At 43.0% G+C, this 141,115-nt stretch overlaps 8 protein-coding genes across 19 annotated transcripts; 5 read left to right on the forward strand and 3 right to left on the reverse strand.

Annotated features, from left to right (window-relative positions):
- Positions 1–6,585: 6,585 nt before the first annotated feature.
- LOC143329091 (neurocan core protein-like) lies at positions 6,586–47,698 on the forward strand. The gene is made up of 20 exons (XM_076744799.1): positions 6,586–7,049; positions 18,762–18,841; positions 22,339–22,542; positions 23,493–23,675; positions 24,262–24,436; positions 25,421–25,548; positions 26,122–26,406; positions 26,956–27,099; positions 27,225–27,314; positions 27,396–27,553; positions 27,646–27,808; positions 30,420–31,622; positions 35,261–35,377; positions 39,980–40,093; positions 42,719–42,770; positions 42,989–43,095; positions 43,295–43,377; positions 44,260–44,404; positions 45,541–45,723; positions 46,435–47,698. The coding sequence occupies exons 2-20, from the start codon at positions 18,769–18,771 to the stop codon at positions 46,551–46,553; spliced, it is 3,726 nt and encodes a 1,241-aa protein (XP_076600914.1). The 5' UTR covers positions 6,586–7,049; positions 18,762–18,768; the 3' UTR covers positions 46,554–47,698.
- A 1,393-nt stretch (positions 47,699–49,091) lies between these two features.
- LOC143329449 (transmembrane 6 superfamily member 2-like) lies at positions 49,092–53,213 on the reverse strand. Its single transcript, XM_076745333.1, has 10 exons — positions 52,914–53,213; positions 52,049–52,152; positions 51,869–51,966; positions 51,651–51,754; positions 51,495–51,577; positions 51,250–51,374; positions 50,847–50,948; positions 50,646–50,738; positions 50,437–50,556; positions 49,092–50,344 (listed from the first exon to the last, which is right to left on the reverse strand). The coding sequence occupies exons 1-10, from the start codon at positions 53,003–53,005 to the stop codon at positions 50,135–50,137; spliced, it is 1,131 nt and encodes a 376-aa protein (XP_076601448.1). The 5' UTR covers positions 53,006–53,213; the 3' UTR covers positions 49,092–50,134.
- Positions 53,214–58,266: 5,053 nt separating this feature from the next.
- LOC143329584 (uncharacterized) lies at positions 58,267–59,726 on the forward strand. The gene is made up of 3 exons (XM_076745561.1): positions 58,267–58,649; positions 58,750–59,067; positions 59,195–59,726. Exons 2-3 carry the CDS (start codon positions 58,863–58,865, stop codon positions 59,428–59,430), a joined length of 441 nt encoding a protein of 146 aa, XP_076601676.1. The 5' UTR covers positions 58,267–58,649; positions 58,750–58,862; the 3' UTR covers positions 59,431–59,726.
- A 3,539-nt stretch (positions 59,727–63,265) lies between these two features.
- On the forward strand, positions 63,266–106,336 carry LOC143329491 (myomegalin). 9 transcript variants are annotated; one of them, XM_076745411.1, is made up of 49 exons: positions 63,266–63,550; positions 64,963–65,009; positions 65,114–65,181; positions 68,905–69,015; positions 74,991–75,067; positions 77,410–77,533; positions 77,620–77,777; positions 77,873–78,029; positions 78,577–78,630; positions 85,929–86,066; positions 86,153–86,272; positions 86,367–86,459; positions 86,568–86,792; positions 86,892–87,050; positions 87,136–87,237; positions 87,834–87,971; positions 88,072–88,251; positions 88,455–88,649; positions 88,734–88,916; positions 88,993–89,109; positions 89,197–89,259; positions 89,379–89,485; positions 89,584–89,723; positions 92,466–92,587; positions 92,744–92,907; positions 93,044–93,314; positions 93,994–94,198; positions 94,311–94,427; positions 94,548–94,813; positions 94,893–95,107; positions 95,322–95,439; positions 95,585–95,702; positions 95,806–95,860; positions 96,703–96,950; positions 97,037–97,144; positions 97,249–97,410; positions 97,599–97,856; positions 97,941–98,072; positions 98,161–98,277; positions 98,373–98,562; positions 98,681–98,802; positions 99,204–99,440; positions 99,549–99,650; positions 99,856–100,076; positions 100,156–100,299; positions 100,388–100,526; positions 101,021–101,067; positions 101,319–101,370; positions 103,059–106,336. In XM_076745411.1, the coding sequence occupies exons 1-49, from the start codon at positions 63,501–63,503 to the stop codon at positions 103,187–103,189; spliced, it is 6,867 nt and encodes a 2,288-aa protein (XP_076601526.1). In that variant the 5' UTR covers positions 63,266–63,500; the 3' UTR covers positions 103,190–106,336. The 9 variants fall into 9 exon arrangements, with proteins under 9 accessions (XP_076601526.1, XP_076601518.1, XP_076601524.1 ...); XM_076745403.1 differs by lacking the exons at positions 63,266–63,550; positions 64,963–65,009; positions 65,114–65,181; ... (4 more) ...; positions 77,873–78,029; positions 78,577–78,630 and adding an exon at positions 82,326–84,461; XM_076745404.1 differs by lacking the exons at positions 63,266–63,550; positions 64,963–65,009; positions 65,114–65,181; ... (4 more) ...; positions 77,873–78,029; positions 78,577–78,630 and adding an exon at positions 82,332–84,461 and having other exon boundaries at positions 99,859–100,076.
- Positions 106,337–107,196: 860 nt separating this feature from the next.
- Positions 107,197–112,284, reverse strand: prkab2 (protein kinase, AMP-activated, beta 2 non-catalytic subunit). Of its 4 annotated transcripts, none has more exons than XM_076745672.1 (8): positions 112,195–112,284; positions 110,906–111,088; positions 110,602–110,759; positions 110,393–110,486; positions 109,738–109,852; positions 109,323–109,456; positions 109,157–109,225; positions 107,197–109,054 (listed from the first exon to the last, which is right to left on the reverse strand). In XM_076745672.1, the coding sequence occupies exons 2-8, from the start codon at positions 111,062–111,064 to the stop codon at positions 108,977–108,979; spliced, it is 807 nt and encodes a 268-aa protein (XP_076601787.1). In that variant the 5' UTR covers positions 111,065–111,088; positions 112,195–112,284; the 3' UTR covers positions 107,197–108,976. The 4 variants fall into 4 exon arrangements, with proteins under 4 accessions (XP_076601787.1, XP_076601789.1, XP_076601790.1 ...); XM_076745674.1 differs by having other exon boundaries at positions 110,906–111,085; positions 112,195–112,270; XM_076745675.1 differs by lacking the exon at positions 112,195–112,284 and adding an exon at positions 111,986–112,055.
- Positions 112,285–112,941: 657 nt separating this feature from the next.
- Positions 112,942–119,061, reverse strand: LOC143329681 (mitochondrial adenyl nucleotide antiporter SLC25A24-like). The gene is made up of 10 exons (XM_076745691.1): positions 118,403–119,061; positions 117,909–118,035; positions 117,670–117,757; positions 117,428–117,539; positions 116,205–116,363; positions 115,953–116,105; positions 115,732–115,839; positions 115,397–115,564; positions 115,028–115,178; positions 112,942–114,776 (listed from the first exon to the last, which is right to left on the reverse strand). The coding sequence occupies exons 1-10, from the start codon at positions 118,580–118,582 to the stop codon at positions 114,595–114,597; spliced, it is 1,428 nt and encodes a 475-aa protein (XP_076601806.1). The 5' UTR covers positions 118,583–119,061; the 3' UTR covers positions 112,942–114,594.
- A 1,345-nt stretch (positions 119,062–120,406) lies between these two features.
- LOC143329358 (EEIG family member 2-like) lies at positions 120,407–127,899 on the forward strand. The gene is made up of 11 exons (XM_076745207.1): positions 120,407–120,673; positions 122,360–122,480; positions 122,759–122,788; positions 123,150–123,266; positions 123,780–123,826; positions 124,826–124,929; positions 125,095–125,190; positions 125,309–125,516; positions 125,751–125,887; positions 126,505–126,568; positions 126,837–127,899. Exons 1-11 carry the CDS (start codon positions 120,528–120,530, stop codon positions 126,877–126,879), a joined length of 1,113 nt encoding a protein of 370 aa, XP_076601322.1. The 5' UTR covers positions 120,407–120,527; the 3' UTR covers positions 126,880–127,899.
- Positions 127,900–128,506: 607 nt separating this feature from the next.
- prpf38b (pre-mRNA processing factor 38B) lies at positions 128,507–133,321 on the forward strand. Its single transcript, XM_076745167.1, has 6 exons — positions 128,507–128,922; positions 129,423–129,491; positions 129,699–129,850; positions 130,163–130,223; positions 131,499–131,737; positions 131,903–133,321. Exons 1-6 carry the CDS (start codon positions 128,713–128,715, stop codon positions 132,567–132,569), a joined length of 1,398 nt encoding a protein of 465 aa, XP_076601282.1. The 5' UTR covers positions 128,507–128,712; the 3' UTR covers positions 132,570–133,321.
- The last annotated feature ends 7,794 nt before the right edge of the window (positions 133,322–141,115 follow it).

A 141,115-nucleotide genomic window follows, 5' to 3' on the forward strand; every position in this document is an offset into this window, starting at 1 on the left:
ATATGGTACAAGTACTTCAAATTTGTACTTAGGTACTTACTCAGAGTACAGCCGAGTACAGTAAAGTTCCAGTAGAGTAGAGTAGAAGGAGAAACACTTATATCAGAGGAGATAATACGCAAGAGTACAGTACACTGATGATGATGTTTCTGTCTGTCTGTGCTGTGCTGTGCTGTGTGTGTGTGTGTGTGTGTGTGTGTGTGTGTGTGTCTGTGTGTAAAGGACGGTGTGATAGCCAAGAGCTTTGACAGCAGAGCTTCTTGTTTTCAGAGCTCTGTGTTTTTTTTGTTTTTTTTTGTTTTTTTTATCTGCTGCTGTGAAGTGAACGACTGCCACAGATACCTGATGAAAGAGCAAGAGGAGGAGAGGGACGAAGGCTGAGTGTGACACAGACCGCAGATGCTGCACAGGAGAGCTCATTACAGACACGCACACACGCACACAAATACACAAAAAAAAAACATTCAGTCATACCTACACACCCCAATCATGCTTTAGATTGTACACAATTACACACACACACCCACACGCACAGCTGCTCCTCCACACATGACCTGAATTTTAACTGCCAAGGTAGATCAGTGCTTAATTGAGCATGTAAAAGGGGCTTTTTTTTTTCAGCGTGTGTGTGTGCATGCTTACATGTCAGTGTATGTGTGTGTTGTTGGGGTGTTGGGGGTGTCAAAGCTGTCATCCAGTCTGAATTAAAAGCCCTCACACATCAGCCAAACTGTAAGACAAGCGCACGCACAAACAAACCGACTCTGAGACCGAACAATACACTTCAAAGACCAAAAAAAAAAAAAAAAGAAAAGAAAAGAAAAGAAAAAAAATCCAGCGAGAAGAAAGGCTTTGCCAAAAAATAGTCTCATTCTGTCCCAGCAGTATGGAGCTCAAACATTTGTATTATCGCTGTAAAACCATTTTTGATTCGGGAGTGTGCAGCTTCTTTTGTTCTCTCCTCCCCCAAACTCTCTGCTCCCTTGTTTGCTAATATTCCCTCCACTGCTGTACATGAGCTTTTTTCTTTTTCTTCTTCACAATATCTCATCTCTCCCAGGCTGCCGAGACCTCCTCTCTCTTTGATTCCTGACTAATGTTTCCTTCTATATCTTATCAAGCTACATTTGGGCCTCAGGCTCAGTGACATGTTATATCACATCTTACTGTAAGAACATTTACAGCTGAGACAAAATAACTGATTTGACAAAAAAAAAAAAAAAAAAGAGAGAGAGAGAGAGAAAAAAATCTTGAGTCACGGTCGACTCAGCAGCTCTTTTTCTGGAGCTTTCCAACACACCTCATCAGCGAATTTCCCCCAGCTGTCATGGAGATGGTTCAGTTATCATCATGTGATCAACGGTCAGGTCAGGGTTTAGTGTATTTCTTAAAACTGAAGGAATGTAACTGAAACTTTTGCTGTGGAAATGTAAAAATACACACGTCACGCAACTAATGATACTCTTACTCACATCCAAATGTGAATCATCTGCATTAATGTTTTAAAGGAAAAGTGTTTACACTTCACAAGAACAAGCAATAATATGGACCGTGAAGTTTGCAGATTTGCAAGCTTGCTCTCTGAGTTCCCTTCTCGTTAAGAAATGAACTTAGGTGGTGTAGTGTGCAAAACAAAAAGAGAGTTAAACTTTAAGCGAGGAGCCCCATTGTGACACCATTGTTTTATGTGTATTTTCATGCTATAAGCTGTGCAGGAATATCCCCCTGATGGAGTCAAGACACTGACGGTGGTGAAGAACGCTGAGCTGAAGATCTGGGTGGATGTGATCTGGAGCTGGATTCTTATGTGTTCGCTGAAAGAAATCATTGGACAGCTGGTTCTGATGGAACTGGAGGTGGATCACAGATGATTGACTCAGAGAGGTGTGATTGAATCAAGTGAAAGGTGTGAAGTTAAGTGAAGCCGAAAAGGAAAAAGATTCGACTGTGCTAGCTGCTCTGTCTCAAGCAGATATACATGTTAACCATATTAGTTTAGTGTGTTAGCAAGCTAACATTTGCTAAGTAGCACTGAACACAAACAGCTGAGATTGATGGGAATGTTCATCCATTTTGCAGGCATTTGCTCATAAACCAAAGCGTTGCACAAGTGAAAATTTTGACCAGACGAATGGCAAATCCATCCTTCATGTCAAGGTGTTTCACTCAAAAATCATTAATGTCTGCAAGACTTTGTGCCAATCCTTCTGGTACATGATGAGATATTTAAGTGAATACTTTGACCTACTGGTGGCGCAAGAGGAAAAGTCAATGTCATTTTTCCTCTGGGCACCATGAACGTCTGCACTAATTTTCAGTAATTGTTGAAAAATTTTTCACCAACTGACTGCATCATTGCATCCATACAGCCACACGGCTAACATGGCAATAAATAAGGTAAGCATGACGCTAGCCTTCCTGTTTGAACTTACTCTAAACTTTAAGTTGACCTTGAATCACCTTTTTCTTGTCAAAGTGCTTAACTACGGTAATGAACTCTCACAGTAAAGTTTCACAGTCAACGTTCCACTCACTCATTGAAATAACAAACTTTGTCCTTTCCAGTAACACAGAGCAAAGTTCAAAGCATAAAAGGAAAATTTCTACTTTAACGGAGAAAAAACAAACAAGAAATTATGCCTGTAATGACAATGTACGTGGACTCATGGATCTGGGAACCTGAAACCTGTGGTTAAGCAGTGTGGAGGGATTCCATGTGGTTATCATCAGTGCCCACCATGTCTCCCTGACTTCCTCCATGACTGCTGTGCTGCCGCCCAGATGGGGCCTCTTGGCTCAGAAACACTTAAAAACAGCATGGTGGCTGAACCCAGTCTGAGCAACTGCTTTGTGTGCACTGGAGTTTATAAAATCCAGTTTAGTTTAGACTTCTCTCTACTGGGAGATATCCTGTTTCCCCCCTTTTTATCTTTTTATGTGTCTTGGTCACTGCTCTGTTTGATCTCTTCGCATTAACAACACCACCATAAAAACAGACCCAAGAAGAATCAGTCTCCCCAGCAAATAATAAGCAAACACAGGAGCCTAAACACACCACACATGTACCAGCATGGAGAAATCACGATGCTACTGAAAGCCTCATTACGCTCTCTGTTTCCCACCAAGGGCTGCGTGCATTACTTGGCAGTGTTATTTTGCTCCCGTTAAGATGCTATAATAGCTTTCCAGAAGTCATTTTTGTGTCATCATCCTCATCCAGCCTCCCATGTGTGTTGTGTGTTCTCCATTGTGCCTGGATGGCTGCTCCCTGGCTGGAGAGTGATTGACATTGTTTGTCTGTTTGGCGAGGCGCCTGACATTTCTAAAAGTCACAGCTCACATTAAGACTGAGCCAAGTCTCCTTGCACGTGTGTGTGTGTGTGTGTGTGTGTGTGTGTGTATGCATGAATTGGTGACTATGTGCAGTGCATGTGGAGTGTGTATTCATATAAAACTGTTCACTGTTTAATCTCCTACATTTCGAGCATAAACATGCTCAGATATCCACTTTCATGTTCGGTATTTAAAATGTATAATATTATGCCAACATAGCATCTGCTCTGGTGCAGCTTTAAATATTTCACTCAAACACCACGCAGCTTCAATGAAGAACTGGAACAAATTGATACAGAATCCAGTATGTATGATACTGCCAGACAGTGTGAAATAAGATTTTTCTGACCTCAAAGCTACTTAAAGTTACATTAATTGATTTTTAGCAGCAAGCTGTAAACACGGCACTGGCATATTAGCACATCATAAAGTTGTTGTGGTGGACAAGTTAGCAAAATTTACACATCCAGCCGACATGGAACAACATTAGCATTCATTTGGAGTCAATATAAGTCCAATTTTTACTGTTGTTTTTGCTCTGTTTTGGTCTCTATCGACGAAGGGATCTCCATTTCTTTACTGCTAGATGCTCTACTAGCTAGTTTTCCAGCTAGTTGCTAACTTTGTCTGCCGTTGCAGTGACTTTACCTGGAGATGATGCTGATGTCAGCTGTGACACTGAACCCAAACTGTAAAAGTTGTGGGATGTAAAATGAAAACAATGAGCTGCAAGATGCTAAAAAGCTCCGTAAAGCTGAGGTGAACAGCAGAACCTGCAGGTTCATCACTATGAGGGAGATTTCATCCACTTTTCATCCAGTTAATATAAAAATACTAATTGGTTTAAGGGGAAATAAGAGCAAAATTGGACCATAAGGGATAAAACCTTCATAAAATGTGTGACGATGGGGTTTCCTGAAGTTTTGAGACCTTTGAAGCTCACTCATAAACTGGCTTTAAATATAATGCAGCCATTTACAAACTCGACAAAGTGAAGACACCTGCATAAATATGCTACATCTTTGTACTGTCGCGTGTTTCTGTACTTGGAGCTTTAATAGTGAGGAATTCGGAGCTGACTGGAGGAGGGACGATAAACAAGGTCGACTGTACAGGGAAAGACTTGTTATAATTTAACTGGGAATCGATGCTCTGGAATTGGAGCTGAGGACAGATTGTCCGTCCACAGTGGCACTGATCTGTTTCCAGTCCACAGAGGTTTGGGTGTTTCCAATAACAAGCATTGATCCAGTCCATTACTGTTATTGAACAGTGTAGACTTACAGTTTGTGGTCTTCTGACATGAATATTCCAGAGATTCATTGTCTGATTCTCTATTTCTGCACAAATATGAGGTGAAAGCACCTTGGCTTAACACGAGAGATTGTTTTCTTTTTGTCAGCACACAAATCAACAAGAGAGTGGGTGCGAGAGTGGCTCGACCAGACGCTGCAAATGTTAGTTCATTCAACCATCTAAATACCTCATCATGCTCTCCTGGTGTTTATGTGTTATTCTTTGTTGCACAAAATACAAAAAACCAAAAACAAAACAAAGGCGTTCTTGCAAAAATCTCCATTTCAAATGCAGAAATTCAAATGAAACAAAGCTGTCTGAGGTCTCAGAGAACATATTTCAGTCATATTTAATCGTATTTAGTGTGTGAACATAGTTGCATTCGGGTTCGCATCTAATCCCGTTGCAAACGTCAGTTCTTGGCTTTGGTTTTGTTGGCATCCTCAACACAATAGCGTGTTTTGTAACAAGAGAAAATACATGCAAATTGCAGTCACTGGCTCTCCCAAAGACACAGAAATTTGGATCAGAAATGCTAGCAGCAGTTGAGGCCTACCGCTGATGCTCCTGATCCTCTCAGTGTGTTTGTTTTACACACAGACACATTTACAGGCATGTTAGTTGACGACACCCTCATCTGTGCCACAAGAGTGAAGGGGAAACCAGAGACAAACAGGCCAGAGGGGGATTCATCTGCCTCTCATTGCATCTCTGGTTTCCTCAGAACACAGGAGAAGGAGGAGGAGGAGGAGGAGTGGAAGGAGATGCAAAACCACTGTTCCAAAGTTTTACTGCAAAGGCCTCAGGGGACTGCTCACCTGAACACGTGAAAACACCCCCATATTTATTCTGTTCTCCATATTCAGCCTGGTACATTTGGAAACTTTGAGATCTCCACTGGAATTTGAAATAAAGCCGCACAGGTTTGAGCAGAGTTTGGCTGTTCAGCAGGAGTTTCTAATGACGAACCCACAGGTGAGGTTAAAACGCATGTTGCAAAAAGCTCAAAACCAACGCTTCATCACTTAAGAGAAGTGCTCTGTTAGTTCTTATTATTTAAGGCCTTATATCTTTACAGGCAAATTAAAAGTCTGAACATAACATTTCACCTTTATTCTCTCAAACTCCACCTCTCTAAAAGGCCTCAATTCTCCACATAAACATGCTATTTGAAGGAGTGAAATGAACTGCTATCCTTAAATAAAGATTTTAATTGAGAGTCATTGTGATTACCATGATTAGTGGCTCTATTAACATTCCAAAACCAACTCCTGCCTCCATTACACAAGGGACGATGCATAATTCAAAACCATCTTGAGCACTGAGGAACAGACTGCACACCTACAGTAAGATGAATAACAAAGAGTCTGCTCCTCATCCACTCACGTTATCATCCATCAGTGCGGGAGCTGAACCTGTGGTCAGAGGGCCTTGGTCAGAGCTTCCATCAGCAACAAACATGCTCTTTTCCACTTTCTTTCTTTATGCTAATGAAGACTGATGCTGTTTGCTTTGTATTGACCCCTGCTGCAGTGATGAGCTGCTGGCTGTTGCCAGGTTGTGAGATGCATCTGAGGCAGCTGTGTTTTCACTCAGCAGTTGTTGCAATTAATTCTGCTGCTCAGCAGCAGTCGAATGCTGTTCCTGCGCGCACTATTCCTGTGCATACAGTATGATCTTTATTTTTGTCCCATTAGAAGAGAGGGCCTGAGGGTTATACGTGATAACAAGTTGAGCTGATTGACTGAAGGTGTAGGAATAGAGGATGTGACAGAAGATGTAAGGGGGTTGAGCTGATGGTCAGACTGACATTGTAAGCTCATGGGTAAATTTTAATTTAATTCACAGACACTGGATCAACCCTTGAGAATTATGTAGGGATCGGATTATGGTCATATAAAGTACCCCCGCACCCCCACCCTCCCCCTCCTACCCACACCACCACCCTCTTTGAATGGGGGCGCTGGAGCCGTCTGCCTGTCACCGCTTGCCTCTTTGTTCAAACTGATCTTGCTTCTCTCCCTCAGCGTAGCTTCTGGCGAGGAGGGGGACGGTGGGAGCACCTTGCGGTGTGTGCGTGCCTGTGTGTGTGTATGTGTGTGCGTGTGTGTGTGTGTGTGTGCGCGCATCCATCCCGATCTGGCAGATATCGGTGCGTGAGGGTGAACGGCGCATCGACTGCTGCTCAGTGAGGAGAGGGTAACGCAGAAGAAGGAGCGGAAAGTCCAAGACGCGGGGCGCTTGTGCACACACTCTCAGCCTGTATCCGCCTCTGCAAAGTGCTGTTTCACCCTTGTTTCGTCGCTTGTCGTCTCTGCTCCCTCTGGGAGCTTTGGAGAGCACCTGCACTGAGGCGCAAAGCTTTCGCTCACATTCCTGAGGATTGCACCATTGAGACGCGTCTCTTTTTATCAGAGAAGGTAAGAGCGAAAGCGCGGAAACGATGTGCTTCGCATGCATGCTGCATGAAATGAATGCTTTGGTCAGTGTGTGATAGGCTATCTCAAGTCACCGGAGGCGCCTCAGACCGCTCAGCTGCTGGAAGAGCATTTAAAGTGTTTTAATTTCTTGGTTATGATACAAAAACGCACTTTCGGTTGCGCCGGAGCCAAAGCAGAGCTCGCAAATGTTGTGCAAATTGTAGACTTCTTTTCACATTGCCCATTCATGCAATATCTCGTTCTAAGCATATCCAATAAGTGGAAGTAGCCTATTTCCTGCGGACCAATCAATGCCTTTCCTCTGGCACGATCACAGTCGCAGCTTTTCAGACGCGCACAAATCGCTGCCGTTTGGGATATCTTTAATTATTTACAGGTCAAAGCTTTTAATATTGGTCTATATTTACGACCCATGTAGGGGCATGCATAAATCATCAACTCACCAAGTAACCTTGTTAGTGTGTCCTTAACATGGTTTCCACTCAGGAGATCTTGTCTTCAGGAGGACTTTGTTTTACAAAATCTTCCTTCACAGGTGAGACAATTAAAGGAAATCAAAGGGGAGCCTTCTGTTGACTAATGCAATTGTGGAAGCAGATCTGAACACTTGAACAGGTGTTTGTGAAACCTATTATGTAAATCAGAGTCCTTTGGTGAACAAACAACATGTGTTGAATCACTGCCAAAACCAGATCTTATATTGGTCCACCTCCAGAGCTGTCACCTGGCCGTGGCATCAAATATACTGTTATGTACAGAGACTGGATCATCAGCCATCAGTGGCTGCTTTACACACTGTTTTATCTTTACATTAAAGTGCATCATTCTGTGCCATGTAAACAAATTTTGCTAAAGGGAAAAATGACACAAAAAGCCACCAAATGATGGTAAAATGAGTGATTGCCTGGTGCCAAGCAGGTGAATGGATCTTTGAACGTCTCATAATGATGAGCCGCCTGCTCTGTAAACAAACACTGGCATGTACAAATCACAGTGAAGGAGGAGAACACTTGGGGTCACCTTGACAAATGAGCTGTATTGTCAGAGAATATGAGAGCCCCTGCAGCCCAGTAAAGCCCATTTTGTTTCTATTCACCGCCCCAGTCTGGAGGAGTCCAAGTCTTTTCTTCTTTGGCCTTGTTAGTGCGCCCACCACCAGCTGCGTGTCAGTGCCATAAAGCTTGAAGAGGTTAACTAGGCAACGTCACACTACAGACGAGCCAGAGTGGAAGAAATGTATGTGTGTGAGAGATAACAGAGAAGGGGAGAAGTAGTGCCTGATGGGATGAAGAGCGGGGAGAATAGTGAGGACTGAGGCTGAGAGACCCAGCTGAAAGTTTACAGCATGCATTTTTCATTCTGTCCGGATGTGTGTAAGTGTGTGTTTGAAAAGGGCGTGTGGGCACCCATGAGCCCCGGTATGCATACAGTAGTCGGTGTGTGTGTTTGTGTGCATGTAGATGACTGCACTCATTTGAGCAGAGGGATCAGAGAGCAGTGTTGTGTGGAAGAAAAAGGTCTAATTCTAAAATAGCGTAGAAGCTCAGTTCAGCTGCCTCGCTGTCTGTCGCTGCACACTTGGCACTCAATCAGCCTCAGTATTGTTTATCATGTCTGGCTCTGAGCTATCTGCAGGTCGAAGAGTCACTTTGCATCAGTGAAAGATGGAAAAGGAGTTATGTTAGATGCTTTTAGATAGTTGACATACTGTAGGGGTGAGACGACGAGTCGATTTATCCATTAGTCGATCGATGGAAAAAGACCAACATTCCCTTGTTTCTCTTCGTAATTGTGAGGATTTGAAGCCTTTTTGTCTTATTTGCAGTAAAATGTTTATCTTTAGGTTTCATTGGATAAATCAAGCAATTTGATGACGTTTTTCACAATTTTAGAGCATTTCATGCATCAGACCAAGCCAGTTAAATGAGGGAAATGATGTGCAGATTTGTCAAAGCTGAGAATTAGAGCTGAAATAATTAGCCAGAAAATTAATCAGCAACTCTTTTGATATTAATCATTTGAGTTCTTTTTCAAGTAAAAATGGCAAACATTTGCTGGCAGCTTCACAAATGTGTTGATTCACTGATTTTCTGTTGTATATAATTGTAAATTTAATAGCTTTGTGTTTTGGACTGTTGATGGAGCAAAGCAAATGGCTTTAAGACGTCATATTGTTTTTTTTTTAAGACTGGGAATATTCACCATTTTATGACTAAAACAAAGAAAAATAATCTGCAGATGATGAAGATAGTTGATAGTTTCAGCCTTAAAGTGTTGTAGTACTGTGATTTTTCAGAATGAAGTGAAATTAAGGAGATAATTTTGCCCTGCTGGTCGTGAGTGAGCAGTTTTTTCTCTAGTCTTCTGTTATGAATATGTTTTAAAAAGCTTGCTGATGGTGTATTTTCAGTGGAAGCCAAAGGTAATTCTCAGTCGGGGTTTGATATTATTCTCAATGGTATGAAAGTGCCCACTCTAATATGTCACTTAGGTGATTATGGGGTCTATTCCCCGCTAATACGGTGCTAATAGCTAACAGAATAGCGCTATATAAATGCAAATCTCTACGAGCAGTGGCTTACAGCGGACGACCAAAATAAGCTTCATCTCTGAGTCATCCACATGGTTGCTGCTTTATGGTTATGCTGCCCTGAAAAAGAATTGACTGTGTTTGGACCAGCACGTGATGGGTATGTTTGTACAATGCAGCAAATGTATAAGACTTCTGTGTTGCAGTCTTTTCTTTTTTTTTGTCCTGACAGTATTCATGAACAGCAGATCCAACTGTGAACAAGACTGAGAACTTAAGTGGGAATTTTATGATCTCTTTGAACTTTGTGGACCGTTTACAGCCAGAAGGGGAATAGGCTTTTAGACTAACAAAGACTTCGCAGTCACTGGAGCTAAAATTGCCCACGTTTTCAGCACTGGACAGCTCCCAAATCTCAGAGCCCAATAATCCGACCACAAACATTTGTCAAATAGAAAAAGAGCAGTGAACAGTTGTGTTTTGAGCTGCTGGATGGGAAGGCAATGTCGAACTGTGTCTCCCTGGAATATTGAAACCCTCTCGCTGAATGAGTCCCCAGCTACCAAAACCCGAAAGGGATTGGACAAACCAATCCATCAATCAACTTCAGTGTTTAGCCTGGGAGGGACTAAAGCAGCCCACCAGGCCAATCATTACAAGCGTAGATGAGACCACAGCTGAACAGCTCACCCACACAAAGAGAAAGGTCCCTCTCTTTGTCTTTGGCCAGGGGCTCTCCTCTAAGGTAGTGACTGGTGGAAGACAAATGTTTGGCTTTACAGTTGGCTGAGAAGATGCTCTTTCAGGCAGCACCAAAGTTTCATCAGCCTTTGCAACGTGGAAGACCAGAATGATTGCTGTCTTTCTAAAAGACTGCTGTAGTTGTGTTACTTTTTGAGACGTTTTTGTCACACTGTTTGACGTATGTACAATCAGCACTTCTTTCTTGTTATTGCTAACAGCTGATGTGACGGAGGAGATTCTGCCTCCGCAGAATTGGCATTGGTCATAAACACTTGAAGGACAGAGCTCCCTTTTTTTCTTTCCTCACCTCGTTGATATTCCACAGACTCAGCACGTCGTTAAAGATGAGGAATTCTTGGATGAAGTCCCACCAGCGTGTCTGTGTTTGTGTCTATTATTCCACTTCATTCGTTTTTCACGCCACCTCTCCCTGTGGAAGGAAATCTGGTACTGTGGTGGCCTGTGTAACATAGCTCTCACAATTCAGTGTGTGTGTGTGTGTGTGTGTGTGTGTGTATGTGTGTGTGTGTGTGTGTGTGTGTGTGTAGCAATAGACAGATACACTCAAAATCATAGCTGCGCCTCATGCACCTGATCCTTTATTGACTTTGTTACCAAGAGCGAACCTCAGAAACTTCACCTTTGACCTCCGGTGTCTTTTAGACACAGCTGGTGCGGTGGATGCTCAGATGGTTCCTAGCTACATAAATTTGACCTCTGACCTTAAAATCATTATCCCCTTCATTATTGCTATTTACTTAAACAAGTATTCTAGCCACAATACATTTGAACATCTTACTTTCAGTGGAACAGATCCATTAAAGCTGCTCTGATAATTTGTTTTTATAATAACAATAGACCAAATGATGACATAGTATGTGAGAAGGTCGCTCGTCAGAGGTGTACTGCAAGCTGTTTATGTACCGGAGGGCACCTACTGTATGACCCATGCACGTGTTAAGTTGCGGCTCATTTCCATGGTTATTCAAACATTGTTTCTATGGTGGCAATTTCCATACATTAGTCAACTATTCTGACCACAAGATCAAATGTTAGACTGACTTCATGAATAGTTTCATCATGCTGAGAATATTATGCTGCACCATGTCAGCCAAAGGTAGGTTGTAATTAGCGTAGCATTAAGCAATATAGGTGAATGAACACATGTAGTTTTTGTTTTGAAAGATATGATTTAATGCTAAGCGAATGAAGGTGCATTTGAAACATCCGCTCTGAGGAAAGGTTTTAGCGGAGGCAGAGGTCAAGCTCATCTAATAGGCTAGGAAAATGGAGCCAAGCCACAGCAACCTCCGGGGCTTAAAAGTGAAGTCAGCATGGAAGTGCCAAAAACTGCAGTTTGTCGAGTGGCCACTTGAGGCTGGCTCCAGTACCCATAGACCCCCATATGAAAATGCCCAACTTCACAGCAGAAATAAACATGTTAACAGCCTGGTACAAAAAAACGGTTTTGCTCTCTATAGCTATTTTCCCCGTTCATGATAACAGGGGGGCATATTTAGATTCTAATAAGGGCTAAAGTTACACATTATTATGGGCATGGCTGTTTTGAGTGACAGCTAGTTGCTAGATTTCAGCAACCAGGCTTTATTCATCCAACCTAAGCTCCAACAATGCTCCAGCTCTTTGCCCATTTTCAATTCAATTCAATATTCCTTTATCAATCAACACCCCCGAAATGTCACCCCGCTTTGCAGTTTCCTTCAGTGGAGCATTTCAGCATCTTCCTGCTATTTAGCAGGCAGCAGGCCGTGTTCTTTACTAGGAAAAAGGTCTTAAAATTCACTGTGCACACTACCTTTCCATCACCAAATGTCAAAAAGGTAAAGTTAGGTATCAGCTGGTGGACATAGTGGAGCATTTAGCAGCTAGAGAGCCAGATGTTTCCCTCAGGACTTGGTGGGGACCAAAAACAGAGCTAAAAGCAAAGTGAGTATCAGAGAATTTGTCAGGTGGCCAGAAACATGACAGTTCAGTACTAATGTTGCTCTGTGTCTGTGTGTCTCTATCATATCAACTTATAAAGTGATAATAAACATAGTTATGCCCCCAAGTGGCCACAATTTCCATTAGTGTATGTTTAAAAGGGATTTTTGACAGTATCAAGTCAAAATTATGAAATAGTGTGTCAAAAATGTGGTGTTTTAAGAAATAATTATATCGTAATAAAGTCCATATTTTGGGACAGTATGAAATAGTACAGTAAGTAAGTCAAAATTGTAGTATTTAATAATTTAGTAGTTTCATGTTTTTTTGTTTTTTTCATGGCAGAAACTGTCCACTGTCCACTTCTTTGGGATCAAATAAGTCCAAGGACAAATTCATACAAATTCACTGACTATATAAAAACTTTATCCACATATCAGCTTGGTTTTTCTCTGAAATCCTTCTTTAAGTCAAATAAGCACACTTTCCCTCTTCCACTAAAAGGTTCAGTAGTAACAAATCAATTGATGTCGGTGTGATTTGATCCTTTTCTGATGCATTACAGAAATGAACACTGATTGATTCCACAGAGGCCACTGTCTGGGGCTCTGCTTTCTGCTTCCTCTAAAAGCTCTTACAATAGTCTATTCTCACACTTTCCTGTGCACACGCTCTCATATGTTCCACAAATTCATTTAAACAGATCTTTTGTCCAACACAGAGTTGGTGAAACGTATACCGAATCATACAGTCAAACGCACACCTTTTGCGCGTGCACACACACATTAAAAACACTCACACACACACGGTGGTGCCAGAAAGAGGCTGAGCATGAGGTGGAGAGACAAAATGAGCATATCTGTGATCATCTGCTGCAGGTCTGCTGAGTGCAGCTCCACAGCAGCTTCATAGCTCCATAGGAATGTCAGAAACAGATGGACGTTAGGAGAGCTGTCAGTCTCTCACAGGTATGCACAAATTGGTTATGCATGCATTAAACATCACATCGGTAAATTTCCACTTGGGTATAGAGAAACTATACTATACAGAATAAGTAACAAAAGCAACAGACAAGTTGTAGCTGCCTCTCTCCAACGTACAACTACTGCAAAAACAAGTCTCTCCTGTTTCTTATTTACCTGACTTGTCCGTCAAGGATCCTTCTGAGTGATCTAAATAGCCTCCTCTCTGCGTTTTACTGCACACACATCTAGCCAAATCTTAGCTTGGCTTCTCCTGAGCGTGCTATCGAGCCGGTTTAAATAACCTCTGTCCCCGTGCCCAGTCAGATCAATGGTGTCAGTGTGAGAGGAAGGAGTATGTAATCTTGAATCGGACAGACCAGCAGCTTTCCAGAATCCTCTCTCCATCTGAAGCCGAGGCCAGAGCTGCATGAGTCATTAGTTGCTTTGAGTGTGATTAGTCACCGCACAGACACACCGAACACAAAGGGTGTTTGTGTGTTTGTGTGTGAGAGAGTGTGCATGATGCATGAAGGAAGCAGGAAGTGAAGAGGCTACCTGATTCAGCTCAGCTCGCTTTCCTTCTTGAGCATCCTGTTTTCAATTTGTTGAGCAATTAATGTACATGCACTCTGGTTTAATGTGTCTTTTATGGCACCAAATCATCGCTGCAACATACTATCACTTTGTTTTCTTCTGTCTTTACAATTCGTTAATGAAAATTGCTTCTGTGTAAGCACACGGGAGTTCAAATTTCAGCCACAAATCTACTCAGAGTGGCTGCAGCTATTTTTCTAGCAAACAGCAAATTAAGAAGAATTATTAAGCTTCCGACGCAGTTTTCGTGACGAGCTTTCATCATGCCACCGTAGTATTGTCACAACGGTGATAAAATGACCTTCCTTTCATTCCTCTTCCTTCATGTTCTCCCTCTCCCAGCTCACCACTTTGTCTGTCACTCATCTGGAGCTTTTATTCTGCTGTTCACTCCGCCGGCTCTCCGGAGGTAATAGTTTTGTGAGACATGATTAAAGAAAGGAAAGGAAGGGAATCACCTTCTCCTGTCAGGTCCCAGCAGGCAGAAACAAGACTGACAGCTTGACTTTTTACTGTAAAACTGGCTCTGTGTCTGTCCTGAAGTCTCATAGTTCAGATTGATTTGAAGTTCTCAGCCTCTCCTCTCAAGATATGTTATATTTTTAGATTATAATTCTGCCGCTTTTTCTTGTCATCATGCTGTTGCCCAAGAAAGGTTTTGGAACTTCCCTGCAAAAATGGGCTGAAATAGAAACTCAGTCAGAAATTCATTTCCCTGAGGGGCAAAAAAGAGCTTGAGCTCTTTCTTGTCGTGTGGAGAACAATATTCTGTCAAATGCCAAGCACAGAGAAAAAACTTCTTCTTTTATTAAAAAGATAAAAAATATTGCATATAAACAAGATCTCAAGAGTTTCAGCCTCTCCAAAACAACAGACACAAGAGGAAACTGAGAGGAATGGACTGAACAGTGCCTTTATCTACTCTAACATAGGCTACAAATGTTAGCATGCTCAGCTAACTAGCTTACCTACTCCAGTCAGCTACAGTAAATACGTTGCCTTGAGCGTTACCTCTAATGTCCAATACTATATTATTAGCAACTGCATTAATTTGTAGGGTTATATGCTATGTTACAACAGCTACATTCAGGACTGATACACCTCTGCTAATGTGTGAACCAAAATGCTAGCTACTTTGTCAGAGTTTAGCGTCTCTGTATAGCTAGATTAAATCCAGCAATAAATGGAGGTGGCACTATATTTCCAAACTCATTGGTTCATCCTCCTCTTCAAATAATTTTCTCTTGTCTAAGTGAGCTGTATTGTGAGAAAATACAAACAACAAAACCTAAATTTAACCTCTGTGTTGCTCGTTCTGATAAATCCGGCCTTTGAGTAGGTATGCAATGAGGTTTATGATGAATAACATAAATTTGCTTTTGATTTGTAATCCCAGATCTCTTCAGTCAGCTGGAAACATTAAAATGTCAGGAAGAGATTCACCCTCATGGAGCGCTAATTAGCGAGCTAGCTATGAAGTTAGCCGATAAAATGTGCCAGCAACTGTTTCAGCATTGTAGGATCGAGAGTGTCCTGTTAAAAGTGCTTAAAAGTGCTTCACCTGCTTTTGTCTGCTTTGGTCTGAAATCTCTGCCACTGATATCATAATGTGGGTCAGTTCACGAGCTAAAATACATGAAGTTTATTTGTTGTCCAACAGAGATGCCAGCTGCCAGTGTGTGTGTGTGTGTGTGTGTGTGTTTGTGTTGTGTTCGTGAAAGCAGAGCACCTTCAGTGACCTATGCATGCCTGGGGTTTGATGTGGGGCTTCATAGTAGCCGTGTGTGTGTGTGTGTGTGTGTGTGTGTGTGTGTGTGTGTGTGAGAGAGAGAGAGAGAGAGAGAGACATGAACAACTTGGGACCCAACCTGGCCTGATTAAGTAAACCTTTGCAGTCATCTGTGAACACACACACACACACACACACACACACACACACACACTTCAGTGTAGCATGATGATGGCATTGTAAGCATAACACTGTCACACTGCACACAAACGCGATTTATGTTATAACCACAACAGCAGCAGACATGATGTGTTCACACTACATGTTTTTTTCTTCAAGCAATTTTCCCACCAACTGCAGAACTGAAGGAGATTTGAGTTGAGGGCCCCGTCTTGCCTGCGTCATGATGATCATGAGGCCAGTTGGTCTCCTGCCTCAACAGATTGACAGCTTAGTGCTGAGCCGTAACGTAGGTCTGCCAGCCTCGTCTGTTAGCGCTCTTTGGATCTCTGTCACTCCGCTCGCTGGCTCTTACAATGACCTAAGAATGTGTCCTATTCAGACAACATCGTGAAAATGTGTCGGATGGACATCCGCATTGAAGTCCACTGAAGCATTTTAGAGACTTCTGGCTCTTTTCTCCTCAAGACACAACTGTGCCTGTGAAAGTGAAGAGGGGCGATTTAGAGGGAGGCGTTCACGACATCTGATGTCTCGTCCTTAACAAAAGGTGGGACTGGTTAGTATGCAACTGGTGTGACTGGATGGCCAGTGCACTGTATGTTGTAAATCCCGTCTGGTAAAACTTTGAAAGGCTGCTGTCTATAGGCACACAGTGTTGTATGTTGTATAGCAGCCATAGAGATGTCCACAGGCCACACTCTGTATTCTGTTGCTGTGGATAGCTGCTGTTGGGCCCCTGCCAGTCCCAGGCCCTCCAATACAACACTCTAATGCTCTCCGCTTACAAGACTGGGCAAACTCCTTGGTGTCATGACCCTCTCCAAGCCTTAAGAAATCTCTTTTCACCCACCCAGCTAGCTCAACTGATGCCTTCAACGTGCAAAGAGTCCAACGGCTCGACCCCAATCTGTCACAGCCCATCACGAGGTCCTAACCCACCTTTAGAGATGGGATGCCTCAAAGTGTGTGCCGCAGCGGGGTCTCACCCTCACCAGAGTTCCCTTTTTCAAGAATCCAGACACCAATTTGGTTGGCCATCATTAAAAATCACTCAACAAATTGTTTTGTAATGGCAGTATAGTGTCACAGATCGCTTTCCTATTTGAGAGGAACTTTTTTCTTCACCTGACACGCTCCACTTTTTTTTACGGTTGAAGGTTTTAGTGAGCTTTCACATGGTCAGAGAAGAGAAAGACCATTATTTCTGTAATTTATAAAGGGTTGAACTGGTGTTGCATAATCTTCTTTCTGAGCATCAGGGATGCTGTTGGCATGAGTTGCTGTTACCTTGGTGTATGCAAAGAGGTCTTTTGCTTTCCGGGTTACATTATTTACTTTATGTAACTGATGTCTAGACAGTCCAAAACATGTCAGACTGATTTCTGCTTGACTGTTTCAAACTCTTCAAATCGTCCACCTGCAAGCTTCTGTTGGGAATCGCTCCTGGAGTCAGCAAGCTATGAAGAACCATTTTTGGCCCACAAGTAGATTAATAATTTAGAGTAGTTTGTGTTGCTTAACTCACCTTAAAATCAGCATTATAAAATAAAGCCGTGTTTTTTTCGCACACCATATTCTCCTCTTCATCTCCATTTCATACCAGTGTGGGGCAATAAAGCTCTGTTTCAGCCGTCTCTCCATTGAGCTGAGAAGCTTCGGGCCTCAAGCCAAATCCTCTGGCAAAGTCAGCAGCTCATTTCTGATGTGTGGTAGGATTTCCTCTATGTTGTGCAGTCGGAATGCACCAGCATCACGTCTTCACTGCAGTATAGGTTCATCCAGTCTTTTACTTTTGGAGCAAGACCATTTGGTTGAATAAGATTTTCACCAAGTATAAGACCAGCACTGGATAATGCTGTTGTAGTTATGCAGGCAGCTGTCGCTCAGGTGGTAGATTGGGTTTTGGCTGTAAAATATAAATCACTGTGGACAAAGGCATCTGTTAAATGGAAAGCATTCAATGCAAGCTCCAATGAACTGTGTCTGGGCTTCAAAGTGCCCTTACTGAGGCAATATTGTTTGTTTGTTATTACATTATAAAGCCAATAAATAAAATAGATATGATCCATTGTCTGTCCCTGTGTGCGATTCTGTGGCCATGCTACTAAATAACCTCATTTGCTTGAGACTGGCTTTTCAAGGATTCACTTATCAAGGCCATTTAAGGGCATTTGGTGTGTTATTTTATAGGTGTGGCCACAGTGCAGGGAAGTAAATGCAACAATATATAATATAAAACAAAATAAAGTCTGAGTAATTTGCCCATTTAAATGCCTTGTGATGGTCAACGTCCGTTTTTGTGTTGCTGCTTTAACACCTGCGGCTGCTTCGCAGTTGCCGGTTAACTCAACCTGAAAGCTGCTTTCATGGTAGACAGCTCCTCACAGTGAGTGGTATACATTGAATTATAGGATAAATACTTTTTGATGGGTTTTAGTTTGGACTTAAATAAAAATAATACAGATTTCCATGTAGTAATCTCCTTTCCAGGACGCCTCTTTCATACCCGATCATGACACTATCACCTGTACCAAAGAACCTGTTTACCTGTGGAATGATCCAAACAGGTGTTTTTGGAGCATTCCACAACTTCCCCAGTCTCTAGTTGCTCCTGTCAGAATAAGCATATATTTACAAAAAGCAATGAAGCTGATGAGTTGTACTGTTTTAAATTAAACATATAGGATTAGCAAATGATCACATTTTGTTTTATTTATGTTTTACTCTGCGTCCAAACGTTTTTGGAATATGGGTTGTATGACAATGGATGAAGAAATGCTTTATGAAGATAATATGCCAACATTTGGGAAGATGAAGACACTAATAACTTTATTGAGTTGTGTGTAAAACCTACAACATGTAAATATGTATTTATGCATATACAACCATTTTTTATACATGTATATAAAGTTTTAGGTTGAATTTCTGCCTCTTCTTACGACTGATATTATTTTCCTTGTCGGTCGTGCCTCAATGATCTCCTTTCTGTTTTCTCTCTGCAGGTCCAGGATGGTGCTCACTCTGTGTGCAGCTGGGCGACAGATCCTCTTTTCTCTGATCCTGCTGCTCTATTTAGGCTTGGGTAAGTTCTCTGTCTCCCACCTCAACTCTTTGGTTCTGCTGTATCTCCAAGTGCTGCAGAAATTAACCAGCAGTTTCTAATCCAAAGAAAAAACTGTCAATATAATGAACAAGGTCAGCCCACAAGTGGGTTCAATAAAAGGAAGAAAGGAAGGAAGGAAGGAAGGATGGGAGTGAGGGAGAGATGGAGCAGCTGGACCAGAATACAGCGGAAAAAATCAGTTCCCATATTAATTTTTCCACATAAATACACAAGACGAGTCTGTACTAATTTGAGTGTTGTAAGTGAGAGCTGACATGCTGAGGATGTTTGCAGACATGCTCAGTGGGATTGAGCTGGAACACCTCCAAACCCATTTATGAAAGTTTAGTCGACCATCTGTTCCATTACAACTATGCATGAAATTCACAATTATGGAACAAAAAGACAAAACGTCTCAGAGCCGCAGGTCTCTGGTGGATAGTATCGCAGGTTTGAGGTCCCACGTGCAGCCTGCTGACTGCCTGTAGAAAAGATAAGTTCCTCTCCTTAATTACTTTTCCTGCAATTGGCATGCATGGTGGTAGCTGGTCAACCCAGATTTTCATTAAAAGGAGAAACTGCATTGCTCATTTCCAAAATTAAAACACGCTCTGACAGCAGAAACTTATTACTCCAGATCTAATCATGTTTTTGTCTGTTTTTGTTGCACAATTCAGGATCCAAAAGTAAACAAAAGGAGCTGCAGACTACGAAATGTACTAAAGAAAATTGTTTGGAATCAGCTATTACTCCCAAGTATGAGACTAGACAACATTCTTATGTTTTAATTTGTTGTAAAAGCTGTTAAAACATTTATGTTTTCAGTTATTTCACATTTGAGTCATTAATTTCCACGCTCATCACCACAAAGTTGCCCTCCAGCAGCCCTCTAGCTGTTTCCAGTCTGTGTGCTAAGATAACCGTCTGCAGCTACTTATCTAAAGCACAGGCATGAGAGCTGTATTGCTTCTCTCATCTAACTCCCAGCTAGAAAGCAGAAAAGGTATTTCTCAAAATGGCAAACTGTTCCTTTAAAATGTGGACTTTAAAAGATGTAACCACTGAAGTGATATGAGCGTTATCATTGTGACCAGTAAACCTGTGCATGGTGTGCTCAGCCTCTGACATAAAGCATGCTCAGGCCCCACATGACCCTGAGAAAGGACATTGGGTATAGAAATAACATAAATATATGAATATTTTTAATAGAATTTGCCCAAAAAATATCTATCTCATGACACTTTTCATATAGAGCAGATCTAGACCATATACTCCCCCGTTAGCAACCACATGGTGACGCTAGAGAAGAAAAACTCCCTTTAGCAGCAGAAACCTCAAACACAACCAGGCTCTGGGTTGTTTCTAGATGTTTGAACTGTTAAACAATATTAATTATCTCACATGACAAGAAATACAGGTTTTGCCTGCGTTTTTCAACAACTTAACAGTTTAGCAAACCTCTGAGAAGCACTGTGAGATGCACTGAAAAGCTCCAGAAGTTAATATCCATGCACAGCATCTTAAATATATACCAGTACATCACTTGTCGCTGCAGCAGTATTTATTAGCATGCCCTTATTAGCCTGTATGTGTGTGGGCAACAATAATACAACAGAGAAAATGTAGAGAGAAACTATGTTTGACATTAAAGGAACAAGTCCATTTAACTAAATTAGCACAATTTGTAGATTCAGTTAAAGAAACACTGATATCGGCCTTGAAACCTTCCTTTCAGTTTATCTGTGGTCCAAACAGCTCATTGGACTCTGGAGGAGGGCTGCCAGGAATAAGATGGCATCTGTTAATGATAGAGTGTCCTTTCATGTCACTTCCAGCTCTCTCTCTTCCTCCTTTTAGGCTGTTTTCTTTTGTCCCATCTGTCACCACCATGCTACAGGGTACACTTGTCATCCAAAGTCTCTCAGTTTCTTATTCTCCCTCTTCTCCTCCATCTTCGTCCCTGGTTTCCCCTCTCCTTCACTCTCCTCCTCCATCCCTCTCTCATCCCTGCTCTCTGTCTTGTTCTGGCTCTCATGCTTTTCCCTGGTATTTGTGATTCTGTGATTACATCTGATTTGGGGGGAAGGCAGCGGGGGCGTGCTTCAGCACAGAGAGATGCTCTCAGGGGGTTCAGCTAGTGAAAGCCGTCCAATCTAAATGCAGATGGAAATAGGTATCGTTCGGTGATTCAATTCCACCATGTGCAATATTCCAAATAAGGCCTTTTTATTTCTTTTCTTTCTTTCTTTTTTTTTTACACTGGTTCCCGTTATACTCATTTAGTTTTCTACAAACTGCTGCATTTGACAAACAGTGAACATTTGAATGCGAGGACCAGAAAAGAAAACAAATCCAAAAATCCCTGAGCAAATTTGTTTTGAGCTTATTAAAGCTTTGTAATCACGGCCTGGTGTGTTATCAGAGACTCACGCACCTTAACAGTCCATGTTGCTCTTGATTTAGAGAGCAGAAACAGCTTCTCACTGTGGATTATTAACGAGTATATAGTAGTTTGTTTTGATCATTGTCCTTCAAAAGACTAACTAGAAAGAGAATAAATAAAAATGAAAGAGTAGCTCAAGGTCCTTTTACTAGCTGTTTCTGAAGATTTCAGCCTTTCAGCTACATCTGGAGTATGCTGAGTTGTCACTATGCAGTGTGCAAATAAATTGCATTTTCAGAAAATTAACTTCTATGTGTAGAAAAAAGTCTTTTCTGTTGAAGGAAAATAAAATTTCAATCTTCTAAAATGTGTAATTTTATCTTGCTTTGTGTGTTGTGAGTAAGGTGCATCGAGGATAAAGCCACAAAGAGGCAGCCATTGGTTGGTTAGTGGATAATTACTGTACAGGTGATCCTGTTGTCATGGTTACATTGAACCTGTATGTCATGGCAACCAGACAGAGTGAATTGCTGATATCCGTCTGCAGAAGCATGAATCCAGCTCTGACAGAGATGGTGCCATTACATTGAAGGGTCTCTGGCATGAAATAACTTTAAATTGATTAGTTGCTATGACAGCTGGAGTCATGTATGTGAACAGGGAACATATAGAAATTTAAATAATTTAGTGAGACTGCGAGCCGCTGCGGTCACCTGTGTGCGTTTTTCTTCTAATGCCTGTGCACAGTATGTAACTGTGGGTATGCAATCCCTGTAGTGTTTTCCTTTTGCTGGAATGATAAAACAAGTTCCTCATTTTCGTGTGGACAAATGAGTGTGAAATTGCTCATGAATCCCTGAGGTCTAGTTAGCAGACAATGGAAGCTACAGTACAACCTGCACTTACTGTTTGTCTCCTTCACTGCTCAGTGTAGAATACTATATACATCACTTACCCAATAATCAAACATCACGCCTGCCAACAAGTATTTATCAGCTGAATCCTTGTTTTCTTCCCTTGTAAGCAGAATACCCTCCAACCTATTTAATTGCATAATCTAATTACGCTCTGTTCTCTCGTTCATCCTCTCTAGGTGCAGCCTCCTCCATAGTGAACATGCGTAGGATCACCCATCCTACAGTACAACAAACGCTGGCAGGCAAAGCCATCCTCCCGTGTGTCTTCACCCTCCAGACCAGCTCCTCCAGCCAGCCTCCCCACCTCCTGTGGACTCATATCAGACTACCAGCAGGAGGACAGGGCGCTCCTCTGGAGAAGATTGTTCTTTCTGCTAAAGGTAAAACAAAGACGTGATGATCTGGTTTGTTGATTAACACCTACTGTACTCTTCTCCTCAATCAGACATCATTTCTACACTCACTCAGAGAGTACACTGAAAGGTGCACTTAATCAGCATTTTTGTATTAACACTGCATCAGATGATCATATGCATGTGAAAGAAGTCATTAGCAGGCAATTGTCAGCCGACTCTGCAGTTCTCAGTTTTTAATGAATTAATCTGAAAGCCTCGCATTGTAAAAGAGTGACAAAGAACTTAACAAGCTGACTGCAGCAGCTCCTGAAATTAAAATGAGACAAACCTTCTGAGTAGAGGTTTTCCACTGTGTGGAAGGATTTTAGCAAAGACCAGGTCCAGACTGAATTCCTCTTTCCAGTGTCTCTTTGAAGTTAGGTACCTTTCAGTACATTGGTTTGGTTTAATGGCTCAAAACATTACTGTTTTTTTCAGTCTCACCTCTCTCATTAACCTTGCTTTCAGATGCAAAGGGAAGCTGCTTACAGTGAAAGAGCTCTGAAACCCAAATGTACACCTGTGCCTGCAAGCAACAAAGCAAGCATAGAGCAACATTTAGGCCAGGTGCTGCTGGAATCCATTCACTGGAGTCAGTGTGCGGTTTGTTGTTGTAAACTGAACCACTTCAACAAAATCAAAGTCATTTTTCCCTCTATAACATAACCTGTTAATGACAAAATAAACAAAAATCAATTGCAAAGTTACATAAAGATGAAAACACAAATACAGAAATCTTTCATGGGAAATAATCAAATCTGTTTAAACTTTGGCAGACAGTTTTGTTCTCACGTGGGACCCAATCACTGTTAGCAAGAGGCCAGACTGAGAAAATACATTCTGTGGGCCTTTAACTCTTTAAACTCTTTAAATCAAACATCAGCAGGACGGCAATAGACACTTTCAATGAAGAAACCTCTCTTTCTGTGCCAAAGGTGATGTAATCAAGGTGAATAAGGCTTTCAATGGCCGCGTCATGCTGCCAGGATACACTGCCAATCCTCTGAATGCTACCATGGAGATCTCCAGTCTCCGCACCAACGACTCAGGCACTTACCACTGTCAGGTTGTCATGGGGAGCGACTATGAGAGAGACACTGTGCCCCTGGTGGTCTCCGGTAAGTTCAGCAGCCACTGACGGAGATTTCATTGTGAGAAAAGTTTAGTGCCACAACTTCCCTAAAGGAAACATTTAAGCTAAGCAAAAGTGCCGCTGACAGACCGAGCAGCAGTAACACGATGGCTTTTCAAATTCTTCTTCTAACTTCAATGATTTTTGTGTTTTACTGCTTTCCAGGCTTGTTGTGCTAATGTAAGATAGATAATGGCAGTTTTGAAACAGGATCACTGCCAGCCCCTTTTCAGCTTTCCTATCTAATTAAACATTAATAACATTGATTCACCATATCAATATCATAATGACTGACTTAATTAACGCAGCTTACTGCTCTCTGTGTTTGTGTTGTTTCTGTTATCTAGTTTTCCACTTGAGTAATTGTGTAATTCTTTTAATTAAATTGTTTGGACTGAATAGCAATGATATTCTGTGCGCTCGTCTGTGAAATTTCAGCTGACTCTCACATAGTGTTAGATTGATCTGCTGTGGCCACAATAAAATGTTTATTGATTACATCCCATCTATTTATTGATTTGAAACTCAGCCGCATTGGTACAGTATCTCTGTCCCTGTGTCTGCCTGTGTAGGTGTGGTGTTTCACTACCAGGCTCCCAGCGCCCGCTACACCCTCTCATTTTCAGACGCCCAGCGGGCCTGCCAGGAAATCTCAGCTCAGATGGCCACACCAGCCCAGCTGTGGGCAGCGTACTATGACGGCTTCGCCAGCTGTGCAGCCGGCTGGTTGGATGATCAGACTGTCCGGTGAGGAGACGTTCAATAACTCCCTTCTGCTTGTCACACCGTTGCAGTGTTGCTCGCTAGTTGCAGTGAGTCCTGCTGTGTTTTGAAGTATTATTTTATATTATTGATTTATCTGCAGATTATTTCCCTGATTAACTGATCTGTCATTCGATTGATTAGAGTCCAAGTTTGGGTGTGACCCTCAATCAAAAACCCAAAGACTAAGCCCTGCGAATTTTAGGCATTTTTGTTCAAAAGAACAGTTTAACCTTGTGGGAAATTTTCTCATTAGCTATCTTGCCAAGAGTTAGATGAGGAGATTGACACCACTCATGTGCCTTTAGCATCATTATAAAGCTACAGCAAGCAGCTTGTTAGTGTAGCACAAAGAATGGAAACGGGGGAAATACCGAGCATAGCTTTTTGATTGTTATGTTTCAGTTTTTGTGCAGATTAAACAAATGAGATCTTATGTGTCAGTGAGCTTTGGAGGTGCTGGAAGGCAAATTTTGTTACCTTTGGCCAGAGCCAGGCTCGCTAATCCCCCTGTTTCCAGTCTCTATGCTAAGAAAAGCTAACTTGCTGCTGGCAGCAGCTTCGTTTTTATTTCATTTTTAATATGCCTGCTAATTGTCTAATATGAAGACAGTTGCTTTTTTTTCCTGAACTGTTTGTTTTCTCTCTTCTTGGATCATCTGCTATCTCAATTAATATTCGGCTGTTCTGTTTTGTCACCTCGTTCTTGAGTTTTCTTTTTACCGCTGCTGTTTCTTTGCTGTTAATTGCATTTTAATTTATTCTAATCCATTGCCCTTTCAATGGGAATGCAAAAAGAATTCATGCTTTACTGACATTTAAAGTCTTAATGAAACTAAACGCTGCAATATGTGAGCTGAGATAATGTCCATACAGTAAAATGTCCACCAGACATCGTTACTTATTTCCCATGATTAGCAAAAAAGAGGCTCATTCCCATTGATCTCTCCCACATGGTTGTCTCCACAGCTATTCTGTCCAGTCGCCAGAGCTTGGTTGCTATGGACACAAGGAGTACTCCGCTGGAGTGAGGAATTATGGGAAGAGGGACCCGAAAGAGTTGTTTGATGTGTACTGTTTTGCAAAAGAACTGGATGGTATAAACACATTCACACACACACAAACACACACACACACACACACACACACACAAAACATATGAAAACCTGTCACAGCTTTCGGCTTTTGCTCTTATGTTTGCATCATATTCTGTTGCAACATGAAAGGACAAGTTGGATGAGGATTTTTTCTTTTTTAAAAAACTTTTTTAAAAATTTTCCAATAAATCCAGAGAAAAGGCAAAATGTGTATTAATCCACAGCTTTGAATAGTCCCCAACAAATACACCATTTTAATGTGTTTCTATATCTTCACTAGCAACCAATGGGCTTGAGCATGAGTGGCACGGACAGGGTCACAAAGTATCAAGATATGGACGACTACATTGTTGGTTTTGGTCTTTTGATGGAATTTCGTTGACATTAACAAACATATAGAATATCACAAGCCTCATCCTTTGAGTACCATTATTGTACTACAAACTACACAATGTTATCTGTGTATTTCAAAGCCCTCACATGTAGCTGCAGTATTTTATCCAAGTGTCTCCCTGCTATAATCTGCTCCATCTGCTTCTTGACAAGATCCTGTGTCATGTCTCCCTCCTCCAGGTGAGGTGTTTCACTCCTCGGTCCCAGGCAGGCTGTCACTGTCCTCAGCCTCAGACCGCTGTGTGTCCCTTGGGGGCCAGCTGGCCACAGTGGGACAGCTTTATCTGGCCTGGAAGGCCGGCCTGGACAGCTGCGCCCCAGGCTGGTTGTCTGATGGCAGCGTCCGCTACCCGGTGACGTGGCCTCGCCCAGACTGTGGAGGGAGCCAGCCGGGAGTCCGCACCATCACACCCAACAGCACTACTGACAACACCACAGCTCTATATGACGCTTACTGCTACAGAGGTATTGTACCATAAGAGGAAAACCAAGGGCTGCATTTTGTTTATGGAAAAGGACTTTTTATCATTTATGGATGGGGCAGCAGAAACCAGGAATACAGTGAATCTGCACCATGGTCTCAATAATGTTCTCCAATCATATGAAATGATTGGTTCTTAAAACTTGATGAATCCATATTGATATTACCGCCATCTCACTCCAAACAGAAGTGTTGATGTTGCTGTTGAAGCGTTGTGTGCTATTAATGTAGTGAAATGATAATAAATGTCATTGGCACTATTGTAGCTATGGCAACACTGATTTGTGATCTGTCCCTCCGTCATTTATCTGTGAAACTGCCGGAGTGACAGAAGCAGTGGGAGAGAGGGAGAGAAAGAAAGAGGACAGGATGTGTTGAAGTGAAATATCGAGATGCTCAGCTTTTGTTCACGATGTTGACTGACATTGGCCAATTCCTGCTGGATTAAAACAAAGTAAAGCTGTGAGACAAACTGGATAAATTCCCTCAGCGATTGGCATGTGAACAGCAAATCTTTTCAACTTGTTTCTTAGGTAAAGTGAAGAATACGGGCTCCATCTCTCAGATCTACTCCTCCCTGTGGAAGCCCTGGAGCTACCTCACAGGTTCAAGCCGCGCTAACTCCGAAGGGACAGACAGTCCTGACTTGATTACACAGCAAACCGCCACGACCAGAGGTTTTACGTTTGTTTACGATTAGCAGATCTGTAGCAGCAGCTGATTAATCAGAGAATCAAGCATCCACAAATATGGAAAGATTGAACATACAATAGATGTGCTTTTTGCAAATTCATCCTCGCAGGGTCCTCAGATGGCAGCGAGGTTTCACCTTCAAACTGGACAGGACTGGTCGACATAGAAGAGGAGGCCTCCCTTCCCAGTGCTGACGCTTGTAAGGCTGATTTCCAGTTATGTGTACTGATCACAAAAGAATGTAGATTTGTAATAATAATCCAAATGATTTTGTCCTCAGCCTCAGATCCCTGGTCCTCAGAGTCTTCAGGGTCATTTGTGACCCTCCAGCTAAACCCAGGACAGAGCTTCTTAGACTGGGGGGAGCCACTGGAACCTGGCCCCGACTCAGAGGAGTTTCTCCGACCGCCAGTCTACCCGACTCCTGCTGAGAAAAAGGTCGGCCTGGGTTTAAGCTATTAGTTTGAAATGAAAAAAAAATGGAAGCAGCATCACTGAGTTTCTGACCACCCACTTATTTCTTATTTTAGGTGATCTCAAAGATTGTCAAGTCCATTTGGAAGCCTTGGAACTACCTGGTGGGGACTGGAGATGAGGAGGGTACCCAAGCACCAACTGGACCAGCAGGTGAAGAGGAGACAGCCACGAAAAAGACAGATGAGGAGTCGAATTCAACCAGGACATCGTCACCAGGTGGGTGGATTTATATGTTGTGAACCAATATAGCCAAGAATGACAGAGTTAATGTGTGAATACAAAAGGGGAAAAATGGTGCAAAAGCACTAAGTTTATGAGCATGTACAGTATTCTGAGCATATTTCTGTTGAGGCACTAATTTGTTTTGGTCTGTGATGTTGGAGAAACATCAGTCGGGCAACACAACAGGATGGCACATTAATTACAATACAAACAAGCCCCCGGAATGAGGTTCATTAGAGGAACACAGAATTAATAAGGAGTAAAACTGGGAGAGCGGAGGCCTTGGAGCCCTGGCATGTGGTGAGGGGAGTGTGTCCACCATCAACTCTTTTTTTCTGCAGGAACAGCAAAAACTGGCTTGAGGTGTGGAGACAAACTGAAGCTTCACTGACCTTTCTCTGCAGCTCAGTCAGGCTCTCCTGTAGGGCCACTAACAAGCTGTGATTGATACCAGCTGTGACGGCTGATGATCTCCAGCTGTACACAATGATCTCCCTGACAGTGGGAAACAATGGAAATAGTACAAGAATGATGGTCTCTTAACTTTGACATGAACTGTCCACATGGAATATATGAAAATAAAATTAAAATAGATATGATATGAGTGATACATACATATATGTAGAAGGGAACAAAATGTGAAGTTAGGGAATAAGATCAAATTAGTTTTTTTAAACTAACATATTAAGGGTTACAGACCAACAAAGCTAGAAGCAGAAGATACACAAATGTTATTTCAATTCAAAACTAAGCAGACCCCAAACCACAGGCAGAATCTGTACAAAACATCTCAACAGCTACATGGAAGGGAGTCTCAGCTGCCTCTCGCTTTACCAGCAAACCCTGATGGTGGACGTTCATTTTTAAGCCATGTGTTGCTCTTAAGGATGGTCCTTACAATGTGAGCTACTTAGAGTATTATAAGTGTTAAGTACTTCCAGTTTAAGTTGTCTTTACATTACTCCCAAATGCCAGATTATTGCTTTGCAGGTCATATAGTGTAACCTGCGATATAAATACTCTGCATTGTTACCCTGTTATTCCCAAACTTCACATCTTGTTCCCTTGATACATGTATGTATCCGTATGTACTGCGAGACTCTGAAGCTTTAGCACCAGTTATTATCATGTCTGCCACTTAGATGAGTTGGTTTAGATTTGAATCCTTTCTAATCAAAAATCACAGTGTGAGGTTTGCAGCACGGTCCAGGTCATTCTGCTCTAGGATGCCCATTATTAACACTGAGGCACAGGCATCGTGGGTTGAAAATATCAGGTTTCCTTCAAACGTGGATTCAGGCAGATGATGGAGGAAGAGTGGAATACAACTCATCAGCCTTCATCCTTCTTTCCCTTGTCTCAGGGGTCCAGCAGGTTTACAGGTCCTTATGTACTGGATGTGGATGAAAGTGGTTTCCAAATGGCAGGCATCTCTGTTCAGTGTTTGTTGAAACTGTGTTACCGGGTTGTTGATTCAATTCTGAGGCAATATGTGAGGCTATGATGGTCTTTAGTTTCATTCTCTTTGTATGTGTGTGTGTTTTCTTAGCTGTGTGTGTCCAGAGAGCCGTTAGACGTTCAGCCGTGTCTTTTTTTCTCTTCATTTGTTTGTTTGCTTTGGTTAACAGTGGCTATTTTAAAGGTTTCTTTTGGACACATTAGACAATTTTATATCTTTGAGACTGATGTCTTTGCAAAGCAGCAACTGTTTTGTCTCTTTGCAGCGCTGTTAGGAGCCTGATGGTGCATTCAGGTCATATGAGGTGGATGGTAAAAATGTTTGTGGGGCAGTTTGTAAGGCTTCACATCAGTGAACATATCAAGGCGGTTGTATGAGTGCAGAGTAGTTCATGTGAGGATTAAAATGCTTGTGCACTGATGATATAGTACAATATTTATTCATTTTGGGTGTAACTGCTTTGAAAGGCAGACAGAGGTTGACAGGAGGTTACCATTTTCTGTTTGCCTTTTCAACATCATGTCGAATAAATCTGAGCTTTCAGAAAAAAATGCCAGTTTTTTTTGTAATTAGGACTTGGATGTTGCTATGAATGTCATTTACAAGTCAGAAATTGGTAATCAAGGTAACTCATGACATGAACACGGCGTAATATTATTTTGAAAGCTCACACTCAGTGCTGAATGTTAGACTTTTCAAACAAGCACCTTCTGCTAATTGGCAAACGATCCAATATACAATAGCTCACCAGTCTTACTCCCATTGTAATAGAATAGGTCTCTGTGGGATATTTCTCTGTGTGACAATAATGTTTAACACATTGTAGGGAGTTGTTCAGCACTATTCAGCCCCCTTCCTTCAACGTGTTTCTTCACAGTGTCCGCAGAGCTTTGCTTGCTGGTGTTGATAGTATTGAAGTGTAGACGTTGCTGGTACAGTGACAGAGAAAAACAGCTTACGGATAGCTCAGGCAGCTAAGAAGTGTTTGTTTTGTTTCCCTTGGCAAAGCAGAGAGAATCCATAAGGCGATTTTTACCTTGTTCGTCACTCTTGGCTTTGTATTTTGCACTCTTCTCTCTGTCTGCAGTAATTGCACTCCTGGCTCCTCTTGTTCTTTTCTTTTTCTTTGTTTTGTGCCCTCCGCAGGTTTGTTTTCTTGGGGAAGTTCACAGTTCAGCAGTCCCACGAGCGAAAACTCCACACCAGCCAGTGAAGAATCACCCACTCGTCCGGCATCTACCTTTGCCGCCTCCAGTAGCTCTATGACTACAGAGAGCACCAAGACCTGGGAGACAACAGAGACGCACACGTCCATCGCCTCCAGCTCTGCACCTGAAGTCACCTCATCCGGTGGGGAAACCTGGGTCCGAGTTGAAACAGAGACCACGACCCAGCCGGGTGACAAGAGGGAGGAGACGGTGACCTCTAGAGCCAGTGGTAGAGGAGGCAGAGGAAGGGGGAAGAAGAACAGAGGAGAGGACAGGAGCAGAGGAGAAGACAAGGGGAGAGGGGAGGATAGGGGGAAAGGAGAAGACGAGGGGAGTGGAGAAATCACCGGTGCAGAAGCAAAAGGGGAGATACAAGTGTCACGTCGACCAGTTGGAACAAGTAAACCAAGAGAAAGATCCAGAGAAAGATCTAGAGAGAGGGGTCACAGGAAGGGACAGTCCACCACTACCACGGCTACCACTACCACGGCTACCTCTACCACCTCTAGTCCACCACTGCTAGGGCTCACAGTGATGACCACAGTTGGATCGGAAAGCGCTGACTTATCTACGTCTGAATCCCCATCCACTTCACCAGTAGAAACCCCATCGCCATCAATCGCGCCAGATCAATACCTCTCGTCATCTCCATCGCCATCTCCATCCATCACTGCATCCATGTCCCCATCTCCATCCTTTTCTCAACCATCTCAATCCCTGTTTGAATCCCAGTCTCCTTCCCCATCCCCTTCCCCATCTCTTCCATCTTCCTCCTCCCCATCTCCAACCACTTCCTCCCCTTCGTCCAGTTCCCAAACACCATCGCTCTCACCCTCACCATCATCACCACCTTCCCATCCCCCATCTCAAACAGCTGGATCAGGAGACCCAGCTCCATCTCCTCACTCAGACAACCAGGACAGCTCCGTGAACCCCCTGACTTCGCTTAACTGGGCCCCAGTAGAGAAAGCAGTTCTGAACAGCTCTCTGGATTATCCTTCATTACTGTCTGGGCCCTCAGATGAGGAGGAGCCTGCCTGGTCTCACGCTGTGGGTTCGGGGGCCTTGTTACCTGGCAACATGGAGGAGGAGAGCAACAGAGGAAGAGCCAACATGAGTACCATCACTCTCAGCCCACCAGGTTAGCACTGTATGTTTTCAGATGTTTTGTCATCCTGTTGGTAGACTTCCCTTCATTTAAGTATATGTGTCTGTGTGTTCATCATAACTAATATGCAAATTTTATATTATTCAGGCAAAAGCATTATTTTCATTTGATAGCCTCATAAGACAATTCTGATTTATTACAACTTGCATCTTATTTTTGTAGTTTTGCCCTTCATTTCTATTGGGAATGTTAATTGCTGAGAAGAAATCCGATGGGGTGGGAAACACAAGCAGTCAGATGATCAGACAACCCCGGGTTAGCCAAACTTATCTGGAAGAGAAAACAAAGGCAAAAGGCAATTGATATTTTGCCAGTGTGGAGACTCTACATGTGAGCTTGGCAAGGAGCTGGAGGTGGATGGAAGCTGTTAGCCTTTGGGACAAGAGGGATATGGTTTTCCAGGGTCATCTAAAGTTTTTGCATTTAATGTTGTGTTTTTTTCCAGACTCTAAAGTTCACTAGTGAGTCTACATTAATAAGGACTGCAAGTCAGGTGTACTGTGTGCAGTCACTGATGCTAAGCTAGCTGTTGATGGTCAAAATGCTTCCAAATCAGAGACTTGCGGCTTGTTAAAGGAAAACTTCACATTTTGGGAAATGCATACATTTGCTTTCTTTTGCAGAGAGTCAGATGAGATGATGTCTAGCTATTACATTTGTAGCTAGAGCCAGTAGCTGGTTAGCTTAGCTTAGCACAAAGACTGGAAAGGGGAAGCAGCTGTCCTAAGCTCACTAATGAACGTCACATCTTAAAACTACTGAGTGTCATAAAAGAATGTGATGAATAATCTAATTATTCCTTCTGCTTTTGAGTAATTAGTGAAGTAATGTAACTTTTTCTACAAGTATATGAGTTATTGATGCAAATTTTCAAGTAACTTGCCCCAAGACTGTAGTCTGATCTTCTGCCAGTATGCATTTCTTGCTTTGGCACACTTAGCTGTGACAATGTGCCTGCATGTCTCAGGAATTACTCTGGTGAGTACACTGTTATCACAAGCAGTAGAAATGAAGGCCGACGAAAATAACTGTCCTTTAAAATTGCCTTTTCATTTCCTCCCCTGACCTTGCCACTGGCATATTTATTCAAAAAAATTCACCGTGTACTCCCCTGGCTGCATACCTTTTATTCCCTCCAGAAGCAGGGACCACATTCCCGCTACCATATACAATCTGTTGATTAAGTCGGCAGCATGGTATATATCAGTAAAGCTCCTGGCTAGCCACCTGGTTTTCTACTTATTTTTTGCTTGATAATGAGAGCTCACTGGAAACATCCTATCACCCGGCTTTTGAAAGCCCCACGGGCATCATGCTATCACACATTTCTATGCTGATTTATTTTGGTCCCTTTGAAAGCGGCTCATGTCTGCGGCAGGCATGGCTGCTCGGGGTGTGAGGAGTCTGCGGATGGAAAACATCTGTAAACTGTATCGACAAGAAGCCGAGGGCAACCACCTGGGCTGCTGGTGTACAGTATTTGATTGATTGACTGAGACCCTGGAGTCATGCAGGCAGGCAGCCATAAACACACAAACACACAGTCATATCTTTGCTACACAAACAGAAGAGGCGCTCGCAGCAGATTGGCCCAGAATAATGACTTGCTTGCTTACATCTCTCTCGTGCACACTCTCGCTCCAGTGCAGTCCCTTGTGTTTGGGTTTCATGGCAGTGGTCTGTATTTTCTCTCCTGACTGGATCAGGAAGCACTTCATCAGTCAGTTCAATCAATGAGGGAGGGGAGGCGGAAGAGAAGCATCGGGTTGGATTTCAGGACCTTCAGTAGCACAGCACATCGTTCTCAAACATGAACACACATGAGACCATCAACACTGTTTCAGTTGTCTAATCTTTTTGAACAGATTTTTATCACACCATCTTTCTGTAACATTTAAATTGCAGCCATTTCCTTCGTCTTCACCTTCCTCTTCACGCTGTCCTGCCTTCACAGAAATGCCATCTGTGAGGTCGAAGGTGCATATCCGAAAATCGTGTTTCCAAAGCAAACCATATTTCCACCGTGTCTGTGGCTGTGATTACTCGAAGCAAAGGCTGTGTGTGATGTGTGGATTAATACTTTGAGGTATCCCAGCGCTGCCACTGCAAAGTATTATCCCCTTACTGACCTATCTCTGTAAACTTATTAGTTGGATTTTGCTGTTGCCAGCTTATTGTTGTTGTTTGTGCCAGTGGTGTCAGCCGCTGTGCAGGGCGAGGGACAGTCCACTCTGTCAGCTCCTTCTACAGACTATTGATTTTTCTGCACCACTCGCTTTAATGAACGGCCAATTGCACTAGGTTTATCTTTCACACACACGCTCACACATACCGTAGTAAATCTACTTGTCATAACAGTTGATATTTGTCAAGGCGTGCCATGACCTTGACAGATGCAGAGGGTGCAAGTGCACTTCGGCCCGGACTGATGTACATTAAATGAAATGCATGGTCGGTTTCAGCACCTGACTTCAGCAGAATTCAAACCGTGAGCAGACGATTCACTCGCAAAACTTAACATAAATCTATAGAGCTGATGCTATTGAGAAATCTTGCTCTGTGCTGTAGGAGTCCTTGTGATTGAAAGCCCTCAATCTTTTTTTTTTTTTGTTTTTCTTAGTCCCTAAACATTTATTTTGCCCAACGCAGCAGCCCTCATGATGATAACCCAGAGGATGTGAGCTTGAGATGTCTGCTTCTGGTTAGTTATTGGACAGGATCAGCCTCAAGGCTAATCATAGCCAAGGTATTGATTTTTGTTCATCATACCGTGTAAACACACACACACACACACACACACACACACACACACACACACACACACACACACTGCCAACCTCACACAGCACCCCCTCCTAAGCAGTGCTCAGTGTCAGAGAGAGCTGGCAGAACAAAGACTCCCACAGCCGAGCTTTTGCGGCCAGGATGAACGAGTGGTGGTTTTCAAAGACCTTAAGTTGCTATAATGAGCGGCTCAGGGGAGAAACACGTGGTAGTGTGGCAATTGATATGGAAATGTGTAATTGTGGAAAGAGACCACACACACGCACACATTTAGAGGGTGAATAGCGGGGCCGAGGCGCTCGGCGGGAGGTCTGCTCATTTCTGTTGAGGATGGCGAATGTCTGAAGTTCTCACGCTGCCCACTACGCTCGGCGAAGTGAGCCAAGGCCTCGCTTTCCATATGGTAACCATGACAACTGTGGCTGTGAGTGGATGGCGAGGTTGAGGCTCCCTGGCTTCTGATCCCTTTGAAAAGAGACAGAGTGTGAAATGGATATGCGTGTGTTATAACCGCTGGTTTGGGCTGAGCCGCGATGATGGAAAATTAGGGTGTTTTTTCTGAGTCACACATTGATTTTAGATTTGTTCACAATCCAGGCAGGGCTGAGGGAAATAGTTTTTAAGGCATCCAACTTTAGGGGATCACCATGGAAATGAATGTTTTATGCTTTATTCAGACAGTGAGCTTAAGCACACCACTTTTATCCTCACCAAAGTAAATCACATTCAAAAACTGAAAACCACCCTCCTTCACAGTATTACTAATTAACTCCCTTATTTTGAATCCCTGAATTCCCCCTCCACCCCCATCCGTCTGTCTCTTCTAGTTGAGGTGGAGCCCTGCGTGACAAACCCATGTCTGCACGGAGGAAAGTGCCTTCCTCAGGGAACGGGCTACAGCTGCTACTGCCCACAAGGATACGCTGGGGAGAACTGTGAGATTGGTGAGTGATGCTTATACACACACACGTACTCACACATCCCACACAAACACACACGCATGCATCGACACAGCGGCATAATAAAGTCAGCCCTGCGTCAGTCTGTACATGTTGACGCAAGGCTCTCAGCAGCCTATTGGCAGGTCAAAGGCCAAGCTGTCCGTCACATTGAGACAGGAGGTTGAATGGAGGCTGGGGTCAAAGGTTATGGTCAGACTGTCAGAGGATGATGGTGTTGGTCCCTGAAGGTCAAAATATTGGTAGCTTTCACTGCCAAGGTTTTTTGTCTTCCAAAAAAAAAAAAACATTCATGTAGTGAAGAAAAAAAAGATCGCTTGAAATTTTAAGCCGATTTGATTTCCACTCCCTGCAAAAATACCTGAAGGTTTTGGAATAAAACCAAAGCCTCTCTTTGGTTTGCCATGTCTCAGAAACACAAAAAAACACAATCATTTAATGGCGGATCAGCTCCAGAAACAAATCAATTGTACCTCACCCAAAGGCCTTTATGTGCTCACCGAACACCGAATCCATTTGTTGGATTTTGTGGTGTGTTGCTGCCAGAGAAAACGTAACCTCCTCCTACAGGTATAAAGACAGCTGAGAGCTTCTGATCGCTGCTGTCTGTGATCCCCATTGTGGGGAAGGTTAGTTTGGAAATGTAATGTGTTACAGATTACGAGTTATCATGTTAAAAATGTGTGAGTTAGAGTAATGTTATCAAAGTGATGTACCTTAATGCATTTGATTACTTTTTTATTACATTTTGATCCCATAAAGTTAAACCTGGAACAACAGCACTGAACACTGTCAAACCTCATCACGCCTTCATGCCTCCGAGGCTGCAGGAGTAATGTGCTCTGGTTGTCTGTCCGTCCATCTGTCCATCCCATTCTTGAGAAGGCAATATCTCAGAAACACCTTGAGGAAATTTCGGCAAATTTGGCACAAATGTTCACGTTGCTTTAAGGATGAACTGGTTAGATTGTGGTGGTCAAAGGTCAAAGGTCACTGTAACCTCACAAAATACACTTTTGGCCATAACTCAAGAATTCATATGCCAATTCTGAAAGAATTTCACACAAATGGCGAATAAAATAAAATGATGAACAGATGACATTTTGTGTCCAAAAAGTCCAAAACGGTCAACTTCACTGCCACATCACAGTGTTCTGTAAAAATCCTTTTCTGGCCAGATTGTAACTATATTTCATTTGGTCAGATACTGAACTGGTGACACTAATCTTGGTGTCCACCTTGAATCTGTGGTGTTTGTATTGATCGTCTGTGCTGCCAGGTTGAAGATGTTTGTGAAGCTTTCACGTTTTACTATTTAGCTTCTTTGCACAGCATCTCAACTACCAGCTGCAGTTTGACCAGCTGATATAGATTCACTGTCACACCTGCCGCCTCATGGGCCAGTTGCACTCCTTTTGTTTTGCATTTTCACCTTTTATTGGGTAGTTGATAATGTGGAGCCGGACAGGATGTCAGGAGGAGACAGTGTGCATATGATATACAACAAAGGTCCACAACCACAGTGCTTCTATGGTATGCACCTTAACTGTTCGACTACCAGCACACCCTCTGTATTCCCTTTACGCAGGTTTCCCCCGTCTTTGCTGTCACATAAGCAGCACTCGGGCATGGACAAATGAAACGCAGCTGTGAAATGCAGCAAAATCTACCACTCATAAAACTCCACCCAGAGGCTTTCAGTCCATTTCCACTGCAAATTCTTGTTTAAATCACAATTTAACAGCCACACACAGCCATGACACACTCGCTCAGGTGTTTTCACATACTCCTCCCTATAAGACTTCTGCTCAGGACTGTGCTTGATTCACAGAAGACAGTGTTCATGTTATTAGATATACCTGTGCTTTTTCTGCTGTGACCTACTCCTCATTCTGCTGTTGCACCTGTTAGGATAAAACAACTATATCAATGTTATTGGTATGTATGTTTGATGACATCATGTAGTTCGCAGTGTAGCTCTGCCCAACTTTAACTTGATCAATTAACTGAAAACACCTTTAAGCACCAATATAACAAGTCTTTGGACTTGTTTATAGTTTCAGTTCATCCATACTGAATTACAGTATATTCTGACTCCCACATTAAGGTCTACAATAAGAAATATGAAATTGCAGAAATTTGTCACACTGTTCATGCTGTGACATTATTGAAGTGCAAGCTCTGGCGTCCCAAAGCAGACACCTGCACAGAGGTACTGTGACACTTTGACATGCAAGCCCAAATCTGCCTTCAGGGTCCTGATCTGTTCCTTAACATATGTTCAGCTCATTAGGCAGCTATTCCTCAAGGAAGTGATCACTTTATGAATAAATGAACCACATACAGTTGCGTACTTATCTGTATTCACTGTCCTGTTCGGGTTGTGAACACCTTAATACTAACCGAGTGCCAAGTCTTATCTGTTCAGTGTCACAGAGAGATGGACAGACAGACATTCAAACTGACAGCCAGAAGCTGATGTGTGGGTATGCTGCGAGGCTTTGTTATGGATTTGCAGAATTTGCAGAATTATCTCTCTGAGGAGCAGCTTCCCCTCTGCATAATGGATGAGAGGGACGAGGGGATCAGACTTTTTATATCGAACAACAAAGAGCTGGGCTGATTTTAATGGGGAGTGGAAGATGTCTGTTTAACTATGAACAAGCACATCTAGAGGTTATTGAAGGTCACACCAGTCATGATTAGCCAGTGGGGTTTTCACATTCATATGACATTTTTTAATTATATGTTAGGTGTTATTCAAACCACTTAAGCTGTATTTTTGTGAAGAGTCTTAGGCCTGAATGACTACATGTTCCCAGAGGAGCCATTTTCTCCACTGTTGAGAAAATAAATAAATAGATGCATCTCTTTCTCCATCACTTTGCAGGAAATCCAGCGTCTGCACTTTTCAGCTGAACACACCGATGTGTTTCTCATACTTAAACCTTCAGAGATTATCTCACAATTTGAATCATAGTGTTAGTTTGAGTTGCACCAACACAGTTTCTTTTTAATCGCTCATGCATCTTAGTTTGGTACAAGTTATGTTTTAAATACTCCTAATAATAGTAATAGCAACTATATAGCAATCATAATATATATAATTTGTGTACAGTTTCATCTTAATTTGGTAACTTTAAAATAGGCTTAGGTCCTAAATCTGCGTCATTCTTGGTACACATGAACAAACATGCAAATGTTCAAATTCTACACATGGTGGCTTCAAGTGATTTAAACCAATGCAGTCAACCTCTTCCGTCGTGTAGGTATGAGGACGTATTGTTGAGTTGTTCAATCCTCAAAAAAAAGTCTAATTTCCATCATTTATCTAAAAAGAGTTCATAATTTTACAAACAGATAAACAGTTTCTGCTGTCAGATTAAAGCTCATCAAAAACACCACAGCAAATACTACAGCTAAAGCTGAGAAAACTGGATTTTAAAAAAGATTGAAAAACACTGAGTCTGACACTCCTAGCCTGAAACATACTTTATTGATGAACTGCAGTTTAGTCCAGATTAGAAAATAATCCTTGCAACCAACCCGCAGTGTGTGCAGTGACAGAAGTCTTGTATAGGGCTAAAGGTCATTCTGGTTTGACGTGTCTGACACATCACTTCACAGCCACTGACCCTTTTTCAACGTTGAGCTTTTTGCTTGGAGCGAAGTAACTGCTAAGATCTGAGGAAACACTTTGTGGCTAGTTTGAACTCCTAAGTAGCTTTCTTTTGGCTCTCTCGCTGTGAGTGTTAATAGATTCCTTCAGTCCTGGGGTATATCTGTTACTCTGGGTTCAAAAATACCTCACAGTGGTGAAAGAAGATTACATGCCCTCCATTTAGAATGATAAAGTGATACTTTATGGATCCCCCGTTGAGAAATGTTCCTTTGGCTTGAGGGTTTTTCTTTTTTTCACAGGGAGGTTAGAGAGCACAGTTAGCACAGTAGCACAGCAGCCCTGGTGCTGGTAGGGTATCTGTTGTTGCTTAAGGTCTCTTCGACAGGGTGGATGTCTGCCAAAATGAAGGCTTGAGCCCAGATCATTTGGTCAAGTTCACCCTCTCTGCTCACGAGTCCACCAGATTTATGTCCGTACTGTACTTAAACTGCTTTAAAGGAAAAGTAATGCAACATGCAGCTGGCATCTTGCTATTTCTTCCTCATGCAGCCTTTTGTAAATGGAGACAATGGACAAGAGACAAAAGAAGAGATTAGGCATACATCAAGTCAACCTTAAGCTCTGTAAATACATAAAACAAAGGATGTAATAACACTTGAAAGGCTTTTAGAGTGTCTTCCTCTGCAAGAGAATGAGGACAAATGTAAAGGGGATTAAACTGTCTGTATTCTCCTCACACCCTGTATGGATTATGATACTGTACCCACCAGCGTGGACACATTTCCCTGTCTGAACCAGGACTAACAACCTGCTCATTTTGTGTCAGTGCTTGATTGGCAGCAGACACCCACACGGCTTTTCTGTCTTTATGAACAACATCTTTTCAGCAGAATGCATCCTTTTAATTTGAACCCTAATGAGATCTGCAACCCGCCTGCTCTTGCTGCTTTTTTTCTTCATCACAGACGTAGATGACTGCCAGTCAGAGCCATGTGAAAATGGAGGCACTTGCATCGACAAGATTGATTCATTCCTCTGCCTTTGCCTGCCCAGCTATGGAGGAGACACATGCGAGAAGGGTGAGAATGAAAATACTGCACACATTTTCTGTTCATATGAAATGTTACTGGACTGTGTGGCACTGAAAAATCCATAAATCCAGCACATTGTTGTTTGTGCAACCACAGTGGTGAACGTGTTAAGATTCTCAGTCGCCTGATACTAGTAGTAAAAGGTTTTTTTGTGATGGTGGAAATAATCCTCATCAGTGTGCAGCGTCTGTAACAGCTGTATGTCATGACACAATATCACAAAGACACATCTCTCCACAGCTATCAGACAGTGTATCAGTGTGTGTCACAGGGCTGCAGGGTGACAGATACTGACTGAAACCCCTGCAGGCACAACAATGTTTTCCAAGCATCAGTTAGCATTTGCTCGGTTTTCAGTCAGCATCCTATATAGATGCACACATTTCATATATGTCCGTGTGGTAGACGAATTAAAAACTCAGTTTTGATGTTGGTGGTATGATAGTGATGCTGTTTTTGTGTTTCGAGATCATTGCTGCAACTGTATTTTGTAGTATGTCTGTGAAGATTTACTCATTCTGGCCATGGCACTTGTAAATGCCTTACAAAGGCAACTTGACTTGCTTGTATTATGCAGTGTAGGTCATGCTCCTTTGTGTTACTGCTATTTAGATCAGCGTAATAACTTGAAACCCACCTCAAGAATGTGTATTGCAGGCTGGCATGTGTGTATGTGCATTTACAAGCACAAAAAAGCATAGAACTTAAAAAAACAAGATTCACAAGTAAAAACTTTGATAGCACTACTAGTGGTCAACAATCCCACAGGGTTCATCTAAGTATATACTGTGCATTTGATGATAGTGACCCCATAAAAAGTAATTGCTGCCAAGCTAAGAGTTAATATTAAGTTAAGCAGAAACCCAACTTTTTCTATTTATTTAAGTTATCAGACATCTAGTCCTTGATAGCTGTTAAGAAGTCTTTCAAGGTAGAGTACTGAGGTCATCCCAATTGAAAGAAAAGTAAAGTAGATATCATCTACATAGAAGTTAAAATAAATACCCTTAAATTGATTAATTAAGAAACCATGAGAAAGCATGTACACAGAGAAAAGAATTGGACCAAGAATTGAACCCTGGGGTACACCACACATCAGCCGAGCAGATGAGAGACATAACGATCAATGGCCACAAAAATACTCATGTCTGACAAAGAGGCAAATCAGTCTAGCAACAGAACTGAAGCTTCCCCAGCACCGATATTAAAATACCATGTGAAACCCTGAGCAGAGCAGTTTCAGTTTTATGCTTCAAACGAGAGCCGGATTGGAATTTATCAAAGATTTAATTGCTGTCCTGACCCGTAGAGGTTGTCTACAAAATGCTTTTTCAGATACTTTTGAAAATGAAAAAAAGTTTGGATATAGGTCTATAGTTACTGGGAAGCAATGGGTCAAGGTTTGGCTTTTTGAAGAGAGTAGTCACAATGGAGAATGTGCATGGTCATAACAAACTAAGAGCATCTTTAAAAAGAGATGTTGGAACAATCAGGATTCGAGGAGGGATGCATTTATGAGACTGGCTGTGAATTGTTCCAGTGAAACAAGGCTAAACTTGTTCAACAAAGAAGCATGGGCTAGACAGTCAAACCCAAGGGAAGGCAACATTTTCAACCTTATGTTAGTGAATTAATACACAAAGAACGGTAACAAGGTTTCACAGTCAGCGTGAGAGAAGACCGGTGCAGGTGAGGGACAGGGTCCACCAACCTATTGATTGTGCTAAACAAAGCTCAAAGATTTTTTTTTTACTGTAGTCAAACAGATTTGAAAAATAAGCACGTCTGGTCCCTTTCACTTTCTTATTAAAAGATGAAAGTAGTTGTTTCATGTGAAGAAAGTGAACCTCCAATTTAGTGTTTTTCCACCTACGCTCAACCATTCTGCACTCTCTTTTAAGACAATATATGTCATCATTAATCCACAGGGATGAGTTAAAATGAATGGATTTCTTTTTAAAAGGACTACAACATCTCAGGCAGAGATTGTTAAAGGAGCAGATGAAGAACAGGGACAGCCATATCCTCACTAAGGTCTGCAAAGACAGAGGCGATGCCGACAACAAAACGGCTATTCAGTGTGCAAAAACAGAGCACTAATAACCCCCCTTACCACACACTGAAACCAGTGCACACACACAAGCCCTGATTCATCACCTCACTGGTTTCAGCCTGCATGCATGCATGCATATGTGTGTGTATGTGCATGCTTATGGCTGTGTGTGTTTGTGCATGTATGTGTGGTGGTAGTAGTAGTATTAAGAATTAATGAATATGTAACCTTTGCAGTTATAAATGAATCCACAGGCCTTGGTGTTATTAATGAATACTAATCGTGCAGAGAGAGGGCCACGTGTGCTGTGAATTGAAAACGAGCCTGTATAATTACAGTTCATGTATTTAGCCTCTCAAGATGCCATAGTCATATATTTTAGTCATTATTTGCCAAGCGAGATAGAACGCTCGGTATGAAAGCTTCCTCTTTCCTCCCATCTCGTACGGCCTGTTTTATCTCACTTTGTGTTATTCTGCTTTACTACGCTCTTAGGTGCCCTTCAAGAAATTATTTCAGCTTCTTTCATTTCCCCTCCTCCTTTCTCTTCATCTTTACAGACATAGAGGGTTGCGAGCACGGTTGGAGGAAGTTCCACGGCCACTGCTATAGGTAGGAATGATGAAAAACTGGCTGCGCTGTTAAAATGAATGGAGTCACGATATATTTACCTGCAACCACAGGTGCCTCATCTATCTGCATTACTCTCTCATACCTTGGAGTTATCCGTGATATACTTACCGCAGCACTCTGTACCATTTAAACCTGTCTGGTTGCATAATATATGAAATATGCATTTTCATGTCCACTTACATTGCATTCTCCCACAGGTACTTCACCCACAGACACACCTGGGAGGATGCAGAGAAAGACTGCAGAGAGCACAGTGCCCACCTCAGTAGCGTCATTTCCACTACTGAGCAGGAGTTTATCAATGGTATGTGTGCCTGTCTGTTGGTTTGGTCATAAATCACAGTTATGCACAAGTGAAATGATAAAGTGAAAGATGGTGGACTGACTGAGTGTAAAACACATTTGATATATGAATCAGTGACTGTTTAAGTCTGTGTGGATATCAAAGTTTTTACAAAAGCAGTTAAGTCAAAGGAAAACGTTCTGTTGTTTTTTTTTTGCAGGTCTGGGTCATGACAACGCCTGGATCGGACTGAATGACCGCACAGTGGAGGAGGACTTTCAATGGACTGACGGCAATGATCTGGTCAGTGATCAGTTGTTGCTATGTGAGAATTTCAAACTCCAGTTTTAATGTTCCTCAAAACCTTCAAATCTTAACATTTCTGATTAAATTAACAACAATCAGCGTGTACATTTTCAAAAAAAAAAAAAAAAAGCCTCTGTTATCGATTAAAGGTTGAACCCAGAAAAACTGATCTGCTTCACCAGGACTGTGTGGGTGTGATTTGATCAGACTTGACATACAGCCCCACAACTGATGTTGATTCAAATCTGGCTAAATCCTGATTGGTACAAAGAAACATATGACATCATCTTTTCCCAATGGATTCATACAGGACCCTACTGCTCATACAACCCCAAATCCAAAAAGGGTGGAACACTGTTTAAAGCATGAATAAAAACATAATGATCTGTGTTTACCGACAATGGTTTTATGATGTGTTCCAGAGCCAATGTAGTAATCTCTTTTATACAGTCATGTGTTCACAAAGTGGTGACCCTCGCTCCATCCTCGCTTGTGAATGACTGAGCCTTTCCAGGATGCCCCTTTCATTCCAATTGTGATACTATTACCTGTTACCAATGAACCTGTTTACTTTTTTTAGCTGAATGCATGTCAAAAAGGATCATCAAGTGATCACTTCCTGTTTTATTCATGTTTTGCACAGCGTCTTTGGAATTGGTGGTTGCACTAAACTGACAGAGAAAATTTGTTTTCAGGGCCTTCGAAACATTTCATTTTTATTATTTTGATTAAAACTGTGTCTCCCCCAAATGTGCAATCTTACAAATGGCATTCATCTGAAAGTAACACTGTTCATCTTTGGAGGGAAGATTAGAGATTTCCCGTCAGGCTGCTGTGAGAAATGAAAGCAGCTGAATCCTGTTGTTTGCTGTCGTGCAGGTATATGAGAACTGGAGGGAGAGCCAGCCGGATAACTTCTTTGCAGGTGGAGAGGACTGCGTGGTGACCATTGCCCATGAGGATGGCAAGTGGAACGACGTGCCCTGCAACTACAACCTGCCCTACATCTGCAAGAAAGGCACAGGTACTGTAACACTGCTGGACTGGACGTGTGAACAAAAGTGCGAACAAACAGTGGCTTGCTGTCCTTCTCTGTTTGACACATTCAGGTCCAGTAGGACTTTCTCAGCAAAGCAAAGCTTAATCAGCTCATGAGGGGAGATATTTGCTGTCTTCATACAGTGTTATGGCTGACCAGCTGGCCACCTGTTAGTCATCAGTGCTCATCATCAGTGCTTGTGCTGTTTATACAGAAAAGACTCCTTTCTCTCAGAGCATCAGTGTTTGGTCAGACTTCACTAGCTGCTTCGCATCACTTGCTCTTTTTCTCCATTAAAGGTCACAGCAGCAAATCCTCCAAAAATTGACAATGAACACAAACTTAAGTGAAGATTGTGATTCTGGCTCATACCTTTATTGATTTTTGAGAGCAATATCAATCTCAGTCTTCCTCTTGTTGCCATCTCTCTCTCTCTCTCTCTCTCTCTCTCTCTCTCTCTCTCTCTCTCTCTCTCTCTCTCTCTCTCCTTGGGGCTCACTTACACTTGTCCGGCCAGCAGAACTGTGGTTGCAGTTATTGCCAATTATTGCCTTGTTCACACAAATATGATCTGAAATTCCTCTGAGCCATTTTTTACCAACACTCATCCGCACCGACTCAGCCGACCTGAATGTGACTGCGGTGGTGAAGTCTTGTAGGATGCAAAGAAAGCTTAAGACTGGGGACACGCTGAAGAAACGGAGGATGATCAGGAGGAGTTAGAAAAGGAAGGAGGACATGGAGAAAAGGATTAAGTAGTTTGAGAGTGTTTGTTTGTCTGGCGTGGTCTCACAGCTCAGTGGCTTGGCTTTACTCCCCGTCTGCTGCAGAAACCCATTACCTCCTTCTGGCCTCTCCACAGCGCTGCTCAACACTCAGATACAGAAACAAGGCTGCCATCTAGAGGCAAACCTTACCTACAGTAAGGTGCCTTGAAACTGTGGTCAAAACAAAAAACAAAAACAGAGATGACACTAATATGTGTGTCTTTTGCTGTTAGTATTTGGACTTCATTTGGACTTTTGACCCCTGACTTGACTCTGGTTTGGTGTGAAACAGAATCTGGACATATTCCACCTTCATCTGTATGATTTATCTGACAATTTGAATATGTCCTGCAGTGTTGTGTGGGACCCCGCCTGCAGTGGAGAACGCCCATTTGATAGGTCGGCGGAGGTCACACTACGACATCCATGCAGTGGTCCGCTACCAGTGCTCCGAAGGCTTCTTCCAGCGTCACATCCCCACCGCCCGCTGCCGAGCCGACGGGAGCTGGGAGAGGCCCAGGATCATCTGCACAAAGTGTGAGTGTTCAATGTCCAGTTTAAACCTGCAAGTCATGTATGTAAAGGTAGAAAATGAAAAGTCAGGTCATTTTAATTAGTTACTAGTTATCAGTTTTTTAATCAATTCAAATCCAATTTTTGACTCTTCTAATTTTAATTCTAAGCTTTTAATGGCCTTGTGTCAGTTTTTGGGCTCCGTGTGTTTATTCCCACAAACCTTCTGCCAGGTCGTCATTTTAAACACTTGTTTTTAGTTTCCTGGTTACAAAGAACATCACTTCTGGTCTTCAGGTCTTTTGATGCTCATATCTAGAGCAACTTACAGCACAGTTAGTGCAGCAGTAAAATAGGGTTCATTTCTTGGCTTAGAAGTTAGTGGACCAACCACAAACTGGATCGTCCTGATTTAAGTCCAGCCGGTGACCATTGTTGAATGTAAATCACCATCTCTCTTTCAGTTATTTTCCTGTGCAGATAACTGCTCCACGCAAATATATTGGCTCATATTATGTTTTTGTGGATATGCTGGTGGGCGTCAGCTGGTTAGCAACAAGAAATAGCAGTACAGAAATAACAAGATACAGTATGTTTGAGGTCATTTTGAAAAAAGTGTCACTATTTACACACTTTGCCCCTGCATATATTTTTTTTAAATTCCTGACAAATTTAATTGATCCTTATCAAAAATGTTTTAGTTGTGTGTTTATGTAAAATGTCGACTTCTTTTAGCCCGGCGATCACACCGGTACAGACGCCACCACCACAACCAGCACCACGAGCGCCGCAGCCACAGGAGACACGGAGGAGAGGGACACAAGGCCAGAGAGGACGCACACAGCTACTACTGAACCAAATAATACAACATCTGCCTACTGTAGGTGCTAACCATGGCCCATAAAGACAGACAGTAGTTCACATCACTTCCTGTCCCTGCTTCTAACCACGCTCTGTTTAGCTTTATTATTCCTCCTGATGAATTAGGTTTTCTTACTCTAACATACAATTTATCTCTCCCCTGAGTTTTGGTGTTTTTTGATGCTTCTTTTGGTTCTCACCCTGCTTCCTTTAACTGAGGTCCATGCGAACACTAACAGTAACTGTTGTTAACGCCCTCCTTCCCTAACATCTCAGTACAGTAAACCCTCCTGTCCGTGAACTAAAACTCTCTCTCAGCCTGTCGGGCTGACAGCGGTGTGTGAGTATGTGAGCGTATGCATGTCAGAGAGAAACTTAGAAGAGTGCTGAGTCACTTTGTTTTTGTAAAGGTTTGCTTGTTCTACATGAAAAATGACTCTCGCCCTAGTATTCTGTTTACAAAGCACAGATGTAATTGATGCAAGATAGCATTCAGTCCCTGTTAACCCTCAGCTTTTTGTATGTGTACTGTAGCTGTTACTTTTTCCATAGAGCACCTGAATAGCTGGTCTGTTTTATTCTACTGACATGCTTTTTTCTAATATTTGCTATGTTTTGGTGTTCTGTTACTATTTATTATAAATCATTTGCTAGTGAATATGCTTTCATTTTTTACTTATACTTCAGAGAGCCGATGTAACATCATTTTTCTATACCAGTATATAAATCCAACATAATAATAGACAAAATTAATCATTTGATTGCCTCTAATCTCTGTATTGTAAATATTGTGGTGTTTGTTATTGGCTGATCCTTGATCAATAGCTGGACCTTGTCCAATCAAATACTGTAGATCCTCCCATCGCCATAAGCACTCTCAGCTAATGAATATGTCCCGTTGACATAGAGCGTGTGGATGGGATTATACAATACTTTCTCAAGATAACCACTTGATTGTGTCTGAATTGCTAAACACTTTCAATCTTTGCACGGCTGTATTTACATGATGGCTAGAATGTCATGATTTTTCGTCCTTTGGTCCCTTTGATATTTGGTCGGTCATCCACTTTTTTGGTGTTCTTATGACTTTTTGTCCTGCTGTTGTATTCCATTCTTAATAAAGTGAGAAAATGAACAACAACATGTCTGTTTTTAATTCAAGCCAACAAACGATCAACTGGTCTTCAGCCATGCTAGTACTGATAGCAATGTCCACCACTCCAAACTGAAATATCTCTACAACTATTGGGTGGATTTCCATGATGGATGATGTATAAAAGAGACATTCGTGGTGCCGAGAGGATGAATCTACTGACTTGATGGTGATCAGCTCACCATGAGGATAACATTTGCAGCCTTGACTGAAACGTCAACTATTGGATGGATTGCCATGAAGTTAGCAAATGTTAGCATAAAGTGGTAAACTAAGAAGATTGACATGGCAAATATGACACCTGCTAAACATCAGCATTGTCACGGTGAAAGTGTTAGCATGCTGCTATTAGCATTTAGCCCAAAAGAAGTGTGCCTCATATACAACTGCTACTAGCATGGTTGTAGAATGTGGTTGTGCTTTACTGCAGTGTGTGCAGATATTCATGAGTTTTTGACAGGAAAATGTCACGTCATGCCACTTTGGTTCCCCAGCAGACGAAGGTCAACTGAACCCCTTTATTTTGGCTATACCTTTCTGAGCGCTCACTTTATTTTGCACTCTTCGCAGTGAGCAATAGTTTTATCCGGTTTGGTTCACAAAGCAATTTTCTCATCTCTGGTGTGTCTGTGAGCAGAATATTTTAAGAAAGAGAAGAATGGCCCACCAGGTGAGCAGGACATAACAGAGTGTGCCTGCCAGACAAGTTAATAAACCAGCAGAGCGCAACGTGTCAAAAAACAATCAATCCAGTGTTTTTGGGGTGAATTACAGATTGATTTTAATCTGCTACCAGAGTTCAATCATAAAAATGAACATAAATCTTTGACAATTGACTTTTGCTGAGTATTTTTTTTTATAGCAAAACTGAAACACTGAAGGTTTTTTTTTTGTTTGTTTTTTAACCATTTTTCCAGTATATTTTTACTGATTCTCTATTAATCTGGTTGTCTTTTTTTAACACCTGACAGTCTAAGTCATGTACTAGTTGTCTCCACACCACTGGGCAAAGTTTGGCATAACTCTGTGACGACAGTTTTGTTTCCTCATGTGAAAATTACACTTTGGCACCCATGATAGACACAGTCTGGGCCATTGACTGCTGACTGATGTGTCATGTGATCATTTATGTGGCTGTTGTGAGAGACAGTTCACCTAAATCCAGGGTTCACCTCTTATCAGTTTGACAGCAGAGTTAACTGGGCCAGTGTTTCAACCACGTAGGGCACAATGACATCACCGGCCAGAGACAATATTGACAACTGAAGAGAGAGTCCTGTTACAACAGTAAATTGCTCCGTCTGTGCATAGATTTGCACTCAGACATGAGCTACACACTTTCAATACATGGAAATGACTGATGGAAGAAAGAGTTGTTGATGCAAATGCAGTTTAATCAAACACTGTTACACGTGGTCACCCACTTCAGCGCTCATTTGTTTTTATTGTTCAGAATAAAGCTGAACATGAAACTTGGAAAAACCACACTGAGTTGCAGTCACAACTAGAGCTGGAGTGGCACATTGATTACTCAGTGAGTTGATTGACAGGACTATTTTGATAATCGATTGTTTAAGTCATTTATTATTATTTAGCAAACGTGCCAAATCTGGATTCAGCCTCTCCAGTGTGGCTGTTTTCTGTTTTATATGACTACAAACCGGGTAAAACAACGTGAAAGCTAAAGCTTGGGCTTTAGGAAATGTGATTATTATTTAACAGATCAAGATGAATCAATTCAGAAAATCTGAAAAGTGTTCATGGCAGCCCTGGCAACATCGTGCAAATATGATACACCGTGTAAGGCACCAGGTGGACTTTTTCCTTCCTCAAATTCTCTGCTTGAGTAACATCTGCAATTATCTCCTTTATCAGCAACTCTCTGTCAATTCAGCCTTTCAGGCGTTCATGAACCCTATGAACACGTCTCACAGTCACAGTCTTTGAACAATGAAAGCTGTGATAGTCTCCACTGACTCTGTCAACTTTAGATCAGTAAAATTAAACTTCAAGCTGTGAAGTTTTGGTGTGGATTTCTGCTCAGAAAGATGTACAATGAAGACCGTCACTCTCCAGTAGGGTGTTGCAGACGTGTGCTCCAAGTTAATTGTCTTAGCTTGGGAAGATACCAACTGGGTATCTGCATGAGTCACCTGAAAGCTGTGTAAGCTGATCACAGACCTCATCTCGATCAACAGCCTTCTTATCAGGGTCCAATAGTTCATGCAGGGAGTGCTGCTGCTGCACGAGGTGACTGATTTTCAACGGTTGACTCAGAAAGCAGCATTTTTAGATTTCCTCTGGGTTGAAAAATTGTGTGTTTAATGCAGTTTGTGTGCCAACAAGAGTCCCCAGAAAGCATTAGCCTTGTCACAGCATGAAGTATTCCTCGATAGTCCCCGGCTGGTGTGTGTGTGTGGTCTAGTTTTTCTTCTTCTTGCTGTTGGTCTGTCCCTGGGGAACAGGTTTCATTAAATAAGAGGGGTTGGCGTGGCAGCGCAGGGCCAGCAGAATCGGCACAGCGGCGAGCATCACATTGAGGCTGATAACAGGCCACCACTTGTCTGCTGGGACTCGGTACGTGAAGGGAGTGCGGGAGTGCAGAGATGCTCCGATATGGCACCACTGAGTCTGAGAGAACAACAGGACGAAATCAACCTTATGCAGTATTTTGCTTTTTCAAGGGATATCAATAACGGCAAAAACAGAACAACCACAGATACCTGAGCCATGGCTCCAGCAAAGAAGATGGTCCAGTCCAACATCCAGCTGCATCCAGGTGTGTTCAGGCCATAGATGAAGAGGGTCAGCAGGGGCAGAGCATAGAACAAATACACCAGCATCTGCAGTAATGGTGCACAAAAAGACGTGTTATCAGTTTGGTGAAGGATATACAGTATATATGGTTTAATCCATCGTTCTCCACACAGACCATAACCCTGGGAAAGCCAACAGGGTCTTTGAGGTAGGGCTCGAACTGGTAGATGTAGGTGAAACAGGTGTCGAGAGGACAGTCCAGCACCACCTGGAGCACAACATGAGGAGTTATAGTACCAGTGCTGCACATGTGACCTCATGTCAAGTGAGCAGTCATGCTGGACAGACACAAAAGCTTCCAAACTGTTTTACTCACAAAGCCTCTGAAAACAGAGAAGGCCATAGCTGCAAGCAACAGAAGTGACAGAAGCAGGTCAACAGGGCGAGCCAGCAGACTTTTCTTCTGCTCCACTGAAATCTAGACAACACAGAAACAATAGATGTAAAGTTCAGTTACTGGATTTTTTTAATGCATATTTGATGTTCATTTCTCTTAATTGACGTTTAAAATGTGTTTTATTTGTGATTTTGAGAACAAGAAAATCAAATGCCTGCTTCACAAAATACTGTTTATTTTTCATACTTTTCTTTAATCTTTGCTTTTTTCTTACAGTTAAGATTAATACTGTACGGTTTCCCCTTTTCAGTCCTCTGACAATAGTTTGGACACCATAACGGACACACAGAATATTGTAAATGTCTTAACTGCTGAAACTGACCTTGTCTGCTGTGATGATTGGCATCTGTCTGGGTCTGCTGAAGAGCAGGCTCGCTGCCCAGAAAGGCAACAGAAAGAAGGGGACGTTCCTCCAAAAGGCTGGTCGAATGTTCGACCCATATTTACCTGTGAAAACACAAGAAGAAGAAGAAGAAGAAGAACACAGACAACTGTCATCAATAGAAAAGGACCAGAAACACCTCGTCTGATGTGATGAATCAAAGCGTTCATGTTGGCAGTGCTCACCAATGACCACCCCTGGGATGAGGACAATCTGATGGGCAATTGAGGAACCCGTCCACAGCAGCCCCAGGCTGCGATAGCACTTCCTGTGTAGACAGAAAATTTCATTAAGAGGACTCACTGAACACACAGAGGACAGGTTTCGATGCCACAGCTTACCCTCCGAACATGCGGTGGATGATAGTGAGGAAGAGGACGAAGTGAACGATTCCTTCCCAGTAAGACATCATCACAGCATAGGCGCTACTCAGATGAGGCTCACCCTGAAGAGATATGGGCATCATGAGGAATTTAAACTTAAGACTGAAATACGAACCCTTATTAGGAAGTTCTATAGGGAGAGAAGGAGAGGTTCAGCTCACTGTCGTTCCTCTTACCATCTTTAGGTAGAAGCCCATGAAGCCAGAGATGAACCCGTCCTGCTCTAAAGCATTAGTCAGGCCCACCATGCAGGTGAAGGAAAACTCTGCAAATACTGGACGGACACAAAGAGGCACAATGAAAAAAGCAACACTCCACATTCATTTGATTGACAGATGTTAAAGCGTGTGTTGTACCATAGAATAAGGGGTCCATATTGGTCTTGTTTCGCACAGTGAAGAGGAGGAGGAGAAGAATAAATCCCAGGACGACCATCCCCATTCCCAGGATAGGAAGAGGTCTGAGGGGTAACGCAGAGATCAAGTTGTCTGTGCAAGTCTCAAACCCTTCAAGTATTTCATCTTGAGCTGAAGCAACTCTTTTGACAATCGATTAATTGCTTAAGTCATTTTTTTTAACAAAGATGCAGAAGTTTCATTGGATCCAGCTTCTCACTGAGAGGTTTCCACCTCTATGTGTCTTTCGTGATAATTCAATAAAAGATATTGGAAGATGTCGTCTTGTGCTTTAGAAATTTTTGAGTCGCTGAGAAAAATAACTGTTAGTCCCAGCCCTAATTTTAACAATCTTCTTCACATTCATACTTTCATCAGAAAAAAGGTGGTTATAAGTTACAGTTTTTAGGTTTTATACAATCATTGGAAGCATTTCTTTCCTTTTTTGAGTAAAATCTTTACTTTTCGAAGTGCAGTTCTTTGGATCAATTGCACTGATCTTGGGATGAGCAGGGGTGAATTGGTGATATATTTCAATTGTGAAAGTTTTACATCCCCGATAAAAAATTATTTATTTTTATTATTATATTACAGATATTTCCTTAAATGTACTTTATTCTATATTGAGGGCTTTAGTGAATCTTGTTTTCTGTGGAGGCTTTAACGGGGTTACCTCAGGATAAACTCGCTCTCGCTAAACCTCCTGTTCCTTCAGACTGTGGGCCGCCTCATAAGCCTGTAACATCAGCAGCTTTACTGTGCTATGTCTCCCTACAGCAGGCCAAGATGAGAGTGAAGTTATCAAAGAGTGCATGCACACACTTACTGCTGAAGCGCGGGGACGTTGTTCATGGTGTACAAAACACCAGGAGCCAAGAGAGAAACGACAAACACGCAAACTTCCACCGGCGGCCTCATGGTGGAAAACTTCTTGTTTGACCTCTTTTATAGATGAAATGTCCACACAGAAACACTCCCTGCTAAACGCGCCTGGCTGTGTAGAGATGCATGTTAGAAGCCAGCGTCTTCTCCACTGCCGCCGCCGAGAGAAGGAGATAATTAAAAGGAGTGTCACCCGTTGCCTTTTGATCTGTGATACAGCAGAGCTACGCAGCTGCCGTATGTCTGCTATCTAGTAGGTCTCAAAGTTCAGCTCAGGAGTCTAATGAGGGAAAATTTAAAGGGAGAGCGATGCCGGTTTGAAGGACCGCTGAATCGTGCGTAATGCGTAAAATACGCATTTATATTTTGCATTTTGGTATTAATGGCCGTAGATGAGTACAAATGGACTCTGCTGGGTGATTCCACATACGACTAGTAGTCCATTTAAATAATTTAACATATGGTCATTCCCCATTCAATGTATGCTTGCACAGACTGCCACCTGGTGGATGGACTTTTCACATGTGTCTTAATGTCTTTGATGACACTGAATTTCATTTTGTGCTTTTGCTTTTTAATTTCACTGTGTTTGGATTCTAGGAATCCAATGAGGTGAGTCTGTACTGCCAAAAAAAAACAAGGTTATGCTGCACATGGTAAAGTGCTGTCTAGGCTCCTGTGGCCCCTGGGGTTCGATTAAGGAGCCATCTGTCCTGTTTGGTGAAAGATTAGGAACTCCTCTGTCTGTTGTCTCTTGTCTTGATTAGATTCTGGATTATATCTGAGAGAGATCATAAAGTTCAGAACAAAGATTATGTTTTTTTTTTTCAGTCAAGTGACAGTCATCATCATTGTTATATTTCTTGAACAGTTTCTTTCCAAAAGACTGCATCAAACATTTTTTCTGCATATCGTAAAGAATGAGCATGTGCATTACGCAGCTTATGGATGAACAGCATTTATAAAGCAGGCCTACATCTAATACAACTTTATCTTCTGCAACAAAGCGGCTGAAGAGGATTAATGCTGCTGTTGCCACAGAAACTTAGCGGCCAGTGGAAAGAGAGAGTACAGAGGGGTGGGGAGTCCATGGACAGAGGAGAAGCAGACACAGAGGCGATCCAATTAGACGTGCAGACAACCCTTCGCCCACACAGCAGACACACGGTTTTTTGAGGTGACACAGATTCTTAAAATTGTCCACCCAGTCTGTCACCATGCTGCACCCTTTAATCATCGGCATTGTGACTGTAAACACCTCCCTAACCGTCGTATATTGGACCTTCCTACTGAGTGATGCCTACTTTAAGTGGCTGATGGAGCCAGAAGACAAACCCAAGAAGGTGGTCACTCCAGCCTGAGGGAGCCGCATGCTGCTCACAGTCATTATGGACTGACCGAATGACTGGGTGTTACTGTTTTTTTGTCGTTTTTTTTGCTTAGGACTAGTCTGCAAGAGCAGTTCAGCTTGTAGTGCTTTCTGTGGAGATTCCGCAACTGTTCTGCTTTCTGTTTCACCTGGAGAAGACTTGGAAACCCTCTTTTCTTTAGCTTCTCGTCTTTATTGAACTGAATGAATCCTGCAAGTCAATGAGAAAGGAGTCATTCTTACAGGTAATGTCTGGGATTTGTCTAAAACTTAAGCACAGGAGCAGATGCTGCATTATCTGTGATTTATCTTCTAGTGGTGTTTGTGGCTTTCAGTGTGAAATCAGCTGTTCAAACTGCACCACGCTTCAGTGTCAACAGGTGCTTCAGGTGATGCTAAATGAGCTCCATGTTCTGTTTTGCTGTCTGCTGACTCAGTTAAAAGGTGTTGCTGGTGACACTGGCTCGTGTCAATCAAATCCTGCCAAGGATTACCAAAGAACACCTTGATGCTGACACAGACAGCCTTACTCTCATGACAGCCTCACCCGGAGACACTCAGAGACCTCAAGCTACACTCCATCCGTTTCGTCTCTTTTTCAACTGCAAATTCTTCACTGGAAGACTTGATTTTCATTCAAGTTTATCATCCTTCTGTTTTTATATATCTCTCCTCTTTGGGCTGCTATACAACATGACACATGTCTTCTACTGCGGTCTACACCCAGTCTCTTGGTTCATTCTTTTTGCAAATGTTGCCATCACCATCATAGAATGGCAGTTTCTCATTTCTCAGTTTGTGAAAGTTTCCAAGACAGACAACGATGAATCTAAAGCTTAGAGAAGCATTCAACCATCTGATGTTCCACCAAGAAGACCTGGGAGGATAAAAACTGAATTTTGGATCATTGTTTACCTGCCCACCTATAGAGAAAAAGCATTGATGGTGGGGCTTTTTTATCGTGACAGAGCAGCCACTACGGTAAGCCTTTTGTTTGCATGACCTTAACTTTCTGCCATGTGTTTGTGGTTGTTTCCAGAGCCATCTGTGTAAGATGTACAACAATTTGGAAGCCCTTTCATTCACAAGTCGAAGAATAGATCTGAGGAGCTGTTTCAAGTTTTAACTACAAGGTAAGGAGTCATGTTTATGCCCCAAAATATCTTCAGACCTCCTCATTTCATCAACATCTAGTCTTTTTCTCATCATTTCTATTAGAAAGGGAGTTGATGTGTTCTTTACCTGTTTCAATGCAGTCTTTCACACCTTACTTGTGATGATGTACAGTTTCCTTACCCATGGAGATATTTACTGGTCACAAATCTCAAATTACATTTTGAAATATCACATCTGCCCTATTAAGAAGCAAATCAGCCCTGAGAATATAGTGACATTTCAGTGAAATATGTGACAGGATGTTTATAGAATACAAGAAGTGAAACCGCTGTGCTTAAGCTGAATTTAAAGCATGGAATATCCACAAAGCAATGCCACTTCGAAAAAAAAAAAAAAAAAAATATATATATATATATATATATATATATATATATATATATGCAGCGTGGTCATGGAGGACCATAAGCCTCTTTGGTGTATTACTGTCCACCTCTCTTCACTCATATCGCTAATCCCTGCAGATGGAAAGCTGATATTGCTCTGTGACAGACTCAATCCTATTAACTCTGTCTGTCCTATATTCACCTCTCCTCCGGCTCACACTCCTCGCTCCCCTGGATACTTTGACCGAGGACCCCTCTCCCAAAGACTAGAAGGAGGAATGCTGGGATTTAAGTCTAGACGAAAGATTAGGAGAATTGGTACACTTATGGTATCACATTTTTCCTGTCTTGTCTGGTGAACTACATTTTCGAAGCACTACTTTGTGACAGAGCGCTGTCACTCATAAGAGACCATGTACTCATCATGTATTCTTGAACCATCTTGACATGCCCATCCGCCATCAAACCTGACCTTCCTCCCAGCTTCAGAATCTATAAAAATGTTTGAAACCTTCTAATGCTCAGTCCCTCTCCTTCTTCGTCTCGTTTTCAAAGTTTTCACAGTGCCATGAAGGAGCTTGGATCTGCAATGAGACAATAAGTCTGCGATCAACCAAAGAAACAACCCCAAAGCTTCACCACATTCTTTTCACACACTATCCTATAAAAGACAGTATCCACTTGTCCAAACCGACTCTGCCATGAACCAACAACCATCTGTGTCCCTGAACGCCTCAGGAGGTGCTCAGCTCTTGAACCTCACACGGCTGGTGCTTGAGCACCGACAGCTCCTCCAGCTGTCCAGAAGGAAGGACGAGGAGGCCTATTTCGTTGACTACATACCGCCAGCGAGAGATGCCATAACTCTACCTCCCAATGTAGTCTATGTCCTAGTCGGGGTGGTCTTGGTTATAGTGGCCACTTACGCCATAGTGGGACATCTGATTAAAGATCTGATGCATGACCTGGCAGGTAACCCCATGGCTGGTGACCTCTCCTCCCATCACACTTTCCACTGTGATGTCCATTTTGTCTTCGAGTCCTTTATTCTCCCTGGGCTCTTTGGCTAAGGCTGCATCAGTGTTTTGTCTTTCCCTTTTTTGCCCTTTTTGGATGACCATGTTGTGTGATGACCTACCCAGCAGTTCCCTTGTTATGCCATTAACGTGAACGCCACAAACTGAGTACAAAGGAGCACTCTGGCGATTTTCAACTGCACTTTCACAAAGATGAGAGACTAAGATGTCCTGACTTTAGTCCCCAAAAACACTGGATCCTACATTTTCCATTATGTACCTCAATAACATCTTTAATCTGACCTCCCCTGCCTGGTAAATGCCCACTTCTTTCAAACTCCTCATGACTTATAAAGTGAATTTCACATGTAAAATCAGTGCAGTGCCCCTTTAAAACACAGTCACAGAAAGTCATTTTATTTCCTGTCATTCTCACATTGTTTTTTCTCTCCTTACAGACTGGATTCTTGGCCCTAAACCAGTGGAGGATGATTCAGAGGAGGGGAGAGCAGAAATAGAAGAAGAACGGCAACTGAGTGTTTCCAGTAAGATGATGGAGAAAGACAGGCTGAGGGTGGAGAGGGAGAAGGACGGGCTGCTGCCAGGTTTCCACTGGGGAGATGCAGGCTGCCGCCGTCCATCCTCCCCTGCTCCTCTGAGAAGTGCCGTTGCTTCATCATACCCCGGAGAAAAAAGGAAATCTACTCATAGTGTGACCTTCTCCTGCCCCGTGACCCCTTATGTCACTTCTCTTTGAGTTTTGTCACATGCAGTGATCAGTGTTGTCTCTTTGCAGTAGTGATGATGTAGGAGCTAAGGCATTTTTGTTTTATATGTAAAACACTCATAGTTTGTACTCATTAATGCTTCCTTTGATTACTCATTAAAAATGGATGTGAACCTGGTTCATGTTGTCAGTCATTCAAAATAACTTGCTGTTTGCTGTCATGTAAATTCTGCACAATGCAAATTTCAACTTCATTTTATTTTAACATCCAAATTTTTTTTTTTTTTTTACAACTTTTCAATCAAAATGTCTAATCCTACCAGGAAAACACTGTAAAATCGCACATGAATTTCCATCCAATTTCCTCATTGACCAAAATGCCATAACCCACATTCTCCCATGATGTCGCACATGATGCTGAGACGTATCACTGAAGAAATAAAGAAACTCACATCAGTTTTCCTGTTCTGATGTTGGACTAAGCTTCTCTCCAGTAAACAACTGAATCATACAAGAGTGTTGTTATGTCCTGTCTGTGTTTGTTAATCCATCTTACCTTCCTCTAATACCTGATTGTGTCAGGGGCAGTGACCTTATTTGTGAAGGCCAAGGATTACTGTACATTAACCATATTAAACACTGTCCAATAACGAAGGAAGCACAAGAACAGATAGATAGATAGATAGATAGATAGATAGATAGATAGATAGATAGATAGATAGATAGATATTAAGACAGATAGATAGATAGATAGATATTAAGACAGATAGAAAGATCGTGCTTTTCTAAATGCATCAGGTAAATACTCTGTCTCATTAGGAAACTGTCCTCGCAGCATCGTTCCTCTGACCTTGAGTACCTCAAGCTGCTGCAGCTAATCTAGTTTCCATCTGCATAGCTCCACAAGCAGACAGATTTGGAGTTTGCACGGGGGAAAGAAAATGAAAAATTCATCCGGGTGACAGATAGAGTTGTAATCTTAATTGAAGTCTTATTTGCTTAGTGTCGTGTTTATCCAGGAGTGTAAAGACACCCAGTGAGTTGGTGGGCTGCTGCTTGCTTCTTTGCTGTATGTAAAAGTTTTTATTCATGTTATGCTTGATTGTTTCTGTAGAAATAGTATAGATGCAGATTTTTAAAGTTGGTGAATGCAGTATTTCTTTTTATAGATTGCATGATAAGATCTGAAACCTTTGCGCTGGCTTCATTGGAGACAGCGATGACAGTGAAGTATTAAGTGGATTCCCGGGCTGACAGCAGTTTCAAAGACTCCCAGACAGCAATGGATGTGCCGGTGGAGGGCTTAAATGCTCGTTATAAAGAAGAAGACGGGGCAGTGTTGTTTGAGAGCTACATACCACCCTCTCGGGATGCTATCCACCTGCCGACCTATGTCCTCTACCTGCTCATGGCCATCTTCATCCTGCTGGGTGTTCTCTATGCCATCATCGGCCACCTCATCAAAGACCTCATCCATGACATTGCAGGTTTGTGACAGGACTGCTGGTTCTTCTTAAGCCATAAGATACTAAAAGTGCTTGTTTCCACTATCAAATATCCCCGCTCACATTGCTTTTATCTCTTTTCTCTGTTCCCTCTCTTTCTGTTTTCCAGACTGGCTGTTTGGGCAGCAGCCTGAGGAGGTGGTGGTGAACTATTGTGAGGCTAAAGATAAGTTCATGGCAGACTGGTGCCCAGAAACCTCGCCCGAACTGGAGGCGATGGCCAGAGCCGAGGAGAACAAGATGGTCGACAGGGACTTCATGAAAGCTCCTGCCATCTGGATCATCTCAACAGAACCTCAGGCGAGCAGGAAGGGACCCCGTGTGGTCTTTGGGAAGAGGCCTTGATGCTGATACAGACCTTCTGTATCTGGTGTGACCGTATGTGTACTGAGTAGTGAAGTGAATGGCTGTAGTGAAGCATGACTGTGTAAGGCTGAAAATGTTTTACAACATTGTAGACACAGCAGGTACCTCTGCTTAAAGGGCTCAACACTTCAGTGCACGGTGGTGTTACGAGGACATCTAGTGTCTACTGAGGTCATTGCAGCTGATTTGCAGTAATACACCAGAACCACATCACACACAGAAATACCAGAATAAGTATGATGGTGAGATATTAAAAAAAGAAAAGAAAAAATAAACAATAACATGCCTTAAGTGATCTCTGATAAAGATATTTACCATGCTTAAGACTGTATTACTGCTTTCTGTAAATGACTAATGAGAGAAAATGTCTGCATTTATGTCTCCTCTGTAGTGCCTCTGCGATAGCTGTCAAAAGTTAAATGTATCACGAAGGTGTAAAAGAAGCTGCAGAATAGCCTAATTTTAATAAATGCTTCTGGAAAACAATGTACTCCGTTGATTATTTCAATGTTTCACCTCCATTTCTAAAATGTCGACAGAGGGATGTTTAAGATTGATTCAATGATCAGATTATTATGTTGAAACATAATCTGTGGGGAGAGGAAAATATCAGCAGCCAGTGGTGGACTGAGGGGAGAGGGAACAAAAAGATTTTTTCATGAAAGATCGAGATTAGAGCACTTCCTCCTGCCGAGCACTGGACTCGTGTGCCATCAGATGATCCTACAAAGATCAGCAAAAGACAACGGTCAAAGACGAGCTCCTCTAACCAACCTGAGGCACCCGCTGAACCTTTGAAATGATGCGGCTATTGATGAAGAGGAGAAATCTGTTTGGGAGCAGGTGGCACAAGAGAGCTGCAGAACCTGAAGGTAAGTCTCCAGGTAAGCTTTTTGTTCTTCACACTGACGTTCAATTCACTTTTTCTCAGTGGATTGAATAAAAGAAGTGTATTTAAATTGAATTTATGTGGATTTCTTTGAAGAGCATTGAACAGAATTTATTTGAAATGAATGTATTTGAATTGCTTTGAATTAAATTAATTGGATTTATTTTGAACTGAAGTGATTTCCATGGATTTGAATTGATTAGAATTGAACTGAGCTGAATCGTATCAACTTGAACTTGGGTTAAACGATCACGCTCTGGTGAGAACTGTGTCGCTGTTGCTGCACTATGACTCAGGCAGGGCCTCTGCACAGAGGGATGTGGGAGAGACAGTGTGGAGGTCTGGAGCACTGGATAGAATGGAGTACAGAGGTGAGGATGAGAGAGGAGAGGAGGGGGAAGAGGAGGTGAGGGGAGGGGACATGAAGTTTGAACCCTTAGAAAAGTATCAATTCATTTCTTATTATCACACTTCATGTAGTTATGAATAAATCATTTTAATTTTTTGAAGCTATAATAATCGTTTATCTTTCGGAGAGAGCAGAGGAGGTGGAGGGCAACAGGAAGTGTGAACTCTCCTCTTTGATATTATTGTCAGAATGAGATGAAAAACCCATCTGTTCACCGTTACTCTCCAAAGTATTTCTGCTTTGTCTGTCATCTGTTTTTCAGAAGAAAGAGAAGAAACAATTAAAGAGGATACACGAAAAAATAAATAAAGATGAGAAAATGCTGTGTAAGGATTGCAATGTGAGATATGAAATGAGCACAAAAGGAGAGGAGAGGAGCTGGAGGGCCAATGTGAAGTCTGAACCTGTATATGGAAAAGGAAAGTGTCAATTTGTTTCTAGTCATCACAATCATGTAGTGATGAATAAAGAATCCATTCACCTGATATTAAAGCACTTGTCTTTAATTTGTCTTTCAGAGAGAGGAGAGGAGGTGGAGGGCAACGGGAAGAGGGTGAACTCTCTGGTGTGAAAGGTAAATATCAAATTATTTGATGCTCTATAAGAATGAGTGCATTGATGAATCATTCATTTGTTCAGTATTATTCTCTGAACCTTTTCCTGTTGTCTTTTATTTGTTTGATAGAGTACAGGAGAGAAGAACAAGAAGGAAATGTCTCTGTTTGGTTTCTACATTTCATGTTTAAACTCATGATTTACCATTGAAAGGGATGAAAAAAATCTAAAAGGGCACCAGCTGCACAAAGTCATGATTGAAATGGTTTTATTTTGTGACTGAGATTTAAAGCATTACTACTACAGCACTGCAATAAAACACACAGCGAACCATTAACTATTTAAAGCAACATAATGCAAGAGTTGGTACTTTCTGCAATTTCGTGTCCCTCCCGTTTCTGTTCTCTTACACAGTGCTGTCATAAACCTGGACAGCTGTATGCATGCTTTTGTTGTCAGCCTAAGTCAATGAATCAAATGAGAGGCATAAGAAACTAGCTGTCTGAAATAAAAATGAGCAGTAGCAGGTGACAGTTTGGTTGTCGGACATGCGAACATGAACCCTTTTAACCATGAAAACATCTTATACTCATCTTAACCAGGATAAACCGAACCATAAAGGTCCAGTTCTCCCAAATAAAAAGGGCACCTCATAGTTTGTCCTCCATCTTTAATTACAGCACAAGTCCTATTATAATGTCTCCTGCAATTGTCTGCACTCACAAAGGTCAAGGTCATAAGGTGGAGCTTCATGTGAGACCGGTGTGTGTGTGTGTGTGTGTGTGTGTGTGTGTGTGTGTGTGTGTGTGTGTGCGCTCAGCTCACACACATCCACCAAGCACTGCAGAGAGTGATAACCACAATGGCAACCACTGTCCCAGAAGAGGGCGCCGTGGTAAAAATGTCCCCATAAGCTACATGTCACCATACCTGATACAGTGAGAGGAGCACAGGAAGCTTTCTGAACTGAAGATGAATGTGGTGGTTTAAGAAGTGTCAACCAGCTAGTTTTCCTCTGAAGAAGTAAATGTGAAACTGTGATATTTCTGGGACTCTGATAGTTTTGGCCCCTTTATTATCTCAGAGTTATGACTCTTCAGCCCTCAGGTTCATGTGTGTTGCCACAGGCTGAGCTAAAAATGAGCTCTGATGACACGCTGCCGTCTGGTGTATTTTGAGGGAGGGTTTCACAGTAGTCCTGTTGCCGCTGACTTGACTGCACAAGCTGTATCCCTCTAAACACCCTCTCGCAGTTACTGACTGCTAAAGCAAACAATGAGATAATCTTATTAACTGTGTCCCCCTAATCCCCTGCTCTTTTAGAGCAGATCACCACTTTCGGCTTGATAAAATGGAGAGCAGCCTCTGCAGCTTGATGTAGATAACAACTAATCATTAGATGCCCAGTTTATTATTTTAAAGGATGCACCCATAGAAAGCAAAGTAAGCGTTGAAATAGTTTTCTGTAAATTTGTTAAAACAGAAACTAGAGGCACCATGATTATTATAGTATGGGATTAAATGATCTGCAACCACGTGCTTTCTGTTTGCAGTGAAAACAAATGTTACTTGTTATTTGATCATATCTGACAAATGTATTCAGCTGCTGGTAATTTGCATTTTGATAAACCCTCAGTGTGCACTGTAGCTCAAAGAAAATGGACATTTGACTAAGAAAAGAGAGAATTCAGTCTAGAAATACAGGAGAGGCTGTATATTAAGTCAGTACATAAACAGCAAGACGACATGACAACATGACAAATGCTCAGTCTCAGTGAAAACTGGAGCAGTGGGCTAGGCTGCATTCTGCTTTGAAAACAACGCGATTGTGGTTGTAATGAACTATCTTCAGTGAAAATAGGAAATGTCCAGATCCTTTTCTTGAGGGATGAATCCTCAGAAAGCGTTTTGCCCTAAACATCATTTTCTTCCTCTCTGCTGATCTGATAATGGGCTGGCCGGACAGCAGGGTTTCTGCTCTGTGGGATGGGGGCTCAGTCACAGCCCTGCTTTCATTTATCGGGACGCGCATCCTCACACACCCCCTCCAAACCTGCGCGCTGTGCGGTGCGTCGACTGCGCGCATTAACGTGCTCCTGTGCTGTTGTATTTTCTCTAAAAAATGAATAATGGACGGGTGATTTGAAGGCAGCGGCTCACCGGCATGGATTCCCGTTGACTAACGGAGCAGTCTATATGGATTGGAGCTCACCGTCGCCAGAGCAAATCTGGGGGGAGACTGAGAGGTAAGGCGGCATTTAGGTGATTGTGTGCGGGGGACACCGCAGCGGAAGACTGTAGCGCTCTTTGGGTATTTTAAAAAACGCGAGCCGGGCAGATAAACCGTGGTTTGGGCTCTTTTAAACCCTCTTTCGCTTACAGTGCCGTTATTTTCTGTCATCGTTGCTTTCAGTCTTTTTTCATTTCAGTCAGTGATTCAGTCGCGCACCCTCCGGTGTAATAAAGGCCCTCTCCACACACCAGACGTGGCTGTGTCACATACAGTAGCCATCTGCACGCTCCATGGATCGCTGGTTAAAGCTATTGAGGCTATTGGCGATGCAAATTTTGACTCTGATGGCCACATTGCACCGGATGTCTGTACAAATGCATTTGTAATATGATTTTCTGATGAAATCTATGGAAAATTAAGCGCTCCAGGGAGGTAATTTTGGCCTACTTTGCACAAATGGACATTGCGATACAGTAGCAAATATTTAAAGGCCCCAGTTGGGCAATAGTGTCCGGGAGGCACATATTAGTATATTAGTAGCCTAATATGTAAGATTAGATTGAATGACTGAATGCATGACTTTCAGTAATCCATGTCGTGTTAACGGTTACTCATCACAACCCTCGTTATGCATTAAATACAGTGTAACAGCTACTTGAGTAATGGCAGTCCCCCCACAGCGTGCAGTGTGCCATATGTAGGTTACTGCATCACCAAATCCCTCCTACATACAGAGACTCACACTGTAACCATAAATGGACCATCCCACTGATATTTGTCCAGTAGTGAAATGTGATTATGTGACACACTGTCCACCACCAATAATACAGAATGTCGACTATTTGTCCACCTGGTGAACTAATAAACCTCTGGCATGCACCAACTGTCTTTGCATTTTCGGACCGAGCAGCTGTCAGATGGTTACATGGTAGCGTCTGGAAAGGGGAGAGCTAAATGCTGTCTGAGCAGCGGTAGTAGAAGGCAGAACAGTGGGCTTACAAAGCTACTGTTTTGTTGTGATTAGAGCAGGCGTTGTTTTATTATAGTGCACAAGGAATTCACTTGTGCAAATCATTCAATGTGCTTAATATTTTGCTTATAACCTGTTAAGGGAAAGTGATTCAACTGATTGCATCTGTCATGTAAGCACCGTTAGTTTTGGTTGGTAGAAAGCACATAGTCGGGTGCATTAAAGGCCTGAGAGGCTCAGATGAACTCTGACCCTCACTTGCTCCTCCTGTCTCTCCAAATCTCTCCTCCCCCCTGCTGGGTCTCCCTGATGACCCCCAATTCCCCACAGAGGTGCTAATGAGATCATGCTGTTATAGTGAAAAGATCTAAGTGGCTTTTTCATTTCTCGAGGAGCCAGCTGCTTCTCAGGATCACAAATGCTGACACCACAACTTTCTTTGTTTCTCTGGACAGTGCTGTGGAAGAGGAGACTTCATCCAAGATCACAGGTCACATGACAGGTACGTAGCTATCACAAAAATAACAACAACTATTAGGCTTAAGTGAAAACAGAAATTGCTGACATGGCTTGCTAATTCCATGATTTTTTTTTTTTTCTGCTTAGATCTGTGTAGCGATGAAACAGACAACTCTCCTCCTCTTCAGCTTCACACACTCAAGGAGTTTGAACAGGTGAGGCTTTTATTGGGAATTCTCATAGAGCTCTGGCTAGGTGACACTTCCTTGTCCTTCAGTATGATGACATGATGATGCTCTCATAAGCTATAATGTGCCCAGTGAAAATTCACTCTACAGTGCCATCTTCTGGCTCCATATCAGCTTCTACAAGAAGCCGCTTTGATGCAGTATCCTCACTCTGAGAGCAGATCTCTCAATGTTGAGAAAATCAGGAGTGTCTAATCCAGAAATCCATGCTCATATCCAAACTGTGCAGTATATGTTTTCTGAACTACTGTACAGAAAAGGAGAACACCTGCAGCTAATGATGAGATGGAAAACACCCTGAACCCTCCGGTGGTTAAAGTCTGCCTCTGGCTGCATGATGGCCCACTTTAGGATTTCTCATCAGTCTCTGCTGCACTATAATTGGGCCAGTTGCATTTTACTAAAAGGCTGTATTAAATATGCCTTTTGATGTTTGGCAGCAGGGTGTTGTGATGACATGGCGAATAGTGCTGACCCAAATTCAAATTCAGATTTTTCCTAGTAAAGTGTACTTTAACAAGGCACCAATTCCCTGCAAACAGCAGGATCTTTGTGTCTGATCTCATGGACACGACTGACAGTTCTGTGCCTCATTCAGTGCTTGATGCACTGTCTTGGGGGGGATCTCATCTGGAGCAGACTGGATTGCTTATCATGACATCCAGCTTTTGGTGGTGTAGCTGCAGTCCAGTCAGGACGCAGGTGGATGTTGCTCAGCTGCTGGATTGCTGTTGCTACTCTGAACTTGGCAGTGTTGATCCGGGCTCAGCTGGGAGTATATCTTATCCCTGCAGTCTTTGCCTTAGATTTCAACTAATAGTAAAGCCTGTTAATAGTTACCTGGATGTAACTCCAGTTCTCTGAGTACATGCATGCCCCTTTAACCACTAGCCCAGCTAACCCTGGTTGTCTTGATGGGTTTCAAAGGGAGGTGAGCATGTATGCACTGGGGTTTTATAGGGGGAGGGTGTTACCCCCTGATTGGGTGAGTACAAGATTCTTTCTCAGGTGTTGGGGTGGAGCCATATGAGGATACACCAACAGTGAAGCCTGTTAGCGGGCTACACATTGTACTCACAGAACTGGAGTTACATTCAGGTAGCTACTGTTTTCTGTTTGTGTTCTAATGAAAGAAACGACACACAACATGATAACTAGGGACTTAAAGCACTTTGGTTGGTGGATTTTTAAATTTTGGACAGAGCCAAGCTAGCTGTTTCCCCCTGTTTTCAGTCTTTATGCTATGCTAGGTTAATTGCCTCCCAGCAATGGCTTCGTAATTTACTCCCCGGCATGACAGTGTGTTATAGATGTTGTCCTCGAATTCTTGGAAAGAAAGTGTATTTCTCACAACATATTCCTTTAAGTATCAAAGCTGCAGTGTCTGCAGCTTATGCTCTTTGTTAAACAGTTTACACAAGTAAATACCCAGACTGTGTTGCACAGTGTTTCATAAACTTCAATGCACACCTCAGCGCTCCTCTCCAGGACTGTCGATGTTTCAGACATATGAGATCAGAGTGAAACTCAAACGCTCTAACAGTCACTGAAAACTCTCCCTGATAGTCTTCTAATGTTATTCTGGAGGTGCTGCCGAGCCCTGTTAAAATGGGAGGTGTCACTAACAAGTCATGAAAGCTGAAGTTACTCTCTGAAAGGCAGCACCCGGCTCAAAGCTGGAGGCACTGACAGGAGAGCTGCCTGTTCTTGGATGTGTCACTTTTACACTGAAATAAACACATTCCTACACACACTGCATGCACATGTTTGCACACATTTACTCCTATCTGTTTATCTTTGATGACAAGCTGAACAGTGTGTGTGTGTGTGTGTGTGTGTGTGTGTGTGTGTGTGTGTGTGTGTGTGTATGTGTGTGTGTGTGTGTGTGTGTGTGTGAGAGAGAGAGAGAGAGAGAGTGGAGTTTAAAGACACACAGTGTACATGATGTCAGTCCTAATGTTATGTGGAGACTCCCCTTGGCGCCTCTCCTATCTTTGGTCAGAATTATTTAGCAACAGCACGTAATGTGACACTTTAATGGACACGCTCACTAAACACCATCAAGCACTAATAATGGCGTAACTGTGTTGGTTACATGTCTGAGTCACTTCATTATTGACGCTCTTTGCTCCAAACATTTGTCATCAAAATTGATTTTAGACAAGCTTATTGTTTTTATCATATATATTACATAAAATGTAAATTCCTATTCATCAGAAAGACTTAGTGGAGCCTGCCTGTTATTTTCTTCCTGTTCACTCATCTCTCTGAGGGACATTCAGGGATTCACCGGTCTGTGAGATTCAGGACACCTCCCTATTAATAGCACTGTGGCTCACAGCTCCCAGGTCTCCTGTTTCATCCAGCTTCTTTCCACTCACCTGTCTGTCCCGCTCCCATTAGCCCCTCTGCCCTCCCATGCTGGTCAGCTTTATGTAGCTATCATAGGTATATGGTAAATTCAGGGTTGGGCATGGGACTGCTGTGAAATCGTCATCTTCATCAATATGATGATGTAACAACAAACAGAGAATTGAAAAAGAAAGAAAGAAAGAAAGAAAGAAATATACAGCAAATTCCAGTGTATCTCAGGGACTTTTCCACTCCCTTAGTTAGAAGCTCAATTAGTAGGAGTTTGGCTAATAGTGGGCGCAAAGACACCAAAACAGCCCTGATACCATGTTATCACCCATTAATTTATTATTGCTAACATGTTAGCGAACAGTTCTAGGTTCACATCCAGCAGACTCAAATATTAGCCTTCATTTGCACTTGCCACCAAACTACTGCAGGTTCAAAATATAAGTGTATTAGCACCCTGAGAAGAGAGTTATTAAAAAAGTGAAAATAGACAAAGTAAATTAAACAAATGTCACTGAGATCGTTATGTCCCTAATTTCAGTAGAGACTAAATGAAAGTGAGTCACTGTTGTGATTATGTAACACTCAGTCTGCAGTGGTCTGAGCTCTCAATGGGAATCCACCTCCACACTCAAAAATGTATGAAAAACAGAGAGGGTCGTGATTAAACTGGACAAATGGTGTTTGATTTCAATGCATCTGAAAAGAAACAGACAAAGTGAAAAGGGTGGGGGTTGGGGGGGGGGGGGGGGGGGGTCTCTTCATATCACAACTGCCTGTGAGCCCTGAGCCTCTTACAGCACCTCCCCCGACACCCTCCCTCCGCCCCTCCTCTCCCCCCCTCCACCCATCTCCCCTGGCAGTCTGGGATTCCAGGGATGTCTCCTCCTGTAAAATAAGCTCCTGTCCCGTCCCCTAACAGGCCAGAACACCATGGAGCTGCCGTGGCTACGTCTCTGACTGCCTGGGCAGCAGAGTTGCCCTCTGCACTGCAAACACCCCTATAGACTCTGTGTGTGTGTGTGTGTGCGTGTGTGTGCGTGAATGTGCTAGTTTTAGTGTGTGGTAGAGGCTAGGATGCCACTTTGTAAATAATTTTTTCTTTTTTTTTTTTTTTACATTATGCTCTTTTGGAGGTAGTCTAATGGTTACCAGACTCAAACACAAGGACATGCTTTGACAGTCGCTGTCCTTTGAAATGGACTCCGTATTCCCCCTCCATACGGAGAGGTCGAAGACGACTTTTCATTTCTGACCTATCACGGACATGTCAAGCGTTGACGGCGGTCTTTGACGGTCATGTCTAACGGTTACCGTACTTTGTCACAGCACCTGAATGACCTGAAGAAGGAGAACTTCAGCCTCAAGCTCCGCATCTACTTCCTGGAAGAGAGGATCCAACAGAAGTACGAGGAGAGCAGTGAGGATGTCTACCGTACGGTGAGTAGGGCGCCTCTCATCGAGTGTGAGGAGATGAATGGAAACCTGACTGACGGGTGATGAATGGGATGATGAGTGGGACTACTTTTACTCCCTCTAGCTGCACCTACCTCATAATGCTAATACTGTTTATACTTCATGCCACTTGCACTACTTACATGCATTTATATTTTTTTTGGGATATTCTGACTATTTGCACTTCTGGATAGATGCTGAACTGCATTACATTGTCTCTGTGTTGCACTCTGACGACGACGATAAAGTTGAATCTAATCTAATTTAATCTAATCTAAAGCGGTGTGGGGAGCCGCTCTTCAGGGGCCAAGGGTCCTTTCACTGACAGCAAATGATCAAAAATCATTGATTTTACTTTGTTGAGGGATTTGGCACTGAGTAGGTCATTAATGGCTTTGTCAATCATAATAGGTGATTGTTATCATGCTAACACACAGCTATGTTATCCTGGAGAGCTGCTTTACTGAGCCACTTCCTCTGTTTGTCGACCCAGCTGTCGCACTGATCTGGTTGAGGTGATGTGACCTGCCATGTGTTTGTTTTCCCAAGTGCCTGTTTTTAGGTATGACTGCCCCGTGAAGTACTACTCATTAACAAGCTCTTTGCTCCTGAGCTCCTCTTTGATGCGGTTTGTGTGTGCTCAGGACCTCTGCATTGCTGTGCATTGTTGTCTCACACAGAGGTGTTATGCTCTTAAGAAAGAGTGTAAGCTTAGTCTTACCCAACAGCCCAGATATGCTAAACTAGATTACACTGCAACTTTGGACAGAGATCCCATGAGATACACCCGAGAATCAATAACGGAATCTCACCAACAGGCTTTGAAGGTTTATCATAACAGCCTCCATCAGCAGGGCCGGGTATTGAACCTCACTACTTTTTTTGGTACAGGCTGACATGTTTCTGCAAGTATCAAAAATGTGAAAGTGCTGAAAGGTGACATCAAATCTCTGGTCAGATTGGTATTCTTGTTTCTTTGTCTTGTATCTACAGATGTACAAAAACAGATCCACTGGATCAGTGCTGCTGCTAATACTGAGTTTATGAAGCAGATGAGATGTTGGTCACCTCATGACCGATTCACATTTAGTGCAGTTTTTTGTTGTCAGAGCAGTCACAGTGGGCCACTGACTCATTGTTTATTACCACAGTAGTCTCTGGCTTCATTTACTTTATTTAAAAAAATAATGTATTTGGGATGAAGAGAGCACTGGAATTGGATCAGTACTTGGTAAAATACCCCAAGGTGAGGTCCTGCATTCAGTATTGAGGCAGATGCACCCCTGTTTTTATCAAATAGTTCCTGATTTACATTTTAAAAATGGCTGTTTTAAATTGTGTCTGTACATTATGTCACAGAGCATGCATGGCACAAACATGGGTTAAAAAAAAAAAAAAAAAAAACTATGTTATTTACCTGTTTTTCAGCAGCAGGTTGCAGCTTCAGACGTTTTTTCGTTATCTCACAGTATGCATCGTTCTTGCCCAAAGCAATAAAGTGTTTGCCTGGGGTGAAACCAATGTTTAAATCAACAGACCGTTACCCTTCACTCTTACTCTGTGCAGCTCTAGCTATGACAGGCCCAGACAGCACTGATGCCCGTGGAGGAAATATTGGATTTAAATGTTCACCCCTGCCAAGTTTTATCATCTCATCTATGAGACGACAAAATACCTTTGAAGATGTATACTGCTGTATAACAGGTCCAAAATACTTCCCTCAGGGTATCCGCGGGGGATGCAATGTGACTGAATCAGGAGTGCTGAGGTCACACGTGTTATAAGTAAGGTATTGATAGATGCATTGTTTTGTTATTGGCACAGAAGCTCAAAAATAGTATGTTGCTGTGTTGCTGCTGAGCTGCCTGGCTTTGTGAAATTAGTACTGAAATAATTGATTTATTAATCTACTGACAGAAAACTGAAAATAATTGTGATTATGCAGTAAATTTGTAATCAGGCAAAAGGCCTTTCAAATGTGAGGATTCACTGTTTTTCTCAGTTTTATATCTTTATAAGTTCCATATATTTGGATTTTGGACTTACCAGACAAAACAACTGATATGGTGATGACGATGTCACTTTGGGCTCTGGGAACTTATTGCACAATTTTTTTACATTAAACAGTTGACCAATTAAGAGCTGCAACAGAAAAATGGATAATGATAATAATCTTTCTATGCGTGTCCTTTCTCTGCATGTTTATATTTGTAGGCTTTTGCATTCTGTTTCTCAGTGTGCGTGTGTCCATGTACATACCTCTGCATGCACGCCTGCAAAGCATGCACCTACAATAAGGTGACCCGGTTCAGCTGTTGTTTGTCTACACGAGCCAGCCGGCGTTTAAAAGTCATCTCCTTCTTTCTCCATTCATTCCAAATCCCAACTGATCATCAACGACTCTTTGATATGAGAAAAACTAAATGGCTATTTGATCCGGCCGTACAAAACCTGAGCGCCCTGCTGCTTATCTTTCACAATTACTGCATACCGGCGGTGATTGAGTAAACTGATCCCACGTCACAGAGACATCAAAGTGGATTTTCGTCCTCGTGCTTCACAATCTCTCACTCTGTATGGCTGAAAGTTAATCAGACTAATCGCTTTTTTATTGGCGACTAAATCTTCATTCCTAGTTGTATTCTGACCTGAGCTGTTTGTTGTTGCTTTGGCTGAGTGTCATGACAGAGTGATCCCGTCCTCAGTGTAATACAGTACAGACTAGGTGTGTTGGTCCTGGGCACATAGAGATCTATCTCAGAGCTCCAGAGACTCTATTTATAGAGCAGGCTTGAGAACACAGATTCAATGTTTGTCTTCACCGTATGCTTCGTTACATTTCAACCATGTCTGTTCATTACTACACTGTGAATGCAGTCAGTGCTGTCAATGCAGAGCTGAAACGAAACCTTCCTTAATTCCAGCTTCTCAGTTTAGAGGATTTGCTGCTTTTCTTCATCTTATTTGACAGTAAACTAAATAAGTTTGGTTTTGGGACTCTCGGTCAGTTGAAACAAGCCATTTTAGGATGTCACCTTGTAGTTTGGGGAATTCTGATTGTAAAACTTGTCAATTTTTTTGTTTTTTCAGAACATTTAATTAACAAAATGATTGAACAGTAACTTGATTAGTGAATTCAATCATTACATATTTTATCATCTTGCACTGAAAATGGCATATTTCACTAATATTCAGTAATACTACCAGAGCATGTAAATGCTTTAGAATGGAGTATTGAGCCGTCAATAGGTGAATTTAGAGTACATGATAATACCTGTAGGTGATGGTGCAGGTGTGTTTGACTTACGGGGGACATTCCCGTCAGTGTTTTTAAGTGCAGCCATCCCCATCCTCCTGCACTGCCTGGTTATTAGGGGATCTGTTGCTGAGGGCCGACAGGCCAGGAGGGGCCAGAATAGCAGGTGCGCTGTGATGGGTGTCTATATATAGAGAGTTGTTTTCAAGATGGGAAATGTCTGTCTTACCGTAAGCCAAGCTGTTGACACACACACAGGAATACATGTTCCTCTTACTGGTGTGTTGCATTATTTATCATAAAAGCATTGAGGCCAATCCCTCATCCTCTTTAACTGTGCAGAGCACATGTCTGGTCAGATGCTGCGTGAGTTCTAGTTGCCGCTGTAGTCATTAATTGACTTTATAGTTGAGTTCTTATGAATTGGTCTGAGTAAAATTAATGATCAACAGGATCTTTGTGTCTTTGGTCTTAAAGAGTCTCAAAAACTGAAAACAGTGAATACATTTAAAATCTCAAAACATATTAAACATTGAATCTAGTTATTAGACGTGTAATTTTTTTTTATATCTTTTCACTGCACATCCACTCTTTTGTTTGTTTTGCTAAAAAACTAACTTTAAATGAGCTGAAATCCCTTCATGAATCCACTCCACAAGCAATGGAAGATACTTTGACAACAAAACATGAAATAATAGCTGATTAACAATTTTAATGTTCATTTAGTTGTTTCATTTGTCAGTGGCACCAAACATTTCTTCTATTGTTTCTCTTTTTTATCATTGTAATTTGAAACCAAGCAATAAAGAAGACATTTAAATAGATCTCCTTGAGCTTTAGAAAACTGGGATATTAACATGAGCCAAAATAATTGTTAGTCACGGCACCAACCTGTCAAAAAGAGAATTAACAATAGATCATATCTTCAGACTGTGGTTTTGTTCCTGTTTACTTTCTGACTGGATGTGACCAGTACGTGTATAGTAGTACTATGTGCTTTGGTCACACGTGCAGCATGTGTGCATGTGTACTAACCAGCAGTATGCGTATGCTGAGCCCTCATGATGCCTCTCAGGAAAATGTCCACGGGTAGATTTCAGGTTGCGAGTGTTGGTGCACGTGCAGCCTGGCTCTTTGTGAGTGTCAGCAACATAAAGCTCTCTGGCAGGGACAGAGGAAGGTCAGCAGACTTGGACCTGCATGAAGAGGCACTAAAACATTTCTTAAACAGAGACAGGAAGGAGAAAGAGAGGACAAGAGAGAGACAAAGGGACACCCGCTAAACCAAAATGGTGGACAAGAGAAAGTAGACAGTCTGTTGAGATGAACATGAACCAAGCTGCAGGCTCACAGCGGTGATTGAGAGCAGCTATCTGATCAGAGTCCAGCAGACACAGACAGATTAACTGTCCTCTCTGTGGTCAGAATGGAAAGACTGAGCCCCTCCGTTCCCACTGTTTAGATCCTCTGTCCCCTAGCCCAGTGTAAGAGCCTTGATTGGCCCTAAAACGTCCCCTGCGGACCCCAGCAGGTAAACAAACTGTGGATATTAGCCTTTGGCCTCAGGGTTGAGTATCTGAGCTGCCCCGAATTCTCCAGCTCTAAATATAACAGCCATGACAGCACGGTCAGATGTTCTGTACTGATGATACACAACACCCACCAGCCCTGATTCACACGGCACAGACGGAAAGATGAGGGCGAGATGAAGAGATGTGATGATGTGAGGGAGAGAGGAAGACATGCTATACACACAATGATGAGATCTCTGTATTACCTCGTTCACGTACAGCAGGGTCCTAAAATAGATTCGGTACTCCTGCAATATATATACTGTTTCCATTATAAAATAGACCTTTTTCACTGTAGACATTTTGACTTGCCATAGAAGGAAACACACAGGTGAAACAAATCTTTTTAATCATGGCTCAGTTTCAAGGTAAGCGAGCATTCACAATACCAGGATGCTGGAATTAGCTCTCTGAAATGGAATTTAATGTTTTTAATATTATCAATTACAGCTGTGCTTTTCCTGCTGTGACAAGTCGTGTGTCGTGAAATATTATCATTCCAGGCCACATATAAAACATGTTGTTCTCAGGCTGATTTCACCTCCCACAGAGTGAAGATGTAGCCCACAAAGTCCTAACAGGAGGTTTAATCAGACAGTTAAGCAAAAACACCTGCGGGTGAAGCACAGGTGTTGTCGAGTTAAGTTGTCTCCTCATGAAATTTACATTGCTGTCCTGATTTTCACATAGATGACCTGGTGAAAATTAAAGGGCACAAATTTAGGTCCTAATAATTGACCAGCTGTTGGAAGTTCCAAACCAAATGCGGCAGCTTTATTGACAACCCACATTTTGCATGTTTTTTTTTTTTTTTTTTAAATTCGGTGCTTTTATTGTTGTTGTATAGTTTTTCATGTCTCTATAAAATTGCAGAATTTACAAAATTCAAAAAATCCCCATCAATTTGCCAATATTGCAATATTTAACAGGGCATCTCAATTACTTTCAGAGGCATATTATAGTAACTGGCCACCATCCAATCTCACTGATACTGCAACAGAGTTACAAATGGTCATTTAACTGCGACAAGATCTTTTTGCTGAGTGTGGAGATGATGATGATGATGATGATGATGATGATGATGATGATGATGATGATGACTGATTGACCTCAGCTGCTTTCATCTGTTGCAGAACATCGAGCTGAAGGTGGAAGTAGAGAGCTTGAAGCAGGAGCTCCAGGAGAAACAGCAGCTTCTGGATAAAGCCCTGTAAGTCCACAAACGTTACTCATATTTATTTATTAATGTGTGAACTTAAAGGTTTCCAGTTTGTAAGTGTGAATGTTGGTGTAATAATCTGAGCCTTTTAGTGGCAAAGACAAACACACACAACAAGCAAAAAATGGGCCAAGGTTGAAAAATACTCAAAGTTTCATTTAACTGAAAATTAGTGACTGTTTATGTCACACTGTAAAAGGTCTCTTCTGCTCTTTAACATCAGTAATGAATGGCAGACAAGGCAGGCTGATATGACGGCTTATCTTTATTGAGACACCCTCCATGAACAGTCTGTTTTAGTGTTGTCTTTAGTCATATAGACTTAATACAGTACATGGTGTGTACTGGTGGGCAGATGCACCTCCATCTATGGGTGTTGGCTGCCTACACGGCCCTGTCTTAACTGTGGTAACACCTCATATCTCTAACAGCTCATATGTCATGCAGCAGCTGATAGAGATAACACACACACACACACACACACACACACACACACACACACACACACACATAATGGACACACACACTTCCATGGATGGACGAATGCAACCCACAGCTTAAACACCTGACCTGTTACAAAACTCTCATGTAGGATCATTGTAGACAGGCTGTCAAAATGCTGGTGTTATAAATGTGACGTGCTGATGAGGGAGTCCTTTAACCAGGGGATTCAGCTTGAGGCAGCCATAATGCCGAGTATCCAACCTGCTGAACAATATGCTCTTTGGGGGAACCAAAGAAAACAGTTTTCAGTTTCACAAAAGAAGCTTCAAAATCTTTTTTTATAACATATTTGGGTCTTGCAAGAGAAACACAGGTATCGTTTGATAGAGATTATGTATCTCAAGACAGGGAAAGTGTTTGATACTGTTGATTCAGTTGTCTTCCTCCACCTGCAGGAATTGCTGCAGGAGTTTAGTAGATTGATGGGCAATGTAGGCAAAGGCGGACTCTTCCTGGCTTTGTAGCCTGGTGGCGTTTCAGTTCTCACTCTATATGGCTTACACTTCGCAACAGTTGGCCTTACGTTGTCGCTGAAATGGACAGAGATGCTGCTTAAAGGTCAGGATTGTTGACCTTTAATAGTTCGTCATTTGCCAACTGTTAGTAGTGCTCTTGGAAAGGATAAATTGGCTCTTGTTACTGGTCTCTATTTTTGTTGCTGCACTGTGTCAGCAGAGATGGATCTGACAGTAAAGTGGTTATTGTTGTACAACTTTGATTCTGCTTTCCTCCTACCTAACAGTAAGGCAGATTTGCAGCTTCTACAGCACATGTTCAATCTTCTATTTGTCGCCAGAGAATTGCTTGCAGCAGATGTTAATCGTAATCTAACTACCTGTGATCTGGTTGGGAAAATTGATGAATTCTGCTCAGCTCTAGATCAGCTAAAGGGATTCCTTGGTGTGCTTGCTTAAGGTTGTAGTATTGAATCTAAGCTATAAAAAAACAGATCTGTTATCTGTTAATAGTGTCATAAATAATGTGTTGGCCTTATCTGACAGTGTTGAATTTGAAGCCTCACAGCATTTTTCGGCAGTTTATATTCTTTGGACTGTTGACAGACTGAGGTTACTGAATCATCTTCCTTCTGACTTCTTGCAGAATGGCTGGCACTTAGGGGTGAAGGTCTTCTCCACCACACATAAAGGCCATTTGTCCATGAGACAGACATTTGCATTACTCAGACTGGTTCAAAATATCCCAGTTATTTGAGCTGTTGCATGTGGTGGACAGAGTTAAAAACGTATGTAGAGAGCGTCCAGAACAGGACTCATGGCGACAGAGTGGCGTGTGCCATTCTGGGAGCAGAAATTCTGGGGTAGTGTTGTTGACTGACGACGTGATAAAGACAGATGCTTGCACAGTTGGGGTCTGAGGGAGTGAGGGAAAGGCTTATGTACGAGTGCGAGTAAGTTGAAAACATTCATGTTTCCTGCACATTTGAATGTGATACCACAGACACATCCACCAGTAAACCTTCACATCTGCAACACAATCCTCTGGTTGCCAAATTGCATCCACTGCTGTACCTACGTCAAGCCTGTCACCACTTCCACACTGTGTGGACACTTCTGCAGGAATATAGGTTGGCATTAGCCATGAAGATAAAAGCCTACACCATGGGTGGGGCAGCTTACTTAATCTCTGCTATAAGTGGATGGGTGTTGGGTATCCCATGAGCCCCATAGCAGACAGGAAAGTGATGACATCATATTATTTCTTGGCTCTCACTAATGTCTCCATCATGTTCTGATATTGACCCCTTTGACTACATTTGTTTGTGTGTGTGAACTGTCAAACTCTTACTTGCTTTTTTCCCTGTTGTACAGCACAACAGCAGAGAGCTTGACCAATCACAATGAGGCCGAGCTGCAGAGACGCTGTCAGGAGAGACAGCAGGAAATCGACCACATGCAGCAAGTGCTTGAGACCAAGATTCAGCTCCTGCAGGAGGTTCGTCCGTTCACACCTCCAGAGTTGAAACTGACTCAGATTTGCAAATCATAACTGATTCTATGCACGTGTGTGTGTATTTCCAGGAGGCCCAGCTAGCACGCAGCGAGGCTGAGCGGATGGCCTCGCTGGCTGGATCACACTCCCATGCTTCCCTCCTCTCCCTAGACATCCCCATGGAGGACATCCCAGAGGATGAGAGGCCTCCAAGCATCCTGTCTCCTTCCAACACCACCAAAGACAGGTGCAAAACACTGATATCTGCTCAGCCACCGGCAATATCAAACAAGCCAAATCCACCTCTCTGTCTCACTGACAACATCTCGTCTGTCTGTTCAGGTTAATAGAGGAGCTGACTAAAGAGCTTAGATCCAAGGACGCCCTCATCACAGAGCTGAGCGGAGAGAAGACGACTCTGACGCTGAGGGTGGGAGAGCTGGAGGGACAGGTTCAGGAGCTGTCCTCGTCTCTGCTGCAGAAGGACAAGGATGTGGAGGTAGATACGCATTTTTATTTGTGTTTGTTCTTAACATTTAACATTCTTTTAGGGGTTGTTTCTAGATTGTGTTAGCAAATGCATACCGCAACTTAATGTTTGCTTTTTATAATCCATCAGTAAATGTGTTTGTATCAGCTAGTTATCCCTGATGTATATGTGAAGAGTATATCAGTCAAACCCCTCACAGTTTATACCAGCCTTCTAATGTCACCGCATTCCTCTGGACCACCATGTCTCCTCTGGTTAGACTTCTATTTCTATCTAGAAAGAGGCTCCTGAAGCAGCATGCATGACATTCCTAAACCTCATTTTAACAACTATTCATGTTGGCCACAAGCGCTATTTGCAGGCACAAACAGCAACTGAAACAAACACTCACACTGCAGGTGCACACGAATGCAAGTATTGACACACCCATGAAGCACGATGCCGTTTGATATTTCCATGAAGGTTTTTTAATCTTTCACTTGCATGATTCTTAAATAAATTCTTGAATTAGTGCATACTGTAGGTTTATACTCTGTCTCTGTCTCCTCTATTGCAGTTTTATCAGGAGGAACTTGGTCAAGAGAGACTGCGGATCGAACAGGAGATGCAGGTATGTGCAGCTCTGTATGTTTATCTAAAAAACACTTGAGCATAGATAAAATGTGGGATGTTCATTCTGGCATTTTAAACAACTTTGGTTTATCATTCCTCACATGTTATTATAGAGTTCTCCACTAAGTGTCAGAACAGCATCACAGTTGTCATTGTTTCATGTCAGACAGACTGCCTCCTAATGGAGAAGTGACAGTATTTTCACACAAGATCTGTCAAACTGTAGAGAAAATATGACACATACTTGAATAATTTGTGAATTGTAACTTGTTTTATACAAGTTACTTACAGTTTATAAGATCTAGGGATTAGACAATTTGTGATATGACCAGTATCTTTTCATTCACTGTAAAATAGAAGGAGGTTGTGACACAGAACCAGCAAAAGATATCAAAGTTTGAACATTTTGTTGTTGTTTCACCACTGAAAAAAAGTACACAATTCGAAATGTTCCACATTATACAACCGCTGTCAGACAGAAGCGTCGTTATACCATAGCTGAAAGAAGTCACTGTTCACAATGTCAGAACAAAAAGTAAATGAACATCCTGTGAAACATCCTGTGGTGAGCTTAAACTTTGTGCAATGTGACCCCTAAACGTTTCGCAAGTCATCGAGGGTGGTTTATTCCAGGCTGATTGGCCAACGATTACAGATATGTGTTCATGAACTTTCCTCTAAAGCCAGTAAACTGAGGCAAGAAACATGATGCAAAAAGATGACTGTTAAACTGCAGTGGATGGAGTATCATGTGAGGCTACCCGTGAAAGTACAGATCATCTTTCAAAGGCTTTAATCTCATCATACAAAGTGCCAGAAACTCATTACATTTACAGGCGTTAGCTGCACTGACATCCCCAAGGACACATTTCTCTCCTGATATATAATGAGGCAACAAATGGAAGAGGATCATTACCTTGATGTCAGCTCCCTCTACTCACAGATGCTCTTTGCCACTTATAGTTCAATTTGTAGTTCTGCAAATTCATAATCATGACTGCCATAGTTAACTTTATTTTTGATCATGTTGCTGCTGTGCAGTGCCGCTTCGTGTCATCTGGCTGTAGCCTGAATGTGACACAGTATTTGTTGCAAACATGTTTGTTGTCGGGTGAGTTTCTGACAAGCAGTGTTTTGTTTTTAAGGTATCTGTGAAGCAGTTTTAACTTGTAAATCAGTTATGGGTGAAGGATGCAAATGTACTCGTCAGGCAGGCTGCCTGCTCAGATGAATGTACACTGAAAAAGTCTAATCAAAGCTACACACTAAGAGAGCAGTGGGCTAGTGGGCTGGTAAACATGTTTTAGCATTTTAAGAATTTAAGGAAACACGATTGCAGGTAAAATATAAAAATGCTTTGCTGTATTTTGTAGATTTAAATTACTCTCATTTCCTTAAATTATTCTCAATGTGGAATAATGTAGTTATGCTTTTTAGCAATTTAAGTCCTACAGCAAAGACAGAAACTGTAGCTGTAGAGATCATGTGAGATGTGTGCAACACATTCCCACGAGGTGCCATCTTGCATATGTGCGTGTGTTCATGCAGGCATCTTGCTGGTTAGCAGTTTAACGGGTCTGGTTTCAGCCGGGTGGTCGATAGGTCAGGTTGACCTCTGAGTGCTCAGCGACCCCAACGCTGATATCAAGTTGTGTTGTTTCAGACAGACAACCGCCATAAGAGCTCTTAATTGGTTCCCCAGACACCACATCCATTTCGATCAAATCTATGTCTGGAGAGAGAGGAGGAGGTGGGAAAAAAATATCTGAAAGCTCTTAACACAGATGTTTCCAGGGTTTTGACATTTGCTTGTATTTATGAGTATTCAACTTCACAAAACATCTGGTCAAAAAGAAGACATATCATGTCCAGACCCATTATTCAGCTGTATTGTTCCCATATGTGTTATCAGCTGTATGTGGCCTCCTTAAGGCAAATTCTAGCAAACATCTGATTTTGATTAAAAAAGACTCAGGCCCAGTAATTATCCTTCAAATAATCAGCAATCAAGGACCCTTACGCAAACACAAGGTCCCACAACTCTGACTCGCACATTAATGAGGATGTACAGGATCTGTACTCTGTCCTGAAGCAGTAGAGGTACTTTGAGGATGAAAGCACATCGGCTGTCGATAGGGAATTTTTCACTGCATATCAGCAGGGAAGTCACAGCGTGACAGCATGACCATCTGTTTGTGTGCCCTCGGGAAAACAAAAATTGTGGTCACAGCAGGGATGAACTCGCACAGTGAAATGCATGAGAAAGACCTGGTTGTTTCTCTACCACAGTCAAATCATTGTTGAAATATCTGCACCATGGCAACACGAAATACAAACCTTAGCATGACAAAAGTTACACTGGTCTGATGAGGGTGTTGTTAAAGGACCAAAACCACCTCATCAGTGTGATTGGAACAGTACACTTTATATAATGACAAATTTAAATGAAAGGAAAAACCCGGTGACGTCTTAGAAATGCTTCATTCTGCTCCTGTTGATTTTAACAGACAGCGATCATAACAACAGTGATGACGCTGTAACCAAAACAGTTCATTCTTATATGAAAACTCTTCATTATCAAATGATCATCTGTCAAGTATCGACTCTGTTGTGCTGCTGCTATGAAGATGACCTCAAAGTTCATCTTCATATGTAACCTCAGGCAATCTTTACCTCATGGCAGCGGCCTTTAACTTCTGTACATATGCGTCATCCTGGTAACCAGTTTTTTTTTGCTCAGTGGTCATTGTGTGTGCACAAAAGGAAACCTCTGCAGAGCCTCTTACCCGATAAAATACAGTGGTGACCCTAGAATGAACAGAAGAAATGCAAATGATCAACGACACTGGTCTGTTCTGTAGTTAAGAAATATTTGTTGTGGTCTGATGAAATCTAAGTGCACCCGTCCCTGTGTGTGTGCGCACGCGTGTGTGTGTGTGTGCGTGTGTGTGTGTGTGTGTGTGTGTGTGTGTGTGTGTGTGTGTGTGTGTGTGTCAGCTGAGAGAGAGACAGACACGTGGCTCTACAGCATAATTATAACTGAAAGCCTGACATTGTTCTGTATGTTTGGCTGTTTGCTGCAGTTTCTTGAACATAGATTATGAATGGATATTAGACAAAAGAGAATATTAGATCTCATCTTATCACACACAGTAATTTTATATAGTTGAAATTGTAGTACTAGTAGTACTCGTAATAGTTACGTGTAAATCTTCTGATTATACTGTAATTTATAATATCTTATGATAAGAATAATTATATATCGATTTGTATTGTAAAGCTTGTACAACATGCTGTGACTATACTTTCTGATGAAAGAGAATAGGGTAGAGTCTGTCTCGCTCTCAGTTAGATTTAATTTTACAGAGCGTCACTAATGTTACCATGTTACTGAGCATTTCACCTGTTCAGTCAGGCGAGCAGAGCTTAGTAAACCGGCCAGGAAGAAGTAGCACACTCCCGGGGGAACAGCACTCTGTCTCTTTGCCAAAAAAAACTGAAAAACATCTGATATTCGCTGGCTGTACATTTAATTGTGTGTTTCAATGTGTAAAACAGCCGTTCTGAATCCGAATCATGGTGGATATTAAACCGTGAGCATTTCTGTATGGCTGCACCGGGCTTGTCCACCCCCTCCATTCTCCTAATGGTGCGCTCCGCCGCTGCAGGTCTGGTTCAGGCAGCCACATCGTTATCTTCCCGGAGGATCTCAGACTGCACGACGCACCGAGCCCGGTGAGCGCGTGTCCGCCACTCTAGATGTCGGTAAAGGCTCTGAAATGAATGGAGAGTCCTTCCTTCGGACACAGACACCGCGTAAAGACTCAGAGGACTGTCCCAGGACGCATGTTACCGCTCTGTGTCCGTGTAAAGGCGAGCAGGATTATTACCTTTCCACGGTCATGGTAAACCTGACGGCGTGCGGTGCGGCTAGTGTGTCCGTGGCAGCCGACTGATGGTGCAGAGGCGCGTGCGGCGCCGTTGGGAAATGCGAAACAGCGGTATGGTGATGGCGCGAGGACGACATATAGTTAAATACTGCATCTGACTGATGAGACATTCACAGGACTTGGTCTGTGGGGGTGTGCGCCATATTCCCGATGCACCTGCACCTCCAGCAAATGAATGGTGATCCTGCGCTGATATGTTAGTGATGCTCACAATATCTGCTCATCTATTTTTACCTCATGGTTTTCTGTCCTGCCAAAAACCGCATGTGCAACTATTCTCTACAAGCATGGTCTTCTTCTTGTCTACCTCATCTTGTTTATTGTTAAGCCATTGAATTTAATGCCATTGCAAAGACTGATGTCACGAGGAGCTTTACACCATTTCAGCTGGAAAAGGCCTTTATTGTTCTCTAAAAACACATGTTTAGTCACAGCTTGAACATTATGCTCTTTTCTGAATCAAAGTGGCCATAAGGATTCAGGTGTCCTTCAGGTGTCCACGCATCTGTGGAGTAAACAGCAGTTAGAAGCCTGTGGAATGCTTGATCTCAAGATGAAGGAGACGTGTCGCATCTGTGGACGGGAGCTCTGCGGTAACCAGCGGCGATGGATCTTCCACCCCACCGCCAAGCTCAACCTGCAGGTGCTGCTGTCTCATGCTCTCGGACAGGAGCTGACCCGGGACGGCAGAGGAGAATTTGCCTGCTCCAAGTGCATCTTCATGCTGGACCGCATGTACCGCTTCGACACCGTGATCGCCCGTGTGGAGGCCCTGTCCATCGAAAGGTTGCAGCGGCTCCTGCAGGAGAAACATCGGCTGAGGCAGTGCATCAGCGGGCTCTACCGGAAAACAAACTCAGAAGAGGGGGCTGTGAGTTTAACTGGAGGTAATGAAGGACCAGGAGATGGGATGGTGGACATTTCAGGTCTCACCCATGCAAAGTACTGTGCCCTGCTCCAGGATGACCTGGTCTACTCTTTGTATGAGTCCTGGGCCGATGACGGCCTGGACTGTCACCACCACCACCACCCTCAGTGTCCTGCCGGTCTGGAGGCAGAGGTCACAGTTGCAGGCTCACATCGCTGTGTTCCCAGCACTCCCAGGAGGTGTCGGGGATGTTCCTACTTGCGGGTGGCAGACTCTGACTATGAAGCTGTTTGTAAGGTTCCCAGGAAGCTGGCACGGAGTATTTCCTGTGGGCCATCAACCAGATATTCAGCCAGTGTTATTGGAGGGAGTGTGACTGGAGGAGTGGGAGGTGGTGCACATGGAGTAGAAGAAAGAAAAAATGTGGAGGATTCAGAAGCCCCTTCCTCTATTACTCTGGTCCCTGGTTCTCAGGACCCCTCGAGGACATCAGACAGTGATCGCACCCTGGCTGGACGAGCCAGCTCCAGCCCTTCTGTAGGATCCTTTGAGACAACCGAGGAATATATTCAGCCTGGAGCCATAACAGATGGGCCACTGAGATCCCCCAGGGAACCAGTCGATGACCGGATATCTGACTCCCTCTCTGAGGAGCACATGGGAGCCCCTCATGGCCAAGCCTCACCTGGACCCAGCCTCTCACTGGCCCTCTGTTTGCTACAGAGCTGTGCTGTTCACCGGCCAGTCCAGAGCTGTAAGGGGAGCAAGCTGCCAGTGTTGCTCCGACGTAGCTCCAGTAATGGAAGCGCGAGGCTGGGCTTCCCTGATCCTGTTCTGGGAATGTGTTATGGAACTCCAGATGGAGAAAGAGACAACAGCATGCCAACGCCTGAGCTGGAGACCTCTCCGATCAGGCTCGATGTTGGGCTTGATCAGATTCTGAACCTGGCTGACATGGAAGAATTATTGGAAGATTTGTACAAAGAGTATCCTCCCCCGCCTCCCCACCAGGTATAAAACCTTGACAAGGACGGTGATGTTGCTGTAATTCAAGGATTTTACTGCTGCAGGCTGATGAGTAGAGAATTTTGCCTATGCACTGAAAATTTGCAGCCTTTGCAGCACTATGAGTGAACCAGCCCAACAGGCTTTGATGTTTGATGGACAAACAGTGCAGCCTGCCAACAAGATGCTTATTCTCACCACTTTTTAGCTCAGTTAGCCTCATAATCCAACTGTCAGTCACTTAAATCCTACCCACAGCTTCTCCAACAAGCTTTTACCCAGGAGGATATGAGCTCCAGTGCCATATGTGTGTTTGTGTGTGTGCTTAGTTGTCTGTGTGTGGGAATACATTACATTACATTACATGAGCAGTCAGGTGTGGGTAAGCTGTCACACATGACATGACCCAATTACCTACACACAAAGAGGTCATTAGTCATGTCAATAAAGCAGAGAGCATATGATATGAAAAAAGCACAGGCATTTTTGACAAATTAGTGAGTTTAAATATCTTAAAAAGTTGATAAGCAATTGCTTATATAGTTAAGTGGTTGTGGCTTTAAAGACTTCAGGAAGCTGAGGATCTGCAGTGATTACCAACACAGCCTGCAGACACAGTAGAGGCACCCAGCTTTTCCAGTTAGAAACTAGTTTGTTGTAGCACAGGATTTTCTGCCAGTGTGTATCTGTGTGTGTGTGTGTGTGTGCATGCAGTGTTAAACATCTGTCGTCCTCAAGAGTATAATCCTCAGCAATAGTTTTTTGAGGGTGTGTATTGCTTCAGAATTAGATGTTCTCCCTTATAAGAGTGTGTGATCTTGGAGCCAAGGCTGCTGACTGAAGTAGGTTAGATGTGGGGAGACATTAAGACAGAGTGACTCCACTACTGGCCTATTTTCACGCAGCCCTTGAGGCAAAGTGATCCACGCAATGTCAGACCACCCTGTTATCTCAACACTGGTTGGCTAGTGCAATAACGCTATTTAAATGATATATTAATGTAATCATCTCTATTAGAAAATACTGTAAAAATCCATATATGTTAATGAAATCTCAGCTACATTAAACCGTAAGTTGAGCTTGGTGAATGAATGTACAAGTCGTATCTTCATGATGTCCTTGCCTCTAGTCAGTGAAAACATTTATATGCTGGTTATGTAAAGATAATAGTGGCTCAGAGCACTTCCAGCGCACTCACTCGTGCTAACTCATGCATGCAGACGCTCTCACACCACTTCAGAGGCTCTTTCTCTTCCTGCACACATGAATAAGCAGAGTTTCTAAAATGTTGTACACATATTACACAATCCACTGTCAAAGTTACGTGGCCTGAAGCCTCTGTATATTTTATGATTTTGAAACAAACAGAATGTCTTCCTCGCAAATAATTCAGCAGCTGTGTTTGGTCAGAAGACCAAGCAAGTTAACGGATGTAGCCAGTTGTTTTTTATAACTTGAAATGTCTCACCTTAGAGCCTCGTTGAGGAGCAGCAGAGTCAACTGAACCAGTATGAGTGTGCGGCCGGTCAGTGTGTGAGCGAGCTGCAGAAGGCCCAGCTCCAGGTCCAATCCCTGCAGGCCAAGATCCACGAGAGCGAGGCCAACAACATGGTATGGTGCATAAGAACAGCGCATTACATTTGTATGTGTTTGATGAATGCACATCTGATGACAGTGATGCCTGTTTCCACCTATAGAAGCTGCAGGAGAAGCTGAACGAAATGGAGAATGAGTTGCGTTCAATCCGTCAAGCTGCTCAGAGTCAGGAAAGAGCCATTCAGGGTCTCACAGAGTCCAACTGCACCAAAGACAGAGAGGTAAGTGTTTGTTGTACATTAAGTAGTAGGTGAGCAACCAGATGATACCTGTATTTGAGAAGGTGCTCCTACCTGTAATTTATTCTGCTTGAAGGCCCAGGAGCTGTACCAGTTGATCGATGGGCAGAACACCACGCTTTGTAAGCTGAGAGAAATGGCCCACCGCAACCAGCTCGCTCAATGCAAGGTGAGACGTGATGGTGCGCATATAGTGGTGCAAACCTGGATCCAGGATGGTGAGAAATCCCCAGGCTGGTGACGTACTGACCTTGGCCTGTGGTCATTCTTTCTCCAGGCTCCAGAGGGAGTGAGTGAGTCCTTGACGCTCGCGCAACTGCAGGGGGAGCTGGTGGGGGTGCAGAGCTCCCTGTTCTCCCTGGGTCTGGAGCTGGAAGCCAGTCAGAGGAGTCTGAGACAGAGCCAGAGGCAAGGAGATGACCTGGCGAGGTTCAAGGACAGACTCAACTCTGATCTACAGGAGGCACTGCAGCACAGGGAGGTCACTGAAAAGCACAACCAGGTTGGTGTGTTTTGTGAATACGGTGTAAACCAAAACTTTAAAAGAAGTCCTGCAGTATGGATGATGCAGCGCGTGAAACCTCTCGTCTCTGTGCTGCAGGACCTGCGCTGTGCCCTTCAGAAAACTCGCTCTGAGCTTCAGGCTAAAGAAGCAGCTCTGAAGGAGAGCGAGGCAGAGAGACTCGCTGTGGTGCAGGAGAAGGACAGGAGCATCACACAGCTCAAACGCTCTTTGCAGGACAAGGAGGGACAGTTACAGGTAACAGTTTCAGTACATACAGTATGTAGTCACGCAGACACATGCACATATGTCTAAACCTGTCTAAAAAACTTTAAATCTGCAGGAATATTCAGAGATGCTAGAGTCAACAGGGAGCTCCAAACCACGAGATGCCCTGCTGGAGAAACTAAGAGAGCGTATTAAAGACAGAGACAGAGCTCTGGAGGTAAAACACACACACACGCACATTCATACACACACCAAGGGACAGAAATTAATGGCAGCATGATAGAAATATTGATTGGACTCCAAAATGCCCTTGATACTAAAGAGTGCTGTCCTCAGCTGCTGTTCCATGTGGATCACTGCACCATATAGTGTGTGATTCATGCGACAGTCTTCCTGTGTATTCAGTGCAGGGGAAATGGGGCAGCTCTTCATCAGCAAACAGCTAAGTATGCATCCTGCAGAAGCCGAAAGAGCCAGTGGTAGACAGTACCGCAGACTGCTGCTGTAACAGTGGGTCAGCATAAAATTTCACAACCATAACGGTTAAAAAAATAAATCTTTGGATTGTTAGGGACAAACAGGAGTAAAAACATCACTGCTGTCTTCTTTAAGTCCTGTCCCAACCATACAGCAGTGCCAGTACGCCAGTTTGGCAGGAACAACAGCATTGAGTACTGCACATCTGCTCATTCCTGCCTACAAAATGTGAACTCGGTATAATGAATGTCAGAGGGAGGATGAATATCACAGTCGAGGGTGCCCAGAATAGCAGCAGAGTAATATTTTTCCCTATCCCCCCTCTGCTGTCTGCAGCGCTCCATCGATGACAAATTCCGCTGTGTGGAGGAGCGCGAGGGCCAGGTGAGGAGGCTGCAGCTGGCCCTCAGGGAGAAGGAACGAGACCTGGAGAGACTTCGCTGCATCCTGTCCAGCAATGAGGAGACTATCACGGTACGCTGATAACATGCAGTACAAAAATATCAGACCTAGCTTGTGCAGTAAATTTGTCTGAGATGGAAAGGTCAGATGAGTCTGTGGTTGTGACCGTCAGAGTCTGGACGCCTTGGTGCGTGGCAAAGAGCTGGAGCTGGAGCAGGCGGCAGAGGCCTACAGGAACCTCCAGTGGCTGAAGCAGCAGAGCGAGGAGAAGGAGAGGAACACTCTGAGAGAGAAAGACAACATCATCAGCCAGCTACAGGCAGCCCTACAGACACGCAGCCAGGAGACACAGGTGACACACACAAGCACACATTTGTTTATGCCTTTGGCATCATGGCTTCTAATTGTTTGTTGTGTAATTTCCAAAGCATTGTTAAAACCGGTCCACACAGACCAACCTGTGCTACTTGTTTTCACAAATACGACAGGTGTGCTGACAGAGGCTTTTCTGGGTCTATGATGTGTGTGTGTGTGTGTGTGTGTGTGTGTGTGCAGGATCTGACAGCCGCCCTCGTTGCCAGAGTTCAGGCCGGTCCCTCCGAGGTCGTAGAGGAGTTGAAGGCTCGACTGGCGCTAAAAGAGAAACTCTTCCAGGAGCTGCTGTCAGACCGCAGCCGCCAGTCTAACGAACACCAAGCACAGGTCCAGGACATGCTCAACACCCTCAGCTCCAAAGACCAGTATCTGCAGGTAGGCCCTGTTGCTGGTAGGGCCATGGTTATGAAAATGCAACTGATAGATTGTGCTCCAACCTCATCACGCTTTCTGTCTCAGGACTACTCCTATAGGCTCTCCGTTGTGATTAGCGAGCAGACCAGCCAGCTGCAGGAGCTCCGCAGACAGCTGTCGTTAAAAGAGCAGGAGCTGAGCGAGCTGAAACGGGACAAGGAGAGAGAGATGGGAGGAGAAACAGAGCATCTGCGGAGTCTGCTCAAAGAGAAAGAAGCCTTCATTAAGGTACCTCTTCCTTCCTTTTCCTTGGCTTTTCTCCTTTGCTGCTGTGTTCCTCTTCATAGTATATGTGATCCATCAGGAACTGATGCAGGCCCAGGAGGAGGCGATGCAGCCATCCGCTAAAGAGAGTGAGGCAGAGATGAAGGCTCTCCAGGAGGAGTTGCAGCTGGTACTGAAGAAGGAGAGGGAGGCTCAGGTATCTGTGTGGACCCTTGGATGATGCATAAAAACAATCCTTGTGTTTTCTTCTAAACCTCACAAGTCATATCTTTGTGCCCTGTAGAAGGAGCTGTCTGCCCTGCGTTTGGCTCACCAGCAGGACACGAAGGACAGCTCTGATCATCAAGTACGATTTTGCCTCATTCTCAACCAATTAGACAGTATTTGGCTTTTTGTGCTACATAGGAATTATGTATTTATTATGTCTGTCCTTCCTCTTCAACCCTGCCTGCCGCTCTGATATAGACTGTGCTGGAGCAGCTTGTGTCAGAATACAACAAGCTGAACGATGCCCTGAGGGCGGAGAAGAGGTTATACCAAAATCTGACGCACATTCATACCAAGAGTGACAGGTAGGGAAGTTGCACTCAGGTCTTGTGACAGGATGTTTCCTGTGAATGCAGGAGTTTGATTTGCTTTTGTTCTAAAAACACTTTTTCCTCCTCCTCAGCTCAGAGAAGACCCAGGCCCTCCACACTGAGCTAGACTCGGTTCAGGCACTCCGCAGGCAGCTGGACGAGGTCCTGGCTAGGACCCGTAACATGGCCCTGGTGCTGGACAGGGCAGCTAAAAGGCAGCCTGACTTTGGAGGTGGGGATGGGCAGGGTCCAGCCTCCAGGGCTGCGGGGGGCACTGTCACTAACGCTCTGTGATGTTCTGTCTGACCACAGCACTACTGAGTGACACTTAATGTGAGGCGGAGCTGTCTGTAGCCATTGATGGCCAGTTTGATGGAAAGATGTGGCTCTAAAGCAAACACGATCAAAAAAATCTTCTCTGAAGTGTGAATGAAACTGAAAATCTGACCGTCAGCCTCCAGGCAGCTTCGTCCAGATAGCACAAGCACTGCTCAGAGTAGCAAAAGCCTGTTCAGATTAACCTCCATGGTATGAAGTGGCAACGTGCAACCCAGAGTCTTATTTATTAATATATTCTGTGAGTGTGGTGTGAATATGTTTTTATATTGTGTTTGAAATACTGCCTGCGTATTGCTCTGCAGTGCGATTGTTCTGCATTGCCATTTCTGTGTACTGTCTCTCACCGGTGTCACTCTTCCAGCCTTACTGTCACAGTGAAGTTGCGTCTTGTGGAGAAGCTCGAGCTCATGCCTTACAGTGAAACGTCTCACCATCCATCATTTGTTTTGTATCATCTGTTTGTGAACAGGATGTGCACACTTAACATGGCCCAAGATACAAAATCCCAAAAGATGACCAAGTAGTCTCCTTCACTTCAGCTTAACCTTGGATTTCTGTCCTACACAGTCTCACAACGTGAACCTGCTCTGCACTAGTTGCATCTTAGTCTGACAGATATGCATGAAACATAAGGTCAGCCTCATTAGATATAAGGTGGTAGGTGTGCTCTGATTACATTAAAATAACGTTATGGTAATTTCATATGATATGTATTGTTTTTAGTTCATCTGCTTGTTGGACCTAAGTTCAGCCTTGTACCAAGAAAAAAAGCAGAGAGTAATTTTACTGTCTGCACTATGCTCTCCAGAAATCACATGAGATGTGAATGCCAGAACAAATACTTGCCCATTTAATATTTCCATTAGGTAGATTTTCTTATTTGGATCTGTGCCCTTACCGCTCATCTAGCCTCAGAGATGGAAACCTTGTCAACACTTCTTCTTGTGTTCGAAATGCAACAAAAATAAAAATGTGCTCACTTTTTGTCAAAAGCACTTCTGTTTATTGTGTATAATTGGGAATTTTGTTTCAAGAATATCCCAAACCTGAAATCCCTCACTTGATCCTTGACATACCGTCCTCCTCTTCCCCAGAGATGAACCCACAGTGTGTTTTATCTATCTGACCCTTTCCTCAGAGTAGAAGTACTTCTCATGTTTGCCTCCTAGTTTGTCCAAATGAGAACACACCAAAGATAATTCAACTTCAATATAAGAATATAAACATCCACATGAAACTATAATGTGTACTACCAGATGTATCCAGCCCAAATGAGTGTTTTTTTCATGTCCTTGCTCCCTCATGCATGAGATTGTGGCATGATTTTCATGTTTGCATGGCTGTTCTGTTGTAATGCCCAGTTAGATTTACACTACACTAAAATTCACCGCATGATAGTTGAAAAGAAAAACATTTCAATGGCAACTGAGAGAGTGGTGACAGTCTGTGATGCCACAGTGTGTAAACAGGGCCCCACATTCAGGCCGTTCAGCTTACACAGCACATTGTTCGATCAATAATAACCCAGCAGTTTCACTCCATGAATTTCCTGCCCTGTCACTCACAGCACAAAGACATTTGACGTTTAACTTTCACACATGTTTTAGGGTGGAGACATTTGGAGTCAATAACTGCCTTTGAACTCCCCCTGATAATGGACATAATCCCATAATAAGTCTCAACAATGCAGTGAGCAACTGCACATACACACCCATGCACCTATGATGTCCCCAAAAGTGATGGAAACACGACTGTGTGCCTGTGTGTGTGTGTGTGTGTGTGTGTGTGTGTGTGTGTGTGTGTGTGTCTGGATGTGTATTAATCATGTTGTCGGGGACATAAATGTGTTTACATGGTCACATTGTGTGGACTTGTCTTCCTTATGGGGACAAAATGCCCCATAATGTAAATCATTAGATTTTAGGGTGACTGGTTAAAGTAAGGGTAAAGGTTAGGAAAATCAATATAAATCCATATAATATCCTCAAAAGTGATAGAAACATGACTGTGTGTGTGTGTGTGTGTGTGTGTGTGTGTGTGTGAGAGAGAGAGAGAGAGAGAGAGAGAGAGAGAGAGATTAGGACCTATTAGGTAAAATAGTTTTACTCTGAAATTCCTGCCAGTCACTTTGCACTCTGCTTCCTGGCAATGAACAACTGTGTGTGTGTGTGTGTGTGTGTGTGTGTGTGTGTGTGTGTGTGTGTGTGTTACTACTTAAATAACACACAACAAAGAACATGCTGCACACATGCTCAGTTTTAACACATGATTACATGAACTTCTCATGTGAGTGACTAAATGAGCCAAAATACATCCCCTTTGTCTCAGCTGAAAGTGTGTTCAGTGTTTCTCATGAACACACACATTCACACACTCTCTTGTTCTGGGCTGCCCTGCTTTGAGTGTGTTTTTGGCTGGCTGCTGCAACGAGTGACATAACATTTCCCCTTTAGTCCCATGACTTCCAAGGTGGTGATTCAGTGTCTGGACAGACCTCTGGAAACAATTGAACAGAGAGTGGATGGTAGAGCGGGACAAGCCCAGGAACGATAGAACAAGACGAAAAACAGAAGTCTAAACAAAAGGGAGAAAAAAGCACGTGGATGTTGTGCTCATATGGTTGTTGTGTTTTCAGAGCTCAGCACAGAGGAAGAGGAGGAGGAGGGGGACGATGAAGACGGCAGCAGTGATGAGTTCACAGACAGCATCGAGGAGGATGATGAAAAGGTGACGTCCAGAAGTTTGGCCTCTATTCAGGTAAAATCCTTCTGCTGACATTTCACTATGAAATCCATCTACCTTCAGGCGCTTCGTAGCCACATGTTTATGTTTCTCTCACTGATTTAAACCTTTGCCTAATCTCATGACTTACATAATAGACACAGTAACAAACATCTTTTTTCTTCTGTGAAGGCTCGTGGACCTGAGGGTGTGACTGGAGCAGCAGTGAGGGGGACAGTGTCCCAGAGAGCTGATGTGAAGCATCTTGAGGAAGCAAAGGAAACACTTGAAGGCCAGCTTGAAGAAATACAGTTACAGCTGGAGAGGGATGGATACACCTCTGTGGCTCAGATGAGGTGCACATTTGTGTCAGGGATCCTCAGGAACCTTTGTTTTGATTGACATCATTGCACGTATGGAGGTGTGAACCCGGACAGCTTCATTATGCAGAATGTCTAATTGGGCTTTCTCTTTCTTTCCGTGTCCTGCCAGGAGCGCTCTGCAGAGGTTGCAGCAGGAGAATCAGGCTCTGAAAGAAAGTCAAGGACGAGCTGGAGCTGCAGGACTGAGGCTGAAGAATCACAGGAGACTGAACCAGACAGAGGAAGAAGAGGAGGAGGAGGATATCGAGGAAGAAGATGAAGATGAGGAGGAAACATCTCCACAACATTTGCCGATGGGAAAGCGAGGTCCTCCACGTGTTAGTCTGAGTGACGAGCGAGGGAAGAGGCAGTGCACGAGGCCCACACACCAGCCTGAGACGGTAACATATTATACATTTAAACAGTTTGTAACTGTCTATTTTATATTAGATAATATTTTATAAAGCTGCTGCAAATCTGTCATTTTTGTTCTCAGATTTTATTTTATTTCTTATTTATAAGATAATTTTATTTTGTAGATTTTGTAAGAATAAACATGTTGATGGAAAAAGTGTTCAACTTAAGTCAGATGGAAAAATACTGAAAAAGTTATTTTACTTTTCTTATGAAAGACAGTTAAAATTGTAAACTTATTGGCAATGAAGTATCACAAGTAAAAGCTCATTTCTGAAGGTTAGTGATAAATAATGATGCACTGAAGTATTTTTTTATTCTCAATAGTCCAGGTTGCAGTAAGCAACTACTATATTGACTGATTTAAACGTGAATCATGTTTTTAAGATGATCATATATTTTGCATGTGAAACTGTATTTTTTGGCAACGAGCTGCAGCTGGCAGGTAAAAGAGTACCTTGTGATAAAAACAATGCCTTTGCTGGTTGCAAATCGGATTTCATCAAGCTGTGCAGGAACGGCTTTGCCTGCAGGCCCTACCTCCTTTTCTCCCTGACGTCTCCTCACTGAGACCTGCAGCTACAGTCTCCATGTACGGCTGTTTTGTTCTTTTTCAGTCCCGTGGTTGTTTATATGAGTAATGGAGCACATATTCTGCTTTTGCAGGAGGTGGAGCTTGCTGGCAGCAGCAGTGAGGTGGGAGAGCTCTGGCAGGATATAGAGGAGGGTCTCCAAGAGCAGGCGGCCCGTCTGAGCTCTGATCTGGCTCTGAGCCACCAGGAGAACAGAGAGCTGCAGGAAAGGCTGATGGTGTCTGAGGCCACGGTCCACGCTCAGGCTGAACAACTGAAGGACTACAGAGACCTGCTCAGTGAGTCACTCTCAGGAACGTGTGTGAAGGAGCAGAGTTAGTTTTTAGAACAGTGTTCAAAAACCTTATTAGCAGACAAGATTTAAGTATTGGTCATGTCATGTCTCTGCAGCTGAGACATCGGTCCAGCAGGCCAGCAAGCAGGTGCAGGTGGATCTCCAGGATCTGGGTTATGAGACTTGTGGTCGCAGTGAGAACGAAGCCGAGAGAGAAGACGCCAGCAGCCCAGGTGACAAACAGACCGAGCTCTCTCAAACTATTACAGCCCGTATTTCTTTTTCCTCTCCTGCAAAAACCACTCACTGAACCTCATTAATCCTGCATCAATCATCATCTCTCCCTCCTTCAGAGTTTGACGACCTGGAGATGTGCACGTCACTGTCCCATCAACAGGACTATGAGGGTGGGGGTGGCAGCTGGTACGCTGGTAGCTGCAGCAGTAACAGAGGGGCTTATGAACTGGGGGATGAGACAGCCTCTCTCCAACATCTGGTCCAGGACCTCCGTTCACAGCTGACCCGCTGCCACAAGGTGATCCGTGGACTGCAGCTGCGTGTCCGCTCTCTGTCTACCACCAGTGACTACGCCTCCAGCCTGGAGCGCACGCCACGCAAGGTGCTGTAACGTTAACCAGATACATTATTAGCTATTTTTTTTAGGTTCATTTTGCTGAAGATCTTTGCTCACCTTTTAGGTAAACTGGGCCTTTGAGACATCACCGGCCCCCAGTGGTGTGGAAGAGGATGAAGGCTGGATGTCTGACAACCAAGGCATTCGCTCTGGGTCCAAGCCCAGCAGGGAACTGCAAGAGCTGATGGCACGAGTTGCGTCACTGGAGGCACAACTGAAGAGCTCCAGACTGGAGGGCAAAGGCCAAGCAGAGGAGGGGAAATGTGCCACCTGGCCTGGGTGAGTGGACCGAGACAGAGAGGCAGTGGGAAAGGTAGAGGGGAAGGGGTTCCTAGTTACTGGTGCTCTGCTGTCCCTGCGTATCCCAAGGCACCTTTATTCTATCTAGAATCAGTTAACAGATGTACACAAGAATGGTTAGTCATACAGTATGGCTCAGCATTAAAGTATATATAACTTCTGTATTAATGCTGTGCTCTTCCTCCCTTTACAGGAAGTACAACTCTCTGATCCAGACACAAGCTCGTGAGCTGTCCCATCTGAGGCAGAGGATGAGAGAGGGTCAAGGAGTCTGCCATATCCTCACCCAGCACCTGGGTGACACCACCAAGGTACTCCGAGCCCTTCTGCACTACTCATACTGCATTATTCATTAAACCGTATTTGATTGGTTTTTGACATATCATAAGGCGTAGAGGAGTGCTCAGTCTCTAATGGATATTCTTATACTTGCTGATCATTCTCAATCACTTACAGGCCTTTGAAGAGCTGCTTCGTGCCAATGATATTGATTACTACATGGGTCAGAGCTTTAGGGAGCAGCTGGCTCAGAACACTGCCCTGGCACAAAGAGTGGTCACCAAGATCAGCGGACGTAAGGAACATCCTCCATCACACAGAGAGACCGTTCATGTTTTACAGCTGAAATTGTCATTTTCCTCTCGTGCACTCTCATCTTCCCTCTTTTGTTGCCATAGGTGACCGTGCAGAGAGCCGTGATGACAAGACAGGCCATGAGTTGCTTGCCCTACGGTGAGTCAGCTTGATTACATTCAAATGAGCGTGTGTATGTGTGAAACATTTTTGTTCCTCTTACAAGTTAAAGTGCACTTCCATACAGTACATGCACCTTTAATCATTTAAAGATTAGATGTGTATGTGCACTGTCGCTGGCTGCTTGGCAATTAAGAGCCACATGGGAAAAGCCATATACTGTGTAATAACTGTTCACACACACATGGACATGCACAGACATGCAAACCTGCATGACAGATGAGCCTTTACCGTAAAGTTGAGAAATCAGGTTTTGGAGCCACGTCTCAATGATCATCTACCGCCTGATTCAGCCACAAAGCATTAGATTCCATCTATGTTTTGTTGTTTAATCTATTGGATGGTTTGATAAACTCTTGTAAAAAAAAACGGACAAATCTCAACCTCAGCAGCAACGGCCTATAGTATCACCAGCAGCACGGAGATCTGTGGATGTACCTTTACGTTATTAGCTTACTTTGCAGAGCACTTACTCTGTCCCAGTGATTAGTTTACTGTCATGTGACACGCTGCGGCACACGAGCAACCGTCCACACGGCTCCTTATGGTGGAGAGGAGCCAGAAGGTTGCTGTTAATCCGCACACAGGCCACAGCATGGAGTCTTTACTCTTAAGTTGCTTTAGTTGAATAGACTTACAGGTGTCCCACCAGCTGGGTGTAAGAGGCTCCATGTGACTGTGTGACAGTCCTTTACTGGTGGAAGACTGTTTCTGTTGGATTTATACAAAGTCACTTATCTATAGGGATTTTGTTTAAGATTCCCTTTCTAATAGGATTCACTTCACAATGTAATGATTGATCCTCGTGTGTGCACACGTAGGCTGAGCAAGGAGCTTCAGCAGAAAGATAAAATCATCGAGTCACTCCACACCAAGCTGCAGCAGCGTCCAGAGACCCCGTCCAGCTGCCTTGCTCTCTCTGAGACCACTGACCAGTCAGACAGAACCTCCCTGGTGTCTGATGAGTACAGAACCAATGAAGACTTGGAGCTGTGCTCTGATTTAGACGCCAGAGAATATCAGGAGGAGCACCGACTGCGGCAGCCAGGACTTGGATCAGAACAAGACGGTATTGTTAAAGTGTAATCATATGTTCACCTCTCCTATCTGTGAAATGCCTCTTCTATCCTTTCCCTTTCCATTCCCCTCCTTTAGTCCGTCCATCTCTCCCTCCTCCTCCTCATGGCTTCCTCAAGTCCTCCAGCAGCTGTCCCAACATGCTTTGCTCAGCCCCTGTGGGTTTGACCAGGCAGTCCTCCAGAGGTATGGGAGTCACAGCTGGCTATGACTTGCCACAGTACCCACATTTTCTCTTCCTCCTCCTCCTTCATGTCCTATGCGTGTCACTTCCTGTCATTCTCCTCCAGCCCTTTTCAGTGAGCCCGTCTCCTACTCCCTCTCTGTCCCCTCTGGCCCTGACGTCTGGGGTAAGGAAGTCACTTCTGACCCCCGGCCCAGGGCCCTGTCTGTGATCGCTGTTCGCCCAGAGCTGGACACGCTGTACAAACAGATGAATGAGCAGAGCAGGGGTGAGGGGCCGGGGGGGGGCGTGTGCCATATATGAGATTAATTTATAAAATGTAAATAACAGACTTTGTAATATCTCCACTACTCTCGACCACAATGCCATGTTTGGCACACTTCATCACTCTTTTGTGTGTGTGTGTGTGTGTGTGTGTGTGTGTGTGTGTGTGTGTGTGTGTGTGTGTGGTCACAGGCTTTACAGTCCCCCATGACAAGGGTCTATTCACTCTCTCACCTGGTGCCCACAACCAGCACGACCTCGCCAGCTATAGCCAGCTATCCCATCATGCCTTTCAACAGTATCAGCTGGGTGGCATTCCTGAAAGCCACTCGCTGAAGTCTGACTCAGGTCTAGTGCCAGGAGGGTCTTTGTGGGACATGGAGAACATGGTTCAGCCCATTGGAAGCTATTCTGGCTCACTGGGACACCAGCAAGGAAGCAGCCATGCAGGTGTGACTCTACAGTGATGAAAACAAGCTTCATGATGAGCTCAAAAGGCTCCCCTGCAGCCTTTCTTATGATGTTTGTTTTTAGGGGTAAATTTGATAGAGGAGCACCTGCGGGAGGTGAAGTGCCTCCGTCAGCGTCTGGAGGAGTCCATTAGGACCAATGAGAGGCTCCGACAGCAGCTGGAAGAGAGGCTGGCCACCACTGGGCGTGATGGAGGTACTGCAGCCCCCACACCAACACTGCAACCACTATCATTTCTTTCTCTCCAAGATTTAACATAAAAATAACTCCTCTTCATATGCAGGCGCACCAACAAACATCTACATTCAAGGCCTGGACACCGTCTCTCAACTGTCCAATGAGATCCGAGTCCTGAAGGAAGAGAACTTGGGTCTACAGTCACGCCTGCAGGCCAGCACAGGTGCGTCATGTGAAAGACAGCCACAGTTCTACTGATTTTAATGATTCTTCTGGAATATGTATGTTAATCCATCTGGACTCTCCTCTTCCCATCAGACACATGTGAGGAGGTGGTGCAGTTGCGCGAGGCGGTGTTTACGGCACGTGCCCGCCTGAAACAAGCAGAGCTGGAGGCAGAGCAATGGAAGGAGGAGCTGAGGCGACTCCAGGCTCACAGTCAGGAGCAGGGACAGCAGATACACATACTGAGGCAGGAGCGGCAGGCCAGTCAAGAGAAAACCAACAGGTGGGTGTGATCGCTGTGTCTACAGATTAAATCAATATAAATAGATGGAAACTGTGCTTTTCTGTGTGTTTACATAACTGTTCTCTGACTGTGCTGCACTCTATCTGCGTATCCTCAGGCTCCAGCATGAGGTGTCTCTACTGCAGCAGCAGCTGTGTGAGAGCAGAGAGCTCATCCACTCCCTGCAGAGCGAACTACAGGTGTACGATCGAGTGTGTTCCAGCACAAAGGCCAACAAAGGTCAATTCAGTCACTGCACCCGAGCCATGCTTAATATACCACACTTTTTAAATGAAAAGCTTTTAGTTTAAAGCCACTTCTTGTTGGATGTCCTGTGGAATTCCTTTGGCACCATCTGGTGACAGAATTAAGAATTGCACCACAGTAGACCCAGGGACACTGAGAGGAGAAGGCGAAAAGCAAACACAGGCTGCTCAGCTTTTCCACATGATTGTTTAATTTTTCCTTTTGCCATCAGAACAGAAAGATGCTACAACTTCAAAATTTCTCCACATTGACAAACATTTAATCAAAGCTTTAATGTATTGTTGTGTTGCAATGAAACCCTCCTAAACCCAGTAAGCAATGAAGCAGTGGCATGTCCATTCAGACTCTGCAACCATTGTGTATTTTGTCTTCAGGCTACCTGTGTGAGCTCCCAGGTCTACCAGTGGAGTTGGGGGAGCTGCTTGGGGAGGTGAGGAGTCTGCGTGCTCAGCTGCAAAACAGCGTCCAGGAGAACAGTGCCCTCAGACAACTGGAGCTCCACAAGCAGCTGGAGCAGAAGCTGGGCAGCGGCTCCTTTCGAACTCCTTCCCTCTCTGCGCTCACTGCCAGCCCTCAGAGAGAAAACTTCTACAGACGACAGCTGCTGCATGGTGAGACAGCTCACAATACTACACAGAAGTATTATTGTGAGGCTTAGTGTGCCGTGGAGTGGTTTACTGTGTGTCCAAGCCTGCTTTGTGTATGTGTGTGCCCCACAGACCCAGCTCCGTCTCCACCAGTCAGGGACATTGGTCTGTTTAACTGTGGATCTCCTGGTCCCCCCTACTCAGACCTGGACGACAGCCATAGCACTGCCAATGGTGTGACTTACACTGCACTGCATGACTGCAGTTTAATCTGTCTTTAATTTGATTATAAAGAGACTGTATTGCTCTGTAATAATAATAACAATAATAATGAAAGTGCCTGACAGAATGTTGCTTTAATCACTTCTAAATCCACAAAATTCCTTCTTGCAATACAAAAAAGTCCTTCCAAAATAAATTTTAGCTGTTTTGTCTCCAGCAGACCCTCTTGACCCTCACTCTGAGCTGGAGGGGGAGGCCCCTGATGGATCGTTTGCGAACCGTAACGGCCGCCACGCCATCGGTCATGTGGATGACTTCAGTGCTCTGCAGCAGCAGGTCCTAGAGGGCCGGAGCCTTGTCCAGCGCATGGAGACAACCCTGCAGGCCTGCCTCGGCCCACCACTGCTGGACGGCAATCAGAAACAGAGCAGTGAGCTGGTGGGTTTTTGTTTTTTTTTTAACAAACCAATGGCAACAAATGAAAGTACTGACTGTAGACTAACTGAGCTGTGTGTAGGTCCTGGACTATGGGTGTGTGAAGAGCTTGCTATCCAACACCAAGACTCTGAGGCAGATCCTGGAGGAGGCCATGTCTCTGCTGAAGATGTTCTGGAGAGCAGCTCTGCCCAGCACTGATCCCTCCATCCACAATCTTAAGAAGGTTTGGGACACATTATGATACTTTACAACTGGTCCGATCTTTGGAAGAATAATGTTGGTGATGCGTGTGAATTTGTGTGTGTGTGTAGGAGCAGTGTATGCAGGAGGAGATCTTGTCCCTGAAACTGCGTATATCAGAGCAGGAAGAGGTTCTCAAGGGGACGATTCAAAGACTGAGGAGCACCAGCCGCACCAAGGAGAGCATGGAGCACTTCATAGTCAACCAGTGTAAGTGTTGCTGTGAATCTGTGTGTGTGAAAGAGACAGATACACACTTAAGTTCTTTTATGTGCAACAGCAAACAGTGCTGAAGGGCTGAGTGAGGATGAAAATCACGCTGAAACAGCTGAGCCAATCACAGTGAGGTATAAACACAACAACTAAACAAATGAAGAATCATCCTTCCAGGAAAATGAACTGTTGTCTGGACGGTGCAGAGCTGCACGACGTGAGCACGCAGCGCCACAGGTCTGCAGCTAGAGGCAGATGGTGTGGATTTTGTGGAACAGTTAATTAAACAATAGAGCCCAGAGTGTGTGAGAAAATGTAGGACGGGAGAGTGTACAACAGAAGACCTAATAAGGTTTGAGCAGAGGAAGTGAGAAAGTGAGATTCTCAGCAGACAGCATTGAAAGGAAAGGTGCTATTTTACCTGCTGTGAGTTGCTTGTTAATGTCTGTAGCACCTGAAGTGTTGATATCATCTGTGTTGTTTTTTTGCAGTGTCAAGGACTCGTGATGTGCTGAAGAAAGCAAGGACAAACTTAGAGGTGAGCACAAATCACGGCTTCATATGGCCCTCACTTATCCAGGATACATTCAAAATGTTGAATATCTGTGTGCATATGTCAGAGATTCACAGTATTACGTGTATCACAATTGTATGTTGTGACGTCCCTGGTGTGCTTATCTGAGCTTTTGGTATTTATGATGTAAATTCATCACTTTTGGCTTTTCTGTCTCACTTGTTCCTTCGTCCTACATCTGTCTCTCCTCTCCTGTCCTCCTTTAAATCCCCCAGAAGAATGAGCTTAGACTTTCCTCTCTAAGCTCCTCCTCTTCCTCTTATGCTGGTAATCATCTGACATCTTGTGATCTTGCAAACAGGTAGACGTTGTCCCAGACCCCGCATTGCAATAGCCTGATTGTAGCAGTTTCTGCCTGCTGGTGAAACAGTAGAAGTAAAAGTAAACGTGATGGTGACTCTGTGGTCTGGGGCAGCTTTTACGTCTGTGTGGATTTGTTTTCTCTAACCATGCTGACATCACTGCTGTACCATCCTGTCAGACAGCAAACTCCATCCTGGTTTAACCGCCTTTTATTTTTAGCATTTTAGGACATTTGGGCTTTATTTAAGTGTTTATGCGATAGGAAACATGGGAGATAATGGAGGTGATGCTTTACCAAAATCCCTGTCCTGAGCAGAAAACAAACTGACCACACTCACAGCTCCATGTATGACTTCATCATACCACTCCTAGGCTTTCTCAATGAAGTGATTAAATGAGGTCGAAAGGAGCCATGTGTGTGGTCACCTTGTTTACTGCCATGACCAGCATCTGTGTATTTGGTGCGTGATCTTAAAATCCCTCTACAACTACTCAGCTATTGTAAATAACTGTTTTTTTAAGGATGAATAGGGGCTTTAAAAAGCCGAGAGTGTGTTTCTGAACCCGCAACACTGACACCTAATTGCATACACACCCATCTACTAAGCTATCACTGCACTAAAGTGTTGTTTACTTCTACATGTCCCCTATATTACGGTTGAGTCTATTTATAGCTTCAAACCCCCACACAGTTAGCGCCAAAATAACTGCACGCTGCATAGCTTCCATTCTGTGTGTATGTCGTCACAGTATAGCTTAGGCATGTATACACAAAAACATGTGTGACAGCTTCAAATAAAGCGTTACTGCTGCCCTTCAGTGTTAGGATACAGTGGTGTCATAAATACCTAGATCCATTCACACCACTAGACACTCAGCACACAGACAAAAAACAACATATGTGTGTGTGTGTGTGGGATGAAGGATTTGAATGACATCATTGCTTATTCTCTAATCACTCGCTCAGCTTTTCATCTGCAAGCAGTCGTATTTTGGGAGTTTTACTACAACTAACATTACACAAAGCAAACAACCTCTTGCTGAGGTGTTTTTAAAGGAATAGTTTGACATGTTGGGAAATACACTTATTCTGTTTCATACTTAGACTACGATGAGAAGGTTGATACCTCTCCCATGTCTGTATGCTAAATATGAAGCTACAATCAGGAGCCAGTTAGCATAGCTTAGCACAAAGACTAGAAAAAGGGGGAAACAGCTAGCCTGGCTCTGTTAGAAGGTAAAAAAAAATCTACCTAACTGCACCTCTAAAGCTCACTAATGAGCAGAGATTTGAATTACTGCACCCGAGAAAGAAATAATCAGACACCAAACTCCCCCACAACACGAGATTTAATCCGTAACAAGGTGAGTATTAGAGGTGCTGATAGGTCGTACCCTTACAAAGGTTCAAGCTAGCTGTTGCATCCTATTTCCAGTCTTTATGCTAAGCTAATTGTCTCGTAGCTTTTGCTTCATATTTACCATACAGACATGAGAGTGGTATCAATCTCATCTACTAAGAAAGTCAAATGCAACATGTTCGATTATTCCTTTAGCATTTCACATTGCGAGCTTTTATTAGCCTGTATAAGGATTGTTGAATAATAATTTCCATCTTCTGTTTCCCTCTCTCCTTTTGTTTGTAAATCCAGCTGAGGACCCAGGAGGTGCTGCCAGAGGGCGGCCTGCTGATCACAGTTTCCTGAAGACCAGCGGTGCTTCCGGAGCTGCAGCCAATCAACGTCCAGCAGCGAGGAAGCGCAGCAGCCAATGCCTGCTTTAGACTTTTTAAAGAACCAGCCTCAACGCCACCACCTCTGACCTCTATGCTCAAACAGCCAAGACCCACCACCCCCTACCCTCCTCCCAGCCCTCCACACCAGCCTTTCCTGTCCCACCCGACCTCTGCCTTTACCTCCGTCCAGCCTTGAGAGTGCTTCCATCCTTCCCTCCTCCAGGCAATATGTGCACAGTATAATCTGCACCTTGAGCCTTACCAAACTCCCTTTACCCCCTCGCCAATTTTCTGTCACTCTCTCCCCCCTCCCAGCACATGCTCTACTGTCTTTGAGTGATACAGTCAGGAGTTTGCCTTGTCGTGTGTGTGTGTGACAGAAGAAAGAGTTTGAAATGTGCCTCTGGTGGTTTCAGTGATGTGCGTCCTACTGATGGAGCTGGTTGAAGATGCTCGTAGACACTCAGACCAGGAGTTTGTTTTCATAAAAGCATTTTGGTTTCAGGGGTTGTATCACAGAAACTTTCGGGATAATTGTTCCAAATTTAGAAAAATCAATCGGAAACTTGAGAGAACTTAACTTGCAAATAGAAAGTTTCTATAATACAAACCCAGCTCTGTATCTGAGAGCATCCTCTCCTGAGAGCCTGTGGACGGAGTAAATGTTCATGCATGTTTAATCGTGGCTTGTGAGAGGAATTCTGCACACACGTACACACATATATATCCATATGTGTGGTCAGAAACGGCTCACTCAAAGACAAGACATCCTCAACTTTGACTGCCACAGAAATGCAAGTGTACTTCTCGTGGCGCTTTTATTAACGAGATTTTTTTGCAAATGCAATGCAAAGAACAGTGACACCCACAATGTATCACTACACACAGTGGAGGAATGTAGAGGAAATAGGTTATCACTGATAAGTAGTCGTGTACTAGCTGTATCTGTATTTGTGGAGGAAGCTTATGAATGGTGCGTCAGCCATCAGCCACGGGTAATGAATAGCAGAACAAAAGCCAGAGAAAGGTTCCATTTTAGTCACAAGCCTCCTCTTTTAGGTCCTAACGGTGCTTATTTGGCATCTGAATTTGAAGTATTAAATAAGTCCAATGGAGGGGATTATGGTCAATTAAATGCTCAAGGCTTCGATCAATCTGGTTGGTTGTGATTTGTAAGCGGGATGTACACTAGAAAAAAAAAAAAAAAAGAGGTTCAAGTGCTTAAATGGAACCAGGCTAAACACGCGTATTCAAGCTCCTCTGTAGGAGTTCTCATACGAGCATGTGCAATAATGATGTTGTTTCTTGAGTGATCATGCTGCACCAGGTTATTATTATTTCTTTGCTTGACACTGGATTATTAGTCACACTCATGATAAAGTTTGGACACAATCAGTGTTACGATTGTACGTTTTTCTAGAGTGTTGATGCATGACAGAGATTGTAACTGGTAAACTGGTAAAATGTAAGATATAGAACAGGGGATTGCCAATACTTGCCAAAGTTTGAACTTTGAACTCTTCACTGTCACTTTGACTTGCCTTATCCATGAGAATGACAAACCCAGGTCTGAACAGACCATAGGGATGCCGAGGTGTCTTCTTTTTTTCAGAGGGCGTCCAGAACCACAGAGATGGTAACCGTTAGACAGCTAGTTCAGTTTGTATCGAAATGAGCTCCTTTTTATGGACCAAAACTTCACAGAGTGGATTTTTCCCACAAGGCCATACAGTATGCTATTGTCTTTATGTTATTTCTCTGGGTTCAGGCCCTCTTAGCATTCCCATGGCAATGGCAAACATAGGTTATCAAGTTCTTATAGACAATGCAAACTTTGGCAGGCTACTGGTGGGATCATTGTTCTTTTATTCATTCACTTGTAACAGTTCAACTTCACATTTAGTTTGAAGTGTTTTCTTGCTGTACATTTGCCATTTTATGCTGTAAATAACCTGCTTTTCTTTTGTGTGAACTTTTGTTTGAATGTGTGCACGAGCGTATGTGTGCCTGTGTTTCTGATTTAGCCTACTTTTTGGAGAAACATTTCAGTCCAAAGACCAGTTAACTCGGGACAGCTTGTCCAATTGTAGACAAAAGCCATGTCCTTAATTGGGAAAAGCTCATTTTTTTGATTAGTGGTTAAGATTAGGGTTAGGGCAAGATTAGGATTAAGTTAGTAGTGGTTATGGTTAGGGTAAGTCCCCAGGAAATGAATGCAAGTCTGTGTAATGTACCCCAAAAGTGACATAAGTCAACGGTGTGTGTGTGTGTGTGTGTGTGTGTGTGTGTGTGTGTGTGTGTGTGTGTGTGTGTGTGTGTGTGTGTGTGAGAAAAACATCCAACATTTGCTTTTTGCAAAGTTGATTTTCTGGGTAGCTGTGCAATAGCTTTATATCTTTTATTTTGATGTTAAACATCATTGTATTACGAGTACGTTTGCAACATTCACTTCCTGCAATGTATGATTTATATGCAGTGTATGTTAGAGGATTGTGTCACTTTGAATCAATTAGTCACATAGGCTGTGTCCGATAAGAAATCACAAACTATGCCTTCATGATATCTAAGTCACTGATCACAGTATTGTTCACCTGTAACAAAGCTCTGAATAATGTTGCTTCGCTTGCCTTTAAAATTAGCTCGAGAGCTTCTTCGGTCTGCTCTCGGTGGTAGAAATGGCCTTGAACTAGCGCCTTGTCAACCTGAGATCTGCCAAATTAGGTTTTGTTTGCGCTCGAATCTTCAGAAAAAGACAGAAGTTGCCAAGTATTTCAATAGAGGTAAAAGAAAAAAAAAGTTTGATATTTCCTTTTGGTTTAAGGGAAAAGTTTTGAAGATTTGTCTACTATAAAAAAGCCAATGACTGGAAAGATTGTGAAACGTATCAACAAAGCACCTTGTTAGAGCGTAAACAAAGCCTTTTTGCTATTTGTTATTAAGAAGGGAATCAAACAGCAGTTTGAAACAGTGTATTGCTAGTCCTGAGTTGCGTATGTATATAGCGCTATTTGATTGGTACAACTTTTATGTGATTGGAAAGCAGCTTTTTCTCTGAGTCTGTGCATAATGAACTAGAAAGCCGATACAGGACTCATACAGATCCTGTCTCTGATGACAGTTAACAGTGTGCTGTGTTGGCAAAAGTACTATCAATGAAAGCTTTTGGGAAGGAATGAATAAAACACTGAAAAAGTTGGTGTGGGTTACTCTTTTGTTGAATTCTGTTTTGGTTGTTTGTTTGCTTGCTTGTTGTGTATGGAGTTATGGATGTGTAGCTTCAGTCTGTGCTGTTGGTTGTAGATAAAAGTCTATACATTGGCTGTTAAAGAGTAACTGGACACCAAGCTGTTGCACCTCTGGCCACACCCACCAGTGATGTCACTATGCACTGCCAAACCCAGGAGTACACGGTGACATCATTGCAGTGAGGCTGAATAACTCTTTAAAAACCCAATTATGTTTTTTCACTATCAATTGATGAGAGGGATAGGAATGATGCATAGAGATCATAACTGTGTCGTCAGCCCAGAATAGAGAATATTAGCTAGTTACACACGAAAATGTGAAGTTTTATTTAATTTGTCGCTCCAGCTATTAAAAAACAATCTTGTGCAGTTCCAGAGCCAACAAAACATACCAACATCAGAAAAAACACAAATGTTCAAGGGTTTAAAGGTCCTGTGCATATGATTTAGGAGGATCTATTGGCAGAAATGTTATGTTTTCACCTCGAAACTGCTTTCGTTACCTTAGAATGAGCTCTTTACATGTACAAAGTGAGCAGGTCCTCTTCATGGAGTCCGCAATGGTGCACCACCATGTTTGTATAGTAACCCAAAGTAGACAAAGCAAACTCTGGTTCTGGAGAACACCTTTCACATTTGTCACAGCCTCTATGGGGGAGGGTGAAACAAGGGGTGTTCAGCTGCCATATGCAACCTCACCACTAGATGCCACTAAATTCTACATACTGGACCTTTAATACACCAAAGTGAACTCGAATAAACACTTGCATTAAGAAAATGCAGACACCAGAAAGAAATAACAGACAGAAAGACAGGAATTAGGACCAGCATGTCCCGTCTTTATTTGCAAACAAGTAAACCCTTGTACAATGAAATCATCCCACTGGTTCTGCAAAGCATTTTAAAACATTCATGAAACGGTTGTAAAATTCAAGTTTTGGTTTAAGCCTCAAGACACCACGTGGCGTCCATGGCTCTGTCCATGTCCATACTCCCTTATCGTATCTGTAAGTCTTAAAAACTCTTTGGACAAAAACTTCATGGCTAGGCTTGACATTCACAAAAAATACTTTCAGAGTGTCTAGTTGAACATCAACAGGATTAATGAAAGCCCCTTTAAAAAGCCTGTAGAGTGTATCAACCGTGGGTATACACTGTACCGTAAGTGCACATTTAAACAGCACAACTTACAAGTGACAAAACTTTCAAAGCCACATTACTTACAATACAGATTATCTTAAATGGTTATACTGGAAAGCACACACGTGAGCAAACTTTGTACAACTTTTAAATTCATGGCAACTGTGTGTCCTCATCATAACCCCGTAAATCCATCTGAAAATGTGCCTCTGACCACATCTTGAGGTGTGTGCGTCTGTGTGTCGGTGTGTGTCTGCTTCCAAATGTGTAGCACACTAAATGTGCCATATCCTCACAAGTTGCAGACATTCAATACATGCAGAGCAGCAAGTCGAAGCTGTTTGGGTGTACACACCTCTGTGTACGATTATACATATAACAAATACATACAGTACATTCCTATTTGATAAATAGAACTTAATACAGATGCACACACAGAGAAAGCACTGCAAGTACATCATATCTTTAAAAAAAAGCAAAAATTGGGCTCTATAATCCAGAGAAGCTACAGTACAAGAGTTGTGTGCTGCATAGTTTAAAGCTTATATCAACACTCCTGCTCACAGGATGCTAAAGTGCTAAAAGTAAAACAAAGGCAACAGCAGAACTAAACGTTGACCTCCGACCACCATTCTCCATCTGGAAAACGGGCCTTTTCTGTTGAAGCATACCAGCACTCGATCCATTGTGACCATCACATTAACAAACCTGAAATCTTGCACTTGTTGGTAGTTTAGTTCATGCTGCAGATTCCACTGAATGATGGCTAAACTGTGAGAATTTCAACATAATCCTGCTGCCTCCTGTTTGTGAGTCCATGCCGTGTTAATATTCAGTTCTCTTTACAGCAGGTTATTGCACTTCATGTTGAAGCAATGCCAAGTCTTCAGCACCTGGACCTGACTTTGAGCAGATTAAGTCATTCTGTTATTCTGCCTGCACTTGCCAGCAATGTTATACAGTCAATTAGTTCGAAACTCAATTCAACCCCTTCAAGAAGGATATGACGACGTTTTAAAATCAAACTGTTGATCTACATCAATAACACTTCAAAAAGCCGTCACTTTAAGAGAACGCCCTTGAAAAGAAATCTAGCTTTACACACGGACATGCATATATTGACAAGGTGCAGCAAACACTCAAATGCACACAGTGAGTTAGTCAGTCTCTTATCTGACTGTAGATGTCGCAGGTAAAAGCCACAGTGTGGTTCTCATCTCCCTCTGACACCCTCCACACACACACTTCGCTACTTTTGTTCAGAGCCCTATGTAGACAGAAGTGCAACCTTTGAAAAACCAAGCCACAGTCACAGCCACTGGCCTTTCGCTCGCCTGTAAACTTGTTTCAGTGCAAGATTTGGCTAAACGTGATGATTTAAAACAAAATAAAACAGCAGAATACAAACATGCTGCTCTCTAAAAGCACTGTGGAGCACCCAAGTTGAGGTTTAGATAGGCTTGTAGAGCAGAGACGTGACATATTTCTTCTTGTATCTGTGAGTCGCACTCAGCACCATCACTCCATCCTACACGGACAGAAACACAACATGATGACATGATATTTAATGTGGTGCCAGTAACATCTGGGAATGCATGAGAAGTATTTCAAATGTTTCCAGTGAGTCTACCTTTATCGAGAGAGCGTAAAGATGGTTTAGCATGACGTGGTTGGGCTCAGGCAGCAGGGCGGGGTCACACTGTTGAGAGGAAACCCACAGAGAAAATGGTCATCGAGAGCAATCAAATCAAGGTGTGAGGATGTGAGCCAAGAGGAAAGATGGACGAGATACTGACAGATACATTGGTGTCCTTGTTGAGAATGACTTGAAGGAGGTGAGGAGGGAGTATAGGTGGGGCTTTGAAATGCTCTTCAGGTCTGAAGATGTACTGCTCCTGTCCATATGGACCAGGAGGGGAGCTGGACAGATCTGCAAACATGCAAGCACAATACCTTTGTTAGGTTTTATCAATGTTTACTGTACATGAGTTGATAACTCCTGGCCTATCTGTGACTAAAATTATCCATGAAAACTAACATAAGAATGACTGTGTAACAATATGTGAATCTGGACCCTTCAACCGTGATTTTTACAATACAGTTCCACACTATTCATGTCTGTCTGAAATGAGATGTAACAAACTGCTGCGTCTGTCAAGAAAAAATGTATATGTATAAAAAACCACAAGGACATAGTGGACATAGGCTGACCTGATGTGTCTGAGCACTCCAGGGAGTCAACCTGCAGGGCATCAAACACCTCGAAGTCTGACTTCTTCACCTGGATCAAGTTGTTGATGGTGCCGAGCTGGCTGGTCACAACTGGCTGCAAAAGAGAGATTACAGAGAGGTAATGAGGAAGCATTTTTATAATTATTATTTACAACAGTCAGCATACATTTCCCTGGGTTTTTACAGAGGGCTTTGAGGACAATGCTGTGAGTGCAGTTGCATTTACACAATTATCGGGAGCAGCTGAAGACTTTCAAACAGCAGACAGCAATGTTTGTATGGCTCTCTGTGGATTTGCAGACCAAACTCCACAACAATAGTAATGCTGACAGTATCAGTCAGCACCTTAGGGTTTGTAATGGATGATATTTTAATGTCAATTTCCTTATGAGAGCTTTTAAAATGCCTTTATTTCCTTGGAGGTTCCAATCCTTCCATGTTTATAGCCTCATAGATCTTGGACTAAATGAGCTGTTTGAAATTCAGGAAAAACTTTCAGAAGCCAGATTCAAGAGAACATATAAAATGCAAATGTCTGTTTCCTACATTTCACTTCATTCAGTGGTGAAACAACATAGTGACCAGGTTTACTGGTAACATTGAATTGACAATAACCAAAAATGCCACTGTGTACCTCTGACGCATCATGGACCCACTGCCCATCTACGAAAAACTTGTACTGGTGCTCTCCCTCTGGCAGGTCGAGGATGGCTACAAAGTCATTATGGCTTTGGAGACAGGAAAACAAATAGTATTAGTGCAATACTGGGCTTAAAACTCCAACTGTTGGAGCTAAAATGTATAAGCTAAAATCATTTGCATTGGAGCAACAATGCCGCGTACCTCTTATTCAGTGGTATCTTCGTGCTCCAGTTATTAAAGGACCCAGCTATGTAGACCTCCTTCCCCCCTCCGGCCCAGCGGATGACTGTGGGTCGAGCCTGAGGACCAGTTTTCACCAGATCATCCAGATCTGGGGTGAATTCTTTCTCTCCCAATGCCTAAAAGCAAAAGGTAATATCTCAATTATGAGATATTAAAAAACCTCATCTAATAAAGGGCAAAGAAATATGAAAGCTATTCCTGCACCACACACACGATGCTTATCAATAATCTATATTTCTGTGTCTGTATGTTTCAGCAGCACCTTGGACTCTGGCCCATGGGTGTTGAAGATGTTGGGGTCATCTGTGCTGTCCACCATCTTGCTGCTGGGTTCGTGGTCTTTGTGACTGCCGCTGCTGTCTGAGCGATGGGCCTTGGCTCCATGGCGATCTCCAGACACCCTGTCGCTTGTATTCCCCATAATGCCTCACTATCTATGGTGCTACTGGAGAGGAAAGACCACCTCTTATATGACTGCATTCAAAACATACAGTCAAGAACTCTCATTTTATTATAATCTAGTCAACTGAAAACTAAAAACATACTTTGCAGAATCAATCCTGAACAATTTGATGGATGGTGTTAATTTCATGTCTCATTATAAGGTCTGCAGTGGAGATATGGTGCAACCACAACGTGAACAAACTCATTAATTAACCTTGATAAGAGCCCCAAGAGGTTTTGTCATGTATTTGTTACCTGTCATGTAAGACTAACGGCACCAATGCAAAACCTATTGATAACACATAACAAATAAGATCTCAACGTGTCAGATACTAATTGGCGTGAATAAAAATCATACCCATTCCCCAGTTTGTGCTACTGATGTATTATCATGACAATGTAGTGTTTACAGGTGAGGCACAAACTGGGGGCAGCCAATAATAACAGAAGAGTTACAAAGATATATGAGATGTGGTGTATTTGAAATAGCAAACACCATCTTCACACTTGCAATGTGTATGTGTCTCTAGACACATTAAATACACCCATGAAGATCCACAGTCTGGCTCTGCCATAATGCTAAACGGCTTCTCAGACAGGCTAAAAGGCTTATCGGTGGGCTCGACGACCTCAGATACCAGCAAGTAACTGTAGCAGTCCTGTCTCCTGAGATAGATGTCAACCTGGACCTGCTACAACAGATTAGACTGTGGTTACAAGCACAGTTTAAGGTTAATACAATCATCCTGTCAGACAAAACAGCGCTAACGTTAACGCCCACTAGCTAACTACTTAACGAGCAACAAGTTTTAACTTCACAAACTAGCTACACAATTAATGCAATTGTGCCAAAAAATTTAAAGCGGTAAGTCCATTTAACTTGCTAGCTGTAACCTACCAAAGCCTCCTCGCTGGCAGCTGTGCCCACCGCGGATCATTCGACAGCGGAATATTTTTAACTTTAGCTGCTGCTTGCAGTTAGCTAGCTGCTAGCTGTCACTTTCTCGCAACTAGCAAGCAGTTCGTCTTATTTACGACGTCGGTGTCGACTGATAAAACGCGACGAAGACTTCACCGAGAAGTAACGACAGAACGGACAAAACTCACCGATACCGGCGGATGTTTTTGTCTGGTCACCTTTTTCTAACAACAGCACTGCAGCTTGATGGTGCCCCAACTACGGCGTGCAGCTTGGACAAAAGTAGTTGCACAAAAGGGTGCGGGATTACCGCGAAAACTCTGCCAACAGAGTAAACATTTGCGCCACAGGAAAGGGAGCCTGTTCACATATGCAGTAGCGATACAGTGACATTGTAATATGTTCTTTACTCAATGGAAACCCGATACTGACTATTTAGATTACATTCAAGCTCGCAGAACAAGTGTGTTCATGCGTGTCCTTCGGGATATCAAGTGGTGCTCTGTGTTGATTAGTCTAGTTAAACTTAGTATTAAGTAAACAATGCTAATCTTAATTTGGAAATGATTAATTTTGCAGGTAATGTTTTGAGGCCCTGTTTAAGGAAGACCACGACTGTTAGACATTCACAGGCGGGCCTTACCAGTGAGGATCACTGTGCTCCAGACATCCAGACATCTTGGAGCACAGAGCACAGTGATCCTCTGATCAGAGCACAGGTAGTATGACACTGCAGTCTTTACCAGCTGTATCAGTTAGCCCAGGTTTGCTACAGGGAGGGTCCTGATATAAGCATCAACATTATTGTTTTATCTTGAAAGGATTTCCATGCATTTCTAGACCCCTGTGCAGTATGAATGAAAGGAAATTCATTCATAATTGTGAGAACTTGAGATAGACCAAAATCCTCTCTACCAAAACCAGCAAACCAAATCACGGTGCCAGAATAATTTTATTGTTTGTTCTTAATTCTGCTAATCAATGTGGTTTTTTTTTTTTGTTTTTTTGTTTTTTTTTTGGTCACAGCATCTCTATGGTCTTTTTTACAGGATCCATTTCGTTGACCTAGATTGTAGAATTACACTAAAAGGTCTAATAACCCTCAACTGATATGATTAAGGAAAAAGAAACCTTATTCTAAATACTATTATGATCTGATTAACTTGTATTCTACTGACACACACCAATACACCACAATTCAGTTTTGCGTGGAAACATGTCCGTGTGTTGTCTTTATTAACCACTAGGTGGAGCTGTTAACACCTCTCAATGATCTTCAAACCAGTTATTCCTCTCTGGGCATGACACCATTGCACCATTGTTCTCCAGTAAGCCTTCCTACAAAGACCATTTTAAACTTCTATATGAAGTTTCCACATGTTGAGGTTAGCGACCGTTAAATCCAGGCCAGTTTTAGTTTCTTAAAATCCACATTCATGCAACTTTGAATAAAGACAAAAGGCTGTCATCTTACATGGAAGATAAAGATTTCCCGTCACTGGGCTACGTGGAAAAACAAGGAACAAAATGTTAAATATCACAGGATGCTGTTGTTGGTGTGTGTGTAATGTGTGTGTTATGGGGGTGGACCTCTTAATGTGCTGAAATTAAGTGACACAAGACAAAAAAACATGTCAATAATAACAGTATTTCAGTCCAATCATGAGTTATTACTGTTTTCTTAAAAGTGTTACCATGTAGTAACCATCATCAACACCCATAAATAACCATAACTGAAAAAAGATATATATACAGTACATAAATACAGTATGTATATATATATATATATATATATATATAGATATAGTAAAAAACACATCTGCTGATGTCAGAAAGTTCACATCGAGTGGCTGTAAGGCACATGTAAATGATTATCAAATAACACACAGAATGTGGAATTAGTGATTTTCACATTGCACAAGATGCGCGTGTCTTCATGCACGCAGTATTCCAGTGTTAACAAGTTATTGATTTTTCAGGGCCAGTTATTTTTAGCTGTCAGCTGCTGGCTGGAGCTGATGTCACTCTGGGGAAGGTGTTTACAACTTTAAACAGTGTTACATTACCTCTAAGGGGTGTGGACTTAAGCATTTAAACTGGCTCAGTGTCACTTTTCGTCATTCTGGTTGAAATGAGACCGTTAGTTCTTCATTATCAGCTCCACCTTTCTCCACAGAAAATATTTCCTTTGTTACCAAAAAAACACAAGAGCATGTCCCACTGAGCTACCATCCATTTTGGCTTGATCACAGTTGTAAAACAATGACAGTAGGATAATTTTAACAACCCATTAAGTATTATATTTTCTATCTTTGTATTCATGTACTGTCTTAGTGTCAAGCCTTGTTTGGGACAGTGTGTAAATTAAGAATTAAAGGATAAGAATTAAAGCATGCTCACCACAACTGATAAATGCTTTATCTACTGGCAGACAGTCACAGTGGGATACATACAGTTTTCCAGCCACTGAACTCCTGAACCAGCTGGTGAAAGTCATGACCTGTATGTCGGATGCCTGTCTGCTTTCTTGGGAGTTATTTCAGGCATTTTCAAGTTTGTAACTCTTCTTTTGTCATTGGCTTGCAGCATCATTTGGAGATTCCTAAGCCAGTCTTCATGTACTCGTAAACCACGTAGCTGATGCTGACAGCAGGAATGACTTTCATGAAGTTTGGCAGGATGCCGCGGTAGAGTCCGAAAAAGCCATCTTTGGCCACAATGTTCTTCATCAGACTACTCATGGAAGGCTGGTCTGACACATCAAGAGACGCTGGAGGGAAGAGGGAAGATGGCATGAGAGCATGGTTTTTATTCTCGTACTGTAAGTTAATGGCGGCTTTACTAGGCAACAGTTGCAGCTCCAAACATGTCTAGAAAGTGTATGTTTACAGAAAATAGTGTCTACCCTGACAGAGCTTTGTCACCACATAAACATCTTGCCTGTCATGAAAGATATTGTTTCCTGTGTAAATTACATGCCATGCAAGTTTTGTCATCACTGTTACAAATGTCAGACTTTACCTTTTGCTTGCATCCGTGTGCGTACAAGTGCAAGAGGATAGCTAGCCAGCTGGCCGCAGGAACTGGAGATGGTCCCACAGGCCACCAACACCAGAACTCCAGGGTTAGCTGAGTCTTTGGGGTGGTACGATAACCAGGCGTTCTTCAGACTCTGAGACACAGGGTGACAGGGGATTGGACAAGAGGCTGGAGACTGAACTACTGTACATCAGCATATAGCACAAAAACTAATCCCTCTGTTAAGCTGAATGTATCCCTGCAATTCAAGACGAACTGTTTTATCGTGCATATAAATGAGTTCATGTAACAAAGTGCACTGTGTGGTGACATATCACCAAATGGGCTGGATACATTCCAAAGTGTACATACTTCATAAACAGCAAGGTCTATCCCAGCGTAGGGAATGATGCCCACTAAGTTTGGAACGTAGCCCTTGTAGAAGGCCTTTACACCCTCTTTCCTCAGGATCTTCTTGGCACAGTCAAACATTCCTGAATACTGGCCAGTTTTCCTCAGGGTCAGTCGAGTTTTCAATACCTTAAAGGGAGAAAGTAAAAAAAAGTCTCAACGGACCAACAGATTCTTCTGATTCGTGTTGTGTTTTGAAGATGTGGAAGAAACTTTCAGGAGCTGGCTTCATTTTATTTTAAGGTATGCCATGAATGAGATGCTATGATGAAACAGTGATACAACACTTGTCCTACCTCCATTGGGTAGATGGCTGTCTGCGCTGTGGCTCCAGCCAGAGAGCCAGCCATAAACCTCTTGTGTACCTCAATCTTTTTGCCCTCTGACGATAACAACTTCTTGTACTACAGACAAAACACAAGTGGCAAGAACATGAATATGTATTCCAAATATGTGTGAAGTTATAAAACTGTGATGAATACCAACAAGCATATAAAAGGTGCAGTTTAGAGCTTACTTGTTCATATGCCATGAATTTGATAGCCGTCTCAGGTGCAATCTTTAAAACATTGATCCCATTCCCCCTCCACAGTGAAGTTAGACCTCCCTCTGTGAGCATCTGCTTGAAGCCGCCTATCAGGCTTATAGGATTGGTCTTAGAAGAATGAACCTGCAGTAGAAATACACAAGGTTTGCAGGACAGTTTCACACACATCTGTTTCTTAACCGATCTCGCAAGGGAAAATACTTTTCATTCCATATATTTTACCTGCATGAAGACTTTCATTCTATCCAGAGGGGCCGTACCGGTGCGAGAGACGGCCCCCGCCACTGCACCTGCGACAAGCTGCTTCCACCAGCCGCCAGAGCTCTTTTCTTCCTCTGTGAACTCATCTGGGATGGCGAGACTGTCACCAATGTCCAGCACCTAGTGGTGACATGCACACATTTACTCAAATCATTTTATGTGTGGACACAGGTCAAATAGAAGAGACGTCTGTGGGCGTAATTGCTCTTGCCAGAGCTATAAACACACATACTTTGTTGTATGTGAGTTTATGGCCATAATAAATACAGCAACATGTTTCATATCAGATTTATTTTGCCCTTGAGCATGTATCTTTCTCAGGAAGGCGCATGTCACAAGCACTTCTCCTTTTTGAGTCAATTTTCACAGTGATGCAACAACACTTTATTCAATCTTGCCAAATTACCAGCTGTACGCTGAAGAGACGGCAACATTTACAAAACCTTGAACGGAAGGGTTCAAGGAAGCGAGAACATGAGCAGCACAGCATTGCTTCTGTTCACTGTATATTTGGTGAAAGTGGTGCAAAAAAAAAGGCTAAAACCTGCTGTAGTTGTTTGTTCTAACAGTGAAACAATGGATTGAGTTCATTGTCCTTTGGCTAGAAGCGCTTGTGAAATCATAATCACTGAGCTGACTGAACCCTCGTCTTGCATGCTTTAGCTGTTACAGATAAACATGTCCAGTGTTTTTCCAAAAGCATAAAGCTGTCTGATAGTGCCAAACATGGTGCCGCAGCAATTTAATGCAACTCTGCAGGGAAACACGAGGGGTCATTCACTTAGTTGTGTGTCTTGCTGTCACTACTGTGAAACATTTCTGGTGTCAGCACGCAGTTCTGTCTCATTTTGTTATCTAAGACACCAAAAATGTGCAGTGCAGTGAAGATTTTGGAGCATTTAGATAAAGAGGAGAGGCACTGTTTGCTCATGAGTGAGCAAATATCTCATCAGCGACGTCTTTATTTGCACCAAGAAGAGTTGGAGGAGCAAGTTGAGGGAAACAGAGTAATTGCCGTGACCTAATTATGTTGGACAGTCTAGTCTTTCAGAGCTGCTGCCAAAATATGGACTGCAGAGAAAATCCATAATATCCAACCCAAGAGGACGAGAAGACACGTGATTTATCCCACTGCTGTCCTATTTGTATTTGTCTACATTTGTTTGTGTGCACATGTCCCGTACCGAGGAGTGTTTCCAGTAGCGTATGATCTCCTCCAGGTTCTGGGCTGGGTGGAACAGAAAGTGTTCTCTCCACTCGTTCCAGTCCACCATCATGGTCCCATCAATGTCCATACTAAGGAAACGCACAGAAACATTTAACCTATGAACTACTGACTTTTTTATGTTGCATCACATTGTAATAAGGATCACCATGACCCAGACAAAGCCAATGTTTCTAGCAACACTGTAAATGCATTGCATACCTCTGTAATATTTTCAGTGCATTCTCTTTGCTGATGTCCATGCCCAGCTCTGCAAGGGACTGCTGGATCTCTGAGGCATCAATACGCCCTGACACAAAACAGAAAACTCAATTACTAAAACATGCTGCGGTATAAACAGCGGATAGGTGGTTTTGTAAACAATCATGCTGGTATGTGTCATTATGAGGGGACGCTCGTGCCAAGTACTTTCACACTGAGTGGCTTCCCTCATTTCTTACCGTCGTTGTTTCTGTCCAGACTCTTGAATGTCAGCCACAGCTTCTTCTCGTGTCCTTTCAGATATTTGGAGAACTCGTTGAAGTCGAGACTCCCATCTTTGTTTTGGTCACCAGACGACACAATTTTCTGCAGAGAGGAGATAAAATGCAGTGTGTCCTTTGCCTGCTCCTGTAGTATCTAGGTGAGTCTGTCTCTCTCTCTCTCACACACACACACACAGTCATGTTTCCATCACTTCCAATTACATTACATTGATTTACATTCATATGCTGGAGACTTAACCCAAGTCTTCCCCTTACACTTTAAAGATGGCTTTTTGTCCCCATAAGGACAGTGCACATGAGGTGACTGTGCAAACAGATATATGTCACCATAACATGAACAATACACACTCACACAGCCAGCAACAGTCATACAACTGAGGAATTTCTGGCCACGCAGGCCAAGCCCTGAGACTCCTGTCTATACAGGACCCTGGCCCCTGATGTTGTACCTGTGCAGCACCCTGGCGGAATATGCCCATCGCCTTGAGGCCCGCTCGCAATTCAGCGACGTCCACCTTCCCATCTTTATTGGTATCAAGCCTCTCGAACAGGGCCTGGTATGACCTCTCACTGTCGGCATCCCAGCACCGAGCATTTGGTAGTAAAAACGTCCGTAACATCTGATACATCGTAGCGCTAATGTGGAAGCGACGAGTCCTCCCGCAGTCAGGATCTGATTATTAATCCATATTGAAGATCAATAATAAAACCTGCGGAAATCCAAATATGAGCTCGGCGTTCGCGGTGAAAAAACAGGGTTTCCAGTTACTTTATTTTGCAGACTGCTCCATGCAAAGGTGTATTCCGGAGCGTTTCAGAGGGAACTGCAGCAAATCGAGGGCGGAGCAACGCGCGCTGCGTCGCCACCCGATGTTTTCTGCGGAAAAGCAGGGAAGATGGTGAAAGAGGAAAGCGGTGGAAATAAATAATCCCTGGATTAACCGTGTGCATAATCTGCGTTCTGTTTCGTATAGTGAGCTTGTCCATCTGTTTGTTCACGCGTGTTGCCTGTGATATGTGATAATAGATTGGAAAGGAAATTTAATCTCTTCATCTAACAGGACGCACCAGCGGACAGACAGAAATACATAGCGTTATTACTTCCTACAGCGCAGCACCGCTGGGCGACACTAGAGGGCGGTGTTTCCTCAAACAAAAGGTGGCGCACACAAGAAAACCATAGACTGATTCATTTTACCTGTGAATTGGTTTTCTCACTGATGCTTAATAGATCTTCTACTACTGTGGCACAAAATATATTCAGGCCTGTACACACAGTGGTTGAAGTAACAATCTACTAATCTCAAATTCTGAGTTTAAGTACAGTTTTTAAGGCACTTCTGCTTTAGTTAATGTATTTTTACAATATGCTAACCTATATATTTTGAAGGCTTTTTTTGTACTTTCGTCTTCTACTCTGCTATATTTCAGAGGAAAATGTGATTTTTACCTTCACTTCATTTCTGTATATTCATTCAGCTGGTGTTACTTTTTGTAAAACATTGTATGATGCATTGTTTTAGATTAAAGCTACCCAGCAAAATGTAAAGTGATAAAAACTCTCGCCTCATCCAGCTACAGCATTAAAATGCTTCATACATGTTAATGCGTCAGTAATAATAGTTCAGTAATATAGTCTGTATATGGCACAATGGAGAAGCTACCTCAGTTGCACATTTTGCTGATAATACTGACTACAAGACTCCTATTTGCAGTAGTATATTCATAAATTGTGGTAAAGTAAATGATCTGAATACTCCTTCCACCACTGTTTAGACATAAATAAAACATTCAACAAAATAAACTGTGTAAAAAATTCTGATTCTTGCTGAAAAGCTTCAGCAGCATTCGTTTTTATGTTTGTTATATATCTACATATTATCACTTTATTAACCATAAAAAGTAACTTTGATAATCTGTCAGCTTTCAAATCTTTTCAAACGGAGAACATATTGCATGTATATCTCTGTATGTGTGTATTATATTGCGCATATGAGTGTGTGCGTGTACTGTAGGGCTTTCAGCAGTCTGACAGTCTAATATAATCATTAGTAATAATTAAAAGTAATTGTAAACTATTGTAACAGACTGTTCAGTGTTGTCATATAGTTGTTTTACATTTCTTCCTTTTGTCACATGACATCTGAATGATATTCTCCCCCCTTTGTCTCCCTCACTTCCCTTTTACAGTCATCTGTGGTTATGATAACAATGTCACTTCAGTGCATTAACTCACTGTAACTGGTGTTGGTAAGTATTTCTCCTTACATTGGGAGTTTTCAATGAATTTCAGCCAGTAAAAGGAGAAGTGTCTAACCATCGCAATCGTGACTACGATTTTTCTCTTTTTTAGGTCCGCTGCAGTGACCAATCAAACGACGGAATTTCCCTCACGTCATGAATGATATTTTTCAGTGGGTGGGAAGAAGATTTGAACTTTGGATCGAGTCTGCAGACAGACGCAGCAACAGCTGAGGGAGCAGCAGCGACAGCACCGAGCAGGGAAAGTGTCCAGCTGTCTGTCAGCTCCACCGCTTCAGCCAGGACCTGCACTGCCCCGGTGTCCTACACACCATGTCGTTCATTCTCATGAAGAAAAAGAGATTTAAATTTAAAGTAGACTTCGACCTGGAGGAGCTGTCATCGGTTCCCTTCGTGAATGGAGTCTTATTCTGCAAAGTTAGACTCCTGGATGGAGGTTTTGCCGAAGAGTCGTCTCGGTAAGAAGTTTTGCTATTTATAGTAACCGTGTACTGGTTGGTCGAACTAACCTAGCTAAAATAACAAAAATAAATGATAATTATAAGAAGCGAAACTTTTTTTTGACCATTGTTAAGCTCCTATTAAATTTAAGTTGGACACCCGATAAGCGTTTGTTGTCTCGGCTTTGCTTCTTTCTCGGCACCGGCATTTCTTTTCATTAAAGTGTGGTTAGCTGGACCACAGTAGCTAACTATCAACTAGCTAAACTAACTAACGTTACACTAGCGACGAGCTAAAGCTAACCAGGTTACTGTATATTAACTTAAAGTAGCGAAGAGTTGAAGACTTACTGCTGTGTGTAAGAGGACAGGCCGAAGGAGGAGGCTGTGATTTAACGTGTTCTTAAGGGCCATGGACGCTTTTAAATTCAGCGAAATATAACAGGATTATTTTTTAAAAGACGGACATAAGAGTTTTCGTTGTTTACACGGTTGATCCAAGCGGTTGCTAAGCGACAAGTATTGCATGTCAACGTCGATTTCGGCCAAAGTATTTCAGTCAACGGCTAGAGTTAAATATTTATAATAATGTTAGATAAGATATGTATCAATCATCATAATTTTTAGTTATCTATTATTATTTATTGTTATATTTTATTATTTGGAGATTGTACAACACAGCAGAGACTCCTTATGGTGACCCCATGTTCTCAGGCCAACTTTCTTCCTCTTACATTTGCACATTCATGGTATATTCATTGTTTATATTTATGACAATGGCAACTAAAAACAGAATTTCCTTCCATCCCTTCCATTGGAGTATATACAAGGTTAGTCCCCTCGGGCCTGTGACTGTAGCATTGAAATGAGTCACTGTGGAAAGACGGACACAGCATGGCACGTGCCTTGCCATGGTAACTGTTCCCAAAAACTACGATGTAAACACTGTTTTCTTAGTTTTCTCCTGCTCCAACCACATCTTCAGTCTCTTTCCAAGACAAGCATGTAGACAACCTTTTTTAGGATGCATGTTCCGTATGATCAGTCTACTTTTTTTATTATTTCTATATCTATTACTGCTACCTTTTAAAATAATTCCTAAAAGTTATCAAACCATAATAAAATAACTTTTCTAATTCTATACCTGTGGGAAAAAATTGTACTCTATAGCTACACCCCCCTTATTGCTGCTGACCAGCATTGTCTATTCTACATGAAGCCTGTGAAGTCAAATTTATAAATATTGCCCCAAATCAAAAATCATTAAATTTGCCTTCTTCTTCGAAAAGATCCACGTTGGGTACAGTGAGCACCCCATCATAGAGTTTAGGTCACCATCCATACACAATAACAATATTTCAGTCCAATGTCAGAGATTGGACTGAAGTGTTCAAAATTAGCAAATGTTTGCAAAGGATGAGTGTGGAATAAGACTTTGTAGGATACAGCTCAAAGCCCACAGGATGGCCCTAAGCGCATTTCACAGACTAAATTGATGTGAGCATCATTTGTTAGATTCTCCACATATTCTGTTTAAAATTAGAAACATGAACAACCTCATCTTTCATCATTCCTGATGGTCTGGGACATGTCCATGCATAGATCTGGCAGATTTGTGATCAACATCTGCACCTCCAGTATTCAGTGTGCCTTTGGGATTTTCTTCTATATAAAATAGTGTTTCTACATGTGCTTCTCTCACAGGGAATCAGTCCAAGCCAACTGTGTGTACTGGAAGAAGAGATTTTCTTTCATGTGTAAGATGAGTGCCAATGCTGGAACAGGTGTGCTGGACCCCTGTCTGTGCCGGGTGTCTGTGCGCAAGGTACGGGACATTTTTCTCACACCAGGCTCTGTTTTGTTGACACTACAAAAATGCATGGTAACAGTTTACCATCCAAACTGTTTACTTAGACTTGAAGGGTGCTAAGAAAACATTTACGTGCATACAATAAGAAGCACGGTTAATTTGTAACCACGAATGCTTTGTGCAGGCAATGGCCATACTGCAAGGAGACGCAAATGTTTTCATGACAATAGCAACAGAGATAGTCATGGAACAGGCAAGTAACCTCACTCATGTTTGTGTTTTTGTCATTCAAGGAACTGAAGGGTGGAAAAACTTTTGCAAAGGTAATACTTCTATTCTTAAGTCAGTAGACTAATATTTGTTTTAAACATAGCAGCTTAAGTGCCAGAGATCCATTAGAACAGTCTTATCATTAAGTGTACATGCTAACAGTCAAAGAGCCCTCACAGGACTTTTCAGTGATCTGAGTCCATTAACTAAGAATGTTCTTCTTTCTAGTTTCCAGCTCCAGTTACTGATTGAAAAGTCTGTTAATCAAAACCGACATTATGTTAACTAATAACTTTACAGATTAGTTAAAGAACTAAATTAGCTGATTTCTCAAGGATTGAACATCCCATTTATGTTTCCATGTTATCCAATCTGACTGTCTCCAACTGGTTGATCTCTTTTATATCTGTGCAGCTGGGCTTTGCTGACTTGAACCTGTCTGAGTTTGCTGGATCTGGCAGCACTACAAGAAGGTGTCTCCTAGAGGGATACGACACCAAGAACACCAGACAGGACAACTCCATTCTGAAGGTGTGGCGGTGTTTTAACACAAAATCCTCCTTGAGATACTGTTCAAAAGGCCCTTAGGAGTCTCTGCCACACTGGCTTTGTGTTGCGGTCCAATAATTTATTCTTATATGTCTGTCAATTATAAAGTATTTTAGCAAAGCATAGATGAGCCAAAGCTAATCTTAGTGTTCCAAAGCAAGTCGCCAGTTCTTGAGGTCATCACACAGTAGTAGACACTCCTCTATTTGAAAAAGTTGGATTCATGGCATGGATGGAAAAGTTGAACGTCCTGACAGTTGATGCAGCACATGTCTGAGCCTGTGATCTATAAACTGCCTGAGCCATGGGAATGTAATTTAAATACACTGTTTCTTCGTGGGGCACACATCTACAGTGACATTACACTTCACACGGTGTTACTCTGAAGCTTAGTTAACAGCAATGCAATGAAAATGACAGCCTTTTTATGACTCAAATGTGCAGTTGATAGTCAGCCTAAAAATTACATTTCTATTCTTCTCCTTCCTGTTACAGGTTGTCATCACCACACAGCTTATGTCTGGAGACCCCTGTTTTAAAACGTAAGAGCTCATTTTGGCCTTATTCATCTGTTCCATTTTTATTACTCATCCTTCAAGTCTGAAAATGAATCCAGTTTGGAACATGTAACTTGACATGTCTGTTGTGTTTACCTTTATTGAACTACAAATTGTTGTAGTTGTGGTTGCAAAGACAGTCTGCGCCCCACAGTGCAAAGTCTGCATCTAACCACAGAGGAAAGGGTTTTACATCACATCCTGTTTGTCACCAATCTGAAATAGCATTCTTTTGTCTGATACTTAAGACGCCAACTGAGTTTAAAGTTCTGAAGTATTACTTTGTAGCTGAAATCTTATCGCAGTCACATCTGAGAGCTGATAACATTTCACACAGACATTATTCTGCCCAACCTCAATGAGCAACAACTGATATGCAATCAGCTCAGCCCAGAGGTTGTATTTTCTCTTTTGTCGAGAGCTGAATGTGGAGCTGTTGGTCACGAAGGAGGTGATGTAACATCACACTCCTGGCACAGCCTGCAACATGTGCAAACAGCTTTCTTCAACCAACACTAAGTCTCCCCCTGTGTTCTTTCATGTCCCAAAGTCTCTGCTGGTATAATGACACACCCACTGGAGATGTCTGAAGTGTAAACCCAACGATGGCCTAGTCATTCTACCCACGCAGTGTTACTCATTGAGTGAGGAAGATTTACAACGAGAGATGACGTTCATATTTTTTTTCTTTTTTTCACTGTCTGTCAGTCTTTGTCTGCCTCCCCGCCCTCATTCCTGTGTTTAAGATTGCATCTCGGTCACAGAGAAGTGGGGTTTCCTGTGTTAATGTCTGCTAAACCAGAAGTGCAGTAATATAATGTCATTCTGTCTTAACAGACTTAATACTTTGCCACTTGTAACTAATGTGTAATTCGATCGTAGTTGGTGTCAATAAAGCAGTTGAAGGAGCTCTTTTTCCATCCACACACCATATAACACCACCCTGCTTCTCAGTAACAATACTCTGTCTTGTGTTCCCTTTAGGCCCCCATCTACAGCCATGACTCTGGGGATCCCACAGGCTGAAGCAGAGTGTCTTCTTGAGGACAGAAAGGGAGGGGACATGCACATATCCCATTCACTCACTGGTATGTACTGTACAGGCTTTCCTACATGCCTTAAACTTAAACTATGAATCCTCAAGGGTTTTAACCTAAAGCATAAACACTTCCCCCGAAAATACAAGTTCTACCTGTGTGTACACATTTACTAAATGTTTTGCTTCCCCTTATGTGTGTTTTGCTTTAATTTAGAGACTCCAGGAAAGTCAGTATCAGTCCCAGAGGAGCTGGTAGCGTATGGTCACTCTAGAACACCCAGCTATGCAAGTCAGCAATCAAAAATCTCAGGTAATCAAACACAGAGACAAATGTTTGTTCCCTTCAAACAAAGCAACATTATGACCACCCCAGTCACACAAATCACGAGCACAATCTCAGTGTTTGTTTTTCTCTCCTGTTCCTGAAGGTTACAGCTCGAACTACTCCAGCTTAACGGATCTCAGCCATCGGCGGAGCGCGTCGGGAGGGTCTGCCTCAACAGGCATCGGCAGCATCCTGGAACCCAGTGATCAGCAGGGCGAAAAAGGGGAGAGAGAGAGCAGGACCACTCCGCCCTTTTCTGCAACCTGTCAGCATGTGCCTGAACGCCCCTCTACCCCTGCTAAAATTCCAAGGTAATCCACTTTTACCCAGGGTCTGAAATTGACACTTACACACAATTGCTATCATGTATATACAATACAAATTAATAACATTTTAGTCCTGTTATTCTCTGTTTATTGGCTGGCTTTGATCTGTACTACTTTATAATGACCACAAAATGACAAAACATTGCAATTAAGTTTTATATATGTGTATCACAAAATATATTGTCTTATGCCGCCACACTGTTTTTGTTTCTCCTTTAGACATCCAGTAAAGCAGAACTCAGTGGAGAATCAGTTGAAGAGAGTTGATGCCACCAGGGTGGATGCTGATGACATAATAGAGAAAATCCTGCAGAGCCAGGATTTCAGTCACGGCGTCTTGGATTCCAGCGCAGAGGGTGTGTACACCTAATCTGTAACTTAGTGGTCTTGCGAAAGATTACTTGGAAAGTGGCCTACCATCTACTTTGAGGTGTTGCAATGCAACATTTTTAATTACTTCCTTCAAATGTGGAATGATGGTTACAGATTTATAATATGATATTTATTTATGACTAATCATAAATTAGACGTCATTTGGGTCATACTTACTAGCCCAAATATGAATGATTATTTAAGTAATGTTTACAGAGTTTTGGTTGCATATTATGAATTGCACAAGGGAAGTTTAACTTTACTGATAGCTGAGCAGACATTGTGGCAGGCACGTACAAACTCTTGTACTTAACCAAAGACTTAGTGTAGAGGACAGTCATTTATTGTGTTACTCATTGAGAATGATGTTGCACACATTTTTAATATGGAAGTGCATCTTTCAACACTATCAGCTACTTCCCTGGATGCTGCCTTTGTTCAGCTGCCTCGTTAGCAACTGTTATTTATTTTTAGATTTTCTATTAACTAAGTGTGAGCCACTTTCAAACCCTCAATGACGGGCAGTGTGCTTTTTTCTAATGTTTGTGTGTGTGTGTGTGTGTGTGTGTGTGTGTGTGTGTGTGTGTGTGTCTTGCTGCAGAGGAGGGGCTCAGCTTGTTTGTTGGTCCTGGTGGGAGTACAGCCTTGGGAAGCCAACACACGAGGTGGGTGTGATTATGTAACCGTGGATTGTTTGGTGCCATGCACCAGGCATTTACTACAAATATAAATTAATTGCAAATATGCTGCATGGGAATTCTAATGCAGACTCTTTCTATTAATCACATGACTGGTTATCACTTTGTTTCTACCGTGTACACTTTCAATTTCACAATACAGCCTTAGTTCCTCGTGTAAAACAATGCACCACAGGCAGATCTGATAACTACCCTCATTTCCTGTCATGTAACACACTGTGGCGTTCTCTTTCAGGGTCGCAGCTGGAGCCTTTGAGCAGGTGGTGATCAAGCGCTAAGCTTTGGAGAGCATGTGCCTGTCATAAAGGGTGCTGTATTACACTGATGCGGGGGACACAAGACTGACCAGTGGAGGTGCCATCAGAAGTTGCCCCCGCCTCATTCAAGGAGATTTAATTTCTCCCACGCAATCCCTCTGCATCTGACCTACAGTGTCTGCTGATCAGGAGACCCCCCTAGTGGTCACGAAGTAGAATTGACGGCCACATTTTAGGAACAATTTGGTGGCCTTAATAACTGGTGAACTGACATTTCTGTTGGTCTTCTTATGCTCTATTAAATCTGTAAGACTACAAGTTACTACTGTTATGTGCACATATTGTTCAGTCATCTTGGTAACATTTGAGCTATTAAGGGGAATCCATGTTATTTAAAATAGTATGGTAACATATTTAACATGTTTTAACTTTGTTAAGGTTGATTTTGTTTCACCATTTTACTTGTACCACATGTGGAGGACTTAAGTGAGGGGACTGGGTCCATTCCTTGAAGTCCCATTTATTTAAAGTAATAGAAGACTGACTCATTGTGGAATTTACAGTGGTTACAGTGCCATACTATGTCAGTGGTTGTAGCCCATTACAAATAAACACCTCTGTTCACCTGGTTGTGAAAGAGGACGACTGCATTTAAAGTACCATGACGTTTTTGTGATTGGTGCCTTTTGTATGATATCTCTCTTTTGTGTGTGTGTGTGTGTGTGTGTGTGTGTGTGTGTGTTTTTGTGTGTTTGTGTGTGTGTGTGTGTGTGTGTGTGACTGCTGTCTGTCAAAAGGAATGAATTTATCTTTACCACCAATTTTGTAAATGTGCCAGAATGTATATTTGCTGCCACTCAAGAAGTCAGATCTGTATTGTGTAAACTATGAATGTTTTCAAAGTGAACTGTGTAAAAGCCTGTGGTGTGTTTTTTTTTTTTTTTTTTTTTTTTTTTTTTTAAGATATCTGTATGTTGTTTTTAAGATGGCCGAAGGCCAACTAAAAAGTAAAATATTAAAAAGTGTCCTCTGTGTAACATCAAACCACTTTTACTGCTACATTTCACATATCTTTTTGCAAAAGTGTGGAGGAAATACACACTGGTTAAAAAGAAATTTACCCAAAATTAAAATAAAAAGCTGAAAATAGAAAAATCAAGAGACAAGCGCGAATAAACAATTCATAAATTTTACAACGCTGTATTATCAGGTCGTGATTAAAGGTTTAAAAGAAAATATAAGTTAAAAGAGGAAATTGATTATTGAAGTGATAAATGAATATTGTGAAGCGGTGATTTTGAATTTCAAACTAACATTTGAACATGAAAGTAACCGAAGTAATATTGAATATTAACAAGTTCGACAATGGCATTTCCGGTTTAGGCAAAACAAACATTTCAAAGTAAACACCTACTGAGTACATTTATATGAAAACGTTACATTTAGAATTTTAAGAGTTTAAATTTAAGTTCAGCATAATAGAAGTGTATAACAGCATACATTATCTGTTTAGAAGCCTTAGATTTATTTGTTAGCGAAATCATAAAATAACGTGGTTGACGTGTGAGTACATGCTTTTATTTTCATTACGAAACATTCACCATGTTGACGTACGTACGTTTACAGCAGCGGTTCACACTGCACCACTAACGTTACAGTTCCGGTTCCACCTCGCAACAGCACTTTAGCTAAAACGACGGCGGGAAGTTGATATCTTAAATTTAACCACAAATCAGCAACAACCAAACGGACGAAATTGTTAACGATCGACGTTTCACTATCTAATATTGATGGATCTGTAATCGGAAATACGCTAACTGTAAAGTAAGCTTAGCGGCGTGGGATTCGGCTAACATGGCTAACGTCGGAAACCAGCTACCAACACAGGCCGTTAGCAAGCCTGCGCCTGGAAAACATGGAAATGTATTGCCCCTGTGGGGCAACGAAAAGACTATGAACCTCAACCCAATGATTCTTACGAATGTGCTGTCTTCGCCGTATTTCAAAGTGCAGCTTTACGAACTAAAGACTTACCATGAAGTTGTTGACGAAATCTACTTTAAGGTAACATTAGCAAATGCTAAACCGCATGCTAGTTAGATAATCACTGTCCAGTTAGCCTAGCGTGACTGTGATAGCAATGTACTGCAGTCGTCAAGTAACAAGGGAAAGTGGGATCGTTAACTTGCAGCTAAGTAAACCACGTACCTAACCACAAAGCTAAATCAAGTGAGGTGGCGTTAGTTGGCCGTAGTTATAAGCAGACTGGTTTAACGTTACGTCTGGTTGACTCACGGTTTGTCTGTTGGAGTACTGTTTCTGTAATGTTGCAGAAGGTCTAATATTCAGCCAGAACTTTAAATGAGTGGGCCAGATCAGGATTGTTATGGCTACTAATTTAGCTAGTTAAGTTGTTAATGTGGATGGGAAACAGCCATGATAGTTTCAGCATGTCTTTATCAAGGCCTCTAAAATAAGTTATCAGGGAGATGGAGAGAACAGGTGTGTGTTCGTGTGTTCTTGTGTGTGTGTGTAAACTAAGTTTGCTCTCTGTGTGGCTCCAGGTGACTCACGTTGAACCTTGGGAAAAAGGAAGCAGAAAGACCGCAGGTCAGACTGGAATGTGCGGAGGGGTAAGTGAGAAGTACGTGCTTTTTATATTCCCCTCCCCCCCGTATTTCCCATTCTGTTTAAATCACTTTATATGAGAACAAAAGTGGCAAATTTCTGATTCGTTGTACTTCAGTCTTTGTGTATCGCTGTCAAAGGGTCACTCATTACAAACAGGTTAACTGTGATGCGCGTTGATGTGTGTTAAAACATGTCTCCATCCTTTCTAGGTGCGTGGAGTTGGGACAGGTGGCATTGTGTCTACTGCTTTCTGTCTTCTATACAAACTGTTTACTCTCAAGCTGACTCGCAAACAGCTGATGGGTCTGATCACTCACACAGACTCTCCATACATCAGAGCACTTGGCTTCATGTACATAAGGTATGATTCTTTGAGCGAGATTGCCAAATTTGACTTCCATAGTTTGTCTGTGTATAGTAGAAGTTTTAGACTTGCAAAAATTCTGTGTATTACTACATATTTTGCACATTTTGGTGAGGACAATAGATACTGTAATTATGAGTACGCTACTTAAATTTTTCTAAGATGTATGAGGGGGAATTAATAATAATGTTTTTTTATTGCACCTCTGATGCTGAAAAGTTTAATTTGAACCATGTCTCATATTATCCTCACGTGTGGAAAATCAGTGTATGAAGACAATGACGTCCTCTCTGCTCTGTTCTGCCTCAGATACACTCAGCCCCCAGCAGATTTGATAGAATGGTACGATGGCTTCCTGGATGATGAGGAGGTATGTCACCTCGGGTAATGATTTGATGTTTCTTCCTCTCCATGAAATACTCAGTCGCACAACTGATTTTAAAAGCTGTCAGTTTCCCCCCCTTCTTGTGATGTTCATAGCTGATTTTTCACCTTTGCCTTCATTTGGCTTAATTGTCCCCAGTTTTGTCCTCTGAGCCTGATTAGCCAGGTTACTTGTTCACTGCTCTGCTGCTGATTTTTGTTTTTGGTTTTTTTTTTAATCAGGGTAAGTACCATATATGATGCTGAGTAAATCTTTCATTCAATGTAATATTAAGGCATGCCCTTTGTTTTTGACTAGCTTTGCATCAGGACTTGTTGCACAAAACTAAATTTGGGATAATTAGCAATTGGAGCGTTCATGGGGATACACATTCAAACACACACAAATGATGTAACACATGCCAACTATTGCATAAATCTGTTTTCTTCATATTGAGTTAAAATGTAATTTGATCCCAAGCTGTGCAACCAGGCCTCCTTCTGATGTTCTGTTGTATTATATATTTGAATTGATCATATGAAATCCTACCCAACTGGTTAATTCCCCTGTTTTTTTCTTTAGATGCCCATTGTGCAGCAGGTGAATTGGATATTGTATCTCAGCACTGTTGGTTTGCGTGTGTGAGTGCAAAGCGGCTGTTCTCTACCATATAAAGTTAACAACTCTTCAACTGGTGTGCACTTAGCTACCTGCTCCAATCTGTGCTTACACTGTGGGCGATTTCTATGCTCCTGCAACCCCTTAAGAGTTCATTGTGCCCGAAGAAGGAAGCCAAAGCTTCTCTCTCCTTGTGCCTTTGGCTCAATGAGAATGTGACTCAGTGTTTTCAGATGCTGCTCTCCCTCCTTTCATCACAGTCAACAGTAGATGCAATCAGTTTTTAACGATGCTGTTTTAAACAGACGACGTGAAGGAGAGGGGAGTAGTTTGTCAAATTATAGCCACATTTGCCTGATTATTAAAGCTCACATTGTAAATGCAGATTCCATGAAGTGCCAGACAGCTTAGACGAGGCAAACTTTTGTGACATTTAAAGTTTTGTTTCCTCTATTTAGAATGATCAAAGTAAAGCCAGACACATTTGATTGAGAGATATGAGAGATTAAGCTAGATGAACAGAGGTGAAGGTTCAGTACTTGGTCATCACAAATTGCTTTTTGATTTGAGGCAAGATTGAAAAAGCGATCAGATTGTACCGATGTCCTGCCTGTGTGTGCTAACTGAGTTTTTCTACGGCTCCTTCCCGCCGTTTGATTCTAGGAGCTCGACGTGAAGGCAGGAGGTGGCTGCGTGATGACCGTGGGAGAAATGCTGCGCTCGTTCCTGACCAAGCTGGAGTGGTTCTCCACGCTGTTCCCCCGTATCCCAGTGCCTGTGCAGAAGGTTATTGACCAGCAGATGAAAGCCAGGCCTCGGAAGGTCGCTCAGAAGGAGACGCAGGAGGAGGACGCTGCCGCGTGTGCAGAGGCAGGGAGGCAAGGGGAACGACGCCGTTCCAGGTAACACAGGAAATGAATCAAACTGTTATGTGTTGATTTTTTTTTTTTTTTGGCTGGTTTTGTTGTAGTGGAACAGCTGGCCCATTTGGAAACAGTTACTATTGGATTGTAACTATGGTGAATTTAAGTGTAATTGGTTGAAGCTAATGGTAGCTTTTTCGCCAGGACGCCCAGACGGACACCAAGTCCCCGGAGGTCACCCAAGCGGTCAAGGAGCAGAAGCCACCACCGCGAGAAAGAGCGCCACGGCCCCAGCTTTGACCGAGAGCTGGAGAGGGAGCGTGACCGCCAGAGGAAGGAGAGGGAGGGCAGGGACAGGGATAGGGACCGAGGGGAGCGAGGGGACAGGGAGAGACGACGGTCCCGCAGCACAGACAGGAACCGCGAGCGTAGAAGAAGTCGCAGCGGCAGCCGGGACCGAAAGAGCGAACGTAGAGACAAAGAAAGAGACGGTGGGGATGACAAGAGCAGGAGGAAGGACAGGGAGCACCATAAAGATAGAGGCTCCGAGAGGGAGAGGTCCAGGGATAAAAAGAGCAGAGGAGAGACTGATGACAGGAGGCATAAAGACGACAGGGAGAGGCACAGAGAAGAGAGAAAGTCCAAGAGGTCGAGCCGGAGTCGAAGCAGGGAGAGGAGGCACAAAAGTGGAGGAGAGGAGAAGAGCAGGAGAAGAGAGCGAAGCCACAGCAGAGAAAGAGACCGGGAGAGAGACGGAGAGCAGCGTTCCCACAAACGTAGTCGTAGCAAAGAGAGGAGCCATCATCAGAGAGAGTCCAGTAATGACCATAGTAAACATAGTGAACGCAGAAGGAGCCATAGCACTGAGTAAATGCCGCCTCTGGCTGTATTACTTCTCCTCCTCCCGTTTTTCTTCCTTTTTCTGCCAGCTGTCTGGTCTGTCAGTTACGCTAAAGAGAAGGAATGTCAGCACATGGGACATCTGGAGTTCTTGTCTTTGGCCAATGTAATGTTGCTTTATGTTTTATGTTTTTCTGCCTTTTTTCACTCCCCATAGACCATTGTTAGTCTTCACTTGAAATTTCAAAAGTGGTGAAAATGGCATTTTAATTTTCTATGGTTCGTTCTTTTGCCCCAGGTGTGGGTTTGTACATAATGTATCGGAGGCTGTCTACACACGATGAGTGGTCTGAGTTGCATGGGTCGCTCAGCTCAAAACAATCTTCACATAATTTATGTAATTTATAGAATAACTGTTATTTCCAGGCTGTGCAAAAGCTCAAACACTTTTTTTTAAAATTTGACTAACATTATACCATGTATGTCCGAGATTTCTTCATTTTAAGCTTCTTGGTCAGCTGTATTGTGATTGAACGAGCGTTGAAGGGTCTCTAGTGAAAGGTTCAAATTTCAGTGCAGCAGCGATGTGGATCAACGATGGCTCAAGGTGGCACAAAGCAGTTCTGTCCACGATCGCGTGTAGACAGCCTGAGAATGTTTTGAACCCAGAAAGGACAGTCTGTACAGGGTAATTTTTAATCACACACACGGAGCCCTGCTTGTGCTGTGTTTGGATTACTGCTCTGTTGCATTTCGTTTTCTAATAAAACACTTTGACAAACAGCTCCTAGTGTTCTCGGTTTGAAAGAAAGCTGCACGCAGAGGTCATAAAAGCTCAGATTGCTGTAGATATGGAAGGATGTCCCAAACACGCAAACAATATTTTGGATTGTTTTATTAGAACATAGTCTGAAAAAAATTCCATATTAAATATACATTCAGAAATGGCAAAAAGTGAAATACTCTGGACATGTGAAACATTTCCTGATATATTACCTTTACAATGACTAATATATAATTTACAAAAGCGAATAAAATGTTAAAAGCAGGAGGAACAAAGCCCCAGAAATATAATCCATAACCTCAATCAACAGTGGACAAAAGATGCGCCTCCATGAAGCACTGAAATGTCCTCTGGGTAAAGGCTGACATCTGCTCCCGTGTCTCCGCTCACCAAACAGAGAATGGTGCAGCTCATGATAAATCAGCAGCCATGTAAATGTCAGAGCAACCCACGCTAATCCCATCTTCTTCCAGATCTACAGTTGTGTATTATTTCCTACTGTCCTGTCTGCACACACACAGGCTCTGACTCTGGTCCGCTGCTGGTCGGACTCATGGCCGACACAGAGACACAGTAGGTCGCGTTGGGGCTCAGGTCGGTGACGATGATGCTCTCGCCGTACACCGTCAGCTCCTGAGGCTCAGCGGAGCTGCCTTGCTTCCTGATGATCAGACTGTAATGGGAAGCAGCGTCCACTTCAGACCATTCAGCGACGACAACCGCTGCCATCGCATGTCTGACATCCAGTATGGGAGCCGAGAGGCCGCCTGCTGGTGGAAGAACAAGTCAAAGTTGTGACTTGGTTTCTGGCTGGCCTAAGATTTGCTTGTCTAATGAATGAAGGTATGAAAGCCAAAAACGGCTGCACGTAATTTAAATTTGATAAATATATATATATATTTTTTTTAATGTTGATAAATTAACCTGTTCTCACCATAAAACGATTTCTGCTATCTCAAGGTAACGAAATAATCAACTCATGATCTCCGATGTTTCATATGAGTTTATTAGAGATCAGGAGAGCTATGCCAGCACACTGATGGTGTCTTGACAAATGTTGCAACTGATTTAAGCTGAAAATTGAGGAATACACAGAATTGATCAGACTGTACTTTAATCTTATTTATTTGTATAAATACCAAAGAAAAAGATCATTTATTATACCATTCAAACACCCACTGGTGTGGGTAGTCTTTTCCAGTTCTCCTATGCCAAAAGAAATCTTTCGGTTGCAGCCTACTGTACAGTAACACATCTGCTTAAGGTGACTGCTGTATGTAAGCCTCACAATAATTAGCCATAATATAAATACCCTCGTATGAAACCACTGTGGAAAACATTCTTTCAACAAATGACAAAAGTTCATAAAAAGTTCATGTGGTTGCTTTGAAACTCACAAACTCACAGTCCACTCTCAGAGTTAAGTCATTTTCTTCTGTTACATTTCTCTGTATCTCAAGAAACTGACCTTTTGTTTAATAGAGATAAACTGTAGTCTGTTATCATGAGAAAAACAAACTCAAACACAAATACAGACTCACCATTTTCTGGCACTTGTTCACCAAGATCTCTCCTCCTGCGTCCTTGTGTTACCACTAAAGAGGAAAAGCTTACATCAGTGAGTTTGTTTCCAGTCAAATTTTCTTCCCACAGCATCTTCTACATGCATACTTACACACACACACACACACACACACACACACTGTTCCTACCTTTTGTGACATTTTCTGTTTCGCTTTCTCCAGCATCGTTGCTGGCAGTGATCACCAGGTCAGTGGAAGCGACGTTGGACAGAGAGCAGGACAGCCCTGCGGTGCTGCACAGCTGGGCTTTTGGTGTAACACTGTCGTCGTACACCGTGTATGTGGTGGCAAACACAGACGCGTTCCATGAAATGGTGGCAAAGGAGCTGTTCCCACTGTACACCACTCCTGCTGGTGGACAAGGAGCTGGGAGAAGAGAAAGTGGAGTTTGTTGAAACACCTAAAAACCTGGTTTCAAACGCCATGAACCCTCCAGACCAGTGAAATGAGCAGAAACAAAAAACAAACACACAAAGCTCTCATGTGAAAAAACCAAACCTACTCTAAATGTGGCAGAAATACTGTAAAGAAAAAATGTTTCCAAGACCTTTAAAGAGGCGATAGGAGCACAAATAGCCTTTATTGACAGAAAGTTTTATTTTACCATACACACATAGCAGATATTTTGATTTTTCATGGTAGGAGCAGCACAGGTGTAACTAATTAAATGAATGACGCCTATGTCCCATTGAAGTGTGCCAGTAAGCCATGATGTGAGTGAAACAGCATGAAGAACACTTGGGCCCTGGAGCTGGAACAATGTGCTCAAGTGCTGTACTTAAACACACATTTGAGATACTTTGTTACAGTATTTCCATTTTCTGCTACTTCATACTTCTGCTCTACCATATTTCATTGGAAAGTATTGCATATTATACTCCACTATACTTATTTGACAGCTAAGTCTTTCCACACCAAACATACGCTTGCTTACCACCCAAATTATGACTCTAACTAAACTGCTCTGGAGCAGCAGTGTTGAAGCAGCCTGTATTAGTCTTATTAATCAAACCTGTGATTGAATGAAAAGGTTAATTTTGTCAAAAATGTGCTTGAACAGTGATTCGAGTGTGAGGTGCAGTCTACCTGTTGTCCCATTGAGAGCTGTAGACGGGTCGCTGGTACCAGCAGCGTTCCTGCTCTCCACTGTAGCAACGTAGGCTGAACCGCAGGGGAGAGGAATCTCAAAGTAAGTCACGCTTGTCCAGTAGGATGAGAGCTCGAACTGAGCCTGGCTGTCTCCCAGCAGACTTCCTGTTAACTTCAGCATGTACTCGGTGTTGTTACAGGTGATCTGTGTCCAGCTGAAGCTCATCACCTGGACCTCCATCTGCATTGGCAGCAGCTGCACCTCAACAGCATCTGGAGGACAGGGAGCTAAGGTGGAGAGAGAGAGAGAGAGAGAGAGGAGGATTTAATGTGTTATTCTATTTCCATTCCAAGTGGGAACACTACAAAGCTACTGAGTCTTAGAGAAGTAACCTGCTCCGCTCTGCACTGGGTCACTGAAGGAGCTGTTGCATGTCGCGTCTGAGGCCTGGACGGAGAAATTGTAAGCTGTTCCGCAGTCAAGGCCCTGGATAGTGCAGGTGGGATTTGTGCTTTGACAGTAGAGCATGTTTCCATTTCCAGCCTGGGCACAGCCGTAGTAGTGTACAGCGTTATCACTGGGCGTCCAGGACAGCAGCACAGATTGATTCTGACAGTGGTACGTAACTGAGAGACCTTCAGGCTGGCATGGACCTGGGCAGAGGCAAAATGATCAAACTGCTGAAACAAATACTATTCAGTCACGTTGGCTCCATCTATGCACACACACTGATCGCCTCCATGTCTTTTGTAGACGAGGATAAATATACCTGTGGTGACTGTAACATTTTGACTGGCCTTGCTGGAGCAGTTCTCATGGCTGGCCGTCACAAAGACTGCATACTGCTCGTCACAGTGGAGGTCCGGTACACTGCAGTTACTGGAGGTGGTGTTGCAGGTATGCACGTGTCCGTCTGCACCCGTAGCGACAACATGGTAGGTTTCAGCAACAGGAGAGGGGCTCCAGGACACCAGTGCACTGTTGTCCTCACAGGAGGCGTTAACCACCACGTTTGTGGGTGGACATGGCTCTGTGAAGAGAGGATGATAGTCGAACTTTAAGCTACATCGGAGCCACGCCGAGTGTTTCCTCCTGTTACATTTACTGGACAGATATGAATGTGGTACTGATCCTCCCATCTAAGCCTAGGCAAGAGAGCAAATTAGCACAGGTACCAAAATGTGGCACTACTGCAGGCCAAAAAGTAATGGGAACCACCCATCCACACATATTGGCCTTCTTTACTAGTATTAGATGTTAAATGCATGAGAGAAAACAAACAAAAAATCGACATACCCATGCTTATTCTGTACGGTGGACTCCTCATACTGCTGCACTGGTCCGATGAGGCAGATACAATGATGGTGTAATGGAGGTCACACCGTGCTCCATGGAGGTAGCAGCTAGTGCCGGTGTCATTGCACGATAGGATGGTATGGTCCCGGGCCTCTGCTGTGGCAGTGTACACCGTGTCTCCCTCGCTGCCCTCCATCAGATGCCACATGACAAGGATGGAGGAATTGTGGCACTGAGGGACGGCTGTGATGCCAGCGAGGGAGCAGGGGGCTGGGGGAAGAGATGGATCTCATTAAAGGACACTGCTGCATGTATGAGTATGTGTTTCACGGAGGGTCGGACATTATTTTGAATGGGCGTAAAACGAGGTGTCATCAGCATATTTCTGTCAGAAATCTGTTACCTGTCTGCAAGTCGATGGTGGCACTAGGCGGACTGTCACACTTGCTGTTTTTAGCGATAACGCTGAAGTTATAAAGTACACCACATGCCAGGTCCTCCACCTCACAGGTAGTGTTGGAGGAAGTGGTGCAGTTGGCTGTATAGTCCTCTCCACCTACAGCTGACACAGAGTAGCTGTCGGCCCCTGGAGTGGCGTCCCATGATATCCAGGCAGAATTGGTCACACAGTCGAGTTTGCCTCTGATTCCCTGGGGCTGGCAGGGCGCTAGAAAGTAAACATGAAAGTTAAATCAGTGACCGGATGGATGGATTTATGTGAGGATGGATGGGTTTTAAAGTTTCCACACCTGACAGGATGCTGTGGGTCTGGCTGTGCTGGCTGCGGCAGGTGCCTCTGACGGAGCTGACTTGAACCCCAAATGTGTTTCCACAGGTCACATTGCTGATGGAGCATGCAGTGTTTGTGGTGTTGCACGACTCCCCGTTTCCTCCATTGTCCGCGATTACTGCAACCAAGAAGTGGTCCGCTTCTCTGACGGCATCCCAAGAAATGGTCATGTCGTTTGACGAACAGCTGATGTTGGCACTCACGTTCTGAGGCGGGCAGGGGGCTGTGAATGAACACACACTTTGATTACTCCCTTATCCTGTGAGCATTTTTAAATTGTTTAACTGTTTCCTGTCTCACCTGAGTTAAACATCAGATCCTGGCTGGAGATACTAGAGCAGTTGTCATCCATGGCCACTACCTGAACAGTGTAGCGGTTACCACACGTGAGGTCGTCAAGGCTGCAGGTAAGGTTAGAGGTCTGGCAGCTGACGTTGCCACGACTGCTGCTGGCTGTCACTGAGTACTGTACAGCACCCCGACTGGCAGACCACGACACAAGAGCGGTGTTGTTGGCACAGTCCATCGCCACTGAGACATTAGTGGGAACACATGGCACTGCAGGGAGAGAGCGTGGAGAGTTAGTCCAGATTTAAGAAGATCAAGCACAGCAGCAGAAAAGTAGTGGACTGATGGAAGGGTCAGGAAAGCAAGATATGTGCATGCTCATATGTATGTCACCATGCTTGAATAAAAAAACATTTGACGGAAAAGTCATAATAAAATCATAATAAAGGCATCACTGAGACGCCCCCTTTTACGTACAGTAATATTAATTAGCACTGGATTACTACAAGTTACAGAACAGTACAGTACCGTATAGCATATTATTGTGTCAGTATGCTTTATCACATATGATCAGATTGCATGTTTGCAGCCTTTTAAACCTCACCTGACTGCAGACTGCTGGTTTGACTGGAGGTGATGTTGCACTGCTGGTTGGAGGCTGTGACGGACACAGAGAAGTTGTGCCCACAGGTCAGGCCAGGGACACTGCATTTATTCGAGTCGGACATGCACATGTTTGAGATGCCAGTGTCAGTCTGCATGGTGGCCGTGTAGAAGTCTGACCCATTACTGGCCTGCCAGGTTACCATGACGATGCCAGAGAGACAGTCCTGCATGCTAGAGACTCCCTCAGGTGGACAAGGCCCTGAGAGAAAAAACAGTTAAAAAAAAAGTTCATTTTAGATCTGTTTGAGCTCATTTCTACTTTTATATTTGAGTAATTTCTTCATCTGTTTCCCTTTAAAACTATACTACATCTGACTCCTTGATGTGAGGACACATCAGAAATATGTGACCTACATGTCTGTACAGAGGCTGGTGCACTGGAGGTGCCAGGACAGTGCTGGCTGTGAGGCGTCACTGTGAGTTTGTAGGTTTGTCCGCAGGTGAAGTCAGAGAAGTGGGCTGTGGTGACATTAGTGGTGAGCCCAGCTGATGTGTTTCCTGCCTCGGCTGATACCAAGTACAACTTTGTCCCATTACTGGCATCCCAACTCAGAGAAACGACTTTCATATCGCAACTCACAGTGGCAGACAAATTCTGGGGCTCGCAGGGGTCTGGAAACAAGATGATGGATATGTTATAACAGAGATCTTCAATCAGCATTGCAGTACCAATTAATCAATAAATTGGAAGTGTACTAATACACAGTCTGTATTTCTGCTATAATTGGTTCCAAATTACATATTTTTCCAGGAAACTTCATAGAAGTGACTCAAAAATGAGAGACCAGGAAAGTAAAGTGTTGCCGTCTCAGCAAACTGTAAATAACATACCCATGTGGATGACAGTGCTGTTGCTGGGCAGGCTGGTGCAGTTGTCACCCTTCGCTCTCACTACGACAGTGTACTCCTCTCCACAGTGCAAGTCGTTCCAGGTGCAGGAGGTGGTGTTGGTGAGACATGGGTGGGCGTGGCCATCGAGCCCAGTTGCCGTGGCAACATATGTTTCAGCACCATCACTGGGCCCCCAGCTGACGGAGCCCACGTTAAACTCACACTGTACGTAGGTTGTGACATCGTGGGGGATGCATGGAGCTGGTTAGAGAGGGTGGAGGTGAAAATACGGTCAAATATTAAGATGGAGTGAAAACTCAGGCAAATGTGTGTTGTGGTGTAAGATCATACTAGTTTTGAAGAAGGCAGGGCTGCTGGGGATGCTGTCACACTCGCTGCCCTGTCCTTGTACAGTGACGTTGTAGTCCTGTCCGCATAGTAAAGCAGCTGACAGAAGGGTCTGGGTTGTATTGTGGATCTCCACATACCCGAGGCTCCCTGTAGCTGTCACTAAGTAGTTCACAACACCACTTGCTTGGTTCCAGGAGATTTGGACCTCTGTACTGTGACAGGGTGCCTGAGCAGACACGATCACGGGCTGGCAAGGCTCTGAGAGGAGCAGAAGAAAAAAAGTAGTGGTACTCAGATCCTGATTACTTAGACACTTTTCACCATTGAATAAGGCCAATGAACCTGTTGAGCCTCTGCAGTACCTGTTTGGATGGACACGATGCTACTGGCCTGGCTGGAGCAGCCTTGTATGCTGTATGCTGTTACAGTAAAGTTGTACATCTCTCCACAGTCCAGCCCAGGAAACTGGCAGGTAGAGCCTGTAGAGTTACACTTCTGCACCCCGCCTCCTGATGCCTTGATGGCATTTGCTTTGTACAGTTCAACATCAGACCTCCCCTCCCAGGACAGGACAGCAGTGCGGGAGCCACACTGCAGGTTGACAGCGACAGACTGAGGAGGACAAGGACCTAAGAAGAGGTGTTGAAGGACGAGGGTTAAATCTTGATCAAATACAAACCAGACAAACAGCTGCCACTTATGAGGATTTAGTGTAAATGCTCACGTGTGGTGAGGTTAGCATGCATCGGCGCTGTGAGGCTGCACTGCTCGTTGCTGGCGGTGAGGCTGAGGTTGTAGGTTTCCCCACAACTTAAACCTGTCACATTACAGCTGTTCTGCTGAGTTACACACAGGGTCTGAAGACCTCCACTGACAATGGCTGTCAGGGAAAGGTTTG

The sequence above is a fragment of the Chaetodon auriga genome, chromosome 12, assembly GCF_051107435.1.
Source record: "Chaetodon auriga isolate fChaAug3 chromosome 12, fChaAug3.hap1, whole genome shotgun sequence".
In the NCBI taxonomy this organism is placed as follows: Eukaryota; Metazoa; Chordata; class Actinopteri; order Chaetodontiformes; family Chaetodontidae; genus Chaetodon; species Chaetodon auriga.

Coding starts and splice junctions, on each gene's coding strand:
- LOC143329584 (XM_076745561.1), top strand. CDS start 58,863: ATGGATGTGCCGGTGGAGGGCTTAAATGCTCGTTATAAAGAAGAAGAC. Junction 59,068..59,194: donor CCTCATCCATGACATTGCAG/GTTTGTGACAGG, acceptor TCTGTTTTCCAG/ACTGGCTGTTTGGGCAGCAG.
- LOC143329091 (XM_076744799.1), top strand. CDS start 18,769: ATGGTGCTCACTCTGTGTGCAGCTGGGCGACAGATCCTCTTTTCTCTG. Junction 25,549..26,121: donor TTTTGCAAAAGAACTGGATG/GTATAAACACAT, acceptor TCCCTCCTCCAG/GTGAGGTGTTTCACTCCTCG. Junction 45,724..46,434: donor CAGGATCATCTGCACAAAGT/GTGAGTGTTCAA, acceptor GACTTCTTTTAG/CCCGGCGATCACACCGGTAC.
- LOC143329358 (XM_076745207.1), top strand. CDS start 120,528: ATGTCGTTCATTCTCATGAAGAAAAAGAGATTTAAATTTAAAGTAGAC. Junction 122,481..122,758: donor GCCGGGTGTCTGTGCGCAAG/GTACGGGACATT, acceptor TTGTCATTCAAG/GAACTGAAGGGTGGAAAAAC. Junction 122,789..123,149: donor GTGGAAAAACTTTTGCAAAG/GTAATACTTCTA, acceptor ATATCTGTGCAG/CTGGGCTTTGCTGACTTGAA.
- LOC143329449 (XM_076745333.1), bottom strand. CDS start 53,005: ATGAGGCCGCCGGTGGAAGTTTGCGTGTTTGTCGTTTCTCTCTTGGCT. Junction 50,949..51,249: donor CAATCATCACAGCAGACAAG/GTCAGTTTCAGC, acceptor TGTGTTGTCTAG/ATTTCAGTGGAGCAGAAGAA. Junction 50,739..50,846: donor TCTCTGTTTTCAGAGGCTTT/GTGAGTAAAACA, acceptor GTTGTGCTCCAG/GTGGTGCTGGACTGTCCTCT.
- LOC143329491 (XM_076745403.1), top strand. CDS start 83,121: ATGCTTGATCTCAAGATGAAGGAGACGTGTCGCATCTGTGGACGGGAG. Junction 94,428..94,547: donor AGAAGACGCCAGCAGCCCAG/GTGACAAACAGA, acceptor TCCCTCCTTCAG/AGTTTGACGACCTGGAGATG. Junction 101,371..103,058: donor CTCCTCTTCCTCTTATGCTG/GTAATCATCTGA, acceptor TTGTAAATCCAG/CTGAGGACCCAGGAGGTGCT.
- prkab2 (XM_076745672.1), bottom strand. CDS start 111,064: ATGGGGAATACAAGCGACAGGGTGTCTGGAGATCGCCATGGAGCCAAG. Junction 110,487..110,601: donor AAGATACCACTGAATAAGAG/GTACGCGGCATT, acceptor CTGTCTCCAAAG/CCATAATGACTTTGTAGCCA. Junction 109,457..109,737: donor GGAGTGCTCAGACACATCAG/GTCAGCCTATGT, acceptor GCATGTTTGCAG/ATCTGTCCAGCTCCCCTCCT.
- prpf38b (XM_076745167.1), top strand. CDS start 128,713: ATGGCTAACGTCGGAAACCAGCTACCAACACAGGCCGTTAGCAAGCCT. Junction 128,923..129,422: donor TTGACGAAATCTACTTTAAG/GTAACATTAGCA, acceptor GTGTGGCTCCAG/GTGACTCACGTTGAACCTTG. Junction 129,851..130,162: donor CTTGGCTTCATGTACATAAG/GTATGATTCTTT, acceptor GTTCTGCCTCAG/ATACACTCAGCCCCCAGCAG.
- LOC143329681 (XM_076745691.1), bottom strand. CDS start 118,582: ATGTATCAGATGTTACGGACGTTTTTACTACCAAATGCTCGGTGCTGG. Junction 117,758..117,908: donor TCTGGACAGAAACAACGACG/GTAAGAAATGAG, acceptor GTTTTGTGTCAG/GGCGTATTGATGCCTCAGAG. Junction 115,179..115,396: donor TAGACCTTGCTGTTTATGAA/GTATGTACACTT, acceptor CCTGTGTCTCAG/AGTCTGAAGAACGCCTGGTT.